The sequence below is a fragment of the Mixophyes fleayi genome, chromosome 6 (assembly GCF_038048845.1).
Source record: "Mixophyes fleayi isolate aMixFle1 chromosome 6, aMixFle1.hap1, whole genome shotgun sequence".
Taxonomy (NCBI): Eukaryota; Metazoa; Chordata; class Amphibia; order Anura; family Limnodynastidae; genus Mixophyes; species Mixophyes fleayi.
The window spans coordinates 182,386,695-182,492,911 of record NC_134407.1 but is presented as its reverse complement, the minus strand read 5'-3'; the positions used below and the strand labels follow the sequence as shown (position 1 = coordinate 182,492,911).

Sequence of the window (106,217 nt, the reverse complement as noted above, 5' to 3'; positions counted from 1 at the left end):
TATAGGTCTAGCTAGAGAGCCGTAACTTAGAATTCTAGTGCCTGGGGCGAGAAAGACAAATGCCGCCCCCCTAGCCCTCAATTTTAACCAAATTAACCTAAAATATTCCTAAATTGCTCCCACCTTCAGCGATGCACCCTGGGCGGTCGCCCGTCGCATAGCTCTAGTTACGGCCCTGTCTAGCCATTCCGCTGCAAATATTATCACTTATTACATCACTAACCAGGTGGGAACCACTTATTTAGATTTTTATTTTAAATTAATTCCTGAGATTTTGTTGCCCCCAAGAAAAAAACAAGACATGTTGCCGGAAGGTGCTCCCTCAGCTACTTCATCATAGGCACACCTCTGACAAATATGTATGTAAACAATCTCCATTTCTATGCAAACTGTACTTTGATTGATGGTCAAGGGGAACCCTCCCAAAGTCTGACCCTGACTCACTCAACTTTATAGCAAAGACAATATCAAAGATCCCACATACTCTGTCATAGTATAGGATGATAAAAACTTTTTATCACATTTATATTTGGGAATGTTCCAGTCTATCTTTTAATAAAGGATCATCTGTTGCTTAAGTTTTAGAGACCGTTTAATGGACAGGCATACCAAGACTTTCTGTATGTAATGTATATTTTTACATAATCTTACGCAAATGGTGTAAAACACGATGCTTGAAAGATAAAAAAGCAAATCAAAATGAGTGCATGTGTTAAGTAAACAACAAGACACTTATGTAACAAGTCAATTACTTACAGTGGGTGTCCTGAAAGGACTGACCACACGGTTAGGGGCTGATATAAAGTAAATCCACCTACAGGGTGCTATTGGAAAACCATTTTCCAATGTACAATTCACAACCTGATTTAGAGTTGTGAAGGAGTACGGCCTAGCCCAGTGTTGGCTAACCTGTGACACTCCAGGTGTTTTGAACTACAAGTCCCAGCATACCCTTCCAGCAATAAGCTGCTATATATTGGCAAAGCATGCTGGGACTTGTAGTTTCACAAACACCTGGAGTTTCACAGGTTAGCCAACACTTGTTTAGCCCAACCGTAAAGCTGTGTAACAATAAAACTAGCAGTGTGTGTACAGCATGCAGGAGTCTACAGTATGTGACCTTCATGCAATAAGAGGTCTCAAATTACATCCTTTTCAGGAGCAGCATGGTTTGTTTGGGCAAAATCTACACTTCACTCTAAATCAGCTCTTTAGTGTCTCTTTGGACAGTATAAGTGAGGTTAAGTTTAATGTTCAGGAAGTACGTAAAGAAGACAGAAAGAAAAAGTAATGGCGTTAGGCTGGGTACACACTGAAGCTTTTTCACCCGATTATTATTATTATCTTTGACTTATAAGGCGCCACAAAGGGTCCGCAGCACCGTACATTACATATACTGAAAACAGAACCAAGACACAACATGATACAAAAATGTATACAAACAGGGGACAGGGTAAAGCATATCAGATTATATCTGGGACAGATAGTGAAAGGGATGGTAAAAATCAGCGAGAAGGCGGCCAAAGCTTAAGAAGACAGGAAAAACAGGGCTAGCGAAGCAGGCCAAGAGGTACAGAGGGTGAAGGAACAGTAGAAGGAGCACACAAGGAAAGAGGGTCCTGCTCATGAGAGCTTACAACCTAAAGGGAAGGGGGAGACACAAATAGGGTGGTACTAACTGGGGGAGAGACCCAGGACAAGGAAGTTAGTAGGAGGACTGATAGACTTGAATAAAGAAATGAGTCTTAAGGGCACGCTTGAAGCCTTTGAGAGTAGATGCTAACCTGATGGAACGTGGAAGATTGTTCCACAGCAGGGGAGTAGCCCGGGCAAAGTCCTGAAGACAAGAGTGAGAGGAGGTGATCAGTGAAGTAGTGAGGCGGCGGTCACAGGCAGATTATCATGCCAATCACATGATCAACAACCGTTAGGTCCAATATTGCATTAGTGTGTATGCTCCTGCGATCATGTTTTATTGTTCCAAAGCACACCTTATCGTTTAAATTGATTTTTATAAACAGACAAAATAATCTCTATAAATGATGGAACGATTTCAGGGCAAATTCTGAAGTGTGAATGCACTCAGATCAACATGTGTACACGCTAAATACATTTTGCACGATTTACCTTCAGATCTGTGCTCTTCATCTGTCATAACCACTAGGAAGTGCGGCTTCTCCCACTACCATCGTTGTCATAACCACTGGCTGAAAACAATCCTGACTGCACACTCCATAGAGATCTATGGACGCTGCTGGTTATGAATGCATACACAATGCAGAATTGGCACGTCATTGTTCAATTGTTGAACAAGATTTTTAGTCCGGTTTACTAATCAAATGAAACGGTACAATGCGCTTTGGAACGATAATCGTTCATTGTTGCAGCGTACACATTAATGCGATTGCAGGCCGAACGGTCGTTTATCGTTTGATTTGCCCGATAATCAGCTGGAAAACCTGTAGTGTGTACCAGGCCTTAAGCTGGGTACACACTACACAGTTTTCAACCAATAATTGGCTAAATCAGCCGACATACGACCGCTCGTTCAAAAGTCGGGTCAGTGTGTGTACAGTAACACGATGGTCGAAAGTCTGCCCAAATGGACGATTGTCGCCTCATTTGGTTGGTCGTACCATTTAATATTTTCGTTACAATCTCGTTTCCGCTGTGTGTGTATAAACTGCCGACCGATCCACAACAGTGAGTATGAAATTAGTCATTGCTCACGACAACATGGCTGTAAAAAGTCACTAACGTGAGGTCCACTCTTCCCTTTCTCGTCCTAAACAAGGCTAGTGTGTATGCAGTCCATGGACCGAGCGATCGGAACATCGATTGCATGTAAAATCGCTCTGCATAAAAAGTTGCTTGAAATTTCTGTAGTGTGTACCCAGCTTTAGTCACATTCCTGGAAATGATAGACTTACAAAACAGTTGCAGAGTACAAAGCAAATGACTCCCCCTAAGGGTTAAATCCAGCGCTCATGGAGGAGAAAAGAAGAGAAGAGATTTAAATGTTATCGGATGCACTATCACCATATAATGTAACCCACAAATGTCACTCTCCACTGCAGCTAATCCAAGGCCTATTGTCAAGCTCAAACATAGAATTACCATAAAAACAAAAGGACAACGCTGTGGAAAGTCACTATAGAAAGATCAATAATGTGGTGAATTGACCTGTATAAATATTCTAATGATGTATTAAATAAAGGATTGGTTCTTCAAATAAAAACAAAATTTATTCCGCAACAATTGCATAAAGAAGAATAAGCAAATTCATACAAAACACTTCAGAAAATGTACAAATCTTTCTGTGAAAAAAACTTTACAAATGAATTGCTCCTTCAGCGTTACTGCTATTTTAAATGGTAATAAATAACCATCAATTTAATCCATATACTAGTAAAAAAATGTAGTTTCCTTAGTCCGTCCACCAAATCAGATTGTAAGGGTAAATTTTCAAGTAATTGCATCCAAATAACAATCATAAATCATAATTGATATCTCTAAATCAGAGACTTTGAGACTGATGTTAGTAGCCCCATAATCATTATAAGTCCTCCACCTCTCATTAATATAGATTAAACTTCTCCGTTCTGATTTCCAAGTAGAGATAAAAAAGGCTTATCTTACCAGTATGCGTAGATCTTCCACCCTCCTGATGGAATATAAGGCACCTTGAATTATGAAAGAGATTACAAACTCTGGGCCTGATTCATTAAGGATCTTAACTTGAGAAATTTCTTATTTCAGTCTCCTGGACAAAACCATGTTACAATGCAAGGGGGTGCAAATTAGCATTCTGTTTTGCACATAAGTTAAATACTGACTGTTTTTTCATGTAGCACACAAATACTTGATAGCTTATTTGTACACTGAAATTTAAAGTTAATATGTGTGTGCTACATGAAAAAACAGGCAGTATTTAACTTATGTGCAAAACAGACCACTCATTTGCACCCCTTGCATTGTAACATGGTTTTGTCCAGGAGACTGAAATAAGAAATTTCACAAGTTCAGATCCTTAATGAATCAGGCCCTCTGTCGGCCGTCTTACTATTCACTTATTCATTCCATAGTAGAACCGGCATATCTCCATCGATTGGAACAATGTTGGTAAATCGCCCACCTTCCAGAGGAAATAGTGATCAGCTCGAGCCGGGAGAGCAGTCACAAGCGCTGCCGTCTAATTTACCACTTGCTTATTTGCTCCATGAAATAGGCAGCGTATCACCTACTAATGTCCCTGGTCGAAAACAGAGAGGGGAGAATAGTAGCGCCTCACAAAAAGATTACAATTGGAATGATCAGCGCAGGGAGCAATTCAGAAAATAATATCCCACAGGTCAATTTACCACATTATTGATACTTCTATAGTGACTTTCCACAGCGCTGCCCTTTTGTTTTTGTGCAGAGTACAAAAGCCTGATTGTTTCTTGAGATAAAATCCTTTGATTTTTTTATTTTATTTAGGTGAATACAGAAACTAACTTAATTGTATTGTTTTGCATGGACAGCTGTTTCTTGCTCTGCAGGTCTCCTAAAGGAGTTCCTTTCATTTGCAATTCTGTAGATCTACTGATAGCTGCCTGCTGAACATGGATTATGGCAAATAGCAAACTAAAAATATACTCGCTTATCTGATCCGGTTAATGTTATTTGTTTCCATAACAACTTTTTATGCAAATTTAGGGGAAAATAAATTCAACCTGGACTAACTAAACAACCAGATATTTATTGTAGAACTGTTAGCATTTCTAAACAGAAATATAATTTATATGAAAGAATAAGTTTAATTTCTATTTTCTAAAAACATTCTTATAGGCATACATTATTATGTATGGGATAATATGGTCTCTACTGGAAATTATTAGTAGGGCCTCATTAAAGGTTTAGGCCGCCCTAGACAGGGGCAAACGCAGGATTTGTAGAGGGAGGTTTACACACCACGCCATAATTTTAGACAGTGCTTGGCTGCTCTCCAACTCTTCCTATCCCCATAATATACATGGGCAATGCTGCGTGCACTGCTGTTAGGTGCACGGAGCACTCCCTTTTCAAGTAGAGTTGGGTGAAGCGGGAGCGGGGTCCAGCCACCTCAATTATACAGTGCCCCAGGCTTGGAGGGGGGTTTCCAGGCACTAGGACCACCCAACCCCCCTCCCTCACCTTGGTTTGCCTATGGTAGATAATATGCTTGTTATACCCCCCCACTACTTCCACAACAGGCTAATAGGTGGTAGGCAAAAACAAACTAATCCTTAATTTAAAACTCTGTCTCCCCTCCACTCCACAGACAGAAGCCAGGCCCTTCTGTGTAGACTCTCACCGCTTGTGCCCCCCCCATAACCAAGCATCCTATTTAGCCTACTGGTTAATCAGGCCCTGATTATTAGGAGATTATAGGTCACCAAGGACTTCTGTGATTATATAAAGGAACACGGCCCCAGAACAAGTGCTTTTACATAGGTCACAGATCTTTGAGATCTTTTAATATCCTTACTCATTTCAAGCAGGGGTTGTGTGAATGTTTAGAATACACAAGTTTTACGAAAGAACACAATGACGACATCGGAACTCACCCTTTTAACAGATATTATTTACAGGAGTTCTATGTATTTTAGCATAGCTTGTGTATTTTATGCAGAAAAACAAATAATGGATATTCTACTTGTCATGATTAGAATTGCCAATGCCTCTGCGGAGGAGGAGCAGTGCCACCCAGTGGTCATTTTGTCACACATTGCTTATTTTATGCCAAAATAGAAATCCTACAGTGCACAGAGACAAGAAAAATATTCCTTGCATATTTATTTCCTTATTTAAAGAAGATAAAACTGAATTTTGATCATAAAGTACATTTAATACTTGTTATAATACATGCTTTCAATGAACGTTATTTCTCAATTCTTGTGAAGCTTGAGAGATAAAATTAAATCCTTATTAATCGTAGGGATTCCAAATAAACCTGTTACATATCCCATTCAGTGAGAGCATGCCTGATGTGTCCCACTAGAAAGGCATTGCTTTGAGAACGTTCACTATAACCAGACGAAATGCGTCAGTGGGAATTTGTTGCCCGCCTCATTTGTGGATCCAAGAGACCATTGTTACCATCTATTACTGAGGAAGGAACTTTTCTTATGAGGAACCTTTAACTGTTTATTTGGTCAATTCAAGCTGAAGAGCTGCGGTTGGTGAATACTTGTGGATACTGTGAGAAGTATCATTCTTTCAACTTTTCTATATGCACTACAGCCGGACTATTTAGCGGCCATATCTATCCACTTGCTGTTTTACTGAAACTGCTCATTGTGACTTCTACAGTACTATATTCAATATAGGACATTTCTCCCTAATGGAGTACTAATGCAAGTTAGAAGCCTCAGCTCGGTCTGGATGCTAATAATTTTAATCACTAGCTATATAAATATGTTCATGATTTGACGGTTGTTTATGTCACAGCTAGATGTTTAGTTTCTGCCACATTGGTACGAGATACTAGTCTCTCATTACTGTGTTGTAGGTGCATTATATATTGCCGTTTACCCGAACGTATGAGGCAAAGCATCTGTGCTATGTTTGTATCAGCGTCTTATTTATTTCCTTGGTTTATAGGGTATTAAATGTATTTTAATAGATTAGTTCCCTCGGATTATTGCTTATCATATATATCATTTTTTCTTTCACCACCTTGATACCTGTTTTGTGGTGGTTTTTTCTGTTCTTTATGTTATAAATAGCCCTAGTGGTATAATGAGCTCATTACACACAGGGAGCTCTTCAGAAAACAGCTACTTTAGGGTTGCTGTAAATGTGTATGGGGTTTTCGTTTAGAAACACAGGAAGTCCCTGGATGTATTTTGGACAAGCAGGAATTCCTTGGATCCGATTTCTTTTTCTGTGAAAAGCAGGAAATCCCTGAATGTAGTTTGGTTTAATTTCTTGGACAAGCATGGATAATTGGATGTAATACAGATGAACACCCTAGATGTAGGCGAGTACTACATAGGGTGTTTTTATTTCAAATAAAGTTATTTATAAGGGGGGGGTATTTACATTTTTTTCATGGTGCACTACAGGTTCCAGGGCATGCTGGCACTTGTGGTTCCCCTAGTGCCAGCATGCACTGGCAGCCATGAGTATGCTGGTGCTTGTATTACTACAAGCACCTGCATGCCCACACAGGTAATGGCAGCCTGGCCTTGCTGGGGCATGTAGTGCACCAGGAACAAAATGGTTTATTACTACTGTTACTTTTATTTATTTTCTCTTATTATTCCTCACCTACTGTCTAGGGGGAGTATATATTAACAGTATCTGACGTGGTATAAAGAAATCTCATCCTTTAGCCACTCCGTATACTGTAAGATGCATGAATACACGCAAGTCTTCCCATCCTTAGATTCAGATACCAATGCTATGGTGACCTACTGACCACCCTTCTGTTAGCGACTAGGTGACCATCAATGGTTCTTCAACCACCAGAGTCGCTGCCCACTTTATAGCCGACTGACAATGCTATGCTCCAATTTAGCAACAAATATAAAATAGCAGATTTTGAGAAGGGATCACCTCCTGGCTCCCCCAAACACCCTCCCCCTTCAATTTACCCACTTTACCCGTCAATCCCATCCATCAAAAGTAACATGTTATAAATAAAAAAAATAAAATCATGTATGCGCTGAAGCTCTCACTGGGTAGCAAACAGCGCTGCAGCAATGAAGGAGTTAACCCCTGGGTGAAGCCAGTGGTTCTAAATGTATTTAAATATAAAAATGTATGTAAATAAATGATTGTATATAGGTGCTTCAGCGCCAGTAGCTAGCCAGTGTGCATCAAGGGTTAACTCCCGGCGCTAGGCACCAGGAGTGTAACTATGTGTTCTAAAGGTACAGTGTTTGAAATAAATATAAATGTACAAGGTATATATATATATATATATATATATATATATATGTGTATAATAAAAAGTACTTACTCTGCCCCTGGTGGTCTAGAAAGGGCTGGGCTGTTGGAGCAGCCCTGGATCCTTCACCCCCCCGGCAGCCAGCTTCAGTGGCTGACAGAGGGACTTCCACACCAGCCTCCTGGAATCAAATAGATCCAGCACCTCCTGGGGGTCCCAGGAAGCTAAGTCCCTAGCCGTAGCTCAAAGAGCTTCAGCTAGCGACAGGCAGGAGCTGCTGCCTCGGGACCTGGTCTCTCCCTTCCTGGTACTATTTTCGGCCAGGAGGGAGAGCCAGACCCCGGAGCAGAGTCACTGGAAGTAACTTTGGGTGGGAGATTTAAAAGATAAACTTCTCGACCCAGACAGAGGCACCAGGGAGGAGAGTGGGCTGAGCCCCCCCTCTCCCTGGCAGCTCATGGACAGGGGGGACTATAAACCCAAACAAAAACAAATCCATTATTATGTAACAAATTTTTAGAATTAAATATTAATAAATTAGCTGATTTGGTGAACGCCCATCATATTTCAGACTGATGCTCATGTACGATGGGAAGATCAACCTGGTACATTGGGGGGGACTAGTTTACCCCATTTCAGCATGTGTACCTAATTATATAAAAAGAGGGTTTGCAGTCCAGCTTAAAATGAGTAATAGGACTACCTTTCAGATAATTAAACTATCATAGCAGACTACCAATGTAATATTTTGCACCACATTTTACACTAGTTAATTATTTGGGTTTCTTAATTAATCAGTATTATTTTATATCTATAGTTTTCAGAAACTGGTTATAGTTTTATACCTGCATTCTCTAGAAAGAGTAAAATCATTAAAAGGGACTAAGAAATTGAGATGTACAGGTTTTGACAACTTGGGTTTTTACTTGGAACCCTGGAAACGAATATAGCACAGGGAATTCATTTTATTTGAAATATGGCTTTATTTGCTTGTTTTGTTCACCAATTGTTGTACTGCTAGTTGGAAATGTTGATGTGCATAGAGAATAAACATACAATACTACCATTTATGTTTACCTTTAAAAGGATGCTTATAAATATAGGGGACAATATAAGATAGATATTGGCTTTACTTTAAAACTGTACAAAGATGGAATTGTAGAATTAATTTAGGCCTACAATATGGATTTTGGATCACAGCACACATTTGGTATCCCTAATTTTTGGAATATCAGTCAGCCTGCACACACTCCAGAAAAGCAAAGGTGGCCAGAACCTTGAAAAAAGCCTATCTGGCATCCATTTTCCCACATATTGCCCATAAAATAAAAATATATTTAGTCTAATTCAAATAAAGGTTGCAGCCTGTAAAGACCATTGGGACAAAGATTCACAAGGGGTCCTATGCCTGCATCCTCTATCAATTCAGCGATTCCTCCTTTCTAGCCTTGATTCAAGCTGGGACACATTAGGTAGTTGACTTCACAGAATGGGAGACTCCAATGGGGAACATCTGTGTGTCTCTTAAAACAAAGTGCATGTTACACACACACACTGTCTAAAGTACAATAAATCTAAAAGGTGCCCCATGCACTCTGCGACTTCAATGGGCAATTAGGCTGTTTTAGATATAAATGCCCCCAAACCGCATGGATAGTAGATGTGATCGGACGCTAACTGCTCCTGACCGTGTATACAGTGATCGTCTGATTGCGCTAAGGGTGCCGTGGGATCCAGATCCTGAGAGCCAACTAGATCCATTAGAATCCCCACTTAGCCCAAATTCTTTGGCCATCAAATAGCATCTACATGGTTTAGTGTTCTAGGACACAGATTCCCTGCAAGTGTCTCAAGACAGATGTGTATCTTGATACCACTGTACTGGGTGAAAGAAATGAATGGTAATTACATGTACTCTACACAAAACATATCCTGCGTCTATTTTTATTTTTTACATTCTAATATTTTAACATGTGTAGCATTATAAAAATAAGATGTGTGACCTGTGTATCAGCAAGTGTGTCAATGTATACGTTTTCAACACAACTTCTTGGCCCAGTAATGCTGCATGAAACACACAATGTAACATTAAGTTGAAAGGTTAGAATGGAATACATTTTTGCTTATTAAACAGACGTCACATAAAAACGCTTTGTAACAAATCTTTAACGTCCCTCTTTTGTCACTTAATGTTTTGAAGTCACTGAATGAGAACAAATAATAAATCTTTGTGTATTTTATTTCTGCATTTCTATGAAAAATAAACATAGCTTAGAAAATGCAAACAATACAGCATACTTGATTCTTATAGTGGCCTGTTTAATAAATCAGTCACCTCTCCCATACACACACACAGTAGTTTACATGATTACATTATGTTTGTCTTTCTTATATTCTACATTGGAAAATGACCTAACAATAGATGCATAAAAGATAGTAATGCAAGTAATAGCGAATGATATTGACACTGAACACCTAAAAAGGTTGTAACATTTGCAGCTTAACCTCTAGTCACTGCTGAAAGTATGACACTTGGCAGAAAGGACACATTTGGCAAATAAACCTCCAAAACATGGCATAGAATAAAAAGGGGAAGAGTATCTTATTGTGCGAGGAAAACAGCAGCACCAGTACTATATTTTACTGCTTTAGATGATAGCAAATATCAATAGAAGTACAAAGTAATCAATCATTTTCACAGCAAAAACGTGGCATCATTCAACCCACTGAAGGCTGGAATCCAGAAAAAAGGCACTTCTTAAAACACAGGCCAGTGCATAGCAAAATAAGGCATCTATTAACGCGTGGCATGCTAGCACTATAGCAAAACAAGGCATCTATTAACGCATGGCATGCTAGCACTATAGCAAAACAAGGCATCCTTAGGTACTTGGCATACAGTGGTACTCATCTGATACAAAGGGACAAAGAATAGGGCATTGAATGCATTTTGTTCCTTTAGACACATGCATAATACAAATGTCACCAAGATGCCATTAAAGTGTAAACGTGCATATATGCAAGTATATGGTAAACCCTACGCTGCAGAAAAATGTAACTAGCATTGTAGTCCTACCACCTAAACAATTCCACCATACCTGACCGGGAGAGATTTTTATAGTGAGATACGTGAAAGTCCAGCCTGTTGCTCAGTGGAATGCTCTGTTACACTGATCTACCAGGCTGACAGGAGAGAGAGCAAACATACTATTTGGTCTTAGCTAGTGGCCCTAAAAAAAGCCTTACTGGAAAGTGTAGGTATATAGAAACACATGGGCAACTACTGTCAATTATGATGACTTCTCATACACTTTGTAATAGCTGAAACATGAGATATAAAAGATAAGCAGTATTAAAGCATTTTTTCTACAGCTGTTATCACTAAAATGTAGACAATAGTTTTACACATTTTACGGAGTAAGAGATGAAAAAGAAAAGCTTCATTGTTGCTGATTGTTACTAGGAATGCCACTGAGAGAATCCAAATCTGCTGCTTTACCCAGAGACCGTGAAGTGTCAGAATTCCAGATAAGTCTAGAAAAGTGGAATATGCTACGTATTAAATTCTTCTGGTTGTAGCAGCACCTTGTCAATGGAGTTTGCTAATTTCTTATGCAGTTTTCGGCTGGGGAGGATTCACCGGAGGCAATCCCAGAAACTTAAAATAAGAGACTAGCTGCTTAGGGACCTCGGCAAGAACAGCCTGAGTGAGGGCTTCTCGGGGGGCCTGAAAAGTACAGGAAACATGGTAGAGTTAGACAAGTTTACAATTACAAAGAAACATGTAATGTTCAGTCAATAAAGACTAACTGGCCCTTCTAATCTGCCTATTACATTATCTTATGGATAGAAATCCTGCAGTTCTTGATATACACACAGCTGACCATGTAATGGTCAGTGCTAGAGGACTTGACACCATGAAGAAGTTTGCATACATAAGTCAGTGCAGATGTATCCATGACACGACGATTTCTAACAAAGTTATTGCAGAAGTTACTTTATGTTGCAAAGACCAAACTATATAACAACCGAGTCTACTAATCTACTTCATTTGTAGCCTTGTCATCCAAGATTAGAGAAGACCAGTTTTAAAAAAACAAACAAAAAAAAAAAAAACAGCTTTGAAATCATTCCTGAGAGTAGAGTGAGAGTCTTAATCTATAGAGTGCCATGTGGGAGAGTATCTACATTTGCAAAGTGTCAGTCACTTTGAGAGGAAAATTCCCTGCCAAAGGGGGAAAATTACTAGACATTTATCATAATTCAAGATTATCTGTTATCGTAATCAATTACATAGGAAAGAGATAGCTACCCACTACAACAAATTGATCTCATATTTTGAATACTGTCAAACGTCTAGTGGCGGCCAGCCACTGCAAATGCAGGAACACACCCTCTCTGCTCCTACTCAAGAAAACCTGGCATCAGATGGTCGTGGAGAAAATCACAGCATAGTTAAACCATACTTCCCATAAATTCGCTGACACATGGGGGTATATTTACTAAACTGCGGGTTTCAAAAAGTGGAGATGTTGCCTATAGCAACCAATCAGATTCTAGCTGTCATTTTGTAGAATATAGTAAATAAATGATAGCTAGAATCTGATTGGTTGCTATAGGCAACATCTCCACTTTTTTAAACCCGCAGTTTAGTAAATATACCCCATGGTGTCTTTCGGTAGGGTTATCACAGGAGGACAATCAAACCAAAGTTCTCAGACTCTTCTATATAAAAAGGCCAAAAATAAACCTAATCTAAGTAGGTCCACTTATGTATTACATATTTTATCTCACCCTCTCTCAATGTACCCGCCATTGGGACCTCACAATACTAACCACACACATTTTATACTCTCCTCCTTTTCCCAAAACTATAGACTAATGTGGTCCCTTTACACCCCCCCCCCCCCCCCCACTCCACTCAATCCCCATAACCGTCAAACCTATCAGACCCCATGACACCGGAATACATCTAAAAACATAGTAACACAGCTGACCAGAGTTAAAGGCCTATGTTTTGATATAACCGTGCCATAGATTCTGTGTACTGGCTTGGACTGCATGATTTTTATATGAAAATTAATATACCCAACCTGATCGGTTTTAACATCTTTTTCCTGCATTGTTCCCTCCACAGTTTAATTAAACAAGCTACTAAAACGGTTATGCAATTTCCAGACAGCGCAAAAAATAATCAGCTCACATTTTGAAATTGTCGGAATGGCACAAACTGGACGATGTCCCTGGCAGCAGCTTCCCCACTCGAGGACTTCAGAACTCCATTGTCCCCATCAAGAAATTCCATGGCCTTGAAATCTGCATTTCCCACTCCAATGATGATGATGGACATGGGAAGCTTAGACGCTTGGACAATGACATTTCTGGTCTCATTCAGATCTGTTATCTCTCCATCGGTGATGATTAGGAGCACAAAGTATTGCTGGAAATTTAGGGGAGAAAAAGGGTTTAAAAAAAATCAAAAAAAAAAAAAAATCATCATCTTTATAAACTGAATTTGCACTCAGACTCCTCTTGAAAGTCCCTGCTCTACACGATGAACTCCACCTCCAACCATCTACCCTATGGACAACCGCTCTAATATCTACATAAACAACTAGTCTCACAGCGGAACTGTTTCTTTACACTTCTCTAATGGTGATATTAGCATATAACAGATTTGTGACCAGTGTGTTAAACGCTGCTCTGATACAGCATTAATAATACATGGATTGCTGGATCTTTGCACTCAAGTTAAGAGCAGTAAGAATTAATTTAGAAAAAAAAGAAGAAAAAGAAAACCCCACATTGAATGTGCGTACACAAACAATGATTAATGCAGTTATATCATAAGGACTCTAAGAAGTATTTACTAATGAATAATAGCTGGGCACACCAAAATCAGAATGCACTGGACACATTTAGAACTGATCAACTATTCTCATCATTCAAGCAATGTTCTTCACAGTTAAAGCACTAGAGGGGTAGGCAACCTGCGGCTCTCCAGGTGTTGTGAAACTACAAATCCCAGCATGCCTTGCCACCTATCTGCTGATTACCTACTGGCAAAGCATGCTGGGACTTGTAGTTTCACAACACCTGGAGAGCCGCAGGTTGCCTACCCCTGCTAGAGGAAAATCACATGTAAAAGCCTAATAAGAGTGCTGGCTCAGCTGTTTGTCTACCTTAGGACGTACACTGTATAGAACGTGCTGACACAACAGATGAGAACAGGAACATGAAAGATCGCTCATTAGGCTTAGAACATGATGAAATGGTATTCAGTGCTCACATATCTTTTACATATACTCACAGATGCAGTTCTCTGTTGTGCAGCAGCAGCTGCAAACTTGGTCACATGGTTGATGATGGGGGAGAAGTTTGTTGGACCATAAAGGCGGACCTGAGGCAGAGCTTGACGGTATGCATCCACAATGCCTTGTACACCTGGAGATACAATGTATTGGCATGTAAACGTACATCATTCCCATAAGGAACTGCAGTGTGGGCTTGTATTTCCTTCTCACTTGTAAAAGCACTCAACATTACAGTATTAACTTTTCAAGACATGATGTTCCTCAGGGTTTGGCAATATAAATACACAAGTCAGTATTTATTAGGAACATTTGTGTATTACAAGGAATATCATAACAATTGTAGTCTCTAAGGATACTATGTCAGCAGTATAAATGCAGTCTGTCTGCATATTGACCACAGTGATTTTGGATATTCGATCATCAAGAGATACATCATCATAAATATTGTAAACATGCACCATGTACATCTAAATCACTTCAAATTGCCAAAATAAATAGGGTTATATGCATTGCACAGGATAAACACAGGATTATAAAAGAGGGACTTAGTTTTTATGCTTTAAAAAAATCAACTATGTAGTCATTTTATGACATCTCACCTGCACAATAAGGATTGCTGGGGTTGAAGTTTAAGGCAAACTCATGAGATACCTGGAAATTATAAATATGTTTTTTAGAAAAAATCTGTTTTAACAGCGAGACATCTAAAAACATTAAGATAATTAAGAAAAAAAACATAAAACGCTGTCCTCTTATGGTTCAGTTTTAAAGCAATTAAAATGACTTGGAAGTCTACCGCTTGACAACAGAGCTTGTTTAGTACCATGCTGCAATGTCTACAAATGTGTCGTAGCTGACAGCAACCATTCAGATTCAGAAAATGAAAAGCAATGTCTCCCTGGTTCCTATGGTTTACAGCGCAATATTACACATAGTATTATCTTGTGGGTTTGAAGCAGCAGCTATAAAAGATCTGGCGCCTCTGCAACATTACAGGCTGAGCCATTACTCACCATAGTAATACTGGGCACCCAGCGGCTAGAAGTGACCACCATAATGAACGCGCAGTGTGGCAGGCACATGATTATTTAATTCATGTGAAAGAGACGTTAGCCATCTGTATCTTACTGAGCAAAGCTGTGTCCTGTATTTGGCCCCTTTTACATAAGGATTCAATAAAAATGACAAGCCGCAGTGACCATTACATGGATTTTCAATGCGACACATACGCAAGAAATCGCCTTACCTGCCAGTTTGGAGGGACCTGAGCACCAAATCCAAAAGCTGGGAACTGTTTGTCTCTGTAAAGGAGGGAAGGTCACACAATAAGTCAGTGTAATGCTGTGCTGGATGGACACACTGATATAGATCAGAGGACACATGTAATTAATGTGCGCCTTGCAAATTAAAATTTCCTGAAATGCCAGTATTACTTTAAAGCATGTGCTTTTTAGGTTAAATAGGAACATTTCTAAAATGTACAAGCAGATCTAGATCTGAGCTTCACCGTGAATGTCAGTCAGGAAAGGGCTGAAGATTTACATTGGGGATGAGACTGAAAACAAAGGTGGTGGATTGCAAGACACGTCCCAGCCTCCAGCAACCACCATAAATTATGTTTGAACAACCACCCCCCAAAGTCAGTTTATGAGACATAAATACGGACTGCTCTGAGGTGTCCATTTTTACTTTGAAGGGAGGGGAGAAAGAACCCTTTAACTTTCACTTTTCTTTTTTTAGTAACAGCCTGGTCACTTTGGCACATAGGAATTAAAAAAAAAAAGACAGGAGCTATTACAGCTATTACTATGGGAAAACCTTCCATGCACGACACAGCTCTTACATCAGACAAAAGAATACAATGAGACCTTATAATAATCTGTCTTTCTGGAATAGAGACATTTGTACACACATTCAGAAATCAGTGAATAAAGTAGTCTTACGTGTCATAGTCTTGGACCACGTTGCCCACACACCAGATTGCTGTCAGATACTCGTTAACACCATTTGGGCTGATGAAGTGCAGCGAATCGGGCGATTTGGGATCTCCATTGGAGCCAGTGAAATCTATGCCCACCTGGAATCATGAAACATTTGTACATCATGACTGACCGATTACTGAAGAATACTGTGAAAGATCAAACTAAATGCAAGCTGTGAAAATCTACACAACACTTTACTTCTGTACAGCAAGTCCCAACACCACAAATATCAGTATATTACTTTTCTTTGGGAAACAAACGTTTCTGTGAAGTGCACCTTGCAGAGTGCAGAGTTATAGAACTGGAAGTCTTCACTATAATAATACTCTAAAAATCTGTTCTTATACAGAGGCTTCAGCTAGCTACACACCTTACAATGAAATTATTCAAGTAATATATTTTTAATGAACTGTTAATGTGACAATCCAATCAGATGTAAATGGTCAGAGACTGTTCATCAGTCAACTTTCAACCAAATCAAAAGTGAAGTGCAAGATTAGTAACTAAAGTCCAGTGATTCTACAGCTGCCCAATAGTGCCCAGGCACTAAAAGGTCTGCTGGTCTATCTGAATAAAAACACAATTGTAACATTTGTGAAACAATTGTATGTTTGTTTATGTTATTGTGTAGGAATGAAGTTGGAAAATACAAATATTGATAGATGTGTGGCCATCTTTACAGCACTCACAAGGGACTGCTTAACCAAGCAAGATCAGGGATTAGTGTCAGCTTAGAGTAACTGTCAGATAATCACTCAACGCATTTATGAAATACAAATAAAAAAAAACAAAAAAAAAAACAAACAGTTACATGGATATTGGGATAGACAAACCTTTAGAGCCAATATTTTTTTTTGAATCAGGTACTGTTTTATTGAGTTTTAGTACATATAAAAGATGAATGTACAAAAACAAAATGAAAGAAAACATAACATTGCATAACCTGCGTCAGCCGTTTTTCAGAACACCAAGATGAGATCAATGCGGGTATAGATATTGGTATAAGTATATAATAGTACAAAGTTATATAAAGTGGAAGGAGCAGGTCCAGATTTGACTAGACAAGTACATATGAACATAAATAAATAAATGAATGCATAAATATAGTGCGAGTAAAAATATCAGCGGTACCACTTAAAATTACCAAGTATATCAGAGCCAATTTAATAGAGTTGGTTTAACTTAGCCCGGGTCAAGCGGGGCTTTATCATTTTACTAGCTAGCATCCTGAACCACCCTTCTTCGGCTATACTTGGATTCGTACCATGAAGACCAGACTTCATGATATTTGTGCTCAGCCCTTCGTAAAGTATAAGTGTATCTCTCATGGTCCATAGTCTCGTTTACCAAGGCCCTCCAATTGTGGAAATCTGGTTTTACATTTGCAAGACAGTTACGCGCTATAACAACCTTTGCCAAGGTAAGTGCTATGAAAACAAATTTGTACAGAGGTATACTTAGATTATCCTCTAGTGATATCCCAAATAGGCATAACTTAGGTTCCAGGGTAGGGACACCAGGTACAACCCCAACAATACATTTCCATATTCTTTCCCAGAATCCATGGACCACCCGACACTCCCATAACAAATGCCAGAAGTCGCATCCTGTCTGAGTGCACTTAGGGCAATTAGCGTTCCGAGTCCTATCCATTGTTGCCAGGGACACTGGAGTATGATATACCCTGTGTAAAATGTAAAAGTGAATTTGCTGGAAACGAACCGAAGAGGTGGCGAGTTTAATGCTTTTTAGGATATCATACCACTCCTCCTCGTCAATTGTACCGATATTAGATTCCCACTGTATTTTTAGAGGTAATAAGCTGTTGCTAGACTGATGATGGCTAAGCTCCGCGTACACAAGAGCCGATATTTATTCTAATACTTGAAATAACTGACACTTCAAAAAGTGTCAAGCTCTTTTCTTCCTTAATATTCGGCTAACACTAAGCAGGAATGAGGTTAGACGTTAAAACTGAAATTGCTTATGAATCCCAATTTGTTGGCCTTTCATAAGTAAAGAGTTTCCAGTTGCAAATTATAAAAATAACAAATATATAAGTGGGAAAATAGCAGTAATAAATCAATTATTCATTGAAATTAATTAAACCCATGGGTAGTAAAGGTGATTAACCTGGACAAATGCAAAAACATGCCAAGAACCAACACTATGGGGTAATACAGAGGAAAGTGCTCTCATTCTTTAGCACATTCTAACCAAAAAAATCAAGCCAAGGCTTCTGCAAGTTGGTAGAACAACTTTAGTCCTATAACTCATTGCTGCTCTTTATATATCCAGTTACAGCTCATTGTCTCTATGAAAACTTACAATGAAGTTGATCTGACAGCCTCCCATCACGTAGTCCAGGAATGAGTACTCCACATCTATCTAGAGCAGCAAATATACAGATTTCAGTAGGTGACTACATGGGTACATTTATAGATTTATTTTTATTTGAATTGTGCATGCTAAAACGGACAAACTACACATTAAATAAAAAACAGCAAACATATATGCAAATAAAATACAGCAGTATCCTCTATGCGTTACAATATCCTACTTGGCACAGCTAAGAGGTCTGCTACTCAAATTGGCTATCATGCAACAGTGACGTCACAGACTTCTAGTGAATTGATAGTCTGCATTGACATGAATACTTGTTTCAACGAGAATAGTGCCTGGTTTCGTGTGCAAAAAGCTAATTAAACTTCCCTTACAAGTATCAGATTTTACAATGTCTGAACTGAATGAAACACATGCCATGTTACATAAGTACCCAGGACATGTCCACCATGCACATAGAGAAAAGATGGACTCACTTTACAAGACTTTATGCGAATGACACCAGAGTTCTTGTAACTCTTCTTCTTCTGCTTCTTCTGGGGATTAATGCACTCAAATTCCACCTATAGAAAAAAAACCAAGGGATTCCAGTGCTCAGGATGGTAATACAGTTGTTTTGTTTGGCCAAGGCATACCATGCATCTCATTGGGTGGACTACGCTTTGTGCAGACCCATAACCAGCAGAGTTAATAGCACTAGAATTATGCATGCATAATTGTTTTGATTTGGAGAATTAAATCTTTTCATACCACCCCTAACCAGGATGGAGGTAAGTGGTAGTGTTATTAGGCAGTTATGAGTAAAAACATTAAAGAGCTCACCGGAGAACCTCCTCCTGCTTTCTGTAGCTGAGATAAGTTAGTCTCAAATATCCCTATCAAGTCATGAGAGCCATCGCTATCATAATCAGTACAGTGTACCTAGAGAAAGAGAGGCACGTAGTGAGAAAGGGTATTAGGGCTCACCGCTTGCTCCTGAGCTCCCAGCAGCTTGGATGTGATGCACTCGAATTCTCCTATGAGATCGGAGCTGGAGCTGTCGTCGTGATCGCTAACTGAGAACTGACATTAAAAGCAGACAAGTGAGCCCAGACAAACAAACATTTTTTTCTTTTTACCATGTAAAACAATTGATTTTAGATGCATAGTGTTCAGTCTACACATGAGAGGAAATTCTATATAATCAAATTAGAAATTCCACTACTAAAGGATACAGCAATCAGACTTCATTAGCCACATGTTGCAGAACATTGCTTTATAGCCATGTGTAAGCTTTCTTTCACAATTACCAGCCAACACAATATCAGATCTTTAGTGTTCTTTCAAGGTATGGGCCTCTTCTGGGAAAAAGAAGCTTGTGTTTAAGTATTTTAATTATTATAAAAATCAATGGATGATAGTGAAAGAGAAATAAAGTGTTTGGCTGGGGTATGATAGAATCACTGGGAAATCCAAATACTAGTGCAAATATATATTGAACTTTGGCATTCTCATAAGAAATGTTCTTATTTACACATTTCACTTCAGCATTGTAAAGTGGTCAAAGCCTGGGCAGTTCCACAATAGACAATGGGAAACTGGTTCATATAAAAGAGTGCTACATTGCATGCATCTTTTTCAGTGCTGTAGCATTCTTATACGACAGAACACTTAGCAGTATTATTTTCCTATTCTGGTTTAAAAATGCTGCTTTTTAAAGATCACAAAGAGAGTTTATGACTGCACCAATATTGGGAGATGAGTTTGCAGTATAGAAAGCAATAAGAACTGATTTTGAGGTTCCTGCTAACTCACTATCTAGACGACACAGACGTACCCTGCAAAAGAGGCGAAAGAGGTGGCTCTTTTCACCACAAGAAGGCGGTTTCCTCTTAAAAACTATACAGAGCAGGAAGACGAGGTTGGCTCCTGATTGACATATTTGCAGACAGAAAGATCAGTGATGAAAGTAAGTGGATCTCGCTTCGCAGTATGTGAATCCCTGATGTATAATACCTAAATATTACTTCTTACACCATCTCAGCTTCAAGTATTTGAAGGGGCGTGGCTTCTGAAACTTGCCTATTACCTCTTCAAGTCTGAGAGATTGGCCATCTGCAGTATTTCTGAATAGATGTATTTCATAGCCACACATTTTATATTATCCAGCCACACAAATTAAAATTTATTCGCATATGTGTACATAAGTGTTGTAATATTGTGAGTTTACTGCAATAAACAGTCCTCAAACAAATAAAAAAAAATGCTGGTTTTTTTTTTTCGTTTTTATTAAGCTTGAACAATCCCATGTGATACCATCCTAGACCTTAGTCTTTATTTCAGTGAGGTGAACAGATAAAAATACACTATACGATGATCACACATTGAAATAACTAAAGAGAAAAGAGTTGGAAGACAGACAAAAAAAATTGAGTCCCTATTTCGGCAAATTATACCATGACCCAGCCAAGCCTACCGACTTTACTGCCCAGTATTCAACTGCTTGCTCTGTTGACCAATTAACTTTGGATACTAAAGAAAACAAACAGATATTTGCTTTCTGAAAAAAACAAGACCAAGTTACTACTTGTCAAACACATATTGCTCACCTTGATGGGTTTGTTCAAGTCCCCAGCACATAAACTTTGTAAGGGAACGCTGAACTTTTTCCAACAGGGATTAAGATTGTTCTTGACCACCTAGAGACAGGACACACATAAAATATAACCTTTAAGGTGGCCGCACACACTGCAATGCTGCCATTCAACACACCACATGTGCAAAGAACAAATTGCTGCAAAGGAGAAATATCCCGATGTGGGAAGGAGAGGGATGCAAACAACGAACAGTACCATGCACAATATTTCATGTTGATCGATGCAGTCATCAGCTGATAGGTTGTTCCAAGTGCCCCACTAGATCGTTTTGTGCCAGAAAAGATGGTAAATTAAATTCTAGCAAAATCAGCACATGGGGCTAGTTTAACATCGCAATCCCAACTTTATTTATTAAGGGACAGGTTTCAGTTTTAATTTCAATTCTTTAGACAGTGGGATATAGTTCTAAAGAGCAGCTCTTTGCTACAAAATAAATGTTAATGGAGTTTAAGTGTTTTTGGCAAAAACTCTGTCATTGTACCTCGGACCTGTAAGCCAGCTGCCAGGACCCGTCATCTCCTTGTCTGAACAGTTCCAGGAATGGATCAGACTTACCAAGGAAGTCCTAGGGGAAAAAAAATAAATCAGACAAGGTATGTGTTACTTACAATACACTAAGACAATTACATACAAATATCTCATCTAAAACAGCCTAATATAGATTTATCTGAACAAACGACTTGCCATATTGTGTTCTCCAGTTAATAGATAGCTGTAGTCATTGATTAGTTAATATCCCCAAGTATAAAATACCCACTACCAAGCAAACTAATGTTTTTAGCTCATGACTTTACATATAACCAGTTAAACATCCAATTTTAAGAAAAATTATTCTAAGAGGCAAATAAAGGTAGTTCTAAACTGAGTGCATGTCCTCTGCCTGTATATCCCTGACTAAGGGGTTATGAACTAAACCAAATTGTTACTGTCCACATTACTGGCACCAGTGGTCACAATCAGTAGCTCACATCAACACGTAGAAGTTGTGCCAAGTGCACTGTCTATCTCAGCTTATTGCTTAAACTATAAAACACTCATATTTCCATACCTTTTTGTCTAGGTTCCTAGCTTCCACTTCTAAATTCACAACCCGAGTGTCCTTAATCTCCTCTGCAATGATCTGGTAAAAAAAGGGTCATATTATAGCACAAATTACTACAATACACAGGGCAAGCTCAGACAATGGTCTTGTTAATATAATGCAAGACATATATCCTTAGTCAGTCAGAATGAAAACACAAGTTTATGGCTAAAATAGTTAGCCATAAACTTAGTTTAAAAACATTAACAAATGACACTCATTTCTAAGTGCTTCCTTTCCAATCCATACTTACCTGGCCAGTGGACTACTAAAGATAGACACAAGCGCTTAAAGAGAACTTGCACCAGTAAAATCATATAACGTGCCCCTCTTCATACCATCAGTTTAGAAAAACAGGCCTACAATGAGTACTGTACTAGCAAATTGACGTCTTACAGCTAGATAATAAAAATAAACTAATTGTAGAGCAGCCGGGAGCCATTGTGCATACCAAACAGGCTCCAATAAAAAACATTGGCATGATCCCTGCCCTGGGGAAACCATCATTGGCTTTACAGTCTAGACATATAAAAGCTGCTTAAGAGAGGTCAAAAGGAGATTTAATAAAATTATATATCTGTATCTAATGTGTGAATCTATGGTTATCAAACATTTACACACTTTAACCACTCAACTTACAGTAATCATCCCCTTCCCAGCAAGTTTTCCTTTCTTCAGTTCCAGCGGCCCTTTAAATTTACGATTGGACACAATCTAAAGGCAAATTAAAACAACATGGGTATATATATATATATATATTCACACATACAGCACATATTGCAGAAGGACTCAACCCATCCAGTTCTCCTTATTAGCGTAGTAATACTCAGCAGTGAGACTGCAGATATCTGGTAGCCAAATGCACAATGAGATTCAACTTTTGGTAACAAGGAACTTCAAGAAGAAAAATGGGACATAAAGACCTTAATCTGGTGAATAAAAATTATGCAATGCGCTCGAAATAAACAGAAAATACAAATCTGCATCATAAGATTTGTACTATGAGAATTTCTCATTTAAAAAGGTCTGATAGGTGGCCATAACCTACAGATACATTGATAAGTATCTCTGGAGGGGAAGTTATCACTAAAACCCACCCACAAAAAAACAAAACAAACCCCCAAAAACCCCACATCAGATTGGAGTGATTTAACGGTCATCATCTATGATGGAATCTAGTCTGTAGACCACTGGATATTATTTCCCAAACACATCATACCTGACCAAGAGTACATTCAAAACCTCCAAGATAATCATCATCGTTCAGATCCAGAGATTTGTTGTCAATGTCATAGACTCCAAACTTAATGCTCTGCACTTTCTCAAAGTAATAATCGATGACTGGCTTTGTGGAGAACTCTGGACTCTGACAGTTCTTAACTTTCTCTGTACGGGTCAACTAAAGTAAAAAGAATAGAAAAGAAGGGAAGCGAGTGTCTAAAACAACTTTGGTGCTAGATTTTGAAATCAATGTGAAATACAAGGGTTGATCTGACATTATGAAATATTTGACACAAATTTGTAAAATTAGATACTGATGGACGGGGTACGATAAGCATCCAAGAATGTTCATATTGTCAATATGTAAATCTTGCACAATTGTGTTTCTTCACTGGATACAGTTCTAACAGATTTGTATATAAATGAGTTATACTATGTATTATTGAGTTTCCATGTGATAAGCACTTTCCTCTAATGTTTTCTAAATCTGATCATCTGATGAGCCACTTGATGACAGCAAGTTATTTTTCCCACCAAGGCTTTTTACTAATACAACTTTTATTCTCACAAATAAAATGAGTTTTCTCTTTGTGCATTTTAAATTAAAAATTTAAAGCTGTGAACTGCAACTTTCATAAAAAGTTCTAAACACATTAGCACTACCTAAAAATAGCTGAATGACCAATGACACTAGTAAATATTGGAAATAAAACATCCAGTCAAAAATTTGTGTGCACCAAATCATTTTACAGTTCACTTATTACTACAATTACATTTCAATCCTCCAGTATCTGCTAGTGACAGCAACCTTCTTATTGCATGATCATTAGATGTTCAGGAAGATGTATGCACTCAAAGGGTAAAAGCGGTAGAATGCCATCACATGTAGTCATAGCGTTCTCTATATTTATAAAGTACCATCTTCTTCCAAAGCACTGTAAGCTATGGAGGAATGGCAAACAAACAAACACTGAAATAAGAGATTACAAAATTAGCTTTGGACCTGTTGTGTCTCTCTATTTGCACCAGAGCAAAGTATGAAGTGGGTATATTTTATGGGTGTTCCTTGCTTGGTGGAGGGATGTACTGCCATTGCCATTCCTACTCTGCAAAAACAACTGTGCACCAACTTAGAGCTGGTGGGCTACAAATCTTGTCCTAAACTTTTAACGGTACCCATTTGTGCCTCAATGTTGTACTTTGGCAGATATAGCATCTTGTGTGTGCACTCTGAGCAATGTTATTAAAAAGCACAAATTGTCACGTGCTAAAAACAGCCCCGATATTACTAGAAAATCAGTGATTGTTAAGTGGTAGGAGGATGGACTTTCATGCAATGTTTGCCTTTGTACAGCGTATATTAAGATTTTTCCGCTTATCTGCACACTTCTAGGTGGCGCAGGCGTACACCATGGCGTGTGCTGGGTACACCATACAGACATCTCTGCAAAATCTAGGTGTCTTACTGTGTGCATCAAGATTGCTTCATAAATTGCCTCCTGCGTGTGACTGTTTCCTCCAGGGCCCTTCTATACAGAACAGAATGTGGACGAGTCTTATGGTGGCCACATCAATGAGACCCCATCTGTCGAACGTCAGGGTCAATGATAAATTTGGCCACAGGTGTAGGTGGGATAACTGGACAAGATTAATGTTTGTCTCTCAGTTCAGCCTTCACTGCAGCTTCTGTGTGCGGTCGGGAGATAGCTGCGCACACACCAATATTATTGTAGATTTTCACAGGGCCATTATCTGGCACTGTATTCAGTTTGGGGCCAGTTATGCCTCAATATCGCAGTGTGCAAATAACTTTAGAAAAACTTCTGAAAATATAAAACACCCTGTTTATTTTATCTACTACCTTCAAATGACTTTCGGAGATCATTGCATTTATGAGGGCCAGCGGAGGTTACAGATTCTATTCCCTGATCAATTGAATATTTATTTACAGACATCACCTTATGCTGTACAAAAATAAAAGGGCTTCTCAGAGACTTAGGCTAGAACTAGGCAATTGTTTAGAACGATACAAATGTGAGACAGAGAACAGACATCAATTTACTCAGGTGGTCCTGTGTTGTCTACTAGTTATTTAATTGCTGCTGAGTTCTGGTGTGTCATATGCATTGTTGTGCAGAGAATGCCACCAAAACACTGTGGTCAGTACCATATTTCAAGAACACAAAAGACATATCTAGAAGATAAAAGGTCAATTGTATCTACTTTTACAAAAAATATTAGAATTGTCTTGATCACTCATTTAAGATGAAGATAAAATGTCAAGGTTCCTTAAATACTGTATTTTTCCATTAAATTAACACAAACCTAACAGGATGTATTTGTAATAATTATTTTACCTCTGACCACTTTCCATCACCGACACTTTGTAACACCACACACAAGGGATCAGATTTCGATCCGATGTCCTTATCTAACAGATCTGTGCAAGAGATGGACAGCTGGACTTTGGTCACACATTGAGCCATCTGTAAAAGAAAAGAGCAATGATTTGGATGACCGGTTATCCAGGCCGGAAGCCACATTAAGTCCACAAATATTTTAGATATAGTCAACATGAATAAAATAATAGCTCAATTATTTGCAGGTTTAACCCTATAACCAAAAACTTTTGAAATGGGAAACCTAAAGAGGAGCCAAACTTTGCTGTAAGAGGAACATGGTATTAGGAACAAAATTGAGGTTACCTATAAGCATTATGCTGAATAAAGGTTCTATTGTGTTTGAAAATGGAACATTTCACCCTACTAATAACTGGGGTATGTATGTATGTATGTATGTATGTATGTATGTATGTATGTATGTATGTATGTATGTATGTATGTATGTAGCGCCACCTGCTGGGCGGAGTTATACACTGACCTACTAAATTCTTTGTGTGTGGAAAAAAAAAATCAGAAAGGGCTGAAATTTGGTATACTAAGATGTTTTTAATTTGTTAATTGTTAAAAGTGTTTATAAAGATTTAAAAAAAATATATATATATTTCTTGAAGGAGAAGTGACAGTTGGGAGTGGTTGGTGGTTGCCGGGGGTGGCAGTGGGGAGTGGTTGGTGGTTGCCGGGGGTGACAGAGCGAGAGGAGTGTGATACTCAGGACCGCTGAGAGAGATCCCTGTGTCTGGATAGACATGGCGATGAAAATGAAGGATAAGGTAATGGAGAAGAATGATGAGGTGGTGACATGTGGACAAAACCACGTTAAAAAAGGGCGCTTACGTCGGGAAGTAACACCTGGGCTATGGCCCAAATGCATGACAAGAACGTTTTTAACACCTTAAGTAGCTTGATTGGACTAGAATGCATGAGTATCATGCACGGGTTAACTTGTATAAAAGTAAAAGCCTAGCGGCGTGTGTTAGTGTGTGTGCGGAAAAAACTATTTTCTCAGAAAGGGCTCATCCAATTGACCTGAAATTTGGTATACTACGGACATTTGACAAAAAAATTAGAATAGTGAGGTCAGTTAGCTTCCATCATCCCCCCTTCCCCGTATGTATGTATGTATGTATGTATGTATGTATGTATGTATGTATGTATGTATGTATGTATGTATGTATATGTATATATATATATATATATATATATATATATATATATATATTTTTTTTATTAGAGATACACACATGTATGAAAACGGTAGGTAAAAGTAAAAGCTTGAGAGTTATTTTGTGTGTGTAGTAATGAACTAATTGTACTGGACATTAACCTGCCTCAATTCATCCAGGGTGTGTACTGGATCAAACTTACGAAACATGTCAGTAAAACAAACACATTGATTAAAATAGAGAATTTATGTTTTACAAGCAACAAATTACAACCGGGAGCAAAGTTTTAGCTTAAACAGCATAAAACTTATTATCAAACCCATAAAAAAAATAAGGAGAGTCATCCAATATAATGGTGGCCCCACACAATGCACTATGGCAGCCAATACGTGGCAACATACTGCTGTGTGGCCTGAAAAACAAGGTAGTGGCAAATAATGATCAGATCAGTTTCAATCAAATTATCGGGGAATGTTCAGAAGATGTCTAAAATGGCGCCTAATGGGGTGATGCAAAAAGTGAAAACTGGATATTATCCAATTTAACCACTATGGGCTTGATTCAAGCCTGAACGCAAATTCAACGTATGTTGGGGGGAAAAACAAAGACATGGGATTTGAATGTAGTTCCACCCGTATTCAAATCTCACACTATGTTCCATTTGAATCTGAGTGAAAGTACACAGTACTTCCCGTACTTAGCCACACAACAGACTGCAGCAAACACAGAAGCATATATACAATAAGTGTCACATCAGAACACAAGAAAAAACCTTTTTTGATCATGAAATAAACGTCTCATCATAACCATGTATAGAAACATTTTTTTTTACGTTATAAAAGCTTTCAAAGTGTGTTCTTACAGTATCTAAACTGCATACAGTTGATCTGTGCTTATTGCATGCATACAAGTAACTAATAGATTATGCCATGTCAGTCACCACCATAAGCCAGCATTTACACCTGCTCTGTAGTGGATGCAAATTATACAGGTGAAAGCAAGCATAATTAATTATGAGAAACACGGGATTTGAATCAGTCACATTTGTGTGGGAATGTCCTTAATGTGCATGGCATACGTTAATCCACCCTTCCTCCCCCCTATACAGTCGTAGGTGTCATTTGTGTTCAGACATTAATTGACTGCAACTGCATTCATTAGCACAAGCCTGTTTCTGGGCATGCACAGAGCTATTTCATGCAAGATACGATCTGCAAACGGACAGTCCGAACATGAATCAGGTCCAATGTGTGTAGTCAAATCAACAGATCAGCAAATGTATGGCGAGCTTGACATTCTAGGTGCCACTGAAGAGTCCAAATTAATGTAGCACATTATATCTGAAAGAACAATGTACAAAATAGAGCTGACTGACAATGCTTCGAAGAAATAAAAAAATTACTTTTTCCAATATGAACATCCAGCATAGCTATGACAGGAGCTGCTTACTCTGTCAACCTGTATTTTTGTTGTTTAACTGTTTTACAAATTTGTCTTGGGGTTCCCGTTTACCATTACTGACAAATTCTACCAGTGTTAATTGCTACCACCACCAGGCTCCTTCACTGGCACATGGAACCCCTGATTTCCGTGTGTTGTATATAGCTGCTGCAGGACCTCTTTACTGGTGACTGGCCAGTTCCTTTCTTACTTCAGAGCTCCACGGTGGCAGAGTGTGGTCTCAGGGTGCTGGGTTCAACACAGGACTGTTGGTGAACGGATTAGATGTTTATCTACTATCTGTAGGTCACAGGATTACAGCAGATTATATGCGTTGTGCAGGACATTTAGTAAGAATAGTATTTATTGCTCATAAATAGCCCTTAAAAGCACTCTTACACCTCACTATGTGATAGTAATGATCACCCAGGAGTAACAAATGAAAGGCTTTACAATAGGCTCTGCTGCCCTTTGTGTATAATATCTACACACATCGGTAGGGGTAAATCTGCTTCCTGTCCTTTTAACAAGTACTGGTTAACAAACCTTGCATGTGGGGGCTGGGACTCCCCCCTCTGTTCCCCAACTCCACTAACTGAGCAATTTAATATACAAATCTCCTGCCCAAAATACTTCCAGGAGACTTGCTCTGGGGTCTAGCTCCTCCATCACTGCTGGCTGGAGCTGAAGCAGGCTTCGCTCAGGGGCTGTAGATGATTCCCTCCCCCCACCCCTGGCTAGTTACCAATATAATATCACTGAGTGCATGCTATTTTATAAATTGCTTTATTTAAAAGGTAGAATTTCAATAGTTGTACTAAAATTGTATAAGCACTGTCATTACTAGCTCATACAAGTCTGATGCAATACTTCTAAAAATTTAAAAAAAAATTAAATTCAAACTTATTTAAATAAATTCATATTCCGTACTATTTTGACCCCACCTCTCTTGCCAATTATCGCCCTCTCTCTTCTCCACTATGCCTCCAAATTACTTGAGCGGATTGTCTGCAGCCGCCTAACCAGGCACCTCGCGGACAATTCCCTCCTTGACCCTCTCCAATCTGGCTACCGCCCCCTCCATTCTACCGAAACTGCCCTGGCCAAGGTTACTAATGATCTCCTATCAGCCAAATCCAAGGGTCACTTCTCCGTACTCATCCTCCTTGACCTCTCTGCAGCCTTTGACACCGTGGACCACCCCCTCCTGCTGCAAACTCTTCTCTCTCTCTCTGCCTCTCTGGTTCTGTCCATGCCTGGTTCGCCTCTTACCTCGCTAATCGCTCCTTCACTGTATCCATGTTTGATTCTTCCTCCTCCCCCTACCCTCTCCCCGTAGGAGTCCCGCAGGGCTCTGTTCTTGGCCCTCTACTCTTTTCGCTCTACACTTCCTCCCTTGGTGCTCTCATCTCCTCCTTCGGTCTTCAGTATCACCTTTATGCTGACGACATTCAACTCTATATCTCCTCTCCTGATCTTTCCTCCACCCTCCTCGCTCGGGTATCCGACTGCCTCTCAGCCATCTCCTCCTGGATGTCCGAGCACTTTCTCAAAATTAATATCTCTAAAACTGAACTCATTGTCTTTCCTCCGCCCAGACTCCCATCCCACCATGATCTCTATATTGTCGTCAATAACACCACCATCTCCTCTGTCACCCAACTTCGCTGCCTGGGTGTCACCCTCGACTCCTCTCTCTCTTTTGCCCCCCACATTCATTCCCTTGCCCAAGCCTGTCGCTTCCAACTACGCAACATCGCCCGCATCCGTCCTTTTCTCTCTCAGGATGCCACCAAAACTATCATCCACGCACTCATCTCCCGCCTCGATTATTGTAACCGCCTCCTCACTGGCCTCCCCCACTCCCGTCTCTCCCCCCTCCGCTCTATACTCAATGCGGCCGCAAGACTCATCTTCCTCTCACGCCGCTCCTCCTCTGCCTCCCCTCTCTGCCTTGCCTTACACTGGCTCCCCTTCCCCTACAGAATCCTTTTCAAACTCCTCACCACCACTTACAAGGCTCTCTCCAACTCTACTGCCCCTTATATCTCTAACCTCCTCTCCATTCACACTCCTGCCCGCTTCCCTGCGCTCGGCCAACGACCGCCGCCTCTCCTCCACTCTTATCACCTCTTCCCACTCCAGAATCCAAGACTTTTCCCGTGCAGCCCCCCCTTCTCTGGAACGACCTCCCTCGTGCCATCCGTCTCTCTCCTACTCTGTGCTCCTTCAAACGTGCACTCAAAACTCACCTCTTCCTCAAAGCCTACCAACCATCCACTTAACCCCCATCTCCTCCCTTTAGCTCGCCCTCCCTTCTCTCCTCTTGCCTCAACTGGCTCCTCTTGTGCCTGGTCTGTTTACCCTCCCTTAGGATGTAAGCTCGTATGAGCAGGGCCCCTCCCCTCCTGTATCCATACCTGTTCTTCCGCTCCGTCTTTACTGCATATGACTGGCTGGAGTTTCTGAAGTATTGGTACTTTTTGTTTATTGTTCTGTATGGTTTCACCCTGTATAGTCTACTGTTAGTACTGTGTGTGGCGCTGCAGATACCTTGTGGCGCCTAACAAATAAATAATAATAATTTTACATTTCGCATTAATCCTTAATGTGGTTTGTGATCGTACTATTGCTTGGTGTGTTAAGATTTCTTTTGTTGAACAAAGCTTAATAGACAGTAATTGGGTTGCGTCTACCAATTTTCTGCCTGCTCTTTATCATTATCAGTAATTTACAGACTTTGCCACATACCCACCAGTATCTCATAGGTGTGCTCAGACGTTGCTTAGACACTGTGTGGAACTTTGTAGTGAATGCTGCAACAGGAGGACAGATGTATTTTATCTGCTCGCCTCAGCACTGTCAGGTTGGGAAGGCGGCCTCCTCATACTTTTGGCTATGTAGTGTATACACACACCCAGTGTGCTATAATCTTTTCGTTTACATTTTACAACTACATATTTATGAAGTTTGGACTATACATTACCTTGCAAAATTATTCAGACCCTTGACAAATTACATCTTACAAGGGGAAAAAAACGGAAATATTCTGTTTGCAAAAGTATTTCATCCCCACACAAATGTTTTGGGCAAGTATATACCAGCTTTGCATACTGTTCAGTGTGGATTATGACTTCTTCCTCCATGCAGATTTGCTCCAGGTTAAAAACTACTAATTTTGACTTTCTGTGCAATACATACATTTTATTTATTTAAAAAAAATAATAAATATATATATATATATATATATATATATATATATATATATATATATATATATATATATATATATATATATATATATACACACATATACACACACACACACACACATCCCCATATATATCTATACATACATATCTATCTATATCTATACACACACACATACAAATAATTGGGTCACAGCAAGCAGCTCAGTGCTTTGTACACATCTCACTGCTCATTTCTGAATGAATGGCTTGATGGCAATGAGTGAAATAAATCGCTTGTGCCCCAGCAAATTCCATTACCATGACTCACACACACACACGGAGTCAATATCCACTTTTGTACTTGGTTCATGTGAAGAGAAATACAATAGTTTGAAAAGCATTATGAAAAAGGAAAGGTCAGCACAAGGTGTGGTATTGTAACAGGGGATTTACAGAGCAAATCCGTCACTAAGGTGCATTTGGCAACAGCTGCTTATAGATTTTATAATGAGAGAAGCTGAAGGATTTGAAATCATAGAGATAGCAATGTAATGCTATAACTACACTGCAAACTTTTATACAGTGTTTCCAGTTCAACAGAAATTGCAAATGCCAGAAGGAAGATTGGGCAGGAAGATGAATTCCCAGGCATAAAATAAGCTAAAAAAAAATGCAAAAAAATAAAAAACGCTGCATAGATGCAAAAAGGTAATTGCTATTCGAAGGCCTGGTTTAGTTCAGATGAAGAAGGAAAAGGGGAGGGAGCAGCATTCCTCTGAAACTAAACACCATGCAGCTTTCACACAGATCATTAACAGATTGGCGAGATACATTGTAACCTGTATTTTAGTCAGCTTTTATATAAGATAATCATGTCATTGCTTACCTTCAATCAGAAGAGGTAATGTACAGTGTTTCACAGTGCTGCTTCTGCAAAGGGTGAGGCACCTTCCTCTCTGGAAGAGGCGGTTTCTTGTGCTCAGACAGAAGTGGGTGATTGCACTGTCAGTCACACCCAGGATACACCCTCTGTGAGCTGAACACAGCTGCAGAAACAAGAGAATGCACTTTTACTAAATCACCATCTTAAAAAAGTGCAGACAGTGGCGTAAACAAAGATTTCCCAGCTATATACTTGCAAAAACTTTCTTTGCTACAATTATACCTTTCAAACCACTTCTGCCCACCTTCCAAAATAACCCATTATAGCAGAGACAATGAGGAATATATATAGAAACTGGAAACCTGTAGTGCTGCCCATCACAACCAGTTAGATATCCACTTATTTAAATGGCACTAGTAAAGTGACAGTAAAGCTGGCCACAAACACATCGCTATATCACTATTATCAGCACCAAGACCAATACTGCAGCATGTATGGCCCCCAAAAGACTACAATGCCCACACATAGCCTCTGCACACAGGGTAAGAACACAAGACACCCTCTGACAGTCCTAAACGTCACAAAGCATTCACCACATCCGTGCGTTTTGAGGACCAGTCCTCTATTTTCAGTCCACATCGCTTTCATTATATTCTACACATGTACCTGTGTCTAGTAGATGCTACTAATTTCTGAGACCTTTTACATTTACATAATGTGCCCATAACATGTCACTAAGTTTTTAGGAAATACAATGCCCCCCTTCTAATGCCAGCTTACAACTTACATTCTTTTGTGCAGAGCAAGCCTCTGGCATTGAGTAAAACAGCCACATCTTGCCCAGTTTGTACATCCTCATGAGTGGCCAAATTGGACAGCGACACATCTTTTTCCCCTTTGCATTAGTTTTCAATGATATGCCCCACAAATTTTACCACATACGGACATAGAAAAATATAACACTTGAAATGTTAAAGTGTCCACGGATATGAAAAGGCTACTAATAAAAGACAATATGTAGAGCATAGTGTCCAACTTTCCTGCCCACAGCACTGGGGTCATGCGCTAAATAGCAGACAGGACCCTATTTGTGGAGTTCGAGTGTCCTCCCTGTGTTCATTGGGGAATGCCAGATATTATACTCCTTTCCCACAATACACACACAAAAGTAACATTATACATACAACATACAAGGCTGGACAGGATGTCTCAGAAATCGGTATGCTAAATGTTGTTTTACTAAACATGAGGTTTTTCTTGGAAATACCACCATATGCACAGTTTACACGCTAGAACAAACAGTCTAACAAGATAATCCAATGTGGCCTATAGTAAATTTTTTTGTTAGGGACCAGAAAAAAAAATTAAACGAAACAAAAAAAAAACAACCCATAAAATGAGGGTTTTCACGGCATGTTTTTAAATAAATTTTCAGGAGCTCACCAAATGATATGACAAATCTGAACAGAAATTTTTAGTCCCATTGAAGTACACTGCAAATAACCTTTTAGAGTACGTACACACAGACGCCTTTTAGGCACTCATGATAGTTTGTCTGACCATTGTTCACCATGAACATAGCGCAATTGCACAATGGACACCTGGAAAGACCATGGATGAAGCACATCCTATTGTCATTCATCCACTGAGAAACACATGTACTACAGGCAGATTATTCATAAGGTTGGCTCACTATCTCAAGCGTAAGTTTTGCTGCATTCACCATGCAGTGCAGTTCATGTACCACGCGCACATTAAGGCCTCATATCCTCTAACATTAAAAGTACATTGAATTTACTAGCAGTTGTTTGATTTGCATTTTTAAAAATGCAAGTTCAAAGCATAAGTGAAACCCCATGACAAACTCTTAAAAATAAGGAGTATGTCTGAGCACTTTGCACTCCTGTTAAGCTGAAGGAGGAAGAATACAGAATAGCATGTATCCAACTGCACAGCACATTTAAATAGAAAGTCAAACATCCTAAAAAGGTATAGGATATATTTATCAAAATGCTAAAACGGTAGCTCTTTTATACTGGTTAATTCCATCAGATCTTGTCAACCCCCACTAACTGCTCACTCTCCTCCCCAAAACTTTCCATCCACCATGTACTTCCAATCCGCCAACCTTATCCACATATCTCCACCACCCTTCTCCTGTGCAGTATAGAATGTCAGATCTGTTTGAGGGATTTAGAAATGAATAGATCATGAATGGGTGCAAGTTGTTACAAACTCCTTGCCATTACAGACCTCTGTATCTGTGCCCTGCTGTCTCTCCTATGGGGAACTTTCCCTCAGCCAAACTCTAAGACCTGGAAACAAACAAGGCGATGGAAGGTGCAGTTTTGAGAAAGTAGAATGCCTACTTCAAGTCATACCGGCTGAACACTCCCTCTCAATCTCTTCCTTTGAAGTCCACACTATCAGTCTATTTTATCCTCTCCATCTTTTGTGTTGCTGTCATTTATTGCCCACCCTCAGGTTCAGTTTCTTCTCTTCGGCCACTAAACTTTTCACTTATTCCTCCTTTGGTTTTTTCAAAGTGGACCTCATCTCCCACCCACTCTGATGCACACTCCCTTGACCTGGTCCTCCTCCAGCTTTTGCTTCATTTCCAGTTTCTCCAACTTCACCTACTTACTCCCCGACTACAACCTCCTTCCTTCAGCCTCACCCTATTTTATGCTATCCACCCAAATCCACACACACAGCGACACCCAAGTACTCTTAACCCAATCCACTTGTCATTTTCACCAAAACAACTTTTTCCTATGACTGCAATGTCCCACTCTAACCACACTGCCTCCCATCTAGAATACGGACTTCAACCGTAGACAATGCAGCTCCAGATACCACATACAGTCTCAGATGATCCAAACCTCAACCATGGCACACCAAACAGACTCACCACCTGCAAATTTGTCCTTGCACTGCAGAATACCACTGGAGAAAGACGCTCCTATCCAGAATTTCTCCACTATAAATTCATTCTTTCATCTTACAGCACTGCCCTTTCAATTGCAAAACATACTTCAAATGTCTAATATCTACCCAGTCTAACCCATATCACCTCTTTGCCACCTACAACCACCATCTCTGCCCACCTGCACCTCCTCCCCCTTCCTTTGACAGTCCATGATTTTGCCACCTACTTCAAAAAGACAAAATAGACATCATTCGACAAAATATATCCTCCTGCCAAATTCCACACTACACCCACTCTATCCACCTACACTCCCCAATCCACCCTCAATTCATTCTCTCCAGTAACTGAAGACCAAGTATATGCACTCATCTCAAGACCTCACCTTGCCACCTGTTCCCTCAATGCTCTCCCCCACTGCATGCTTACCTTGCCATCCTCTCCCCACCCAACTGACATTTCCATCAGTCTTTAAACAAACTCATTGCACCAATTCTAAAGAAACCATCTCTTGATCCAGCCTCTCTCCCCAACTTCCGCTCTATTTCACATCTCATTGCAACCAAACTACTTTGGTGATTGGTAAAAAAACTGCCTGTCTCTTTTTTCTCACTCCATTCTCGACTCTCATCAGGCTCCCGTCCCCAACATTTCTAGGAAACTGCTCTAACAAAAGTGATCAACGCTGTAAAGTCTAATGGTCATTTCTATATACACATTCTCCTGGACCTCTCTGCTGCTTTTGACACTGTTAATCACGCTCTTCTCCTACACAATCTTCACTTCTTTAGCCTTCATGACAGGTAGTAAGAAGTGAAGCAGGAAAGAACTAACAAACTACTCCTTTAGTGTTTCTACCTCTGGCACATTTTCTGATTCACTCCCACTATCTGTTTGGATCCTACAAGGCTCCGTTTTTGGTTGTTTACTTTTATTCACTGTACAACTCTTCTCTTGGGGAACTAATTTGCTCATTTGGACTTCAGTACCACCTCTGCGCTTAGGACATCCAAAATTTATGTCTCTTCTCCTTACCTCTCCCCTTCTGTACTATCTTGTGTCTAACCATCTTTCTGCTATCTCCACATGGATTTCCCAACGCTACCTAAAGCTTAACATGTCCAAAACAGAAATTATCTTCCCTCCTCCCAGTAGCACCACCTCCCCTCAAATCTCCATCTCCACCAATAACGCCACAATTTCCTCAGTCATCCAAGCCCTTTGCCTTACTGTCTCACTTCACTCCGCCCTCTGCTTTATTCCTCACATCCAGACCATCTTCAAGTCCTGTCGAATTCAACCTTAAAAAAAATGGAATACACTGTTTTCTCACTCAACATGCTACCAAAGCTCTTATGCTTTCTCATCTCTCGGCTTGATTACTCACCCTTACTTCTACCGCTGACCTGCGCCTTGTCTCATTTCTAGTATCCACCTCTTGCACGTGCCTATAAGACTTTTCTTGTGCTGCTCCCCCCTTATGAAATTTCCTACTATGCCCAATCAGACTTGCCCACAGCCTTCAAATCTTTATATGCTCTCTGAAAACCTATTTTTAGTGCTTACTCCTGATGATATGACTCACATTAATACACCCTCACAACAACTGTCCCAATCTTCACTCTAAGCCACACTTGCTCCTCTTGTTTCAGCTGTGCCCTCCTACATTCCAAGCGGAAGCTCTCTAATGAGCAGGGCCCTCCATACCATTTGTTTTTAGGTTTATATTTATTTTGTCTACCTTTATGTCACTGTTTTACGTATGTCCTGTTTTTCCTACTGTTAGGTGCTGTGGAGCACTGAGGTGCTAATTAATGGGAACATAATGATGGGAGCGCCACATACTAAGAGTTGCACAATACAAATCTGACAGTGTCAAAGCTTGCCATGTTTAGGAGAGAATATAAGAAACATACTGAATATTAAAGAGAAAATATAGTCTCCATTTTACATTAATATGTCAAATATTGTGGGGGTCATTCCATGTCAAGCGATTCAATACAAATAACTGGACCATTTTCTTTTACCTTCATACTCACTTTGGACACATTTAGTACCATTAAAGGGTCCCAACTCAAAAAACCAACAAACAAACTTGCTTGCTTGAAAATGTTAAACCAAACTGGAAATTGCGAGTATACAAAAACTTAACTCTCAGGCCAGGATTGAAAATATTTCAATAATAAAAACAACAATCTGTTCAGCATTTAACAAGCTTTAATTTTATACCACATTAGGTTTGAGAAAGTTAAATTTTTAAGCTTTTAGCCTTGAAATGTTGACCAGACAACCAAAAAAAAAAAACACTTTTTTTTTAAAATTTGCAAAGTTTAAGCCATGAAGTTTGCTCTTGATCTGATCTATTTTATTTTTAGTATTTGATTAAACATTCTAAAATGTTCACATCAGTGTCTACAACAGACTTAAAGTACTGTGTCTTAGCAGGTGGACATGGTACACATCAGAATGTTACATTACTGATAACTGGATAATGAATATATAAAAAGTTAGTATTTGATAACAGATCAAATCTGAGTAAAACCTAGCAAACACATGGTGTACGCCTGCAACTCCACAGTGCCATTTAAATGAACAGCTGATGAACAAATAGGAAGGAGAAGATAGAAAGTGTTTAGAGTACACTAGTGTGTGCCAGTAAACAGGAGCGGTTCTGGAACATTACCAAAAAAGTGCTTAAGATTTTGTCAACAATTTCCGTGAACGCCTAAAATTGAAAACACTCTTTATAGCTTAACAGCAATTGGCGTACTAAAACTAAATTTATAGAAACCGTTTAAGTGAAGGAAGCAGTCCTTAGTTTAGACTTCTCTGAATACTACTTGTGTTTTATATAAAATCAAGGACTAAAGTTTTTCTGAAATAACAATCTTATCTTGAAAAAAAAAACAAACAAAAAAAACAACAAAACAAGTTATTGGAAATTGGATCAGTTGATATGGATTGATACTGCGTATTATATCACTGTACAGCATACATAAAATAACTGGGAGGAGCGTTTCTAATTAATAGAGCAAGTTCAAAATACTAATTCCTCTGCAGCAGGCTGCCATGTTAGGAAGGAGGTTATTCTGGTCAACAGTGTGAAATTAAAGTCTATATTCGCTCTATAAATCCACATTTTTGGTAAAACCTGCCTCAAGTCAGCAGGATGCAGAGATCTCAGAGGAGAATTTGTGAATTTGGTTAAGATTCAAATACCAATGTGATAGGATCTTAAATTGGGTTTCAACTACTGATAAGCTAAGGGAGCTCACATGTGTGGCCTGAAATATCTTCTGCCATTCAGTATCTGTTAGAGGCCTAGGCAAGTCACTGTTCCACGCATTTACAAGTTGTGGAACTAAACAAACATATCTAGGAGCATTTTGTACAGGATGGCGATGGAATGTCCTGGAGCGGTGGAAGCTAAACATATGGATTCAAAGCATGTTGGGTCCCTTCCAAATTCCGCTGTGTGTCTTAACTGGAAATAGGCCCGTTGCTCTTAAAATAAAGCAAATTACTCCCTTATGTCCAGGGAGGTGTATATGCCATCACATCCAGCCAGCTGACCAATCCATGTCACCCCAGCCCTAGTTCAAGTTGCTAATGAAGAGCATTGTATGCCCGAGGGAAAATCAGGATTGCTGACAATGGACGTAAGTGGGGAGAAAGTGGAGGTAAGGCTGTCCCTGACAATCAAGTGTTGGTCTTACTATGGGATGTAAGATTTTGGGAAGCTTTGATATCCAAGGCATGAGCTGGCGTGCTAATGGCGATTCTTCAACACCATCCATTGTTTCTTACAGTTCGATGACAATCAATCCAAAACTCTCCAGAGCATTATGGTTTTGTAATAGAGGGAAAGCAGAAGTAATCGCAAGCCTCCTCTATCTTTCCATTTGTATAGTAGATATCTCGTGTCTACATCTGAGTCTTTTACCCTCCCTCAGGCGAAGTCAGATAGTTTTCTGTAGGTCTGACAGAAAGTCGTCATCATCACCACCATAATTTATTTATATAACAGACACAGACAGAGAGAGACTAGGGTCAATTTTGATCGCAGCCAATTAACCTACCAGTATGTTTTTGGAGTGTGGGAGGAAACCCACGCAAACACATGGAGAACATACAAACTCCACACGGATAAGGCCATGGTATCTCTCCATATACATATATCATAGTTGTATACAGTATGAAGACTGAAATAACATGAGCGTTTGCATTTTAAAAAAAAAAGCATTCTATATATAGTATGGATTAAGAACATTAGATTTATGTATTTAATGTAAAAAATATATTTTTAAACCAACTATATATTTTTTTAAATATACTGTTGAGTTATTAATTTATTTTACAATATAACAAAATTTTGTATGCATCCCGATGTGACCTTATATTGCACATATGCTTGTGCGTATACTGCACTCTATTCTGTCTGTTAAAAAAATGTCAAGTACCATTTAGGCAGAACTCCCAGATTCAAAAACAAATTAAAATCAGACTCTAGATTCATTCCACTAGCTGCAAATTTCATACTAACTACTAAAGCAATAAGTGTTAATTGGTATTTTTTAAATCATGAATATAAACACAGAAATTCAACAAAAAAAATGGATAGAAATGATAGAAACTATAAAGCACAGGTAAGGGGAAATTTTAGTCAATAGTGATCATAATATGATAACATTTGTCTTGTGCTTTAAGAAAGCATTTTATAGGCATATATGGGTGTTTCTGCAGGTCTGCATGAAACGCACTGGCGTGCTCTACCTACGTTTGTACATCCCTTCCCTCCCCCCTCAGGCTCACCTGACATATGTGCCGACTCAAATGCCATCAAACAAGTAGTGCGCCACAGCTTAGATTGGTGTCTAGCAATAAATAAAATTGCTAATCTACCCTCACCGACAAAATCAGGCAGAAATATTTATCCACAACAAAGATTGGTTAATGCCTTGATAATGCAAGTAGCAAAACGCGCATTGGGTGTTCACCTCCCTATTTGATCGATGCAATTACCACCTAGGTAGACTAATCACTCATTTTTATTGTTAGTCTGAATCACAAGGGGTCTATCATACGATTTTAAATGGGACTATTTTGTCCCCCTGATTTTTGAGTCTATACTGTGGGAAATACAGTAGAGGGCTAGACTCTATAAACAACTACAATCATATATAGCTATATTAGCAATTAGTGGTTATATCATATGTGCAATATTCTTGATAACACTTCAAATATGACATTTCGTTAATCATAGAAACAGGAGCTCATTGACAAATGAGTATATATTAAGTGAGCAGGACCACTACTTAAATAATGAATATACAAGACTAGTCTGCTCTCATTGTGCAAGTATGCCATCCAGTGCAGTGGACTCTTTACTTGTATTACTTCCATTAAATATACTCCTATGCCAAAATTTATGAATGGGCTTATTGAGGTGTTATATTTAAGAACACTTATTGTTGTAATTGACCGTGTTAATTCTGAGAATGCTATAGTCAGAATATTGATTCCTGCACGTAATCATTATTGTATCAACTTACAAGCAACATTAGCTAAACTATTGTGAGATACACAGTTGGCATTATACTCTATTATATAAATTATTAAATCATACATGATCTAGGATCACAAGGTCCAAAGGACAGCTGGGGGATGCATTAGAGGGTTAGATATAACCTAGAGAACACACACAGCTGGTTTAGCCATCTCACAGGAAACAAAGTAGGATTTATGAATCTCTTGAGACGTTTAATACAACAATTTTCAAGCAATAGACCAATACATCTACAGTTATTTATTCCATATATAGAGTTTTACAAACATTGGCAAGGCATAATCCAGCACCCTATCCCTTTACCCAGACTGATTGTATGATTTAATGTTTAAATCTCCATCTCAAACTACTTCCTTGGATCCCCAAGGTCTGATACCACCTTCAAGCCCACTATTTGTAGCAGCCAGAAAACCACCAGTCCCAATCTCTAACCCTACACGCATCAACTGTGGTGCTTCCAGCACTTTTCCCATTACCAGCATTCTGGAGTGGAACAGAAAACCTATACACTGCCAGGACCCACCGATACTCTACACCAGCATTTCAGTAGTGCTCCCAGTTTGTATTATGCCTCAGTTTTGCCCACAATTCATAGCTTACGACACAGTATAGTCCCAGTTCACTTCATGCCACACATAAGTGGTCTCAATTAATAAAATGCTATATTAGCAAGCTGTGTGTCTGATTGATTCACCTCTTGTAGACATACGAGACATCCGTTCAGCAACGGCAGCCAGGAGGAACTGCTGCGCATACACAGTTCAATTTCGGCTACCCCCTGCTGTGAAAGCAGCTCCAGCGTGACAGAATACAGAGCATGTCTGGCACATGTACTGAGGTTTACCGACCCCTGATAAAGCAGGTGAAATAAGTATTGAACACCAACATTTTTCTTAGTAAATATATATTTAATTTGGCTATTGTAATGAAATTTACACCAAATGTCAGCAACAACCCTTGCAATCCACACATGCATAGAAATCAAACCATAGATGTCCATAAATTAAGTTTTGTGTAATGTAAAATAACACAGGGAAAAAGTATTGAACAAACTTCCTGATATTTAATACTTTGTACAAAAGCCTTTATTGGTAACGACAGCTTCAAAACACCTCCTTTATGGAGAAACTAGTCGCATGCATTGCTCAGGTGTGATTTTGCCCTATTGTTCAACGCAAAGTCTTCAAATCTTGAAGGTTCCGTGGGCTTCTTCTATGAATTCTGATCTTCCTTTCCATTGATTTTCAATTGGATTCAAGTCAGGTGATTGGCTGGGCCATTCTAGCAGCCTTGTTTTCTTTCTTTGAAACCAATTGAGAGTGTTCTTGGCTGTGTTTGGGATCATTGTCTTGTTGAAATGTCCACCCTCGTTTCATCTTCAGCATCCTGGTAGATGGCATATTTTTATCAATAAAATCGCTGTACATTTTTCCATTCATCCTTCCTTCAAGTATATGCAGTATGCGAGTACCGTATGCTGAGAAACAGCCCCGCATGATGTTCCCACCTCCAAACTTCACGGTTGGTATGGTGTTTTTGGGGTGATGTGCAGTGCCATTTCGCCTCCAAAAATGGTGTGTATTATGGCATCCAAAGACTTAAATTTTGCTCTCATCTGACCACACTATATTCTCCCAGTATTTCACAGGCTTGTCCAAATGTTGTGCAGCAAACTTTAACATGCTTCAACATGTTTTTTTCTTCAGCAAAGGAGTCTTGCGTGGTGAGCGTGCATACAGGCCATGGCGGTTGAGTGCATTACTTATTGTTTTCTTTGAAGCAATTGTACCTGCTAATTCCAGGTCTTTCTAAAGCTGGTCCTTGGTTCTTGGACAACTCTGATAATTTTTTCACTCCTCTGTCAGAAATCTTGCGAGGTGCACCTGATCGTGGCCAGTTTATGGTGAATGATGTTCTTTACACTTCCGGATTATGGCCCAAACAGTGCTCACTGGAACATTCAGTTGAGATATCCTTCTGTAACCAATGCCATCAGTATGTTTTGCAATAATAAGGTAGCAAAGGTCTTGAGAGCGCTTTGCTTTTACCCATCATGAGATGTTTCTTGTGTGACACCTTCGTAATGAGACCTTTTTATAGGCGATCAGTTGTGGCTGAACCAACTGGCAGGATTGCTTTCTAATTACTGATAGATTTCAGCTGATGTCTTAGCTTTCCATGCCTTTTTGAACCTCCCTTTCTTCAGGTGTTCAATACTTTTTCCCTGTGTCATTTAACATTACACAAAACTTAATTCATGGATATCTATGGTTTGATTTCTTTGCATGTATGGATTGCATGGGTTGTTGCTGACATTTGCTGTAAATTTCAATACAATAGCCACATTAAACATATTTAATAAGAAAAATGTTGGTGTTCAATACTTATTTCACCCGCTGTAGCGACACTCTACCAGACACTGATTGTAGATTTAAATACTCAAGGCATTGAACTTTGTGCCCACACATGGCGACATGTTCTTAAGTCACTTATGTATTAAATGTACCCACACTAAAGGGTATATTTAGCAAGTGGTGGTTCTGAAATAATGTCTTTTTAAACCGGTCATCGGATTTTGCGATGTGAAAAAATTATAGCAAAACGCAGAGAAACCGCGGATTTTGGAACCGCCACTTGATAAATATACCCTTTAAAATGTAAGCTGGTTTAGGAAGGGCCATCTTCACCTTCTGTTACATATCACTATATGTAATTTGCTTGTATTGTGGTCCCCTCAATATACAGCACTGCTTAACAGGTTGGCATTTAAGAAAAAAAAAAAAAAGCGAACACACTTTACAAACTTTTGCTGTGTGTCCATTTCAGGGTTACCGGCAGCAGTCACAATATAACAGTACTTTTGGAGTGCTCATTACATTGTACTTTATGCTGGAGAGAAGCTTTGAGAATGCACTTGCAACTGTTTAAAAAAGGTGGTTTCATATATGAGGAGGCAAGTGCCAACTGGCTCCAAGTACTGCAGTAAGTATTTGGATTTTCCAAATCATTTGATACGGTCCAATATAAAAGTACATTATGAGGTGAAGATGACAATGGTAGGACCAAGTGAAAAGTTTAGATTAGATTTTATTCCTGCAGTTGAACTGCAATATGCTGCCCTTCAGTTTGATAGATATCCAGAATATTTGAGACTGGGGAGTTTGTATATAGCCATCAATGTTTACATTGTATGTTAATTTAGCCTACCATCATGATTATAGCATGAGTAGGATAATTCTGAAAATATTGTCAATATACTTAAAATCAGAAGTTACTTTTGTCAGAATTGCTTCCAGCCAATCACTGTGATCCCTATTAGAAAATAAGGGGCTAATGTATTTTGATGAAATTAACATGTCAAAGGTCTGCTTTTTGACACCTTGCCTTGATTGTCTACTCAGAGATGCCCTCTTATAGAGGGTCAATTACTTTATTTTGTATTACCCAGTTAATAGATCAAAAGATGGTCTAGATATTCCATGGCTCAGAAAGTAAACATATGTGTGTGTGTGGGGGGGGGACAAAGGTTAAGCTATATTGGGAAATTAGGACAAAATACATAAATATTGGATCATTATTATTAATTTTTATTTATAGGGCGCCACTAAGTGTCCATTGCGCCATACAGGGACAAACGAAATTACAATACGTGGCGAGACAGCACAGTACAGTAAACAATAAGCACAGTAACTCAGTGGGCTCAAAGCACAGCTAGGGGCGGGGGGGAGGGGAGAGGGGAAGGTCCGCATACGACGGAGCCCAAGAGGGAGGGCACGGATGACAGGGAAACCCCCAGAGGGGAGAAGAGGGAGCGAGAGGGGACGGCAGGGGGGGGGGGGGGGGTGGGGAGAGGGTCCTCGAGGAGGAGGGCTAGGTAGCTGGAGAGCAGAGTTGAAAGTTGTGAAGACAGGAGGAGAGTTGACCCTGCTCAAAGGAGCGTACAATCTAAGGGGTGGGGTAGACAGACACGGAGGATAGAGGGACAGAAGGAGGAACGGAGGATAAGGAAAGGGGAATAAAGGGAAAGAGGCAGAAGAAAAAGGTAGGAAATTAAGTGAAAGACTGGAAGGCTTTAAGAAAAAGATGGGTTTTTAAAGCCCGTTTGAAACTGGACAGATTAAGGGAAGTTCTGATGGAGGGAGGGAGCTTGTTCCAGTGGGGGGGAGGGGGGGGGCAGCGTGGGCGAAGTCTTGAATACGCGCATGGGAGGTGGTGATGGGGGGGGGGGGGGGGGGAAGAGAGGCGACGGTCATTGGCAATTCGAAGGGGGCGGGATGCATTGTAAAATACTTAACACTGGTTGCATAGGAGAAAAAGTATAAATCTTTTAGGAATCAAAGAGCAATTAATATATATAATACCCTGCTTAGTGTGACTTAATGCCAAATGGAAGTTTCAAAAGAAGGTGGTTTGAGAAGCAACAATTATTCTGCAGAAGGTCATTTTTTTTGGGGGGGGGGGGGGGGGGGGGGAACAGTCTGCTGCCGAGAAATTGTCCAAACCTTCCCTACAGAATGAAGGAAATGCAACACTAGTTAAAAATAAGAAAAGCAAAGACACACGGCCAACGCTTGTCTGAAAAGTGTGGTATTTCAGGTTCCAGATGGTAAGAGAAACCTCAAACTAAATCTGTACAAACTACCAGCTGATATGGTGGCAGTGGAGTAACGGAACACCAAGAGTGTCAGCAATTTAAAAAAAAAAAATGTTAGTGGTGGCAGTTCTTTGCTTTTAATATCAAGTGGGAGATAAATTTTGTTTTTATTTTTTAAGTCTGATTTATGTTCTAATTAACCCATGTGTCATGCAGTGTGTTTTTGGAAACCTTAATTTAGGGAACAAATGGATTACATCATGAAGACAGACTAGACAAATTGGAATTTTGCCACAGTGTGTAGGCATTGCTGCTCCCAGCTCTGGGCCGTGGTTTCCATTTTGACCTGCACACTGTATGGAGTTTCCATATTCACGTGGATCTCCTCACGGTGCTTCACATTCCACACAGCCCAAAAACATATTAGTAGGTTAATTGGCTTCTGGCAAAATGGTAGTCAGACAATGGAATCCATAACACGGATATAAAAATGTACTGAATGGCTTTCTTAAAATAGTCAGCCAAGATTACTACCATAGATTGTAAGCTTGTGGGCAGGGCTTCTTATCTCTGTTTTATTACAGTTTGTTCTAGATTGTAAAGTGCTATGAAATTTGTTATTGCTAAACAAGTGATGATGATTCATTTACCTATCTTTGAACTTTTTCAACCTTGCCAACCACGTATCCATGTAAACCTATTTAGAATAGACAGCATAGCTAGTCTGTAATGGCGTGTCAAATGAAGTGCTGAGGTTACAGGGGCAGACCCATACTAGCAGTAGAAATGCTTGTTTTCAGGAAACATCACTGTACAGTTCCAGAAATGTTGATTCAAAATGTAGGTATAAGCAAATACTTAACCTTTTAAGCATGCATCTGTCATTTTTGTTTAGCCATTCTCCTATAAATCATTGTCTTTTCTAAAGCTCTCTGGTTGGCATATAAAAACGTCTGTCAGACAGCATCAGTCTGCTACACAGACACAGGCTGACTGCTGTCAGCAAGTCATGTGCTGTTCGTAAGTGTAATTGTCCACTATTCGTGATCAGATGAGGTGCAGACACAAGTTCCGCTTCTGCCATTACACGCTGTATTTGTAAAATTACATGCGTAATGGAAATATTTTATGGAACGTGTACTAATTACAATAAACTAGCTAGGTTTTCAGCCATTTCGTATACGAGTGCAGCTTCTATTGTACCATTAATAAAGCACTTTTCAATGCATCCATATTGTGGCGTGTTCTCTCCATAGCTTGAAAACAGTCAGACCAGTGGCAAATGTTTCCTGGTATTTATGCATGATCCTGTCGCCAAAAAAAAAACAACAAAAAGCTTAGAGACCATTAATTGTAGAGAGATCAACGATGCTTCAAATGTAGTGGCTTAAATTTAATATATCTCAACAGTCTATGCCCAGATTTATGAAAAAGCCCATAAGGCTCCCATGCACTTTCAATCTTTATTGCTTATGGACCTGTGTCGATTTCTAGCAACTGTCTTTTTATGCTGTTTTTCAATAATAAAGTTTGTGTTGCATACAATTTTTTTTATTGCACATTAGTGCACTGTAAACAAGGAGTTAACAAAACACATCAATAGTTTGGACAAAGTGGGCAAGTTAGATAAGTGGAGCTCAGGGACTGGAGACAGAGGACAACTAGTTACTTAAAAGCAGCAATAACCCATAACAGAATAGTCTCCATACATGGCCCTTCTGCACCTGACAACGTTACAGCAATTATACAAAAATGCTGCCAGTACTTTCTTCCATGCCATTAGATTTATTTAATTTCATTTTCCTGGGCAAGAAATTGGGTTAATAGCAAACATAATTCCTAAATAGGGCAAAGACCCAATCCTCTGTGTTAGGTGTAGGCCCATCTCCCTCTTAAACGTTGATCTTAAATTATTTGTCATACTTTTAGCCAATAGGCTCGCTCTGGTCATACCCCCTTTACTCAACCTGGATCAAGTGAGTTATCGCCGGACAAGCAGCAGCAGATAAAACCTGACAAGCAGTTTACTTGACCTATGCAGATAAAAATAAATAAAAAAAACTATTAAAAAAAGGTCCTCGCTATTGTAGTGGTCCTCGAAGCAAAAAAAGCTTTAAAATTAGTTTCTTGGCCCTTTATGCATCACTTTTTAGTACAGCTGGTATCAAAGGCCCCTTCCTCAAGAGTATTGCCTCTTTATATTTTAAGCCTACAGCCTCAGTCCTTGCGAGTGGCTGTTCTTCCCTCCCATTCCTGATTATAGTAAGAGGCAGGGCTGTCCCTCATTGCCCCCCCTCTCTTCCTTGATGATGGAGCCTCTTGCAGCCAGGATTCGTAATAACTCAAATATTTAAGGTATCATGGTCAGCCCTTGAGACAATAAACTTGGTCTCCAAACTGACAATATCCTCCTCACACTTACAAACCCTTATGAAATCGATTCCAGTTCTACTTAATGAGATGAGGGACTATGGTCCATCAAATTTTAGGATCAATTCAGATAAAACAGGCTTTCACCCTCAACATTCCTCCAGATATTCAATAAACACTTAAAAAACACTGTCAAGTTCAATTAGCAGCCCCAGAAAAGTATTTGGGTATCCACCTAAACATTACGACAACTTATTCATGGCTAAGATTCCCCCACTTGATTGCTACAAAAAAAAAAATAATAATAATTCCCTAGACCCTTGTAACTCACTTCATTTCCTGGGCCATCAGGGTAGCTGCTGTGAAAAAAACTGGTAACCACTCTGCTTTACTTGTTCCAGGCAACACCAATCCGAGTCCCTTCCGCTACTCAGACATTTGACCGTGAATTTCCCACTTTAAATTGTCTGGGAGGCATCAAAGTGTCCATCAGAAAACAATCTTTAGACAACAAGAATGGGAGCCTTTGTCTCCCCAGCCTCCATAAATACTATTTTGCAACCCACCTCACCCAAGCCATTCTTGCACATGCCAACCCACATACAACGTTATGGGTCGATGTTGAAGTGTATTTAATGCAAAGGTCTTCGACCTGTCCCCTGTACCAGCTGGACCCCAAAGACTTGTCCCCTTTACTACAACTTCATCATCATCATCATTTATTTATATAGCGCCAGCAAATTGCGTAGCGCTTTACAATTGGGAACAAACATTAATAATACAACACTGAGTAATACATACAGACAGAGGTAAGAGAACCCTGCTCGCAAGCTTACAATCTATAGGACAATGGGAGTTAGAAACACAAGGGCATGTGCAACATCATATTGCACAATGGACCAGCCAGACTGCAAAGGTAAAAGTACTGAGTGGGCTGTGTGTGTTGCAATGTTGGTCAGAAGGTTGTTGTCTTGCGTTAGCAGTGTAGAGGATGGTAATAGGGTAATCTAGGGAAATTAAGATGATGGTTGAGGAATATCATAACCTTGTCTGAAGAGGTGGGTTTTCAGTGAATGCTTGAAGGTTTGAAGACTAGAGGAAAGTCTTACTGTGCGAGGGAGGGAATTCCACAAAGTAGGTGCAGCCCGGAAAAAGTCCTGTAACCGAGAATGGGAGGCTGTGATGATAGTGGAGGAGAGACGTAGATCTTGTGCAGAACGGAGGTCTCGAGTAGATGAGATATTTCGAGAAAAGTGAGGAAATGTATGTCGGTGCAATTTTGTTGATGGCCTTGTATGTTAGTAGAAGAATTTTATATTGGATTCGTTGAAATACAGGCAGCCAATGTAGAGACTGACAGAGTGGTTCAGCAGAGGAATAACGGTTTGTAAGGAAAATCAGTCTAGCCACTGCGTGCAAAATAGATTGTAGGGGTTCAAGTCTGACTTTGGGAAGACCAGTAAGGAGGGAATTGCAATAGTCGATGCGGGAGATAAGTGCATGAATTAATGTTTTTGCGGTGTCTTGTGTCAGATATGTGCGTATTCTGGAAACTTTCCCCCACAATTCGGTTTTCACTCTCTTTCTGGAAATACTGTGTACAGGAGTTTAAACTAATAGACAACCCTAAAGAGAATGATACCCTTATGGGCCGGTCTTGACCCCAGAGCTTTCATTGACTGGACTAAATGCAAGTTCTTTCCAGATATAGTTCTTTGAGGCTTTTCAGAGTTCCCTGAACTCACCGATCACCTCCTCCTGTCACCTGGCTCCTTATACCATATCCTCAGATCCCCAATCTCTATAATTGTCGAACCAATTCACATACTCCCCATCATCCTTCCCCGCTAGAGAAGTTTTGTCTTTGTAGAGCATCATCAAGAGACCTGATTTTCACCCTTTAAATGGTAGGACATGCTGTAGCAGAGTAAAGAGCCTCATAAATTACGATGGGAGACTGACATGGGCGAGTCTCTAGAACCTGAGGAACGGTTTCCTAGCCACGAAGCAGTCACTGAATCCTCCATATGTACCCGGATCAAAGAAAATCCTATAAGCATCTATTTAGATTTCTTTTATTCTAGAAGGGATCAAATACAATCTACTCCTCACCTTCAGACCTTTGCTGGCAGAATTACAGTTCCTGAGGCACAGTCTCACATTTGGTGGAACTGCCCCAAAATTGAGCCCTTTAGGCGGGAGGTGTCAGAACTAATAAGATCTCATTTACAAACCCCAATCGTCTCCGATTTTTTTCATCCCATCTACTGTCCAGAATGCCTAAGCAGATTTGGAAGCTTGCTGGCCATATTCTCACAGCTGTTAGATGTTGAAAAGCCCAGAATTGAAAAAATCCTGATCACCCCAGAATCTTAGCTCTAATCAATAATTGGCAGTTGTATAAACTAGAACATGTCACCACCATGGTTGTCCTAATCCGTTCTCGCCAGTGTGGAGTGCCTAAACAGATTTCTTTGATCCTTCAGATCTCCTTCTCCAATAACAATGAGCACCAACGCAAACGGAGAACTTGGCATCTCTTTTCATTTGTATCTCCTTCCCCACCTCCTTTTCTTTGCCCACTCTAGCCCTTTACCAACTTACCCTTGTATCGCTTTCTCCCCTCCTCGCCGGCTGTTTTATTCTTGACATTCCATGAATCGGAACCTCTACTTTTTCTGTGCATCTTAGCGCATTCTATGCCATGTTCTCTTACAAAACAATATGTATTCTTCCCAAATATTGTACATTTGCATCCCTTTATGTGTTCCTTTCTTTTATTTTGTTCCTTCCCTACACTAAAACCTCAAACGACCATAAAAAAAAAAAAAAAAGGACACCGCAATCCCACAAAAGGTTTATTTTTTCTTTTAAACCTCAAGTACCTTTTAATCATGCATCTTAGTCATTTGTTTAGCCATCCTTCATAGATCTACATTTCAAAATCCCTGGAAGCTTACAAAAAATGGCTCCCAGTTACAGACAGGTTCACAGCTTTCAGTATAGCATTAAAAGGCAGAAGAGGAAGATTTTACATAACGCAGAGCTCCGAGGGTCATTACAAAGCTTCTCTGCCTACTACATCACTTCACGCGACTGTGGTTGCCATGATAGTCAATGACACTGCATAATTATAAATCCTATATTATAAATAGCAGCCTGAACAAACAGGGGGAAAAGAGGTAGGTAAATACCAAAACTCTTCTGGCACAGATGATTTCAGTAAACAAACCCCCCCTTACCCTATCTTGCCTCTCTTATTTTTCCTACTTTGCATGCCTTAAATGCAAAACAAATAATAAAAACAAACAATCTCAGGAAACCATTTAGAAGTGAAGTCAGTCATGTTGTACTATCACTCGGCTTTAAGTTTTTGATTATCCTTACTAAACATTTTGCAATTTTGATAGGTTGGAACTGCATTGTGTGTGCAAGGTAAAATTCAGTATTAATGACTCATGTGCATATACCTGTGTTAATTAAAAAAAAAAAAAAAAAACCCTAACAAAGCACCTCATTTTATTCATGGTATTGCTGGTATAAGTTTGGAGTGGGATGAGGGTGTGTAGCAGCAGCAAAATGGTTTAATAAGAGATTGGACTGAGAAATATATTTACAAGCAACAACAATACAAGGTTATAAACAAAATAAAAAAATATCCAGTAACATTATGAAAGTACCCAAAACTTCAATTAGAAGTTACACTAATTTAAATAGAAACCAAAACACTGTTCAGACATATTTAAGTCAAATGTCTTAATAGGGATTTTCAGCATGAAGTTATGACATACGTCCGACCCTGTAAAAAGATGAAAAGGCGAAAATCACAGGAAACCTGTGCATGCAACATTTCAATTTAACCTCAAAACCTTAGACCCAATGAAAGACCAGGCAATGATGAAAAGTGAAAATGCATCAAAAAACCACTTGTGTAAAAAACAAAACAAAAAACAAACATGTAGCTGCTTTATGTATTTAAACACAGAAGGTAGTTAGGACATGTTCGAATGAAAAGGAGGTTTCTTAACAGAACCAGTTTCAAATGCATTAAGAACAGAATTATAGCCTTGCAGCATTCAACATATCACCCTCTTTACACTGGCAATCAATTTTGCTCAGTTTTAGAGCGGGCACAAACACTGTTTAAGCAATCTATGCCAATCCAATCAACCAGATAAGCCTAACACAAGCTAGAGAAAAGCATTACAATACATCTGATGCTTCTTGAAAATGTATCAAACGCAAAAGACCTCTAAACAATATATCTTACTGAATTGAGGCAGTTTCTACAGACAGTCTCACAAGCAGTGGGACATTTACAGCAATATAAAAACATGGCAGATATGCAGACATTTTTCACCAGTCACTTGTCATATGCTTTATCAATAGATTTTTCAAGTAACCAAAACATATTTCAGCATAAATCCCAAAACAGGAATAGCAGCATACAAATACAGTAAATTTGCCATTTTCTGCAATAAATGAAAAGCTCTTATTTTAAAATTGTATGCAAGAGTCATTAACCCGCACAACTGATATAAATGAAAATTTTATACTGGTATACATCCGGCCTATAGTCTCCACTTTTGATGATAGCCTTCAAAATCTCCACAAATTGAATGCTACTACATCATGTGTCAATATTTTAAGACCTGTAATAATAAACATTTCATAATCATTCATTTGCTATAACATTTAACAAAAGAACTTGATCACTTTTACAATTTTATTTCTACTTCAAAGTCTGAACACAATTCACAGAGCTGTGCTGAAAACCAAGTCTTCGTTACACAAGAGACAACCTCTAAATCACGCCATAACAAAGTTTATACATTTGACGTACCGGCACAAGTAAAAGAGCACTTAAGCCTAAAATTGACATGTTCAGATATGAATCATGACGGTAAAAACACATTGTTTAGTATTACCCTGATATTCTACTGTAGCTTTACAAAAAAACAAAAACAAAAAAACCAGGTTAAGAGACCAGGGTTGTATCTCTCATACAGGGCAGGAAGCCTAATCTGCAGGCCCTTGAATTATCATGACATGGCTGCTTTATAAACAAGAGCAGTACCAGCAAATCCACACAGTGCCTTCGTAAATTCAAGATATATCTGCTTTAAGAGACACTTCGCTTAAGTGAAAAAGATCACTAGACATATTTAGTTACATATAAGGACACAATTTCATGTCAAATATTCAGCTCAGTAACACATGGTCTAATGTATATTATGGCGTAATTCAATTAGCCACAATGCGCACATTTTCAGGTACTACGGTACCTCAACATATCGCCGCGGAGTGCCTTCATGGCCGTTCTGGAGGCTAACTTGAATTCTCCCCTTAAGGTCAAATATATGTCCCACAGTGGCATTACTTGTTCTATAAAACATGTTCCGTTGTACTGAAAGAACCAGAACATTTATTTTCTTCAGACTAGTGTAGGTCACTACAAAGCTTGCATTCCATTGACCTTATAAGAAAAGGGTAATGAAGTCTGTGTAAACTCTAAACACCATTTCATACTCATCACCTTTTTGGAAATAAATGCATGTAGATTAAGAAATACTCAAAACATATTTGCTATACATATTCATACATTTGAAACTGAACAAAATCGATAGATGTCATCAAAAGCAATTACTGCCATGACGGAAATTAAATGCATGGTCTCGCACATCATTTATACACACAGTGTCGGGAGGGGCGCTAATCAATTCCACGACCAGAGATACCCGGCTCCATTATGCTTATGCATCATCAATTTATATAGCGCCAGCAAAATCTGTAGCATTTATGCTCGCACCTGAAAAAGTGAGCCTATTTCCAGGCATGATGAACATCAAAAGTCTTGGAATTGAAAAGCTTCCTCAGCATTTAGCTCGTATACAGTATTAAAAAAAACCCTGTGAGCCAATACACACTGAATTGAATTACCTCTAATATTTGAAATATGCTGAACCCAACATACAGAGTAGTCCTTACACCAAGAAATACCAATTACAAAAAGGGATTAGAATAACCAATAGGTCACTATTTATTGCAGACAAAACCATGTTACAATGAGTAAACATACATTACACAAACACATGCTGTATATACAAATCCTTCCAATGTAGGATATGAGACTAATAGTATCAAAACACTAAATTAAAAGATAAATCTACTAGTATAAAACAATTTAAAATTATTACCCATGGTAGGTCATAACTATATCAAATCAAAATGAACAGCAGTCAATGTCAAAAACAACAATACAAACAATTGCAATAAGTTCTATGCAGTGCTGAGAAATATACACTTACACACAGAAAATCACAGAAATAAATAAATGTTCAATATACATTGAAATCATTACAGTTTCAGCAAGATACAGGGTAGAACTGAATTGGTAAGAGTGGCGCATGAATAAATTTATATAAATTGCAAATGTACTGATTTTTGATACTGTGCTATATTTCTTTATTAAAATATAAAGATTTGAGGCAATAGGCATATATGTGTGGAAATATCTGGTCACAGTATGACTACCAAATTAATTGTCCCTTCCAATTCCAGAGGGATTTCCAGCAAAATATTCCATGTTAAAAAGATAAAGAATTAAGGAAGACTAATCAGAAACATATCAACAGTCTATCTGAACCCTGAAAACATGCTAAAGACAGATTTTTGTAAAGTTTACCATTTTACATGTGTGCAAGTCATCTTACGCAAGAATTAAGAATGTGAACATTATACATACTGGCAAGATCAAGCTCATTCAGCCATCTGTGACCAACGCAACATTTTGCCAGTTTTAACACAAAATTAGGGTTACAGTAAAACCAGACAACTGGACTATCCCCAACAGCTCAACAGCCAATGTAAATCTAGGCAAGACATGAAAGCTACATATACACATAATAGGCAGTTTCAGCGTTGATTTTATTAATGGTACAGTATTCCATATTTTACCAATTGAAATTAGGCTTTTCCTCAGACTGTATTAATGTTAGATGTTTTTTCTCTTTAATGGGATGACTAGTTCAATGTAATTTAACACAACTACAGTTGAGCTGTGTGAAAAAATGAAAAGTGAGAAATAATGTTGCTCAACTCTCAAGTTACTGGAGAAGTCAAAGAAAATAAACCAAACATACAAATACTGAATGTGCAATAAACCAGATGTAGTCAGCTGATGATTGCAGATAGTCAGCCATTGACCAGCGTGGTCATCAAACACCAACACGTCCCAGATATGCCAATAGCAATTCACCCGTTTAGCCTTAATAACCAGATCTTTTCCAATATTGCCAAATCGGACTTGTTGCCAGGCAGCAGGATTGAATCACGAGTAGTCGGTATAAGGTAATTTAAAGATACTTGTGACCTTGGGGGCATAGCAGGAAAACTTGTAGACCGAATTACATGTGCAGTTAGGGTTTAATTTCACTTAAACCAATTCAAATGGGATACCATCAAAAAATTATATTCATTGCCGTATGGAGACACTCTGAATACTTTGGATTTCTTAACAGTGCAACTGCTGAAACATCAGGCTCTAGATAAAATTATTTTGTTACACAGAAGCAACTGAATATATACACTTTATTTCAGAATTAGGTTAATAGTAACAGACAGCAACACTTCCGCAATTCGCTCCAAACTGCACAATAAATAAAATCATACCCGGACATTCAGTATAGAGCATGAAGCCGTATCATCTTATTGCTCCAATGGAAACCTAATGAAACTAGAATTATTTTAAAAAATGTAATTTAAAAACAAAATGAAGGGTGCACCAAAATAAGTGGAAATGTCACTTTAACAGAGGGTTTCCCAATATCACCTAATAAGAGTGGGATAGTAAATGCAGATTGCACATGCTGTGCTTAGTTAGAGACGAAAGCTGGATGTATGAATGTGTGTATTTGACAAAACAACCTTCCAGCATCAGTACGAGAAACTCACATCTATACAATATGCTTCATGCCTGCCCAAATTGTCCTGCCTCTCACAAATGGACAAGTCAATAGTTAGCAGAAGAGGAGTACACTTCACAGGACGACAACAACATATTTCATGATTTGAAGATCTGATTGAGTATAGGTTGTTCGACCCCTTTATCCCAAAACAGGGGCATCCTGAACATGCAAAAGAACTATGACAAATATGCTTGTAGAGTCACACTGTAAGGTCTTATGGAGTCACCATTGCTTCAAAAATCAGGATAAACACATCCTGTTCTTCCAGCTACTCACTGCTGCCTTAGGGACATTAACCAACGTTGTGATTAAATCTTCAGTACTTTCCACCCATCACATGCTCTATTGGCGATGGGGGCTCTTGTAAAAACCTGGGGTTAATGTACGATGCTCCTATTTCTGCAAGCAGGCAGAAATCGGCGACTTTGCAGGGGAAATTTAAAGCGGCGATAGCTTGTACCCCCTGGAGTCCCTCCACATTCAAGTAAGTTTATAAGTTATCCTGCAGCATTTCTCTAGATATACCTGGAATCTTGTAGCATTGTACACCAAGCGACAGATGAAAACCACTAATAAAACTACAAGTTTTTTGCTACTCATGTTTGTATAGACATAATGGCTTATGCACACAGCTGTGTGGTATACCAGTTTTACCAAATAGATGTTGCAATATTTTAAAAGGAAACCACATTTATAGTCCAGTAAGGCATCCCACACATCGCTTCATCCTCTATTTGGGACATGGTGTCCACCTGTTCCTTAATATCATCCCTGTGCAGCAGACAGGTCTCCCCTATTGTCAGTTCTAGCCTAGATCCAGTTTATAATGAATTATAGAATAGTTCTTATTTGGATTTACTAAAAGTTGGCAGACAAGGAACCCAAGGTTGTGCTCTCTGGGTACGTCACTGTTCTTCACATTGAAGCATCTAGCACTTCAGAATTGTAAGCGCATAGTTTGAACACTATATGCAGTGATCAGGGTGCCTGAAACCAAATTAACCAATTTCTGGCACAGTCTATGGATTCTTGTAATTTAGTGCTGCAGCACCATTTTGTACAGTTGGAAGAGAAAAATCAGGAAAAATTTGTACAAAAAAAATACTTTTAAAAGAAAAAAAACAAAACACAAACCATGAACATAAAGTATTGACAAGTTTAAAATTCATAAGGGACATTACTTTGAAACATGTGTGCGAGAAACAACCACTGTTGCAGATTTTCTACTACTTTGATTATGTGCCAGAAGTAGGCTCTTATTTAGTATTGCACCTGAGAACTAAGGGGTGCACTAAATGCGGTTCTTTTTTGTATGATCATATTGTGCATGCTTCAAACACAATAGCACAGGTTTTGAATCATCTTTGTCACCATACATATAAAAGTGGGCCAAAACAAGTGTAACAGTAGATAAAAAGCAGCATCTTTTTTTAAAAAGTAACTTTCTTACAGGATAACACAAAAATGCACTCACATGTTTAACAGAGTCTTTATTCAAAGTCATGGAATGCTAAAGCAAGAAATTTCACCATCATCATAAGGGCCACTGGCAACACTATTCCATTGCAGACTACAACTGATATTTTACTTTGGGCTGTGCCACCCAGCCAAAATAACATTCTGTTCTGAAGCCAACACTGGCATAGTAACTTGGGATACTACATGGAAAGACACTATAGTAAACTTAAGCTCCAGTAAAGACAGGGGGGGGAGTGTATATGCTTTGAAAGAACAGCTATAGAACATATGCTGCTCCCCCACCACACCTTTTCCCATGTATGCACGAACACAGCCACTTGAACTATACTAAACTGGAAATGAATGCAACAAAATTGAGATCAAAAATGGAACTTACAGTATGGTTTATAGATTCCTAAGGAGAACAGGCATGCAGTTTGCCTGATGTTTTGGTTTTTTATATGGGGGGATTGAGCATCAGAATTGATTGTCCCCCCCCCCCCTCCTCCTGCACATAACTGGAGGCTTCATTATGACTATATTAATCACAAACGACTTGCCATAGAAATGTTCTCCATGTTTGCGTGGGTTTCCTCCCACACTCCAAAAATATACCAGTAGGTTCATTGGCTGTTATCTCTCGGTCTGTGTGTATGTTACGGAATTTATACTGTAAGCTCCAATGCGGAAGGGACCGAATTCTTTGTACAGCGCTGCAGAATTAGTGGTGCTAATAATTAGCTGATGAAGGAAAAGTAAAATAAAATAAAAATCAAGGGCACAAGAAAAACCACTGTAACCCAAAATGCTCACATACTGGTCCAATTTTTCAGGCTCACCCCATTTGTGCGGTCTTCATTCCTTCTTAAACATTGAAGTGTCAGTATTGCGTCTCCTACGGTGTACCTGCAGATGTCCATCACTAAAGAGTAGTAATAGGAATTCCCTTTATACCCCAATTTGTCACATTTGTCTGGGTATCAATTGCAGTACTGCGAGTACACCGTTGTTTTAAATATCCTGAGTGATTTTGCCTATTGTTGCCGCTATCCTGGCTTGTCCAATCATTCATGACTCGCTTTCACGCAACAGGTCTATAGTTCCTTCTTGCCCAGTAGTCAGTTGCTATCTAGTTTGGCTAACCAGAGGGCAGCAATCTGTGGATTATTTTCCTGGTGAAGAGCCGGATTCTCATTAGAAGCAAGAGATTATATACTAGAAGTGAGTCTTTTTAATACTGCATCTGAGAGCTAAGGAATGCTGTATGTCATACATTCATGAATGCATGCCCATATTGTGCAGGCCTCAAACACTACATATATGGTGTCAGTTGATGTGGTGCAAAGCGCGGCAAACATGATAAGCAGCAGTGTTATTAGTCTCTTCTAAACTGTACCAGACAAATTAGCTGCCAATTCACAGCACCTTTCCTGCTCGTAGATGTTCCCAATCGTGTGTATTTTTTTTTAGATCATTCTATATCTGCATGATTTGCATATTCTCATAGGAATAAATTAACTACTGCAAGGTATATTTCAGCTAAATTTGCACGCTGTTATTCTGATTATGCATATAGATAGCATCAGCATAGCAATTGGAATGTACAATGAACAGACAGGGAGGTGAACATAGTAGTGTTCTCTCCAGGACCTATTTCCCGGATGCTCTACCCAGCTAGTAGAGACTTTGTGAGCACTGCAGCCAGCAGTGTTTTAGACCACTGACCACCAGCTTTACCAGTGCAGGCAGTTCAATTAGGCAGAAATTCAGCTGCTAGGCTTAAAAAAAAATAAAAAATATATATAAAAAAATAAGTGTGCAATAACCTCCACAGTCTTTGGAAGTAATATTGTTGGCAATAACTTTCAACACTTTCTCTTTATTATTGATATTGCAAACTATTACACTGCCCCCACCCAACTGGAAAGATTGTCTATAGGGAGTACACTGTAGTTCAGACATGTGGCAAGGGACCGTGTGTTCATAAATCTTGATATCAACCTTCTACATTACAATTATTTCAACAATGTAGTCAACAACTAGCACGAATTTATCAAAATCAAAAATACTAAGGTTTTTGTAAAGAAAAAAATTGGATGGATTGTAGGACCTTTTTACATTCCCAACGATTGTTTCATGCTATATTTCTTTACCTTTACACTATAGAATTTATCACCTGTAAAAAGTTTCTATACAGCAAGCAAGGTATTGTAACAGATTGACATTAACCCACTGTATAGCTTCATACAGACAAGGAGAATGTAACCTTAACAATGGATTATTTTTGTAATTGGACAAAAATTAACTGCTAAAACATAATTCAAATGCCAGTGGGTATGCCTGTGAAACGTGCAAAACTATGTCCAAATGTGGAACAAGGCAATTATTTTACAGAACAGTTGTGAAAATTCCACTCATCCCTAACTGCTTTGAGATCTCCTTGCCAAGCATGCTGGGAGGTGGCTATTGTCTGCAGGGGAATCCTAAATTATCTTCTGGAGATTAGCAATATTACTTTGTGCACCAACCTCAAATCTTTTATAGGATTTCAGAATGCTTTTACAATTTACTTTTTAAAAGGTAATAAAAAAAAAAAAAAAAAAAAAAGTTTATAAATTAGAAAGCGACAAGTAAAATAAAATTTGGAACAATCAGTATTTACCAATCTTCATGTTCTAAGGTTGACTGGTTAATTTTGCACAGAACAATCTAAATCTTAATCCAATTCTAATTTCATGCGATAATGTGAGTGGGGGCTACCATATGGATTACCCGTTCAAGCAAGTTTTTCTCTAAAATATGTATGTGTTTTTCCACAGAATATATACAAGGCTCAGGTTTTTAAAAATGATCCTTATTGATCAGTTATCTCCTCATGGGTTATCTCAGAACTGTCTAACTGGCAGAACAGATGCAGCCCTCCATGGAGTGTGTTTGGTGGTGTACGGTAATATTTCCATCATTTGGACAATGACAACTTACCCTCAATTAGTCCAACCCAAACCAAAATTTACTCTGCTTAAAAATATACCATAATCAGAACACAAAAAAAAAAAAAAAAAAAAAAAAGTGTGAAAGGGCCAGATTTTAAATCAGACTTACAATATCGCAACTGGGGTGCAACCATAACAATGCAGTGTTGTCTGTTCATTATGAAGCCTTTATCTTCGAGAGTGGATTTTACGGAATGCAAAAAAAAAAAAAAACACACCAAAACATCCCACTGGAGTGTCAACACATTTCCTGTGCGCTCTTCTATGGATGGCTTAGTGAAAGGTGGATGGTGAAAAGAGAGATTGGAGATGGCAGTTTTAAAGCATTTTATGACAATATCATGTGGTATTTAAAATAAAAAAAATACGCTACTGTGATGAAGGTGGTATACATTTTAATTGTATATTTTTCTGCCACCATCATTGAGTCTGTTAAGCTTAAAGAACCAGAGGTCACACTTGACGCTCACTGTACCCAACAAAATAGGTAAAAAATACAATTAAAGTAAAATTTACAAATTGTTATATTGTTTTTGATGTTTCGCCATGAGCTTGATTTACTTTGCACATAAAATTTAATATGATGTACGCATCTATATATCAAATTAAACAGTCATTTACTTTATACAATCAGGATTGCTTTCATACACCTTTTATACAGCGACATAAACTGACATTTATAGATGCCAATAATCCCAGTCATGTTCTGTGTCGTCAATTTGAAGATGGAAAACACGTTAACCACTGCTGCCATTCAAGCACCTGAGCTGGTTTACTTCTGGAACGTACTGGGGCCCGTTATTTTAAGACTGCACTCCCAAGTCAACACCAGTCATCTTCCAGCCTTATTTATGTGCATGCCCAATAATAATCTGCCTGCTCTAGTAAAGGCCATTGCACTGGGTTTGGAGCCCCATGCTGTGGCATCAGCGAAAAACAAAATAGTACCCACGTAACCAAGCCACAAACCTCAGAATGGGACAATTTGGTGCATTTCTTGGAGACTGAGCAGTAGCTGAACAACTCAACCCTTCTCTTCATGGATATGCATGTGGAGTTTTATAGGTCACGAGAAGGAAGAATTCACTTCCAACCAAGCTAATCAAAGCACTCATTTTCATAGGATAAAGGATTTCATTTAATGTAACAAATACATTGCAGACATTGAAAGTTCTTGTTGTCTATAAATTAGTATATGTGCATACAGACATTAAACCGCTGTTTTTAAGATTGCAGGACAAATGTAAACAGCTGTAAATAACAATTTTACCAAATGAGTCAGTTTTTCTTTTTCCATCGCAGCACAACCGGCACACATCACAATTGAAGTTTATATCGCAAGCCAAGAGCATTGTAAATACAAAAAGACACAGCTAAGCACTTCCATATGGATGTGGCTATTACAAGAGAACTTCTTGTTCGATCACAGATGCATATTTAACGCATTTATAAAACGCATCTTAACCTTAACACATCCAACTGCATACAACATTAGTGTTTATATGCCTCCCCCTTGCATTAAAAATGCATTTCCAAGGCCACTATGCAAGTAGATTTATGGAGGTTGTGAGATTACTGAAGTTTCTATTTTTCCTGCATGAAAGTGGCATATTTCCTCCATTCTAGCTTTGCGGTAGAACAGGCCATTTCACAGAAGTGCAAAGTTCCGGTGATAAAATCTTCAGAGTTGTTTTACACCGCTATTCCACAGTATTTGCAAATTCACATTTCATATAAAATGTTCAGGTCATCAATAGCACAAGCAGTGTGTTAGGACTCTGAACACTTCAGAACAGATTCCGCAAGAGAAACGTGCAAAATTTCACAACCAAATGTGGAAGAAGTTTTGAAAATGTTGCCCGTCTCCAAAATGACAGCAACCGGATATTTTTGATTTTTTTTTTTCTGGTCCGATAAATGCACTGTGAATCACTCCCATAGGACACTAAATGGGAGGAGCCTTTTTGTTCACTCATTCACAAATAAGCTTGAATGCCGAAAATGTTAAATAATGTAATAGCATTTGATGTGAATACATAACACGTCAGTTCAACTTAGAAATTTATTGTTTGCAATAAAGTTGCCACGGTATCATGAGCAGCAGTTGAAGGTGGGAGAGCCGACAGGAATCAGCTGTAGAGAAGTAAAGAGCCGACTGTATTTTGTTGGGGGGGGGGGAAGCAAAGTAACTACAGAGAGATACAAAAAGGAACAAGGCATCACCAGACATTGATCCAACACCTACAGAGGGATAAAATATACCAACAGAACCGTGATACACTCAGGATCCAAGTTGTAGACTATACTGCACAAGACAGAAGAGCAAACAAGATAAATCTTCATTATCGGATGTAGTTTTGCCAGGACAGTGATCGTACCATTAAAAGTACCAGACGTCTGATTTGTTGTGATCATCTAAGAAGTTAACTTGCTCAGAGAGTAATGTTCATATTGTGTTGGAGTATCCTTCTCCAATAAAAGCCTAGCCTGACATGACAACAGTCCATCTCGCTTCCTCTTAGTCTTTCCCCAGCTGGGGCCTCAACTATCTCATGATTCAGGGATGGTAGTGTACTCTCCACAAACGCTGCCCCACGGACCAGCGCATCACCTTGCTCCATCCAGGCCCGCAACACAACAGTCAAGTACAGTACCTTGTTGTGGTATACAGTAACAGTGATGCTGCCAGCCCCTCTAAAAAGGCTGGAATTTCATAGACCATTAATAATAAAAACTTATACTATCCGTTAGCAGTGGTAACTTTTTTTTGTTTTACTTTGGTCAAGGTGAGAGGATATCATCTCAGAATAGGGGAAGATAACTACTTGCGGTTTCCCTTAAACCCAAATTTGAATACAACCTGTTAAACTGATAAAGCAAGGCAATACTGCAACATTTAAAAGGATGATCGCTGCATTCAAAAAAGGCACAAAGAAACCTGGCAGGACAAATATACAAACTGCATCTATATGTGGCACTAAGATGAAGAACCTCTGGATGTGTGTAAGGACACCAGGAAGAAGAGTAATTTCTCACATTCTGCAGTGAACAGTCAATATATAAAAATCTACGTACTTCACCAAAAGGATAAAGTACTAGAAAAACTTGGGAGTATCTTTCTGAAGTAATGAACCAGGGTGGCAGAATGCAAGATATACAGATCATGTGACCAAACATACACGTGTTAAGACACCCAGACCACAGTAACATACAACTCCAACAGAAGGATATAGCTGACGAAAAGAACATCTCTGTGAAATTGAGTAAAGTCTGATCTTAATCCCAATATGCCATCGGCTTATCTACATTTAAGGAATAACAGCCTGCTATCTCCCAAATAATTGACCCAGTAAGGCCAATGAGCTGTAGCATATTACAATATTTTAAGGCAAGGCCTATGTACAATGCCAAAGACAATATAGTACCAAGTGAAAAGCTTATGCAAGGGAAGAAAGTCTGATACAGAGCCAAGATAGATAAAGAATTTTGCACTAAGACGCAAACAAGATGTGACACCTTGAACTTCAGGTCTTAATACTTTTTATCTAGATCTAATTTTGTTAAATAACCCACCATTACTAACCACTCGGTGTTACCGGCCACCAGACACTCGCCAACTCTAATGCCAACTGCACACTTGTGCAGTTGGCACAAGAGAAGTTGCTGTCACCAACAAGCTCTTCTGTCCACGGGATCGGCTTACTTCTGGGTGGTTGATATAGTTGCTGAAAATACTCTTCACTGGTGACTGGCTAGTGCCTGGTCACTAACTTTGCTTCAGGCCTGTTGGGTAGCAGACATGTTGACAATGGACAGCCAGAGAATGGGTTAGTCTCAACTCTTATCTGGTGGTCACAGGGAGAGTAAAATGAGTCAGGCAGAACCTTGAAAAACATACGGATATTTTATTGCTCTTAAAATGGACCATTTCCCACCAGGTAGTGATATGAAGAACAGCTTTTAAAAAATATTTGGCACATAGCCTGACAGGTGATAATCCAGAAAAGTTCAGATTCAAGGCAAGATTAGACACAAAAGTGATATTTGCAAAATAATCATGAAGATGTCGCTTCTGCTCCAGTTACTTAAGGACCTTGATGGTCGTGGCAGCTGTACATATTTGCAAAGACAGACATCGGAACAGACCTCCTCAATGGTGACATTGAATTTAAGTTGTTTGTGTGCTAACCTGAAAGATGCTAGAAAAGAAGGTGGGTATCTTGCTTGAAAGTTGCAGAGATCATGCTACAAACTCAAACAATCAGACAGCTTCTGTGATAATCAAGGTTTTGTTCAAGGAAGGAGTTAAACAAAGTGAAACTAGTCCATGCCTGTGCGCTAAGGGGGGAATTCAATTTACCCCCCCCCCCCCCCCCCTTCACATCGAAGCGTTAAGCATATTACTGTTAATACGGTAATTTTAACACAAATCTCTACTCAGGGAGCCGCGAGCAGAGAGCCAGCGCTGAAATTACCATACTAATGGTATTTATGCACACTATTACCATAGTAACTAATCGTGTGCAGGCCAAGTTTCTTCGCCAGTAACGCGGCCAACTGAATATGCCCCTCAGTGTGAAGATACAAAAAAAATAAAATAAAAATAGGTACTTGCTTCTCTATGTAGATGATCTGATCATAGCTCACAAGGAAGACAATTAAAGTTAAGTTACATTTTGAAACAAAGAACCTCAGGTAGTAAATATCTTCACACAACATGCGTTTTGTAGTATAACGTATAGTAGAATAAGATTTAGAATGTGCTTTTCAAACTGAACAAACGCAGTGTTCATTTGCTCCTGAGTGATTTCAGCTTTAAGCTGCACATTTACACCGGCACGGTCCCTTGTATTAGCCATGACATATGTGGTGGTAATCGTTTTTACGATTACCACTACTCCGACATGGAGAAGCCCTACAAAGTAAACCTGAAATTATGAAACAGACTTACAATCAACCCGACACTGGAGATCTCCGATGGGTGCACCATGCTGACTGCAAGGGATTCCAATTGGAGAAGTGTTCGGCACTGCAGGCTAACGTCATTGTGACGTCTGTCAATAGAAATTTAAAGCGGCAATGTGGGGACCCCTAAGGTTAAGTGTTTAAACACTTAACCCGACATTGCCGCTTTAAATTTCTATTGACAGACGTCACAATGACGTTAGCCTACAGTGCCGAACACTTCTCCAATTGGAATCACTTGCTGTCAGCATGGTTCTCCCATCAGAGATCTCCAGCGTCGGGTTGAAGGCAAGTCTTTTTCTTTTCCAATCGATTTTTCATCATTTCGGATTCTCTTTGTAGGCCTTCTCCATGTCGGAGTAGTGGACATCAGTAAAGCGTACCCAACCAGACATATGTTTAATGCCAGCGCACAATACTACTATACCAGAAGTAAACATATCATGTCATTCAGGGCCTATTGCATTGGAGTTGAAAAAGCTGCTAGACTATTGATAATCATAGGGAGCACACAGTTCAAGAACACATTGAATTTACCAAAAGCAACCTTGATAAAGGTCAACTAAAGCACATTTTCATTAAATGGTCATTTAAATCAATAGTGTAAGGATCATATTAAATTGCAGCTTTTCAAAAAGCATGAGATATACTGTTTACATAGACTGCATGGAGCCTGCAGAGGCTAAGGAGACCCTGGTTCTGGTGCATAATACATGTCAAGACTGAAAAAATGTATAACTAAAAATCTGCAAATATTTCTTGTAAAACCAGCTATTATTAGAAAGCAATAGCCATCTTAAACCAAATACAAATGCAATAGATTATAGAAATGGTTAGTGCTATAGCCAGCACATTCTATGTACAGAAAGCAGCTTCCAAATGTCACCAGTACACCGACAAAGAAAATCGAGGCAACTTTAGATTTCACAAAGTAGAAAGGATGAGTTCTGGTAGTTTTCTTTAAAAGGGGACTTATGAGCCCAACAGTGGGATCCACAAAGCATACATAAATTCTTATTTTAAGTAGTAATATTGAAGAAAGGGAATGAATAAGTGATTTATTTCTGACTAAAGCAGTACAGACTACTCATTGGTAAATTAGCTATTGGATATAGGCAATACACCAAGCAATACCTCAGAGAGTATTAAGATCATGACAAAATTTTACACTCACATGTAGATATAAAATACCCACTACTCATGGTGCACTGTCCAGGTTTGTAAACTGTGGTCCAGTACAACAGTTTAAGCATTTGTAAAAATAGGGATCTCAATGATAAATGCTGTAACACTCAGGATGTGCCATACTTTGCGTAAAATCACACTACACAATGCCCAGTACCAGACCATACACAGTAAGCACAGCAACATCAAATTCATCTTGGAACACAGAGAACCCTTACTATAGTCTGATTTCAGGGGTGGAAAGGGGCGGGGGACCAGGCATATGCACTTAGACAATGTACAGTGAGGTTGAGTGCAATGCATGAGCACACGCAGCAGTGTCCAATTCAAGCTTTGTGCATCTCTAAGCTACATGTTTCTTTGTTGTATCAATTGCACCAGCTACAGGTCGGGTGTAAGTGACAATTGCTAGTTAGGACTGCTGCGTATGCATGTTAGAACATGCCTGCTGTAAGGAGCAACTAAAAATGTGTTTTATGTACAGTAGACATTTATTAGGATGTTATCAATGTTGGGGTTGTGACCAGGTCACGAGTGTCTGGACATCTTTAAAATGTCCTCCAGCACCAGGAGGGTTAATAACCGACGCTAGGTACCGCATGTGTACAATAACTTCTTTAAAATGTATTTAATTCAAAATGTATGCATGTATTTTAAATGTGCGCTGCGGCACATGGAGTAACACCTGGCGCCACAGCATTTATTGGGTTAAATCCCAGTTAGGCACGTGTGCTTTAAAAATATTAAGTAATAAAAGTAAAGATTTAATGTAAGGGCGCTGCGGTGCTGGAATTGTATAAAATGCATAATGTATAAAATAAAAGTGTATTTACCTCATCACTGGTGGTCCAGTGGGGATCTGGGCTCCATCAGTGGCTTGATAACCCTGCTCCGGTTCCGCTCATGGGGACCGGAGCTCTGGGAGCGGTCTGGGTCCCTGGTGGTCTAATATATCCAGCAGATGCAAAGCATGCTGAAAATTATGCAGGAGCTACTATTTTCAGTCAGAGGGAAGAGCCAGACCCCAAGGTAGGGTCCTTGCAAGTAATTTTTCTTAGGAAGAAGATTTAAAGACAAATCTACCACCCTAGACATTCTGACACCAGGGGAGGAAAGGAGGCTGAGCCCCCTCGCCCTGGCAGCTTGTGGCACTAGCAGTAATGTTGAAAGGTATTAACACCTCCAGGCTGATTCACGCAAAGGCTGCATGGATAAGCATGGATTACATCCTGCCAGGTTAGGTCTGTTAAAGTGTATAAAGAGAGGCCTGTTTGATCGTGTAATGTTTTATACCATCTTTATTTCTGGAATATCCCTAGTACCTTCAACTAGTTTGTAAAAATCCTTGTAAGGACCCTTGAGAAATAAACATCTCTGCTTGAAGATGCTGCCTGACGCCTACTGCAACCTGTGACCAACAGATTACACTAATCCGTTCCGCAGCTTGTCCTGTCTTGAACCCAATGTCTCGGTGTCGACACTCTGCCCGCTACCCAGCAGTTATGATACATAGTAAGTATATGCCAGCCCACATTAGAGAGGCGCTGCAGCATCTATCCATAAGTGTTTCAGGTGCCAATGAAGGAACCTGGTGGTGGCAGCCGAATCCTTCTACAACTAATGCGCAGCTGGCATTTGCAAGTTGGCGAGTGTCTGGTGGCAGGTAACATTAGTAGCAGTGGTCAGTAAAAGTCTGTTACGGATTGTGAAAAAGCAATCTAGATAAATTGTGTAACATCCCTGCAAAGTGCACCTAGATCTGTATTTAACACACATCTTCAGATCCACTCCTAGTTGTATTTGGACATGTTTATGTCTGATTTATGAGATTTTTTAAAAAAAACAAAAAAACATGCAAACGCAATTTACGTTCAGTTTGAGTGCCTTAATAAATCATGCCCTCAATGTGCAAAATATTCACGAGTAGCAAGAATAGTTATTTGCACAAGTTCAACAGAATACCAGGATTGTAATGCCCTGTGGCGTCAGACGAAAAACAGTAATGTATATGCACAGCCGAGCAATAAAGCAACAAATAAAAAAAATAAAAAAAAAAAGGAGATGAACCTGCATGATAGATTAGATACACACTGGAATATTAGACATGAAAAAGTGGTCAACAAAAAGGGGATTTTATTTTTTAAATGCAAAACACAGGACATTGGTTAGCCCAGCATATATAAATGTATTATATATAAGGGATATTTATAGAAGTGTGCCAGCTGGGAAATACAGTGGGTATAAAAAGTCTATACACCCTTATTGAAATTGCAGGCATTTGTGATATAAACCTTGAAAATCAAGATCATATCAGACCTTTAGCCACTTTTAAAGTGACCTTACTAACCAACGAAATTCAAGTAAAAAAAAAAAAAAAAAAAAAGAAAAACGGGAAGCCACTACTATAGCTTGGGTGCACCCTTTGCTTTGATTATAGCAGTGAGCCTTTTTGATTAAATGCAACATTGCACACCTGGACATTACAATTATATCCCACTTTTCCCGGAAACAAAATTCAAGTTTGAGGAGGATCTCCAGTTCCAGCTATCATTATCAAATTGGATTGAGGTATGGATTGTGACTGGGGCATTCCAAGACTTTAATCTTCCTTTTCTGAAGACATTGCTTAGTTGACTTGGATGCATGCTTTGGATTGTTGTTGCTTTCTGACAAAGGACAGCAGGTTTTGTGGCAAAATATCTTGATATTTGGAACCATTCTATAGTCTCTCTCTTTGGTGCCAAACATCTTTTACAGTGAAGGACAAAACTTCCAACAATGGGCTCATCAGACCATAAGACATTTTACCATTTACCACATGGTTTGGGGTGATAGTTGCAAAATTTAGACAGACTTCGATGTACTTTGTGAGAAATGGCTTCTGCCTTGCCACACTAAATCCATAGCCCAGACATGTGCATTATATGGTGGATTGTTGTCATATGCAGGGAATGCCCATCCCCTCAGATATTCTTGTAACAACTTTAATGTTGTCTGTCATAGGCCTTTTGAGAACGATAATACAAGTTAAAGAGAGTCTTGCTTGTGCTATGGGTTATACTTGCTTTTCAGCCCCTCAGACATATTGATGCTGCAGTATGTTCCATGGGAGTATATATTTTATTAGATCTAATTCACAAACCTCCTCGCTCACAGCGATGGCGCTTGGACAATTCGATTCTACTGAAAGACTCTGCAGCACTAGTCATCACTACATCTATCACTAACCACTTCTTAGAGAACTCCTCCCCTTCCATAGCGCCTGGGAAGCTCTCAAGGCCACTATTCTTGGACACCTGATCAGAACGACCTCTGCGGCTAGAAAGAAAGCATCTGCAGAAATCTCTCTTGAGCAGCGAATCTCCGACTTGCTCATCCAGCACAGACTCAGGCCCTTCAAGGAGTCTAGGGTCAGCAGGCCATGATCAGGGCAAATACCCTTCTCTCCCGGAAGGCGGTTTCTATAGTGCAAAAACTACAGCAACGCTACTACGTCAAGGCTGATAAAGTGGATTCTGCTAGCTGGGAAATTGCAGAAAAAACAGGCCTTATAGGCTGTCTTGCAAAGTCTGTCAATGAAGCCTGACTGTTACATATGACAGTATTACAATATTGTACGTATTTTTCAGGAATACTACTCTTCCCTTTATAATCTCACTGATCCTCCGCCACTTGAGGATCCTGAGTACATATATAACGAACACTGTCCTCCCCAAGCTCACTCCGTCTCAGCACTCTCTTGAATTCCACTATCACACAAGATGAAGTCCTAGCAGCCATCAAATCCTTTAAGTCTTCCTCATCCCCAGGGCTTCACCGCACAGTACGAAAAAGTTTGCAGGTGTCTTTGAACCCCACTTGACCTTTTTTAACCAGATTCTAGAAGGAGGCTCCCTTGACCCTGCCACCACCCGAGCCAACATTGTAGTGATCTCAAAACCTGGGAAGGACCACACCATATGCGCCAGCTACAGGCCGATATCGCTTCTCAAAGTAGATTTAAAACCCTTGGCAAAAAGACTGGCCACTAGATTAAATCGGCTCACATCCTCCCTTATTCATCTCAACTAGGTCGGATTCATCCTGAGGAGACAGGCTCTGGATAATACCAGGAGGGCCATCGACTTTATACATTCTATCCACACTGGCATCTAGTGTCATGATCAGGGAAGATATTTTGCCAAACAGGCATTTGACCGTATTTCTTGGTCATTTATGGGGGGGTCCTCGAGTCGATGGGCTTCTCTGGTAGATTTTGAAGAGGAATATCAGCTTTATATAGATCGCCGGCGAGTATTGTCTCAGCTAATGGCTTTACCTCAGCACCATTTGGGATTTCAAATGACACGACAAGGGTGCCCCCTCTCGCCACTCATTTTTGCCCTTATAATAGAGCCTTTGGCTGCCAGGATTCTTGCTAACCAACAGATCACAAATATTAAAATAGGCTCCACTGAGCACAAGTTGGCACTATACGCTGATGTTCTACTCACTGTGGCTAGCTCGGTTACGTCTCTCTCCCCTTCCTTCTGGGCGAACTTGATTTATATGGCTATTTTACTGGTTTGGAGATCAATCCGGACAAAACAGAGGTCCTGGACTTCTAAATATCCAGGTCGGACAAGTCTCAATTGGAGCAGATTTTCCCTTTTAATTGGCGCCTCCAAAAAATAAAACACCTTGTCATCTATATTACCAAACAATATCATCAACTTTACCAAGCAAATTTCCCCAGCTTACTCTCCCAAATTAAATCCGATTTAATCACATGGTCCCATCCCCGACTTTAGACTATACTACCTTTTTGCTCACCTTGCTCAGTGTTTCCTGTGGTGCTGCTCTAATTCCCCTACAACGTGGCTCCGCATGGAGGTTGAGAGTCTGGGTTTGCAGTCTCCCACTCCCTGACAATTTGGGACTAGGTCTCAGAAATAGGTCCTGTCTCCTCAACCCTCCCCGGTCATACCACTCTTCAATTCCTCGGACTTCTCTCCCCCCCAGGTCTCAAACCCACCAAGCTCGTCCCATGGCACTCCAGAGGTGTCAGATTTTTTTTAATGACGTCACCCTTACTGATATTTTGAATATCAGAAAACTGAGGGAAGCTAACATTGAGGTCCTAATCAAAAGTTTTCTACCAACACCTACAAATTTGTAATTTTCACAACACAATCAAATATCGTCTTTCTGCCTGCCCACTCACCTCTTTTGAATCCCTGTCTTAGTTAGTCCTCCACGGCAGGTTTAATATCTACACTCTATTCAGCACTCCAACTACGCAGGACCAAAGGGCCCCCCACAAACTAGTCTGGGAAAGACATTGGGGAGCCCCTTAATGCTGGCTATTGGTACGAAAGAGCTGCCTCTGGTTCCATATGCGAGAAAATTAAAGAAAATGTCTACAAAGATTTATATCACTGGTACTACATGCCAACCAGTGATTTAAAAAAAAAAAAAAAAAAAAAAAGAAGCTACCAGACACTTCTGACTGGTGCTGGAGGGACTGCTCCTTGTAAGCAATATATCTTCATATCTGGTGGAGCTGTCCGAAACTAACTCGCTTGTGGCGTGAGCAGACGAACTTGGTAACCGCTATTTTACAGATTAATGTCCCTATGGAGCATACATTTTCTCCTGTTTTGTTCCTTTTATTCATGTCCTCTGTATAACGGAAGTGCCTACTATCCAAGGAAGTACTGGAAGGCAGTATACACTTCCTGCTGACAATTTAAGAAAAATTACAGACCGTTACAACAAGTTCCAAACAAGGGAAAAATAATGAGATTGACTCAACTTCAGTTAAGGACTTAAGTTATGTTAAAGGTTTTAAATTTTATGGTTTCTTGTGTTAATTATGTATGCGGTACAACAGTAATCAAACATCAACTTCATTATTTTTTTCTCCACTATGAAACAGAGTACCCAGCTGATTTTTTTTTGTGGTAGTAAGGTATACCTTTTTCAAACACCCCCCAAAAAATGGGATCCCTAATGTCAATTGAACCTAGCGTTTTTAGTTCTATTAGAAAAATGTGTGTTTTTGCCGTAACGCAAAACATGAGGCAGACAAAGTAATTTGGTTTGTATTTTTGGATTCGGGAGGAAGAGTTACCTTAGCGGTCCAAATTTTGTGGTGATTCCTTAATAAACACCCACAGTACTTCAAACAAACTGGATAAAGAAGCCGCAGTTAGTAAATTAATAGATTGAAAAATCAATATTTAATCAACTAATTGTTAGACAGTCGAGATATTTGGCAGAAATCGTTGTTTTGACATCCTCTCTTAACTAAAGAATATTCGTAGAAATCTGAGGTGGGTGGTGGACAACCCTGGTTGAACAGACATGGAATGACCCTACTGTGTTTTTTGTCTTGGTGACAGTTTGGCTTTCTATTTTATTTTTTTTGTAGCGTTTTGACTTAAAAAACAAAACAAAAATCCATAATCATTGGGAGTTTTCTAATTGTCCTGTCAAACTATGGAGCAACATCCTGTTCTTGGCAATGTACCTGCTGTGGACAATGTCCCTGTGGACACTTTCTCCACTTATTGATGATAGTCTTCAGTTGCCAATGGTACATGTAATGGCCTTGAAATTCTTTTGCACCCCCCAAATTGGTATCTTTCAACAATGAGATCCCATAGAGGTTTGAAAGTTCTTTGTAGGCTATATGGCCATCCTAGTAGGATGCAACCACAAAAACAACAAGGAAATCCAAAAGGAACAGCTGAACTTTATTTGGGGTTCATTACAGTCACTTTCATTTCTGGCTTGTGTACGCCAGTTACCTTTGAACATCATTTTGAACGTGACTGGTCAACTCTGAACACAGCTACAGACTCATTATGAAATGGTGTGCACACTTATGCAACTAGGATATTGTATGTTTATTTTTTCGCAGGTTGCAAAGTCAAATTAAACAGTGGGGGGGGGGGGGGGAAGCTGGCAGGATTTATCTTGATTTTGGGCTTTACATCACAAACCACTGCATTTTTAAAAGAAGTCTTCAGCTGATAAAGAAAAGTTAAGAAAAAGAAACTAAAAAAAGAAGGCGGGGGAGCAGCATAAGTTCTTATTCATCTTACCTGTATCTGTAGTATCTACAACAAATCCCTTATGCTGCACTATCAGGTCCATGAGAGAAATTGCAATAATACTGCCACATTCCTCAGGAGTGAGTGATAATTGTGGATGTAAAAAGATACTTAACGTAAAGTATAGTAATGAAAACAGCACATCTTCATTGGGTATAACCAATCTAGAGACTCTGCTCTAAAGATATACCAGTTGCTATGAAAGCCCTTTCAATGCTCCTGCACGTAAAATGTCTAGTTTCAGATTATATACTTAATACACAACTATACACACAAAATCTAGGTAAATCACTTTTTTTGTCAATTTTCAAATGTCCCTAGGTTTCCCCCACATGATTATCTGAATGAAAGTCTACGTTGTACCCATGCTCTCATAAATTGAATAAAACACTTAAGCATGAAGTTGTAGCAGATCAGCCTGAGTCCAGTAAAGGACAAATGGTCACAATGTGGAGTGTAGTGCTAGTAGCCTACTAAAGTAAATGTTAAGACAGGGTAATGTAAAAGGTGAGAATGCCCTGCATGCCCAATGCCACTCTTTAGGAGCAATCACTGTATCCACTTCAATAAGGCACCCAGTGGCAGCCATCTGTTATATAAATAGGTCTTCTCACATGAACACAACTTGTTGTGAAGTCCACATATGCCCAGTGAAGTTATTGCTTCTTGAAAGATAGCTGCAGAGAAAATCACTCCTCTGGCGGATGAGACATTGCATGTGTGTACCATCATCAGCTGTATGTGAACATGGTTAACATACAAAAATCCAAATGTATCCATTTATAATAAACTCAATGCAAGAAACATTAAAAAAAAAAAAATCAAAGTGATGAGAGAATAAGCAATTTACAGACAGAACACATACACCGTAATCCCTGAAGTGCAACAGTTGCTGACTTTGCCTGAACAGGTGGAATTTGCCTTTTCTTGCAAGAAGTGGTACAACAAAAATAGTTTAACTTTTAAAAACAAAACAAAAAAAAACATTTGCTGTACTTTGTCAAGGTGTGTAAATAATGAGTGCACCATCCACATGAATCAGGGTTCAATGTATCCAAATAAATGCTGTATCGTGCAACATCATCGCATGTTCTAAGGTACAGCATCGCTTATGAAACCTTTTATATCAGTGGTCAAAAATCCAATAACACATTTATAAAGAAACCAATTATTTCACATTCATCTGCTTATCAAGCACAGTCACGCGCTCATCTCAACAGCAAAAACCAAAAGAAATAAACACTTTATTTCATGTTTTTGTATTTACAGAATCCACAATATCTTACTTGACATCTAATATAAACCAGTAAGAAGGTCTTAGCAAATACATTTTCAGCCATGTTGTAATTGAAAATTACTTAACTAAAACTAGCTAGAGCATTACATTTGTTAAATGTACCAAACAAAGGACAAATTAACGCAAAACATTTGTACATGTGTTAATTTCCACACATGCAATTTGGTATGGATCAAAATATATTACACATTAATAGCGGAAATAGCAAGAATAATGGAGAGGGTATGAATTTTAAAGTAAACCAGACAGTTTCTTTCCTAAACATTAAGCCATAAAATGCACATATAATATGCACATTTATAAAGTAGTATAAAAGTGAATCATGGAGATTATGAAGATCTATACCAGCTCTACAAACTGCAAAAAAGTTAGTGTTTTGATTAAGCAATTTCCAAAATGTCAAACCTGGCACGAACGACCAGTACAAAAGAGGACCAGTTATATAGCACAAAAATCATGTTGCACATCTTGACATTGGCATTCATTTTATTAACAGAAAACAATTTTAAACAGTATGTACAAACAGCATTCAGATGTCAAAGCTTGGGGTAGCATATCCACGTGATCTGTTGAAAGCATCACACGAGTTGCATAAACAGGGAGAAAGAAAAACAAACAAAAATCTGCAGAGAAACCACCTCTTCATTGAGCTTTGTACAATCTTCTCAATATCAAATAAAACACAATCAAGTTCAAACCTGTTCTCTATATCTCCCACAAAATATATACAAACGGTACAGATGTTGATTCTGCAAACCATGGGAATAAACGTTTTGCCACTAGCTGACTTGATTGACAAGTTCGCAAATTTATAGGGAAACTGGGCAAGAGCTCAAAATTCAGTTGCAACGTTTAAAGCAACTGAAAACGGATCGTAAGGACAATCTGCTCGATTTTACAAGATAGCAAAAGGATGCTAAATTGACTCCACCAGTGACCACAATTTGGGGTGCACTTACATAATATATTGCAGTCTTCAGTAATGTAGGTAGAAAGTCTCCAATAAGAAACATACAAGGGAATTAAGAGCAAGATTTTTTACTTGTGCATTTACACTTCGGCAACTAGTGGCAAAAGTTATATTCCCCATATTGTACAAAAAAAAGAAATTACACACAAAATAAAACAAAACAGGCAACAGTTTTCATTGTACAAAAACCTGATTTGCAGTGCATTTTAGGCAGACTTTTGGTAATAGACATTATTGCATGGATAGTTGAATAAAAACACATTTTAAATCACCATACAGACTTTCTATAAAGCTTTGAAACATACCAAGCTTACTACTTCATTCCAACAAATGTACAGCAAACAATACAATGAGTTCAGACTGTGCCCTGATAGAATTAACACTGTTCAAAATAGGAGAGAGAAAAAAAATAAATCTGTTGCTTTGCTAGGTTTTGTTTGGCTTAACCAATCCATGCCTAAACAGTGAGTTTATATGTGGAAATCTACCACAATTGCTGCAGTGATTTGTTGTGTTAATCTTTATAGAATGTACCCAAGTCAGAATGTAACAAAACTATATACAGGTTAAAGCAGCTTTCGCCTGTAAACTAAAAGTATGCTTATGTCAGTCACAGTACAAAAGACTAGCTATTCCAACACAAAATTAGGGACACTAACCTAAAACAAGCTTAACTTTCCTGGAGCCTATTGGTCGGTCATTTAAATCAACCACAGCTGCCATTGCCTCATCACGGGACTCAAATGCAACCATGGCTTCCCCTGTAGGCATACCCTTTTCACTAAACTTTAAGCACACAGAACCAGGAATCAACTGATAGCCATAAAAGAAATCTAATATTTCATCTACAGAAACTGTAAAAGGCATATTCTGAACCCTAATTACAGTTGGACTTGCTTTCCCAGACCCAGTGCCAAAACCTGGAGGTCCACCAATTTGCAGATTTCCTGGCCCAAACCCTGGAGGAGCACTTAAAACACCAGGACCACTTGCTATGTTTGGTGGGGCAGGGTTAAAGCTAGGGGGTGCATTTGCATTTGATGGTCCATTTCCAAAAGGTGGAGGCCCATTTCCAAAACCAGAGGGAGGGGCATTAAAATTATTGGGACCACTCCCAAATCCTGGTGAATCAATTGGTGAATTTTGTACATTTGTTCCAGGTGGTGGAGGTCTGGGGTCTACAAATCCACTCCCCATTGCTTGTGGTGGAACAGGGGGTGCAAAGGTATTATTTGGTCCACTGAATTTACCAGGGAAAGGGAAGTTTTGAGCATTGTTTTCTTTCATATTACTACTCATGAAGGAAAATTCATCCCCACTGGATCGAATTCCTTCTGATGGGGAATTTCCATAATTTTGCATTTTGAAACCTTTCCTACCAGGTATGGGAGGATTGTTCTCAATTTCTTTTCTCTCTTCATTATTCACTACACGCAAAAAAGCATCTCTGCCATTCAGCTTTTTGCGGTTTAGGCGCTCTGATTTACGAGCATCATCTTCACTCCTATACTGAACAAGTGCCTGTCCTAAGCCTTGTCCATTGTTATCTGTCAAAACGTGCACACTGCTCTCATCAACTGCAACACCTTCTAAATGAAAGAACTGAAATACATCTCTTCTAGATATGTTATATGGCAAATTTGAGAGATGTCCCCAGAGTCTTGGTGAATGCTTTTCTAGCTCCATGTCTAGTGATGAATCTTTGTGATCAATGTAATTGAAACCCTGCATTTTCTTTCTAATCAGGTCTATCTTTTCTAACATTTGACTCTTAGTGATAGGGTGAACTTGGATAAAACGATTACCCATATATTGCTTATGTCTGTTCAACGCAGTTTTATAATCTACCTCATTTCTTAATTCCAGAAAACCTTCACCATTTGCTTTTCCATTGGGTCCATAAGCTATGTAGATGCTGTCTTCAACAATGTCCAACTTTTTAAAGAAATCTATGACATGTTTGTTTTCTGCCTCATAGGGAAGCCCTTTCAAATAAATGCAGAAACCATGTTCATGTGGTGATCTGGACCTAGCACGTGGCTGTGTGTTGGGAGATTTGGACCTAGCCAGCGACTGCTGCATCATATAAGGGGGCCCATGGTGCCCTAAGTTGTGTTTTACCATGTGTCCACCAGACACAACCCACTGTCTTTCAGTTGCCGGGGTGACTTCTACAAATCTCTGTCCCATCAGCATTCTATTCCGTTTCAAGGCTTCAAATGTGTCATGGGGGGTAAGAAGCTTTACTAGTGCACTACCCGTGGGGCGACCCATGGGATCTTTTAAAATAAGCACACCATCTACACGTAAACCATGAAGAAACTCCTTAATGTCACCATCTGACACAGGATGAGGCAACCCATGAAGGGACACATATGGATCATCATGGTTAAGAGGAGGTGGTGGTTTCATTGTATTTTGAGAGTTTAATGGCATTGGATTTACAGGGCCAAGAAACAGTGGGTTCATACTATTGTTCATTTGTGACCCAGATCCATTTATCCCTGCAGGCAAGGGCCCTACAGGTGGTGGGTTCATGGGTGGCATTCCAGACATTGGAGGAAGAGGAGTCATTGGTGGCACTGGAGGAACAGGGGGTATTGGAGGAACTGGTGGTACGGGAGGCAATGTAGTAACAGGAGGTGGTACAGGCATAGGGGGTATAGATGGCATGGGTGGTAGTGTTTGTATTGTTGGCATTGGTGGAATTGGAGGTGGAGGTACGGTAGGCAGCTGTGGGGTAACACTGGGCATAGTAGAAGAAAAGGATGGATTGCAGAAGGCTGCACCTAGATTTGGTGGAGCATTTCCAATATTGGCTGTAGAAAAAGTTGGGACATTCTTACTGCTATCCATTACAGAGGTGACTGTAGAGACTGTGCTAGTAGGAGGGCTGCTAAAGTTAGGTACAGTTGTTGGCAAACTGACCCGACTCATCACAGAGCTACTGCTCATCGTTGGATTTGGTGGTGGCCCCGGGCGATTAGAATTTGCAGGTGGAATATCAATGTTTGCAGTTTCAAAACGCCTACGACTAAGTTCAATCATGTTCTGCATTTCAGTCTTACTGCTTAGCAATAGTGAGACCTTTGACCCTTTGATTGTACCCCCTGTGCGCATCATACCAAGTCGTGCATCTTCATCGGTGGCAAAAACGATGAAAGCCTCACCCTGTTCACCCCCTACAATATGCACGCCACCATCAGGAATGGTCAGTCCAGAGAAGAAGTGCCGAATGTCCATGGTCCCAGCCACTATGGGCAGACCTTGTAAGCGGATGACCACAGCCATGCTGCTCTGAAACAACACACACCTGCAGATGAAAAAAGGTAACGTCCAAATCAGACTCAAGATTTATAAACACTACCTTCATCCTTAGCATTTTTGCAGCTGGAAAGCAATTTGTTACTCAAAATGAAAATTTACTGTGCAACACAGCACATTAACAATTTCAACATCAAATATAAAATGTAATAAAGTGGCATATAGACAAAAAATAATTTTTTTTAAAAAAAAACAACACATTACTGACCAACTAGAAGAAAGAAAATGTAAAAAGTCAAACAAAATTGTTCTGATTTTTTTCTTTTTTCTTTTTAAATAATATGAGGAATAAAGGGGGTAGTAAAAAATACAAACTATACATTAAGACAACCTGAATACATCCCATGGGAATGTATACATTAGATGGTTTTAGTTTATGCCTCTGTGCAGTCTATGAGCAAACATAAGGATTTTTGGTCTGATACTTTTGGACCTTTATAAAGGGGCCCATGCACTCAAAGTCAAACACTGCTCCCAATGTCACACATTGCTATGCCATGTCCCTTATTTTTTACATTTTATGCAATCTGGAAGTTTTCCTCAGTTCTCAGATATTACCTATTTCAGACTCTCCCTTGAGTGCCCCAGATATTGTCTTCCTAACAAACCTTAGAGGAAAGACCCTATCAAAACTTAGAAAAACAAATCTTTTTAAACTGCATTTTAAACTTTAGTGATCCTTTGAACCTGTATGGAATTTGTGGTAGATTTTTCACCCATTTGAGGTCTGCCAGGAAAGGGACATTTTTACATGTATACCTAATCATTAAAAGGAGTCTCTTAAAAGTATTTCTATTTAATTTTAGCTAAAAGTAAACACCCATCAAAATGTGCTGTGAAGTGAGGCTCATCACTTAACAGGGAACTGTATTATAAATTATGTAAATTACTGCCTACATGCTAAATGTGTTATAAAATATCTGTTTTTGTTGTAATTTCTATTGTGTCCTGAAGTGAGACTGTATACTTGTAAATATTGGTTCAATAAAAAAATAAAAAAAAAAGAATAGATTTACCATTGTGAAATATCTTCAGAGCAACACCGTGAAACATAATAAAATAAACCGCAAGTACATATTTGCTATTCCCATATCTAAAGACCCCAAAGAAAGCTCTCTGCCACAAAAAAAAACAAAAAACTATAAATTTGGATACATAGTTATTCTTTTCAAACATAACAGGTAACTGGTCAGAACACGAAGGTATAAAATCTTCATGGTGATGAAAGTGTTAACACATTTGTCATCTGCAAGCTAATAGACATAAAACTGAAAATATGCGTTTGTAAATTCATAGTATTCGCTTGATGTGGCTCAGATAAACTCTGTCCAGCCAAGGGTTAACACCTGAAACTAATTTAATACATCTCTTTTTCTAAACTCTTCTGCTCTACCCATGAGGGATCTATGGATAGAGAGCATCAGACACTGGTTACAGGTGAGTACCCAGAACAAATTTATGGCACAGGTCATAAAAAGCTGAGGCTTTGAAATCTCCCTTTAAAAAGGATAGTGACCTGCAACATACCCTGACTGCTGGGCCAAAGTAACTGGCATAAGTGTGAATGAAGAGAAATAAGGACACAGGAAAATAATATTTTCTCATATGTCATACTTGCAGGAGTCATGTTTGGTATGTAAATGAATGTAAACTCAGGACCTGCTGTATGAGGTAATATCTTTGTAGGACATTCTGGTGAGAAGTAAAGCTGGGTACACACTACACTGTTTTCGTCCAATAATCGGCTCAAACAGTCGACAAACGACCGCTCGTTCAAAAGTCGGGTCAGTGTGTGCAGTGACACGATGGTCGAAAGTCTGCCCAAATGGACGATTATCGCCTCATTTGGTTGGTCGTACCGTTCAATACTTTCGTTCCAATCTAGTTTCCGCTGTGTAGTGCGTATAAACTGCCGACCGATCCACAACAGTGAGTATGAAATTACAGTCATTGCTCACGACAACATGGCTGTAAAAAGTCGCTAAAAAGGGACGTCCGCTCTTTCCTTTACAAGGCTAGTGTGTTTGCAGTCCATGGACCGAGCGATCGGAACATCGATCGCATTTAAAAACGCTCGGCATAAAAAGTTGGTCGAAATGTCTGTAGTGTGTGCCCAGCTTTAGGCAAGTGTAAAGAAAACCCGACTTGAAAGGTGTTGAACAGAGGTCATAAACAACTAGTTTGCATTTACAGACTTTCTAGTTCTGGCATTTAGCGGAAGTGGGGCTGTGGGTAACTGCAGCATGTTTAAAATGTCCTGTAAATCTAACAGTTTTGTTCACTTTTGGGAGTCAATTTCACATTAAAAAGTGTCCTTTTTCCTACTTCTTCCAGCAAACAGAGCATTTATGAGTTTACCATTTCAGTGTTTTATTCCTTTTTCATTTTATAAGAAACTATTGTATTATATCTTTGTATGTCATGTTGTTAATTGTTTTTCCATCTTAAGCATTGTGGATTTTCCAGATTAAATTACACTTAAGTTTATGTCTGTCAGACTTCGCTTAAGCTAGGTACACACTACAGAAATTTCAACCAACTTTCTATGCCGAGCGATTTTACATGCGATCGATGGTCCGATCGCTCAGTCCATGGACTGCAAACACACTAGCCTTGTAAAGGAAAGAGCGGAGGTCCCTTTAGCGACTTTTTACAGCCATGTTGTCGTGAGCAATGACTAATTTCGTACTCACTGTTGTGGATCCGTCGGAAGTTTATACACACTACACAGCGGAAACGAGATTGGAACCAAATATAAAATGGTATGACCAACCAAATGAGGCGACAATTGTCCATTTGGGCAGACTTTCGACCATCATTTCACTGCACACACTGACCCGACTTTTGAACAAGCAGTCGTATGTTGGTTGTTTGAGCCGATTATTGGACGAAAACAGTGTAGTGTGTACCCAGCTTTAGTTTTAGAATGACACATATTTGAAACAGAGGAGATAAGGTTTATGATAACTCTGGGTCTAGGAAGACCATTTGGTTCAGGATAACTGATGAAAGTAAATGATAAATTAATTCAAAGGGAGAACCGAAGGCTTCCTGGGTAAGACTGTCAGCTCTTCACAAAAAAAAATAATCTTGGTAGTGGTATGATTAATAGGGTGAAGTTTGTGTGGGACAGACAGGGAGAATTTTAAACATTTTAAACAGACCAGGAGGCAAATGTATCAAGCTGAGAGTTTTCTGGCAGGTTTGAAAAGTGGAGATGTAGCCTATAGCAACCAGATTCTAGCTTTCATTTTGTAGAATGCACTAAATAAATGACTAGAATCTGATTGGTTTTTCAAACCCGCCGGAAAACTCTTAGCTTGATACATTTACACCCAAGGTGGTTATTTTTGATTAATCCTTTGTCCAGATGCTGGAACAAGACAGCAATCAATATAAAATGTCTAACCAACTAACTTCCAGAACATATAAAAACTGCTGTAATGTCATACATACAGCTGCACTTACTGGTTGAGGGAGGAAAGGGACCCTTATCTGGAGCCAAAGGAACTACCCCATGTTGCCATTTTTCCTCATCCTACAACCCTAGTGAAACGCTGGACCTGCGTTAAGATGCAGAGTGGTGTGGCCGTATGGACAAATAAGAAGCTGCTATCAGATTGCTACTTCCTATTGGTCATCCATCATTTTAAAGTGGTGAGCGGAAAAGTATTATGGAATCACACTACAAAAACGGAGGACTTTATGGGTCAGAAGTGGGCTCCATATGCATGTATATAGAGACGCTATGCAGTATCACGTTCTGTCCTTTTAAATCGCGTAGGCCCAATTTTTGTCAAGGACATTTTTGTCAAGGTAAGTCTTCTTAGTAGTTACTTCGCTATACCTGTGTTAACAGCTATTGTGGCTTTCAGGCAAGATGTTTAATAGATAAATATGATTGTTTAGGTCCGGAGACTGCATTCCCAAAGTAAAATAGGAAAGGAACCCGTCTAGAATACAAATAAGTTGTGTTTACCATCTGCTACTTGAAGACAAAAGCAAGAAGGGGTACATAGGCAAGGATTTCCTTAATTAGCAGGGGCTGTACATAGTTTAATAGCCCTCTTAAAAAGATAAGAAAACTCATAGGCAATGTAGACTGAAGAGTTTCATGAAGACATTAATGTTAAAACTAGCAATAATAAAAGAATCTCAAATGCAAAATGGTTTGATCATTTGATATTTTTTTCTACAGCTTGTGGGCCTCCCAATGGGTTTAAATAAAACTTGAAATAATTGAACAAGCAGCATTCTAAAAAATTGCTACTGCTATGCAACGCAGTAAAACAAAAAAAACAACACAAATCAAAACAACAAACAATCTCCCTCCCCCTGGCAATGGGTATGGAAACACCGATTTCTAGTGTCAGACCAGCTTACATGTTTCACAAATGTTAAAATCATCTGTAAAAACCATGAATGGGTATGAAGCCTTAGAGGTCACCTGCACTGTGTCAGTTACAAACAAACAAGAATTAGGACAAAACATGCTGATTTATAGAAAATTACCAAAAGGTAAAGGGAGGGTAATGTCTTACAATCACCTCTGACTATTCAAACCGTTGGGGATTATTATTCCTCTGTGCTGCTTCAAACTAAATAAGAAGTAGTCTAGAGGACAAACTATAGAAGGCAGAGGGTGGGGGTGGCAGCATCCTGCTGGTGACAGGGCTAAACATGCTAATCCTTTTCCTCCTGAGACACCCACCTAAGCATACTGCCATTGTGGAGTGTTAATGACCCATTACGCAATGCAAGGAAAACAACAAAAAGAAGTTAAAACATGGTTACAAAAGTGTTATGTTTGAAGGCTGTACTTGGGACAGACCAACCTGTGCGACATGTGAATATTTACATTCATGAATGTGTTGTGGATAGCAGAAACACACCCACACACTTGAGGGGGAGGGGGGGTTAGAAGAAACTTTGTGGCAATGGGGACATAATAAACAGAATGACAAAGTATTTGATATCTAATGCACATATGTTGAGAAAACATACATGGTGGCAAGCTGCAGCATTAGAAAAATAATTGATTTTTTGCTTTCTGATAATTTAACAGAAATCCATTGCCAAGAACAGCCATATCAAAACTAGCAAATTGACCAGCAGCATATGGCTAGTTCAAACTAACAGTCATGCACCACAGGGAAATATATGAAGAGTTCAATGGATATTAGCACTAGACCACAAATACTCAATTATTTCACTCTGACAAACTGCATAAAACAAAATTTTTTTAAAAACTCAGCATAACAACTTGATTCTATTCAGTGGTGCAGCTAAAAGTCCCTGATGCAAACTCTGGGCATGCAGAAGCACCATCGTGTTTATATAGTGTGCCAGAGCAGATCCCATAAACTTTAGTGATACAGTCTCCAATTCCAAGTACCCACCACCTGAATCTGCACAAAAAATAGATGCAAATGACTGCTTTATTATTAGAAGATAGCGCTTATTTCCTTACAGTAGCCTTGCACATTGTCACCAACAGCTACAATTGTTATTCAGCTACCTTGTGTATCAGTTGTTCCATGTAATTTAATTTGGGCAGGGCCATCTTTCCCTTCTTTTTCATGTCATTATGCATAATTTATTTGTATCATGAACCTCCCTGGGTACAGTGATGTGGAATGAAAATGGTTTATAAATATATATGGCTTAACAGCAGATACCTGCTGCTTTTGACTGCCAAACGCTTTCAAGATTAAAGTGTGATACTAGCCCACAAAACTATTAATTTAGAAATATTTACTATATAGTCTTCCCCCCTGCCAGGACTCTCCCACCCTCTTTATTTCTGTTAACACTACCCTCGTTTCTGTCCCCCAAGTCCAATGCCTTGGGGTCATCCTTGATTCCTTCCTCTCATTTAAGCCTCACATTCTGTCCCTCTCAAAATCCTGTTACTTCCACCTTCGGAATATATCTAAGATACGTCCCTTTCTAACCACGGAAGCCACGAAAACCCTTGTTCACTCGCTTATTATCTCTCGCCTTGACTACTGTAACCTTCTTCTCTCTGGCCTACCCGATTCTCGCCTTAACCCTCTTAAGTCTATTCTCTATGCTGCTGCTCGCCTCATTTTTCTCTCCCGCCGCTCTCTCTGCGGTCTCCCTCCAACAGTCACTACACTGGCTCCCCATACCCTACAGAATTAAATTTAAACTCCTCACCCTCACCTTTAAAGCGCTTAGTCAATCCTCCCCTCCCTACATCTCCAATCTCATCTCTACCTACACTCCTATCCGCCCCCTTCCGCTCTGCCACTGACCGCCGCCTCACTACTTCACTGATCACCTCCTCTCACTCTCGTCTTCAGGACTTTGCCCGGGCTGCTCCCCTGCTGTGGAACGATCTTCCACGTTCCATCAGGTTAGCATCTACTCTCAAAGGCTTCAAGCGTGCCCTTAAGACTCATTTCTTTATTCAAGTCTATCAGTCCTCCTAACTTTCTTGTCCTGGCTCTCTCACCTAGTTAGTACCACCCTTTATGTGTCTCCCCCTTCCCTTTAGGTTGTTAGCTCTCATGAGCAGGGCCCTCTTTCCTTGTGTGCTCTTTCTACTGTTCCTTCACCCTCTGTACCTCTTGGCCTGCTTCGCTAGCCCTGTTTTCCCCGTTTTATTAATCTTCGGCCTTCTTCTTGCTGATTTCTACTATCCCTTTCATTATCTGTCAGATATAATCTGATTTGCTTTACCCTGTCACCTGTTTGTATACATTTTTGTATCATGTTGTGTCTTGGTTCTGTTTTCTGTATATGTAATGTACGGCGCTGCAGACCCTTTGTGGCGCCTTATAAGTCAAAGATAATAATAATAATAATAATAATAATAATAATAATAATAATAGCTAAAAAGGAGATGTGCAGAGACACCCCAGGAGTTTCTGAGATCCAGTGCAACTTCAACTATTTTATTGCTATACCACTGGCTCGATTTTGATTTATACTAGCTATTGCCATCTGCTGTCCTAGAGATGCACCTTCACAATCGTATAATGGCATTACGAATGACCCAGGGTTTTACATTATGGAATTCTGTGTTCAAATAGTTTGAGTGCTTTAAACATTTAGGACTGGACACAGTTTATGCACAGATCATCAGATATAAGTACTTATGTTTTTCTTTGTTTTTACATAAACTAAAAAAAGTACTAATCCCAAGGTTGAATACATATAAACCATACAAGTGCCAAAAAAAAGCTTAATTTGTAAATGTGAAATTAAAAATATTAAAGAAAATAAGTGCATTACAATATATTGAAACTAATACCTTACCTGCAATAAATCGGATTATTTTCCCTTAATTAGGTAGAAGCCAGTCAATCCTGTAGGCAATTAAAAAATCTTTTATGACTGCAAAAAAAAAATGAATTAAGGCAAACATGAAAATCAAATAACAGACAATTTGAGAAAAAGCATTTTGGAATCCAGCAAAATAGACCCAAAATAAGAGAACAATGTTAGAGTTGTCTTTTTGGCCAAATTTACAAAGATCATGTACCAGATATAGAAATACTGTGCAAAAACAAATATGGACGTGGTTTTGTCACAAAATGAGTTCATGAAAAAAAAAACTCTCTCCACTGACACCATATTTAAGTGCATAAGTACCAGCACGTATTTAAAAGAATAAAAAATTAAAGAGTGTTAAAGCATGGTGTGCGGTCCACTGTCCTACAATTGTGTTTTAATCATTATAAAGAACAATTGCATGTAAAAAAAAAGCCATGCATTTTAATTCAAAATACATATCTGACATGTATGACTGAAAAAATTCAGTCTACAAATATGTTGTAGTCAGCCAATTTAAAACTGTCCTGGTAATAAGTAGAAAGGGTATTTAGGCAGTGAGTATCTAGGATATGGGGGGCTGGGGTGTTAAATACATTAGCATTTTAAATCTGTTCCTACGATATACTCAAAACATTGCCAGCTGGATAGGAATCCAAAATTAAAATTTACTGCCACATGTAAAACATCAGTAATCTTTAGTCATAAAATGCAATCATCAGTCACGCAAACAAAAAACCATGGCTAAGTTTCCGTTCTCAAATATTTTAGCATTTTCCTCACTGATAAAGCAAAACAAAATTTAAATTGCAACAGTTTTAATCAAAAGATATAGAAAACCCTGTGTTTTAACGAGATAAAATACATACTACAAAAACGTAAATATGAGATTTAATAATACGGGTCAACTAGAGTACCTAAGCATTCATGCTAATCCACCTGTAGTCAGAATTACAAAAATTGCAAGGTGCAAATTAATAAAAAAAAAAAAAAAAAGCTCCTTCACTGCCCACATTTTATTAATGCAGATAGCACAATCCATGGATAATTTATGAAAACAAGCAATTGAGAACATTAAATAAAACCACAGAACAGTAAAACATCAGTATGACAACTTTTCTGGAACAAACAAAAATGTATTTTAGTAACGTACTTAAAATATTTTCCACAATGCTGCTATTAAATAAGAACTATAATTTGAAGGCATTTCCATTTATTATTGATTGTGTACATCGCCATCTCTGTGCTTTTCAGAAAAAATTGTCTCATTCACATCAGTCCCTGCCCCATTGGAGCTAGCAGTCTAAATTCTCTAACATACACACACTAGAGTTAATTGGACTGTGGGAGGAAACTGAAGCTCCCAGAGGAAACCTAGGCAAACACAGGGAGAACAAAAACTCCACACAAACACTGCCCTTGTCGGAATTGAACCCATGGCCCCAGCTCTGAGACAGTAATACTGACCACCTAGCCGTATTACATCAACACAGGAGTAACATTTTTATTTTAAATATACACACACTTCTGCGTTTCAATACAAAGCCAACGCAAACAAGTTGAAACAGAATGACAATTTAAAATGTGTAGAGTGCAGCAAAACAATTTGCTACAAATGCATTTTCTGTAAGGTATTCTTCAGTCATGATGAGATCATAATTTAAGTAGCAAACGAGAAATCTGCCAAATTCCACTAAAATGAATACTAAGGGCATTTTTTAAAATTCCACTGTGATAGACGCAATGTCCTATCATAATACTTTGTATTTCTGCTTACACTCTGAGTTCAATACAATCAAATTCAACCATTGTATCAGCTTCATTCCATTTATAAGCAGTTGGTCACATTAAACAGGTTGCAAAGTAATCCTGAAAATTTAGCAGTTTCAACTCTTTACTAGTAAGTTCCAATGAGAACAGCAGGATTCATAATGTACCTGAATACATATTTAACAAATATCAACTGAATTACAAGGCCATTAGCAATATGTAGAACACTGTATTTTGTATTCCTTTATAATTCTTCATACAACTGTAAAATTACAACACAATGGTGCTACTAAGGATAAAACATGTAGCACAAAGTCAAACCATAATTCCGAGAGTCAAAATATACCAATTCAAGGCTGCATAACAAATAATGTTCTTTTTACACAGCAATATCTTTGAATAGTGGTTTAACAATGTATGTGGAATTACATCAACAGGAAACACACACAAAAGTAGTGTGGACCAAAATTATAGAATTGAAATCATTAAACCAAGAAGCAAAATGTTAAGTTGCATCACGAATACAAAAAGCACAAGTAAAACAGAGCAAGTCAGAAAAGCTTCAGTATTTGCAAAATCAGCCACTCAAGCTACAATTGAACTAGCCATCACAAAGCAAGGATTTTATTGGATGTAAAATAATATTCTGCAATAGTTTAGACTACTAAACAAGAATGGTAAAAATGCAGTAATGTGAAAACATATACATTTATACAATGATGTTCATTATGTGTTTTACAGTATAGGTACCCCTTGTGTTTTACACCAATTGTAGAACACAAATTACAGTAAATATAACACATGCACCTTGTTAGGACATGAGCCTAGACAAAAAGCATGTACAGTCAGAGGTTTCCAGAAAAGATGCAAAGCAGAAACTCAGATGCACCCTGTGAAATAAAGTCAAAATTGAATTGTGAAAGTCCATTGTTAATAAATAATACATTTAAAAACTTCAAAAATACACCTTATATACTAGAAAATATAGTTTTCAGCTACAAGAGGAAACAAACTAGAAAGCCATTGATATGAAATACGCCAAAGTACACAAACTTACATCAAAACTCAGTAACACAAACATAGTAAATACATCTATTGACACCACATCACTGTCAATGCCAATTTTTCAAAATGTGCAGTATTTCAGCAAGTACCAGTATCCAAATGCGATTTCAACTACCAGGAGCTAGAGGCACCGTGCATGACAGATAAGCCCAGTAAACATACCTGTGCACAAGCAGAAAGTGACTACTGTAACTCATGCATCAAATTCTAAAGCAAGTGCAATAACTGAAGGCAATGACTGAAAGCAATGACAAATGAGAGCTTTACATCACCCATCAAATTCCAAGGAAATGCAGAAACCAGAACCATTAGGGAAACAAGTCAATTACTAATACAAACAGCAGCCACTCCTACATCTCATAACACTGGTTTTTGGTAAGAGAAAGCTAATGTTATGCTAAATTGTTTTGCCTTATCCCCTATATGCCAGGAATCACTGAACTTGTCATCATTACAACCACAGCTCTTATGCAGCACATTGATCAGAACTCAAATGGGTAATTTACTGCTTACTGATCCCCAAACTGGTTATATAAACTGCCTCTGAGGCGACCAACACCGAATTGTGAGCATTTTATTTCTTGATAGAAAGGAAGCAACAGAAGTCCAACTCTATATAAACTCGCCAGCTGGCCACAGACCCTCACCTGGCCGCTGTTGTCCCAGCACATGAGGATGACGCACACACACAGCAGTTACATTGTTACCCTGCACAGTGCACACACGCTGCAGAGAAAGAGCCTTACCCCACGTAAGGCGAGGCAGCCATGACACTACTACGGGACCTCACTAACGGACAGCAAAGCATCCAATACACGGCAGCAGGGACACCCCCTCCACGGCCAAGGCCTCAGCCTGGGCCTGCATCCCCCCCTCTCATTATTATTATTCACCCCTCACAGTATCCTGCCGGCTCTTACCGCTGCAATCTGTTATACTGAAAGAAAAGAAAGAGACAACGCAGAGGGGGATGTGAGACCCCCCAGCACCCTCTTCCCCTCTCGGTCTCCTCTGCTCGTGTTGCGGGATATATTTTATTATCGCTCTTTCTCCAGGAGCAGCCGCACAAAATGGCGGCGGCTGCACAGGCATGTGACGTCACGGGAAGGCGCGGCTATGCCTTAAGAGCGTTAGGGGGTGGAGCTTACGGAGCCCGCCTGTCCGAAATGGCTTGTTTCTGGGAGGTTGTAGTGACAGGAACGTGCGCTCTGTGAGAGCGTCCGTCACACGCTGCTGCTTCTCCTTATGGGGCTTTGTAGCGCCAGCATAGTACGTGCGCTGTACAGTCAGATAATGGTATAAATCTCTCCTTGACTCTTACAACCTACTTTCTCATAATATATGTTACCACAGACGGATCAGTTATACTGCTTGTACATTTGGCCTGTGGAAAACATATAATATCAGAGGCCTTCTGGCAAATTTTAGCCCGTGGGGCAAGACTTTACTCTTAGGAACGTTTTAAAAGAAAAAAAATGCAGATGGCCCAGTGAACCAAACAGGGGCGGGCAGGGGGGCATCGGTCCCCCGGGCCGCTCAGTCTAACCACTGTTAGGGCCGGTCGCCTAGCCCCCCCCCCCAGATGCAATATTTCCTCATTATTACCAGCGGCCGCATCACATGACATGGCTCTTTTTTACATGCATTTGTTCTTTATAATGATTAAAACACAATTGTAGGACGGTGGACCGCACACCATGCTTTAAAACTCTTTTTTTTTAAAAAAAAAATAAATAAATATGTGCTGGTACTTATGCACTCAAATATGGTGTCAGTGGAGAGATTTTTTTTTTTTCATGAGAAAACTCATTTTGTGACAAAACCACGTCCATATTTGTTTTTGCACAGTATTTCTATATCTGGTACATGATCTTTGTAAATTTGGCCAAAAAGACAACTCTAACATTGTTCTCTTATTTTGGGTCTATTTTGCTGGATTCCAGTTATTCTTTTCAAACATAACAGGTAACTGGTCAGAACAAAAAGGTATAAAATATTCATTATAATGAATATTTTATACCTTTTTGTTCTGACCAGTTACCTGTTATGTTTGAAAAGAATAAATATTTTATACCTTTTTGTTCGGACCAGTTACCTGTTATGTTTGAAAAGAATAACTGGAATCCAGCAAAATAGACCCAAAATAAGAGAACAAGTCCCCATCCTTATGTCACCATACCTTACACACATTGCTTTTACATAAGCAGGGATGTTGGGACAAACAGGCATGGTAAAGCAACAACAATACTGCTACAGACTGTCAGAGGATACATTGTTGAGGAGTCACATTCTGAGGCTAAGGAGTCAATTTATTAAATTGGGATAGGCCAACAATCCTGAGAAAACAGCTATTTGCTGCAGAGAATGGCTATGCAGCACTCCATGGAATTCATCAAAGGATCATGAGAGATTTCTCCTGCCTGAACATATTTTCCTCTGTTTAGCGAAGTCCCCATGTCCCTTTATTGGGACTGCAAACTGACTCAATTTATCTGGTGTCTCAGGGTGAAGGTAGTAATGCAATCTGCATTTGAGCCTTTGCTGGAGATGGGCGGATACAGAGGGGGGTGTTTGGGGTGATCGCAGCTCCTGTACAGGAAGTGTAAAGAGGTCCAAAGCCACTAAACAGTGAACTAGTCAGAGCTGGATTGAGGCCCAGGGCACTTAAGACAATGTGGCCCTTATGGTCTAATATGGCTATCATTTTAGACAATTATACAGGCAATACTGTGTGCACTACTATTAAGTGCACGCAGCTCTTCCTTCATGAGTGAAGCAGGACATACTCTCAACTATCCTTGTAGTTGGACCAAATCCTGACTAAACAGGCTAGTCACCCAAATACGGACTACCCCACCAGATTCAGGACAGTTGGCAGACTGTCCTGCTCTTGCCTATCTGTTCCTGCCACTACCTGGAATCTTTAACTCAATTGCTGCATACCTGGATCCTGGAATGTAGGGGGCCCTATTTGGAAAAAATACAGGTATGTTACATTTAGAAAGCTCCAAACAACCCCAAAATTAAATCAGCACCTACATTTAATAATTAGGCCTCCATCCCTGCAACCAGCCCCAACATTAACTTAATAGTATTCACATTTGATAAATAATCCTATTTCCCTCCAACCAGCCCTGACATAAAATAAATAGCATACTCATTTAAAAAATAAACCTATTTCCCTTTTCCCAAACAGCCCAAGCAATAAATGAAAAGCATTTACATGTAATAAATATATATATTTCCCATAACCTGTTACGGGCCACGGCTCTTTGATAACATCTAGAACCAGACTGGTAGAGATCTTCCCATATAGTAGCTGCCTTTCCCACAGAACTGGTTTGTTCAGAGGTACTCGGATGCCCCCAGGACTTAGCTCTATAGTAGTAGAAGTGTCACGAACAAGGTAATAGGAAGGCCTCACCTGCTGCTATCTGTGCTGCTACGCAAGGAGGCGCGGAGTCTAACCATGCCCCAGGTTTTCACCAGGGAACCCCGCAAGGAGTTTTGGACTTAACCGCTGAGACGTGTCGGTCTCGGTCCTCCCAGGTAGCTACCAGTGAGGTCAGTGAACAATCTTGGTCGACAATCTGGGGTCAAAACCGAGTGGGCAACAAGGTACAGAGGAGTCAGGCAGGAGAGTAGTCAGGGAGCCAGGGGTTAGAGCCAGGAGATCAAAACAGGAACCAGGGAGAATCCGGAGAGAGTGGTCAGGCAGGCAGGGGTCAGAATCCAAAAATGCAGCAGAATGTATATATACTTATATATAACACAGGAGCCAAGAGACAGGCTAGGAGACTAGATACTCTGGCACCTAGTGATGCCAGAGTCTAGTTTAAATAGTGGTGCCTGAAAAGCCATTGGTGGAAGTGGAGGTCGGCGGTCAGCTGGTCTGACCGCCAACAGGAAGTGCATGCGCCCAAACTTCCTGCCACACCGGAAGTGACGTCCCGTTGCCTAGCAACAGAACGAGCGGCTGAAGAGAGGGCGTCTGTCCCGGCACCAGGTAAGAGTGCGGGACGGCGCCTGAGAAGAAGCTTATCAGAACAAACCGTAGTGCCAGGTAGAGATAAACCGGAATACTGGAGGCGGATACCAGACACAGTCCAAAGGTCGTGGGTCAGATGTGAACAGAATAGTCAAGGGACAGGCAAAAGGTCAAGACAAGTAGCAAACACAGGTAATCCAGAAATAGGCCGAGGTCAAGGGGGACAGGAGTTCAGGCGGAGGCCAGAGTCAAGCCAAAGGGTCCTATCAAGGAGTCAATACAAGGTAGCAGAAGATACACCGAAACAGGAGAGCTGGTCAGTAAAATGTGCAGTTACAGAGAACACTATAACCGGCAGGGAGGCTAAGACCCTCTTTAGGCAAGGACACAGCACTAACAAGTGACGTCCCGGTCGTTATGGTGACGGCTGGGATGCGGCCAGAGAGTATACAATACATTGCAGTGGTTTGGGGCACCACTGTGGATCGTAACACAACCAATCCCTTGCATTACATAAATCATATGCACATTTAATAAATAGCCCTCATTCTCACCAAACTTTGCCCCACATTCAATTAATAGCCCCCAAACCACCCCAGCTTTAAAATTAATGTCCCATCACTCCACCATAGATTAATAGGCCCACTATTAAATTAAATAGCCACATCATCACCCCACACATAAAATCACCCATTAAATAATTAGCACCCACACATACTCCACAATTAAATTAATAGCCTACCTCACATACACACACTTTCCTTGTTCCAGCAGCGCTGTCTTGGAGAGGCAGGCTCTTCTGTTTGCATCTCTTGCAGCTTGCATACATGGGTTGGCACGCCTGTCATGTGGTACATGTCCTGTGTGGCATGTGTCAGTGTTTGGAATAGAGGAAGGCAGGAACTAATCATAAGTTCCGCGACCACATGAAACGGGACTGGTCCTGGAGCAGGGGCTAGCCACCACGTACCACACTTTCCCACTGGCACCCCATGAGCCAGTACAAACGGAGTACCTAGTCTACAAGTAACTGGAATGGCTAGCCATTGATCGCTGCAGGCCAAATATCATAAGATGGTGCTTTGTCCATTTAATGTGGCATCTTTTGGGCTTTGTGTCACAGAGGGAGATCTTTCGATTATATTTGTCTGAACACTGGTGGAATCAAACACTGGAAAATTGCTCCCTATCTCTTATGAAAATACTGGTAAAAAGTATAGAGAGAAGAAAATTGATGTTATTGTAAACAAAACTAATAAAATAAAAACAGAATTAGAATCTTTTAAAGAACAGAATAAAAGAGGACTGTTAGTAAAAGAGTGAAGGATTACAAAAAAGATATTGTCTCTTAAAATGAAAACATTAAATAGGGACAAAGAAGATTAAAAATTTCCTAGAAAGGAAAGATCACTATTGAGACTACAAATGAGAACTCAAGATATTCTCCTTCTTGTTCTAATAGATTTACTGAGAATATACGGAGGGAGGAACTCTTAGTAAATATAATACTGATTGAAACTGGATTAGACATAGGGCAAGGTCCCTAGAAAGGCTTGGTACAAAAAAGCTTTTCAGTATTAGAACAATGTTTCAAGAAGAACAAACATGGCATAGGAAATTGGGAGCTAGACTGAAAAATTACTAAACTTTGAGTAAAATCAAGAATAATGAAGAGACCTTTTTAGGGAAAGGTCACTATCAAGAAAAACAAGAGTTATTTATACAGATTCCCTCCAGACCCTGTCAAAGCAAACACCAAAATGAACATGAGATATGCTTGAGGAAAGAGAGGAGGTGAGAGCTCAGGTCACAAGAGTAAAATCAAAATAAATACTACAGGAATTTTTAAGTTATCATCCAAAACTTTAGATGAAGCCCAGCTCTCACTTTTAACGAAAGGACTTAGCTTTGCACCTACAGCGGAACCAAATTTTTTTGAACTTTTTGTGGACTTAAATTGATACACAAGAACTTTATGAATAAATAAATACTTAACTAATAACTCTTTGAAAGAATTGGATGATGACGTTTCTCCTATTGTATTGAATAATGATGATATGTTTGCTGTGAATATTCTTTAAGAACTTGGAGAAGAGAGTAGTTTGATGGAAACAGACAAAGTATTATTTTATGACAAGACGGGATCAAATTTAGATCCTTTCTTGGAAAATAAATTTAAATTAAAATCAGAATTGTTTCCAACATCGTCTAACTGTCCTCATATGGATTGTTTTTACCATCTGAAGCCTTTAAGAAAATTTGTGATAAACCATACAAGAAATACTCAAACTTGAATCTGCATGAATGTAGAGCAATAACAATTTTACAACAGATAAAGGGGGGGTGGGGGGTGGGGATGTTGTTCAGTACTTTGCTGATTATAAAAAAGAAGCAGACAACTGAATAATACTAATTTCTATAAGAGTCTGAGCGGCAATCCCACCCTTGAATTTCAAAAAGAACTTATGTATTATTAGATCAAGAATTTGAAAAGGGTGTGCCTACAAAAGATGAGTATAAGTTCTTATTCCCATTACATCCCGTTACTGCAATTTACGTTTTATCGTTTTAGGTTGACACCTTTTTACAGTCACGGGTGGTAAAGCTTAGATCTTATATATGCAATTATACACATTTTTTGAACTTTCTAGAAAGGTGAGCTGGAAAGAACATTATTTTCTCACCTTGAATGTTTAATCCCTTTATAGTAATTTACCTCATGATAGAGGAGTAAGAGTAATAAGGAAAATACTATATATACTATATACATACTAATGATTCAACAATGCGTAAGAATCACTGTGATTTTATTGTAAAGTCTATTCAATTTATCTTATCACACAATTATTTTACAGCCATGGGGACCGGGTTTAGAAATCTCGTCTTTGAGTCCCTGAAGAAATGAAAAGTTTTTCATTATTATTTTTTATCTTTGTCATTTCTATTTGGTTTTTTTCATGCTAGATTTTGCTGAAGTATTTTGGTGTCAGAATTAGTGACACGCATCCCTACTATTATTATTATACATATGTTATAGTGTTAATATATTTTGTACGAATATTTTATGATTTAATATATATTTAACATCCGCTATGAGCGTTTTGTCGCTAACCAATAACGATTGTCGAATCTCGATTTATGTTTCCAACGCACAAAGATTTATTCTCAAAAGGTAGCAGAATATATTCAAGCAAAGTAATAATAAGTACAGCCGTTACTTATCGCAGGCGCTCTGGATCCAGTGTACAGTCATTCAATCCTGAAGTCTGGGGACAAGATGTCTGAACACTAGATGAGGAGCTGCTGCTTATATGCACACAGAAATACAGTAAAACAATGCAGATGGTATAGCTTGCTTCTATTGGTCCAGGTTTCAGGAAGGTCCAAGGGGTTGTCAATCATTGGCTAGTTTAAGCTCAGGAATCCAAAGGAGGGGGTCATCTCTCCAGGGGATGAGCTCTGATCTTCCCGCCAAGATTACTCAGTCATAATAGTCCATAATTCCTTAACATTAATAACTTGCGTATGCACTCTGCGATTCCTTCGCAGAGTGAACCGGGCAGTCGCAAATGCGAAGAGGATTAGTATGATACCACACATGACTAGATTCCTTCAACGTGTACCATATGTTTTACTGATATGCATATAACTTATAATATTACATATAAATACTACTATATTTCGACATAAATGAATATGTGTTGCAACTACCTTTAATGTGTACTATTTTAAAAGTGTGAGTGTTTGTGCGAATGTATGTAAAAGACTAAATACTGTTGTTGCCACGTGTTGTAGCTGTGTACGCCCTTTCACGCCGTAGCGTACCGTACGCATCTTTTCAGACAAAGACAACCAAGTTTGCTCGATTTTAATTGAAATGACTTTATCCAATATGCTGACTTCGACACATCATATGAAGGTATCTTTTAAATTTCTTCAACCTTTAGATTTTATATAGATATTATGTATACATGCATATATTTGGAACCGTATGTGTTCTGTATGATTGAATTACATAACAATGGTATAACAATGAAGGAGTTAACATCACAGGTGTAGGTGTTGATTTAAAGTGAACACCACTATAAAAGGATAGCCAGAGGAAGGTGAAATATCTTTGAAAAAGTCAGATGCATTACTGACGAAACACGTCCGTTATTTCTAAATCCACCATTGGCACAATGTACTACCGGATCTGCTTAAGGATTGGATTTGTTTTAGCTTCTCACTTCACTCATTATTCCTTTTTGGATGCATTTATATTTATGCAACATATGGTGCAGCAACACAGATTGTGGATATCATCTTTGGCTGTGTAGTTTTCAGCAAGGTGAGATCCTTCCTAAAAGCCACCACAGTATATTTGGTGAGATTAAATTTGAACTATTTTACAAGACATGCTCACCACAAGCTTATGATTGTGGTTCTCACTTCTTGCTGTGTAGACATCAGGAAGAGAAGTACCTTTTCTCCTTGACAGCCACCACGCAATTTTGGTGAGATCAAACTATATTTTCAATTATTGAACAAGGCAATTATATATGAGAAGCATATTTTCTATCCCATTTCCAAACAAATAGACATACAGCATTTGCAGAATTTATGCTATATCTCTAGTGGACTGGCCACCCACTTTGAGTTTAATTTATTACCATAATTTGTGTTGTGAAAATAGCCATGTTATATATGTTATTTATTTGTCTTTGACTACATTATTCCTTAGCAATCCATTGTGACATATAGTGTATATTAATACATGTCTTTTTGACATGCATTCTATTACTTATATTTAATCCGTTTTGCCATTTTATCTGTATATTTTTATGTGATAATAAATTATTTCAGAATTCATACAAGTATCCTGCCATTACTGCTGTATGTTGAGACACATTCTATTTTGATTATTTATCTCATTTAGGCACGTAAGAGCCAAGTTGACCCCCATAAGGAGGTCTGGTCTTTCCTGCTTCACAATGCAGAGGAGCCACATTTTCTCAAATATCATACAGGAGACAAGTCTTGTGTGTAAATGAAGGCAAACTTATAACCTGTTGTGTCAAGGCAATATCATCATTGTAAGAATTGGCAGTTAATTCACTCATTTCTAGCTACAGTACTTCTAATATGTTCATTTACAAATTAAATATTTAGATGTCAGCATGCCTCCACCCAACTTGCAGAACAGTCACGTTCTCAACGAGGACAGCACCTCCGTGCCACACGTGTTGCAGCCTTTGACTGGACAAATGCAGGGATAAAAGAGTGAATGTTTGTGTTTTTAAAATAAGGAAGTCCGTTCATCTTTGTTTACAGATTCCAGACTCTTTTCTGCCCATGACATTGTGACGATTATGTATTATTTTTATTTTCACTTAATATTCAGATATGACAATGTTTATTGCTCAGGTAACACAAATCTCATACATTAACTAATTTGTGCGTACAATTTAAAACAATACAAAAGAAAAAAAAACCAAAACATTGATTTGTCAGTTGTCACGTAAAGCCCTGCTGTCCATTTGACAGCTATGTCCGTCCTGTTGTGAAAGTCATTTATAGTCATGTGTGCATGTTTTAACTTAGTTACCAACTGAGGTAGCTGATAGTTGTGTCACTGTCACAAGTCCTACATGTAATGTGAGTTCTCTACTTATGTACTGCCATTGTCATAAAAGTTCTTCAGTTGCCTCAACGTCGCCCCCTATACTAGAAAATTACTGAAGACCAATGTATATCAGTTGATTTACCCCAATTCACATGCCATTTTCAATCCCACACGTTCAGCTACTTGGCTAAGTGTGACAGGCAAAGGGGTCCATTTCTATAACAATTTTGTCAATTATAACAATATCCAGTACATGTCTGTCTAACCGTGAAAAATATAAAACGAACATTTTACATTTTCCAGGGTTTCGCTTAGGTCAAGTCTTGTTGCAAAAATCTTACTCCAATGTTCTACACAGAGATGCATATTTGTATGTCTACCTAATTTACCTTCAGTAAGTCTCCTGTCTCCACCCTTTGTGCATATAGAGGCACACCTGACACAGGAGACAAAAAGGAAGATACCACGTGCAATCTATAAAACATGACTCATATTTCTATAATAGAACTCCTGCTTAAAATCAGCAGCTTCTATACACATAAAAACAAACCCTAGCTACTTCCGTGACTATGTTAATGTAGTGTGTGTACCTCGGATTCTGTCCGATGTCACAAATGTCTTAGCCCCATGAGTGAGTCCATGTCTACGTGTTTTTGTATCTATAAGAAAAGAATGAGATACTGACAGAGATGTAAAGGATGAGAAATAGGAGAGCAAAGAATAATAAAACAAAAATGATTTGCAGACAAACAGAAAAGCAGAGAAGCACAGGAGATTTTACAGCAAAAATGACAGCTGTTTTGAACACTATGGGAAAATGGCTCTACTATTCCACTAATCCCCTTAGCTATTAACTAAACTATGACCCCTCCCCATTCTTCTCAAGTTTAACTGGGAGTTACGTCACCCATCCAATCCAGTGTCGTCCATCGTTAACTCATATGGAACTCTATCTTCTGATCACAATAATTATATACCTTTGTGATAGACTTCATGACTATAATAGTCAAGTGCAAAATTAAGCCTTTGTGACGCATACTCTGTATCTCCCATGTGTTCCAGGAATACATAAAACAACATTATAGCAGAGTATGTACACACTTCATTTTAGATAATGAATCTCAACCAAATAATCATAACCCACTGCAATTGGAAGAAAGAGTGTTACAATGACCCATTGTTAATTTGTCTTTCAAGAGACATTTTGTACTCCTCTAGCAATCTCCTTAATTACTAAATATATATATTGATTTGTCCTATCTACAGAAGAGGGGAACAAAACAAAGTAAATTTCAAATAACAAATAAAAACAAACATTTTCATTCCTTACCATCGACAAGAAAGTAAACACAAGACAACATAAAACAAACAAGCAACAACAAGAAAGTTAACATTTAAGTTAATTTCTCTCTAAACCTGACCAATGACACTTGCCTTAGATTAATAGTTACCCTTAGGTGGTCACAATCTCCTTCTTTTCGCTCTTATTCTTTCTTTACAATCCTTCCTCATGTGTCCCTTTTTAAGGCAAAACACTTCAAAGATTTCTTTTTCTTTCGTCCCTTATAGTGGGTGTTATGAGTCTGAGGTTGTGCATGTAGTCTTTCTAAAGCCTGGATACTCACCATCATTAGCCTATCGCTCTGCGCTTTTTCCCGTTTACATATGTACTTATCATGCTCCACGGCAGATTCTCTAAGAGCATCTACTGTGATGCCTCTCCAAATAGGTAAAGAGGTTTGTACCCTAGCCTTTAGATCCTCCCTGATACCATTCATTACTACTGTAACAGCTACTTCCCTGTGGTGCACATTGTCCTTTATATCTGATATCCCTGTGTACTTAGTCATTGTTGACAGAGCTCTGGCAAAATAGTCTGCTGCAATCTCACTATCCTTTTCTTTGATAGTGAAAATTTTGCTCCAGTTCACCAACACCGGAAAATATATGGCCAATTGTGAGATTATACGTTTAATATTTTACTGATTATCATCATCTGTTAAGGATCTATCCTCCTCCAACATACAATCCTTAATAAACTTTTGTATATCAGTATCGAGAGGAAGACAGGCCCTCAATACCACTCGCCAATCTTTATTAGTTGGCTCACGTGCATTACCTAAATGACTAATAAATTTCTGACACTTGGTCAAATCTTTTCTAGGATCAGAGAAATCGGACATAATTGAAAACAGCTCAGACCTAGTCCATGGACAATGCACTACTACATATTTTATGGGAACTACACCCTCTTTGTCTGCCTTCCCATTGGGAACTGCTATTTTGCGGACAGGATGTATTCTCACCAAATTCAGCCGCTGCCCCTGATGGTGGGACCGTTCCTTTTCCTTGTCCATGTGGTGCCTCTTGCATGTTACTGGCATGGGCAATGGCTGAAATGACGGTGGGTTCACCTTCTTCTTCTGAAAACATTACCCTTAGCATGACTTATTACAGGATACAATTTACTAGTTACATTTTTTTAAATTTTTGGTATAGGCTGTACTTACCACCCCAACTGAATTTGGCGGCAGGGGTGCGCTTGCGCTCACTTCTCTTCACTTTGCAACGCTTACTTCCAGTATGCATATATTACCCTGCCCTGTTTTACCTTCCTGTTTCCACAGATTTAAGCAGTCATGGTGTTTAATTCTTTTTTTCATTGGTTCGACCATATTTTGTCACCAACAGTACTTAGTGCCTCTGAATCAAAACTACTATCCTTGGGAAAAAGTCTCACACACTCCCGGGTCATCTTGACCCATTTGTCATAGTACGCCGTTGCGTACGCACCATATTTCTTATGCATAATATACCTTGCCGAATCAACCGGCCAATCCACAGCACTTCCCTGACCATCTCCATAACACACCACTACCACTAGAGATTTTATTGGCCGTGAACGAATTAAGCTGCGTCCACTCACTTCCTCTCGGCCAGGTACACCTGAGCAATAACACGCGATTGTCACCGTACTCACCGAGGAACTCCTAACAACAACTGGGATCAGAAAAGTACCAACTCCGCAATACACTGCCTTTCCAGTTTGGGTACTTTACAACTGTTAGCACTCGATATTTATCATAATATCAGCGGTTGCAGCGTATTTCCCCCCACAACTCCCAAGTCACAATCATGGTTGCACAACCAACCATGCGGTCAAATCACACCGCTTACAGATACTAACTATCAGTAAGCTTTGCAATTACTATTGGGAGTGCAACGAAAACCTCTTGTTTTCGCTTCAAGTATAACTGCCATGTATACTCTGGCGTCTATTTATACCCTGTTCTCTTTTAGAACAGAACGCTACAAAGGTTTCTTTACACACTGTTCTCTTTTCAAACAGAACCTTTGTCCCTCAGGTTACCTCTATACTCTGATTCGTCAAACAGCACCTGATACTTTCTGTCTCTTTTCAACAGTAAATCAACTCTTCTCTTTATAATCACACAATCACACAATATACACCTTTGTTTTCTGTGCAGAAAAGTTACTTTCCCAAGCGAGCGTAATAAATTTTCAGAGGCGTTAAGAACTGATTACACTATAAATATATAAGACTATCAAAACGACCGCTTAAACACGTGGCAACAATACGGGAAATACACATACGCTATGCAACACATTTAAAACGCATAATGACAATACAAAGAAACCGTTTTCTTTCTTGTCCCTAGATTCAAGTAAGTGCTCCTTGGATTACACAAAAACGGACATTCAGTTTAACAACACAGAATGATAAACAAGTTTTGACCACATTGCGTTCTTACCCATATATGACGTGCCTCTCCACCCTTTGTTGAGGAACCGAAATCCGTAGGCTTTGCGAATCTTCCAGTACCGTAACCTCTGCTACGAGCCCCCAAATTATTAGTTATTTTATAGTTTACCAATAATCATTGTCTATGCGATTTGTGTGGTTCCAAAGCACAAAGTGATATATTAGCAAAAGCAAAAGAATAATAATTAAATAAATAAGTACCGCCGATACATACGCTGCTGCGCACTGCGGGATCCAGCTTACAGTCTTTCAATCCTGAAGTCTGTGGTCAAAGAGACTGAATGCTGGTCCCAGAGCCCCTGCTTATATACACTCAGTGATACAGTGAAAATAATACATATGATTTGGCATGTTTCCATAGGTTCAGGCTTCAGGAAGGTCCAGTGTAATGCAGGTCATTGGCCAGTTCAAACGATGCCATCCAAGGGTGGGCGTCAGATCTCCAGAAGATGCATACTAATCTTCCCGCCAAGAACTAGTTCAAACTGGTCTATTTACATTACATAGACAATACCATTCTGATCATTTATTCCCTATAATTCATATCTAGCATACGCAAGGTGCGATCCTTTAGGCGATTGAACTGGACGTCTGCGGATAAATAGGGGATTAGAATACCAGACATGATAGGATATGTTTCCTGTGACTTGAACCTTAGATCTCAATAAAGTGCATCTTACCATTATTATATATAACTATAAATTCAATAACATCTGCTCATAAACGACCGTAGGTTGGAACCATTATAAAATGAACTATGTACAAGTGAATGTGTAAGTGTATGCGTGCGTTCTTTATTGTGCGTTTGCATCATAACATGTGGCGTACTGATCGCAATTGCACGGTAAAACAATATTAATCAATATACTTTCTTTCATACAATTATTCGACTTTGACAGTCTCTACTCCACTGCATGAACCTGCTGAGGTCCATGGTATTGGTTTTCGAGGTTGGGCCCTTCATGCAGTTTCATTCACGGCACTCCATGGCCTAAGGTTTCGTCTGGTATACCTGTTCCCCCATACTCTGGCGGGTGTTCAAAAAAACTTAAGAGAAAGGTTTCCCTCCATTCTTGTGGCTCCAGACTCAAGTCGGCACGTACACACTGGGGAGAACCACCAGGGGTGATTATGTCATCACCCCTGGACACACAAAACATCCACGTGTGTGTAGTGAATCACCACACACACACGCTGCTGGAGAGGCTGGGAGTTTCCGGGTCTGAACTATAAAAGCCAGACTCGGGACTCCCCCTCGCTCTCTCTCTGCCTGCCCCTGGACAACAAGCACTGTCCTACACTACACTACAGAAAATATGTATTATACCACACTACACTACAGAAAATATATATTATACTACACTATAGAAAATATATATTATATAGGGTTGCACTGCACTACAGAAAATACACTATACTACAGAAAACATACACTAAGCTACAGGAAAGGATTCTATACTACAGGAACATTCCCTATATTGCAGATAAAGAATTGGATCCAAGATACAAGGATTTGATAAGTATAATTGATATATATATATATATATATATATATATATATCTATGAAGCTATATGTGTTTGTAATGTGGATTTAACTATTTATATACATATAACTGTGTAGCTATTGTCTGATATCTGTGATAGTTAAAATCAATATTATAAATACTAATTCTTAAGGATACATATGTAAAGCAAGGATAGTGTAAGGAATAAAGGTGGTGAAACTAGGGTTAATTTTATATTGATATACTATGTTATGTTTAACAACGTTATAATATATGTGGGAACTGTGAATACAAGCTTTTCTGTGTTAACAGTAAAATATGTTGATTTACATACATATGTTGTGATTATTGGTTATTTATAGAATATATACTGTGAAGTACTGCTGAGATACAGTGGTTGTTGGATAAATAATTCTGTAAAGCTTAAGTGTTATTTAGTTCGGTCAAAAGACTGAGTAAGACAACATTGTGTCAGGAAAAGTGCATAAAAGTGCGAGTTTTATAACGAGTGTATCAGTTTCTAAATTGTGCATATAATTTACAGGCACACCATCGTATACTAATCCTAATCTGTAGCACATATACACACATTCTATATAAATATATCTATCTATGTCAAGGGCCACCCCCTCCTGTTGCCCTCTGCCCTCCCCTTTTTGAGTCTCTCAGGGCTCTTTTCTTGACCCTCTACTCTGTTCACTACCTCCGAGGGTAAACTCATCTCTTCCTTCAGTCTCCAGTATCACTTTTATGCCGATGACAATCAAATCTACATCTCTTGGCCTAACCCCCCTCGTGTATCGGACTGCCCTTCCTCCGTTTCCTATTGGAAACGGAGAAGGGCAGTCCCTCCATTGTTTTCCCTCCTTCTAAATCTTTATCACACCTTGATCTCTCTATCATTGTTAAGAACACCAACATCTCTTCTGTTCCCAAATTCCACTGCCTGGGTGTCACCCTTGACTCCTCCCTCTCTTTTGCCACCTACATTCAAACTCGTACCTCATCCTGTCGCTTCCAACTACGTAACATTGCCGACATCCAGACTTTTCTATCTCAGAATGTCATTAAAACCATTATCCACGCACTCATTTCTCATCTTGATTACTGTACCTTCTCCTCACTGGCCTCACTCGCCCCCCTGCATTCTATACTCAAAGCATGAAGCATGACTTGACATCCTTTCACGTCGCTTTTCTGCTGCCTCCCCTTACACTGGCTACCATTCCCCTACAGAATCCTGTTTAAACTCCTCAGCCACAAGGCCCTCTCATACTCTACTGCCCCTTATATCACTAATCTCCTCTCCATTCACACTCCCGTCCGTTCCCTGCGGTCAGCCAATGACTGTCTCCTCTCCTCCACACTGATCACCTCATCCCACGCCAGAATTCAAGATTTCTTCAGGGTTGCCCCCCTCCGCTGGAACGACCTCCTTCGCTCTATCTGTCTGTCCCTTCATCTGTGCACCTTCAAACAGGCATTTAAAACTTAACTGTTCCTCAAAGCCTACCAGCAATGCACCTAACCTTCTTCATGCTTGTTCTCCTCACCTCCCTCTTCCATGCTTGCACTCTAGTCCATTATTCCCTCCCTTTATACCTCTTGTGCCTGCTGTCTGTTTCCCCTCCCTTTAGTATGTAAGCTTCTACGAGCAGGGCCCTCTTCGCTCCTGTCTCTGTACGATTTTTTCTCCTCCAACTTCACTGTACTAGCTAGGCTTGGAGCTATTGGAGTCCTGGTATTACTCATCTTTGTTCTGTACTATTTTACCTTGTATAGTCTACTTTGTACCCACTACGGCGCTGCAGAAATCTTGTGGCGCCTTATAAATAAAGCATAATAATAATAATATATAGCTGGGGATCTAACATTTTCAAAGCAGAGTTTGAGTCAGCAGGTATATATTACCTCACA

At 39.2% G+C, this 106,217-nt stretch overlaps 2 protein-coding genes across 5 annotated transcripts; both read right to left on the bottom strand.

Annotated features, from left to right (window-relative positions):
• Window positions 1-10,136: 10,136 nt before the first annotated feature.
• CPNE1 (copine 1) lies at window positions 10,137-90,476 on the bottom strand. 4 transcript variants are annotated; one of them, XM_075177503.1, is made up of 17 exons: window positions 90,338-90,476; window positions 32,575-32,734; window positions 25,850-25,978; window positions 23,491-23,670; window positions 22,911-22,985; window positions 22,239-22,310; window positions 21,672-21,755; window positions 21,143-21,232; window positions 19,521-19,616; window positions 19,031-19,117; window positions 18,540-18,599; window positions 16,173-16,306; window positions 15,476-15,530; window positions 14,829-14,880; window positions 14,226-14,359; window positions 13,119-13,355; window positions 10,137-11,642 (listed from the first exon to the last, which is right to left on the bottom strand). In XM_075177503.1, the coding sequence occupies exons 3-17, from the start codon at window positions 25,976-25,978 to the stop codon at window positions 11,526-11,528; spliced, it is 1,602 nt and encodes a 533-aa protein (XP_075033604.1). In that variant the 5' UTR covers window positions 32,575-32,734; window positions 90,338-90,476; the 3' UTR covers window positions 10,137-11,525. The 4 variants fall into 4 exon arrangements, with proteins under 4 accessions (XP_075033604.1, XP_075033601.1, XP_075033602.1 ...); XM_075177500.1 differs by lacking the exon at window positions 19,521-19,616 and adding an exon at window positions 19,377-19,475; XM_075177501.1 differs by lacking the exons at window positions 19,521-19,616; window positions 90,338-90,476 and adding exons at window positions 19,377-19,475; window positions 86,568-86,645.
• RBM12 (RNA binding motif protein 12) lies at window positions 74,920-86,646 on the bottom strand. The gene is made up of 2 exons (XM_075177499.1): window positions 86,568-86,646; window positions 74,920-79,272 (listed from the first exon to the last, which is right to left on the bottom strand). Exon 2 carries the CDS (start codon window positions 79,248-79,250, stop codon window positions 76,614-76,616), a length of 2,637 nt encoding a protein of 878 aa, XP_075033600.1. The 5' UTR covers window positions 79,251-79,272; window positions 86,568-86,646; the 3' UTR covers window positions 74,920-76,613.
• Window positions 90,477-106,217: the final 15,741 nt, after the last annotated feature.

Bases quoted from the DNA above. Each gene is read 5' to 3' on its own strand.
- CPNE1 (XM_075177500.1), bottom strand. From the start codon at position 25,978: ATGGCTCAATGTGTGACCAAAGTCCAGCTGTCCATCTCTTGCACAGAT. The intron at 21,756-22,238 runs GTATGGAAATAT...TTTTTCCCCTAG, and splicing joins CTAGGAACCTAGACAAAAAG to GACTTCCTTGGTAAGTCTGA. The intron at 11,643-13,118 runs GTGAGCTGATTA...TGTACTTTTCAG, and splicing joins CATTCCGACAATTTCAAAAT to GCCCCCCGAGAAGCCCTCAC.
- RBM12 (XM_075177499.1), bottom strand. From the start codon at position 79,250: ATGGCTGTGGTCATCCGCTTACAAGGTCTGCCCATAGTGGCTGGGACC.